Source organism: Cavia porcellus, unplaced genomic scaffold, assembly GCF_034190915.1.
Source record: "Cavia porcellus strain 051 isolate PalLab524CR breed Dunkin Hartley unplaced genomic scaffold, mCavPor4.1 scaffold_3, whole genome shotgun sequence".
NCBI classification, from domain to species: domain Eukaryota; kingdom Metazoa; phylum Chordata; class Mammalia; order Rodentia; family Caviidae; genus Cavia; species Cavia porcellus.
Genome location: NW_026947486.1, coordinates 120,092,070 through 120,223,779, shown reverse-complemented (window position 1 = coordinate 120,223,779; position 131,710 = coordinate 120,092,070). Strand labels below are relative to the sequence as shown.

Below are 131,710 nucleotides of genomic sequence, written 5' to 3'. Positions count from 1 at the left end.
CAAAAAAAAGAGACTTTCTCTCTCTCTCTCTCTCTCTCTCTCTCTCTCTCTCTCTCTCTCTCTTGGTCTTTTTGAGACAAGGTCTCACTATGTAGTTCAGGCTGGCCTTGAGCTCACTTTATAGCCCAGGCTGGTCTCAAACTTTTAAACTGTTCTCCTGCCTCAGCCTCCCGAGTTCTGGGATTGCAGCTGTGTGCCACCATCTTAAAGAGGGGCTCTTTTTACACACATGCCTCTGTGACAGTGTCATACTGGCATACAAAGGCAGCAGCAGCTGGAAGATGCACTCTGCACACCCACTCATGAGCGCACACCCTCCCAGGGAAGACGCACACATGCGCATAGCCACATATGGAGGGGTGTGTGTGTCTGCCCTATGCCCCACATGCAGACCTGTGTCCACACAAATGCCTTCGGACACCCACTTCCAGGTGTATCATGACAGGCAGATGCGGGGAGTTGGTTGGGGCAACAAGTTGGTGCAGGTAAAGTGGCTGGCAGGGAGGGGATGAAAGGCAACCTGGAGGCCAAGCCAAATAGGGGGAGGGGGAAAGAAGGGCTGGGAAGCTGGCCAGCCGGGGCGGGGCCAGGGGCGGGGCCAGAAGCCCGGGCTCGCCCAGATGTTAGTCACTAACGTCCGTCCATCCCTCTCATCTCCTTCCCCACCCTTCCCTTCCCTCCTGCTCCCTCCCAGTGCCCCCACAGGCGGCCCCCCCCAACAGCCCCCTTTCCTCGGGCGGGAGCGTGAGCCTAGCCCGGCCGGGTGCCGCGCTAAGCCGCCGGCACCGCCAGGAAGATGGTCGTGGCGCTGCGGTACGTTTGGCCTCTTCTCCTCTGCAGTCCCTGCCTGCTCATCGAGATCCCGAAGGAATGTGAGTAGCCGCCTCCTCACCCGCTCCCTCTGCGGACCTTCTCCTCTCCTTTTCTGGGCTCAGGGGCCGCCAGGAGATCCCCATCCTGTTGGGTGCTCCTGGAGGGAAGGGCGGGTCAGCACCGCGGACAGGGACCAGCTCGAGGCGCTGGCTTTCAGCACCACGGACAGCGTTCAGGGTCCGGGGCCAGGCATCTGTCCCTTGGCCGCCCCAGTCCACTCGGACCGCTAGACTCCTACACCCCGCGCATCCCATGGGTGTGGCTGCCGGCAGAAGCGGGCAGTCCCCGGTTCTCAGCTAGCTTTGCGCGGAGGCCTGCCTTCAAGTCGTGCCCCGTTTGTGAATTAGGAAATCCACAGCTGGTTCTCTCCCATCTTGGGCCTTGATAACCCTGCTCTGAACTGAGGAAAATGCACCTCGGAAACACCAGGTCCCTCCGCAACAGCTTTCGGCACCCTTTCTGTTTCTTGTGGTGCTGGGGATGGAACCCAGAGTCTCTTGCCCTCTAAGTGAATGCCGATTCACTTTCCGGGTCCGCCGTGATGCATGGTTATGTGGTAGGGATGGGTGTGCCCGTGTTCGTAGCACTTCTTGGGTGGGCCCAGGTAGGTGTATGTATTGTACAGTGAGGCTGCTGATAGTGACCAAGCATGAATATTCACATATGCTTGTAAGTTGGACTGACTCATCCAGTGTATCTGGGTGTGCAGTATGCGCCTGTGACTGAGTGCATTTTCCGTAAGTCTGTGAGTCACCATTCTTGTCACCAGGCCTGGGAAGGTCTGGAGATACTTCGATGTCACATTTGATTGTAGAAGGGAAGTGGAATTGAATGTGAGTGCACGTTTGCATGTGGGGGGCATTTGCATGTCTGCAGTCTCGAGGCTCTGGTCGTTCCTCGCCTCCCTTGCCACCTTTGTCTCTGAGCCTGAACATGGAGAAGCCAGGTGGGGAGCTGGGTGTGGCATGGGGCAGGACTGCTGGGTGGGTTTGAGTGGCCCCTGCAGTGGGGGCAATGAGACTTCCAAGGAGGTAAAGAGGGGATGGTGAGCTAGAGATTGGGGACAGACCTGCGGATGTCCCCTTGGCCATGTACACTGAGGTACAAATGGCTACATCCATGAGGCCACCACTCCCCCGGCCACAGACACACCGGGACATAGCCAGGCCCCAAGGCGGGCAAGGGCAGGCCCTGAGAGGCCACGTCAACAGCCTCCCACACGGACACTGTGTGCTGCGGCCCGAGTCCACACCAGTGTCAGGCAGAGTGCAGCCATGTGCGGCACACTGGGGTGCATGTTCCTGGACAGCCACACCCGTGCGTCTGGACCCTGCTCGAGGCCCGCTCTGCCTCCTCTCTGTTGCGTGGCAGGCTCCGCCTCCTGGTCTGACTTACCCGGGCCCTGGGCATCCACCTGCCCTTCCACCACATGGAGGGCAGGGAGGGTTTAGAGAGCTAGGCCAGGGTCCACAGCTGCCCCAGGCAGCCCTGGACACAGTCCTGGATTTGACTCAGTGGCCAGCTGGGTGCCCCCTGTGGAAACCTTCCTTGTCGCTTTTCTAGCCACTCAGAGCCCTTCGTGTCTCCTGCTTCCTCCTCCAAGATGATCTTCCCCATCCCAGTCCTGGTCCTGTAGTTGCCCTGTTGCTCTTGAGCTGGGGACCTTACCCTGAGGTCTGCTGCAGGGACAAAGCTGTCGCCCACCTGCTGCTTCCCAGCGCACAGCCCTCCTTTCCCTCCCGGCTCCCAGCTCTGTGGCTCTGTCTCTGGCTCTCAGGCTCTCAGTCCTGGCCTGGGCCACTTGCTCAGCCTCTGCCCCAGAGAGCTTCGAGTCACTTGGGAGGAAGCAAGGCCAGGGGTGGACTGGTGCGGGCTGTGGAAACCCAGATGTGGCAGCGCCTTTGGGAAGGCTGGAGGGGGAGGGGCCTCGGGCTCCAGGCTGGGCCGGTAATTGAAAACACTGAGCGAGCTAATTGGATTAGGAGGGAAGAGGGCCGAGTAGGGAGGGCGCCTGGGGATCCCAGGGTGGGGTCAGGCCTGGGGCCCCCGCAGGCCTGGCAGTGGCGCACAGATGTGGCTTGTTCAAGGCAACAGTTTCCGTCTCCCTGGGCCACGGCACCGCCACCATGCCCTCTCCTGTCCCCGCCCCCTCCCTGTCCCTTCCCTGTGTTGGCTGCCCTGCCTCTCAGCACCTCTCTCCTTCTCTCCCCTGCTGTCCAGATTTCTCAGATGAAGGGCACCATGGTAAGTTGGGCGCGGGCGGGACCGTGTCTTGGGAGGCCACGGGCAGTGTGTGCCGTGTGGTCTGGTGGCTCTGCTGCTGTTCCGAGGCCCTCCCCCATCAGGGCTGTCCTTGTTCCTCTGCCTTTGCTCTTGTTCTCTCTTTACTTTCATTCTGTCCTCACCCCAGTTGTTTTTTGGGAATTTTTGTTGCTATCCTCTGTCTCTCTCTGTCCCTCTTTCTACATTTGTTTGTGTCTTTTTATTTATTTGTTTGTTTAATTTTTGAGACACAGTCTCACTGTGTAAACCAGGCTGACCTCAAACTTGTAATGACCCTCTTGCCTCAGCTCCTGAGTGCTAGAGTGATAGGTGTGTGCCACTGTGCCAGCTCCTGTGTCCCTTTCTGTCTCTTTTCACGTCCTATGAATGTCTACTCAGTTCTTTCCCTCCTCCCCACCATGCCATGGGGCCTAAGGGCCCCAGATCCCGATTCCTTCACACGGGATAAATGGGTTGAAATCACGAAGCATCTGGACAGCGTCTTCACCACCACTGCCCCCTCCTGTTCCAGTAATGGAGCCCCCTGTCATCACGGAGCAGTCTCCACCCCGCCTGGTTGTGTTTCCCACCGATGACATCAGCCTTAAGTGTGAGGCCAGAGGCAAACCGGAAGTACAGTGAGTGGCCCTGCTGTCTCTTGGAGCCTCTGTTTTTGATTCCTGGGCTTGGTCTGACTCTGGCACAGACACCCTAGACATCCCTGGTGGCCCTGAGTCCTTGCCTGCTCCAGGATGTGCCCACCCTCGCCTCCTCCCCACCCCAGCCCCTGCCCCTGCCCGGCTCTGTGGCTACTGGCTTCTGAACCTGTCCCCCCCTCAGGTTCCGCTGGATGAAGGATGGCGTCCACTTCAGGCCCAGCGAGGAGCTGGGCGTGACGGTGCACGAGACACCCCACTCCGGCTCCTTCACCATCACGGGCAACAACAGCTTCGCCCAGAGGTTCCAGGGAGTCTACCGCTGCTTTGCCAGCAATCAGCTGGGCACCGCCATGTCCCACGAGATCCAGCTCATGGCTGAGGGTGCGAGGCCTCAAGGGGACCCGGGGGAGGAGCCCGAAGGGAGCTGGCTGTGTGGCCTGTCAAGGCCAGGGACCCTGGCAGCTCTCAGCACACACACCACCACCATCCTTTCCTCTCCCCTGCAGTCTCCTCTGTCCCCACCCTGTCTCGCACCCCCTTGGGTGCCCCTTCTCCTCCCAGTCTTCCTCCTGCCTGCCTCCTGCTGGCTGCCTGCCCCTGGGCTGAAGGGGCGATCGCCCCACCAGCCAGCCCCATGGTCCTGCCCATTTCCCCATCACCGCCTGCAGCTTTCCTGCCTGGTTCTGTGCTGCTTCCCCTCTCCTGCTCTCCACTGCCCCTTTCCACCTCTGTCTCGGCTTCTCTGTCTCCCTCCTTCGTGCTGTCTTTATCTGTGTCGCCCTTTCCCTGGGGTTTTCCCTGACATTCCATCCTCCCTGAGCTTTCTGCCTCCAGAGCGTCCTCCTCTCCCCTCCACGTCCCTCCAGTTACCTTGGGAACCGTTGCCATGGTTTCTGTGTCAGGATGATGGAAGGGTCTGTGACTCCCGCATCCTTCCACAGCTCCCCTCCCCCACCACTGCACCTCGCCCCCCTCCAGCCCTGTCCTTTCTGGGATGGGCAGGGAGAACCAAGAATTGTGCAGGTTAACCCCTGATGCGATCTGACCTCCTGCCCACCCTGACTCACCCCTTGGGAAATGCTGGTCTCCAGGGAATACAAGGAGGCCCAAAGTCTCTTTTTGCTGTTATGATGCCCATCTTCCCAGCCTGGCCCCTCACCCATTGTCTATACCCAGCCCATCCATCCCCTCTAGGTGCCCCCAAGTGGCCCAAGGAGATGGTGAAGCCGGTGGAGGTGGAGGAGAGGGAGTCGGTGGTGCTGCCCTGCAACCCCCCGCCCAGCGCTGAGCCACTGCGCATCTACTGGATGAATAGCAGTGGGTGGCGGGGCTGTGCATGGGGCTGGGGGAGGGGGCTGGCTGGTGTCCTGGGCGGGGCTCTGATCCCCACCCTGGACTCCTCTGTAGAGATCCTGCACATTAAGCAAGACGAGCGCGTGTCTATGGGCCAGAACGGCAACCTGTACTTTGCCAACGTGCTCATCTCAGACAGCCACTCGGACTACATCTGCAATGCCCACTTCCCGGGCACCCGGACCATCATTCAGAAGGAGCCCATTGACCTGCGGGTCAAGGCCAGTGAGTCCCATAGGCCGGGACCCCTTCCCCCTCCCCCAGCCCCGCCTCCATAGGTGGCTCAGCCACCCCACTCTTCCTCGAGGACAGCTTGGCGCCATCTCCACCCTGTGCGACCCCTTCCTGGGCGGTGAGAAAACGCAGGGCACGGAGGAGGACACAGGGGCCCCAGGCCTTGCTGGGGTGTCTGGTGTCCCCAGCCTTGCGACCCCTGGCCATCCCACTCCTTTGTCCCGGCAGCCAACACCATGATTGACAGGAAGCCGCGCCTGCTCTTCCCCACCAACTCCAGCAGTCACCTGGTGGCCTTGCAGGGACAGCCGCTGGTCCTGGAGTGCATCGCAGAGGGCTTGTAAGCCAGAGCCCTGGGTTGTGGCAGGGCGGAGCTGGGCCTGCAGGGGCCCGGCCACCCTCCACTGAGTGATCCTTCCCTGCCTCCTTCCCTGCCTATGCCAATGCCCTGGGCAGCCCCACACCCACCATCAAGTGGCTGCTTCCCAGTGGCCCCATGCCAGCCGACCGCATCACGTACCAAAACCACAACAAGACCCTGCAGCTGCTGAGCGTGGGCGAGCAGGACGACGGCGAGTACCACTGTCTGGCTGAGAATTCACTGGGCACTGCCCGGCACGTTTACTACGTCACTGTGGAGGGTATGGGGCTCCTGCCAGCCATGACCTGTCCCAACCAGCTGCCACATGGGCACCATCCACTATCACAGAGACGGCAGGGTCTACTCGGGGACAGGAATGACTCCAGGCTCAGGGTGGCCCTCTCCTTCTCCCCAGCTGCCCCGGACTGGCTACACAAGCCCAAGAGTGGTCTATACGGGCCAGGAGAGACAGCGCGCTTGGACTGCCAGGCCCAGGGCCGACCCCAGCCTGAGATCACCTGGAGGATCAATGGCAACCGCATGGAGGGTAAATGGGCAGCCCTGGGGACAATGAAGGAGGAGGAGGGAGGGGCGGCGGGCACAACATCACTTGGTGCTCTGGCCCGGACCTGTGGACCACCTGTCGCACACACACAGAGCTGGACAAGGACCAGAAGTACCAGATCCACAGGGGCGCCCTCATCCTGAGCAATGTGCAGCCTGGCGACACCATGGTGACCCAGTGTGAGGCCCGCAACCGGCATGGGCACCTTCTGGCCAATGCTTACATCTATGTTGTCCGTAGGTTCAATTTCCAATACTGTCAATGAAGTGAGTGAGGGAGCCTGGTCAGCTTCCTAGGGTGACCCATGCCATCCTCCAGGAGCCCTGTTGAGGACGAGGCGGGGGTGGATGGCTAGCTAGGCTGTTCATGTGGGAAGCCTGAGGTGGCGAGGGCAGGCTTGTCTGGAGGCAGAGGCCTCTAGGAGTCCTGGAGCTGGGTGTGGTCCTGAGACCTGCCCTGGCATGAGACTCCTCCCCCACCAGAGCTGCCGGCCAAGATCCTGACGGTGGACAACCAGACGTACATGGGAGTGGCAGGCAGAACTGCCTACCTGCTGTGCAAGGCCTTTGGAGCCCCGGTGCCCAGCGTGCAGTGGTGAGGCCTGTGCTGTGCCTGCGCTCAGGGACAGGAGAGTAGGGCCCAGGCCTGGGCATCTGAGCCAGGCCTTCGTTCTCCAGGCTGGACGAGGAGGGGACAACGGTGCTTCGGGATGAACGTTTCTTCCCCTATGCCAACGGGACCCTGGCCATCCGAGACCTCCAGGCCAACGACACTGGGCGCTACTTTTGCCAGGCTGCCAATGACCAGAACAACGCAACCATTGTGGCAAACCTGCAGGTTAAAGGTCAGCTGCTGCCCCATGGGACCAGGTGGGAGAGTGAGCCAGGAGCTCTGGAGACCAGCAGGGATGACCTTCTGTCTCCTTCCTTGCCCTCAGAAGCAACCCAGATCACGCAGGGGCCCCGGGAAGCCATCGAGAAGAAAGGCTCTCGGGCAACATTCACCTGCCAGGCCTCCTTTGACCCCTCCTTGCGTCCCAGCCTCACCTGGCGTGGGGATGGACGAGACCTCCAGGAGCTTGGGGACAGTGACAAGTGAGGGCTCTGCCCCATGCTGGGGGGGGCAGGGACAGTGTAAGAAGGGATGGAGAGCAGCTTCCTGGCCTTGTGTGGGGAATGGGACAGGTGGCAGCTGAAGGACAGGTGTGGCCTCTCCCCAGGTACTTCATAGATGATGGGCGCCTGGTCATTGACAACCTGGAGTATGGTGATCAGGGCAACTATAGCTGTGTGGCCAGCACCGAACTGGATGAGGTGGAGGCCAGGGCCCAGCTCCTGGTGGTAGGTGAGTCCCAGGATGGTGTGGGGTGTACAGCTGACGCATAGGACCCAGGCTCTGAGGGCCCAGTCAGTCCCCCTGGGAGCTGTGGCACACAGGTGGCCCAAGAACCCATCCTCTGTGGCCTGCAGGAAGCCCTGGGCCGGTGCCTCATGTGGAGGTGTCTGAGCGCCACCTGCTGAAGCACAGCCAGGTGCACCTGTCGTGGACACCCGCCGAGGACCACAACGCCGCCATCGAGAGTGAGCGACCTGGGTGCTGGCCCGCCAGCCCCATCCTCCTTTTGCCTGCTGGATGGTGGCTCACAGTCCTTCTGGGCACTCCAGTAGGCCAGGGCACTTGGGAGAGCAGCCCACTCCTCCATGAGCCATGCCCCATTAATCCATCACCCCTTCACTTCTTGGCAGAGTACGACATTGAATTTGAGGACAAGGAAATGGCACCTGAGAAATGGCACAGCCTGGGCAAGGTGCCAGGGAACCAGACTTCCACCACCCTGAAGCTATCGCCCTATGTCCACTACACCTTTAGGGTGACTGCCATCAACAAGTACGGCCCTGGGGAACCCAGCCCACCCTCTGAGACTGTGGTCACGCCCGAGGCAGGTGAGCCAGGACCACCCTGAAGGGATGACTGTCACCGAGGCCCAGGTCCTTCAGGGAGACCTGGAGGGCACCTGTGCCCTTGCCATCCATGATTCCAGGGACAGCCAGCGACCCCTGCTCCCTTGGGGCCACTGTGCCTTAGGCAGGAAGCCCCACCATGACACATACTCATGTCACCTGCAGCCCCAGAAAAGAACCCTGTAGATGTGAAAGGCGAAGGCAACGAGACCAATAACATGGTCATCACATGGAAGGTGGGTCCTGGGCAGCTCGCCCTACACAGGAACCAGAGTGGGGTGTGGGTGACTGCCGTGCTGGAGACAGGGTGCGGGAGGTGAGCACAGTATCCCTTTTTGCTGTCTCCTACAGCCACTGCGGTGGATGGACTGGAACGCCCCCCAGGTCCAGTATCGTGTGCAGTGGCGCCCTCAGGGCACACAGGGGCCCTGGCAGGAGCAGACCGTGAGCGACTCTTTCCTGGTAGTGACAAACACATCCACTTTCGAGCCCTATGAGATCAAGGTGCAGGCTGTCAACAGCCAGGGCAAGGGCCCGGAGCCCCAGGTCACCATCGGCTACTCCGGGGAGGACTGTGAGTATCAGGTGCCAAGTAAAGACCATGGGTCACGTGGCCTGAGTGACACTGTGCCCTTCACATGGATGCAATACACATGTCTAGTTGGCAGCTGGATCCCAAAGGTTACCAGCAATGCCATCTCCTGCATTTCCTCCACTGGCCGGGGAGGCTAGGATAGGCAGAGCACAGCTTCCCTGAAAACCCCACATCCAAAATGCTCCAAGCTCTGACACTTCTCAACAGCCAACCTGGTGCCCTAAGTGGAAAATTCCATGCCCCTGACCTCACCTGGTGGGTCACGTTCAAAACACAAGTTCACTAAAAGTATAAGTATGGTGCTCATGGGACCGAAACAGGAGCTGGCAGTGGTGCTTAGTGATGAGTGCTGACTGACCACTGGTGAGGCTCTGGGTTCTGGCACCAGCAGAACATAAAAAAAGACAAATTTAAAGTCAGGTGTGGTGGCACATGCTTGTCATCCCAGCACTCAGGAGGCTGAGGCAGGAGGATCACTGTCAGTTCAAGGTCAGCCTCGGTGCATAGTGAATTAAAGGCCAGGTTGGACTACACAGAGAGACTCTGCCTCAAAATGTAACAAGAAAAAAAAAAGAATTGAGGTCCATCCTCAAGAAATCTCATTAAGTCTATGCAAATAGCTTTCACTCTAGAAGAATCCAAACTCCAAGTTTCTTTCCGGGCCTGGCAGTGTGGAGATGGCTGCTTACCCACACAGCTGGCTTGTGGATGTGGCGTGTTAGCAGGTGGTCACTCTGATCACCGGCTGAGGCGTCTTCACTGATCACTGGCCTCTCTGCCTAAGTGACTGGCTCCTGCTCACCAAGCTGTGCCCACCTCCACTCCTGGTGGAAGGGCTGCCTGCTGGCCAGGTGGGGAGGGGCTGGGGGAAGGATGGGCATCTCCAAGTCCGGCTGTTCACAGACCCGCAGGCGAGCCCAGAGCTGGAAAAGGTCAAGGCCCTCAACTCCACCGCCTCATTGGTCAGCTGGAAGCCCGTGGCCTTGGCTCAGGTCAAGGGCCACCTCCGGGGATACAATGTAAGGGCTCTGCCACCTGCCAGCAGCTCTCCCGGAAGTCCTCGTCTTGGGAGGGTCCCTGATAAAGCAGTGGTGCGCATGCCACATGAGCACAGGGCCCCTGGAACATCCCCACCTCCTCCAAAGTCCACTGTCCTCCACGCAGGTGACATACTGGTGGCAGGACGGCCAGAGGATGCACGGCAAAGAGCACGGGTACGGAAAGCATGTGGTGGTACCTGCCAATGTCACCAGTGTTGCCCTCAGTGATCTGTGGCCCTACAGCTCCTACCACGTGGAGGTGCGGGCCTTCAATGGGCGGGGCGCAGGGCCAGCCAGCAAGGAGTCCTTTGAGACACCCGAGGGAGGTGAGTCTGGGAGCCGCATGCTGCTCCTCGACCCTTGTTCTGGGCCTGAGAGAGACCCTACCGCTGTTCTCTGCCCGCAGTGCCTGGCCACCCCGAGGCATTACACCTGGAGTGCCAGTCGGCCACTAGCCTGCAGCTGCACTGGAAGCCACCACTCAGCCACAATGGTGTGCTCACCGGCTACATGTTGTCCTACCACCCACGTACGTGCAGCTTGGGGCAGGCTGGGCTCGTGGGGAGCCACAGACACCCGGAGGGCTGAGCCAGCAGCTGAGCTAGCCTTGCTGTCCCCACAGTGGATGCAGGTGGCGAGCAGCAGCTGTCCTTCCCCCTCCCTGACCCGGAGATGCGGACCCACAACCTGACCAACCTCAGCCCTGACCTGCGCTACCGCTTCCAGCTGCAGGCCACCACAAGGAAGGGCCCCGGTGAGGCCATCGTGCGGGAAGGGGGCACCATGAATCTGTCTGGTGAGTTGAGGGGCTGCAGGTGCTGGGTCTCAGCTGGCGAGGAGCTTCGGAGGCCAGGGCCAGCAGTTGAGCCTCCAGTAAACCAGACTTTGACCCCTTAGGGAAACCAGACTTTGGCAACATCTCTGCCATGGCAGGAGAAAACTACAGCGTGGTCTCCTGGGTCCCCAAGGAGGGCCAGTGCAACTTCCGCTTTCGCATCTTGTTCAAGCCCCTGGGAGGTGAGGTGGGGGGTCCTGGGAGGCTGGGGCTGTGGGCCAGGGGCCTGCTGCCTCCTGCCCTCTCCCACAGCCACCTCCTCCATGTCCCCCTTCACCGCCTTACACAGAAGGGAAGGTGAGCAGTGACCTGCAGCCGGAGTACGTCAGCTACAACCAGAGCTCCTACACACAGTGGAACCTGCAGCCTGACACCTACTATGAGATCCGCCTGCTGAGGGAGCACACGCTGCTGGGCCAGACCAATGTGAAGACCAACGGCACCGGTGAGCCGCCGGCCCTGCCCTCCACCAGCCCTCCACCACCCCGGGCCCTGGGAAGGGTGAGCAGGAGGCTCACGCCCAGCTGTCCCTTCCCCTCCCTGCATCTCTTGTGCCCAGGCCGAGTGCGCCTCCCGCCCGCTGGCTTCGCCACTGAAGGCTGGTTCATCGGCTTTGTGTGCGCCATCGTCCTGCTGCTCCTGATCCTGCTCATCCTCTGCTTCATCAAGCGCAGCAAGGGTGGCAAGTACTCAGGTACTGGGGACTTGCCTGGCCCCCGCATATTCCCCATGGCAGGGTGGGTCAGGCCAGAGGCCAGGCTGGGCAGTGGCCGGGTCCACGGGAGGGGATGGCCAGCGACCACCCAAACCTGGGGACCTGGAGCCCAGTGTCACATGGGTGAGAGACGAAGCCAGGCCTTCTGTGTGTCTCCAGTGAAGGACAAGGAAGACACCCAGGTGGACTCCGAGGCCCGGCCGATGAAGGACGAGACCTTTGGCGAGTACAGGTGAGTAGGGTGGCAGAGGTGCTGGGGGCAGCTGGCCCTCAGCCTTGGCCTGAGCCCTGTCTCTCTCCCTCATGCTGCCGGCTTGACCCCAGGTCCCTGGAGAGGTAAGGCAAGCGGGAGTGGCCCCAGGGTCAGTGCAGGCTGGGGTGGGCTGGCCCCCAGCCTAGCGGCGCCACCTCAGCCAAGAGAGCCTTGTACCCTGCTCCTCCCTGCCCCTTCCCTTGGGCAGGAGACTTGGGGACATACCAGGCCTTGCCAATGGCTGCCTTGGCCCCCGGGCTGCCAGGAGTGCCCATGTGACCCCCGGCACCTTGAATGCATCCTCCCGGGGCACTGGGACTAGTTCCCTGGCCAGGTCCCTAGCCACACCCTCTGCACCCCTGCAGTGACAACGAGGAGAAGGCCTTCGGCAGCAGCCAGCCATCCCTCAATGGGGACATCAAGCCCCTCGGCAGTGATGACAGCCTGGCCGACTATGGGGGCAGCGTGGATGTCCAGTTCAATGAGGACGGCTCCTTCATTGGCCAGTACAGCGGCAAGAAGGAGAAGGAGGCGGCAGGGGGCAATGACAGCTCTGGGGCCACCTCCCCCATCAACCCCGCGGTGGCCCTCGAGTAGTGTGATCCAGCCAGGGACGAGGACCCGTCCAGGAAGGAGGACAGGTGCTCATGGCCCCTGCTCCCCCCTTACCACCCGGTCCCCACTGTATTGCCAAAACCCAGCTGCACCCCTTCCTGGGCCCATGCTGCTTTGCCTGGGCTGGGGGGCAGATCACCTACATGCCAGGGACTTGCGGGTGCTGCTTTGCCAGGGGAAAGGATGAGGCGCCATCCTTCTGGCCCCCTGTTTCGGGCAGGCATTGTGGGAGTTTCCTCAGAACCAGGGCTGGCACCTCCCCCTTTCCCCGCCACTCCCTGGCCAGACTGATTGGACAAGACTTGATGTCCCCACCATCTGCTCCATTTTCTTTGCCAACTCTGCTCTGACTGGAACAGGAGCCAGGCAGGCTGGCCCCAGGTACAGGGGCGGCCATCTGGAGAGGCCTGAGTCCCTGTCCCCAACCGCACACTGGGGCCGTGGCCAGCTTCCAGGACCCCCACACACGCTGCCTTTGTACCCACCAGACAACATCCAAGTGGCTCTGTCACTGCCCCTGCCAGCTTCTCGAAGTTGCCACAGTGTCTTGGACCCTTAGCAGCCCTGCCCAGCCCGGTTCCTGTCCTTAGCCCCATGGAATGTAAATACACCGTGACTTTGAGAGTTTGTACCCTCGCCCTTTCCCCAAATGCCACTAGCGTGTAGGCAGATGTCTGAGTCTCTAGGTGGTTTCTAGGTTTTATAGCAATTAGCTTTGATGATCCCATCCCAGGAAAAATAAACACACACAAAAAAAGACAAAAAACCAAAACCAAAAACGGCAAGATTGGTTCCCGCAGCACTGCCGTGCCCGCCCAGCAGCTCAGCCTTCCAGCACACCTCCGCTTGGCCTGCTGCCGAGCCAGCTACTTACGAAAGCAGAAGTATATATATGTACATAAATATCAGAATTATAACAGGCAAATAAAAACCTGGAAATGAGGAGTGCCTCTCGTCATCTGTCCACACTGCAGGGGTCATGGGAGAGCTGTCACTGGGCAGGGCACCCCAGACCTCCTGCCTCCCAACCTTATAAGAGCCCAAAGCCCCTTTAAAAATTGTTTTTAGTTGTGAGACCAGTTCTTGCTAAATTGCGCAGAAGGAAAGCAAACAAATAACTGACATTGAGCTGGGTACCCTTACTGAGCTGTCTGCACTGGTCACAGATTCCACAATGACCGTCCTGTGCCACGAGTACCTCCAGCAGCCTGCTTCACCGATGCTGAGCTAGCAGACAGCCCTAGCATGAGGTTAGCGTTGGAACCCAGCACTGTGAGGCTTCGGGAAGTTAGAGACAGGAGCTTCGAGCTTGAAAGTTTCCACTGTCACCCCCGCTCACAGGGCCACTTAGCCATTGAGCCCCGTGAGGAATGGTGGCTCTGAGCATGCGGCCATGGAGCTCCAGTATTTGTTTAAGGTATCGGTGATTGAACTCAGGGCCATTGCGTCAAGCTGTATCTTCAGCCCCTTTTCATTTTGAGACAGGGTTTTGCTAAATTGTTAGATTGACAGGGATGGGCTTGAATTTGTGATCCTCTGCCTTAGACTCCCAGAATGCTGGCATTTACTGTCTGCATCACCATGCCCAGCTTTTATTTTCTGAAAGTCCCTTTAAGTCACTAAATTGTTGTGTCTCAGTTGACTCTCAGCCTCCTTCAGGGCTGGGATTACAGGTAGAGGCCACCAAAGCCAGCTCACTGGTCTTTTCTTCTCGGCTTGGCAGGGCCTGCAGTGTGTCCTCGTGTTCTTGCTCTGACGCGTTCCTCCTGTCTGATATAGTCTGGTTCCCAGTCACTTTGGTTGTCTTAATGTTCCTCACAACACACTAGTCCATTATATTGATGACTGTCTTAGTTGCTTACTTCATTGCTGGGACCCAGATACCTGACACTGGCAACTTAAAGGAGGGAAGGATTATTTGGCTCACAATTTGTAGAGGTTTCAGTCCATAGTTGGCAGACTGTAATGCAGGGTGGCACAACAGAGGGACATCGAAGAGCAGAGAGGAGGTGGCAGCAGACAAACAGTGAGCAGCAAAACAGTGAGTAACAGAACTGGCTCTCTTTCTGTCCTTTATATTCCATCCAGGATGGGGCTGCCTTAATCTTAGCCTCACACCTTAGATCCAGCCACCCCTGAAAAGCCCAGCCTCTGACCACATGAGGCTTTGGGGGGACATCTAGCACAAGCCATAGCAAAGGTCTTTATCTCAAGCTGATAAAAGCCATCTATGACAAATCAACAGCCAGCATCATATTAAATGGTCAAAAGTGGATTTATGGCTCTGTAGGCTTTTAATCTCAAACTATACATTTAGGCCACACCCAGTCCCCCTTCCAACAAGGCCTTACCTCCTAACCCTGAGAAGGGAGGAGCCAGGAGGCAGAGGCACCCTGCAGGTCATATCTAGGACAGTCCCTGCCTCTTCTACCAGGTCACACCTAACAGTGTGAGCCAAGTGACCCCATCATCTTTGGAAGGCCACCTGTGGGCCAAGGGATTTGCAACACCTAGGTGGAAACAGGAACCATGACATCGTCCTGATTGGGTCTGAAAAGCAGGAAGCCTGAAGAAGCCTTTGGGACGCCTTCCTAAAGCACAGGTGAGCAGAGGTGGGAGCCCTGGCCCTCTAATTCAGCAGCAGGAGTCTCGGGGAGCTTCTGGAAGGCCAGCACTCCCAGGCCTAGTGGAATGGAGTCCCCAAGGTGAAGGCAGGTGCTGGGCTTCCTCCCACCACCCCTGCAGCTCTGCCGCCTGCCTGCAGCACATGTAGGGCGTGGCACTGGCCTTGACCGCCGGTTCTGCAGCAATCCCAGGCTGGTCCTCTGGAGCTTGCATGGGGCCTTTCAGGGCTGTGGGCACAGCTCAGTGGCAGAGCTTGTGCTCAGCCCTGGTTCCATCTGCAGCACCAAACATAAGTGAAAAAATCATGCCACTGGACGAGATCTGGCGGCTGGAATGCTGCAAGGTGTGTGGAAGATGGGAATATCTTACGGAGCCCTGGCAGGCATGGGGCTCAAGGTTTGGGGGAAAAAGTGTGCCCTTTTCTGTTTCCTATTCTCAGCTCTTTGTATTTAATTTGTTTTTCATTTGGAGATGGGCCCACTTCATAGCCCAGGCGGCCCTTGAGCTCCTGATCCTCCCATCTTGGTCTCCCCAAGTGTCATCCTGGCATCAGCTGGGCTTGGTGTGCAGCTGACTTCCTGCTCTGCTCTGGGGGCCTCACTGAGCTGCTGGACTCTTCCTTCTGTATTCTAGGCCGTGGGTTTTTGTTTTTGGGTTTTGTGGGGCTCGCACACGCTGGGCAATGCCAGCCCCGGAAATGGCCTTGTGAGCCTGTGCAGTGGTTCTGCCAGCACTGTCCCGTCTCCGCAGGGAAAATCCCCTCTGTATTCCCAGGCCCTTGCTGAGACAGTGCGATCGCGGCGAGCTCAGTAACCTGTTTTAAGAAACACTCAGGCAGCGGCCGCTGCCCACTGAAAGCAAGGGAAGCGGCTCATTAACAGACACGGGAAGCTGGCATGTGCAGACGGAGACTGGGGGTGACAGGTGTGACGTAGTGCGAGTCTCCCTAGGACACTAGTTCTCTTTAGTCAAGTGTAGGACTCTGTTACTAAGGGAGGCCTTTCTGGCTGCTGTGACGCATCGCTGTTGCCCTAGGCTGATGCGGGAAGGCCTGGCCTGTGTGACTAGACCAAGCTGGCTGTGGCAACACACTCAGGAAGGCTGAGGCAGCAGTGCTGAACTTTCTAGCTTTAGCAAGACACTTTGTACAAATAAAAAGAGACTGGGGGTGTAGCTCAGTGCGAAGGTCCTGGCTCTGATCCTTGCAATTCGAGCAGCATTTTAAAATTCTAAATTCCCGATAAGCCACTCCTTAGGCTTGGTTGGGTGAGATCGATGGGCCGAGTAAGCCTGACTGTGTAACTTGGCTGGCTTGGTCTGCCCGCCTCTGGGTGTCTGGTTTCTAGGCCCTTCCTTTCTGCCACTGTACCCCTGCTTGGCCTCCTGGCCACCACGCAGAGAGCAGCTTTGCTCCTCTAAGTCCTTCCACCATGATGCTCTTGGCCCAAGCCCCGCTTCAACTTCTGGGTGTCTGGGATTGTGTCCTAGCCACAGGCAGGCTAACCTTCTCTTGTTTTTTGAAACTTGATCTCGCTATTCAGTTTAAGCTGGCCATGAACATACTATGGAGCCCTGGCTAGCCTAGAACTCTTGGTGATCCTCCTGCCTCAGCCTCCCGAGTGCTGGGATGACAGGGCTGCACCACCAAGTCCAGCTCATATAACCATTTGAAGGCTCATGCAATAACCATGTCGTACCACTGGCAAGATGTGAGGATGACAGGGGATAGATTTTCACATCGCTTACCAAGAATCTGACCTAACCCTTCCACGTGGCGCAGTTGATTTAAAGGCTGTTTCCCTGATTGTAATTTGAATCTCAGTTTTGCTTTTCATTTTCGCGTGGACTTGCTGGACATTTAGGTGTCTGCAACTTGTCTGGAGAAAGGTAAGAACTACAGTACAAAGTTACTGTTTCCTTGCAACACAAGGCGACCCTTGGAAGGCAAAGAGGAGATGCTTCTCTGGGTCACAGATCAGGCTGCTGCTGGACCCTCCTTGTCTACAGAATCCTCTGTGTCCTTCGCCTGTAAGCAGTGGGCTCCCCAGTACACGCCTCCCTCCTCTGGGCCCAAGTGGCCCTTTGCCATCGAGGAGGCACCTTTGTATCACTGGAGGAGAAGCTCCTGTCCAGCCCTCCACCACCACCGGAGAAGCTTTTATGGGAAGATTTTCTAGGCGGGGGAGATTTGTTTTTTATATTTCCCCAACATATTGTACAGTAATGGGGAAAGGGAGAGGACAGCTTTTCAATAAGTGAAGCTGGGTTGGTTGAATAACTATACAGAGAAAAATAATCACATGCATATGTGTGTGCATGTGTGTGTGTGTGTGTGTGTGTGTGTGAGAGAGAGAGAGAGAGAGAGAGAGAGAGAGAGAGAGAGAGAGAGAGACAGAGACAGACAGAGAGAGAGAGAGAGAGAGAGAGAGAGAGAGAGAGAGAGAGACTGGAGACTGAACCCAGAGCCTTCACACTGAGCCTCACCTGCAGCCCTTTTGTATTCATTTTGAGGGCTTGAAATTGAAATCTCCTGCCTCCCACAGTGCTGGGATTATACATGTGCATGACTGCTCCAGGATTTTAAAAACATCATTTTTTTTTTTTTTTTTTTGGTTCTGGGGTTCTGGGGTTTGAACCCAGGGCCTTTGCACTGAGCTACATTTCCCAGTCTTCTTTAATTTTTTATTTTGGAGGCAAGGTCTTATTAATTTGCTAAGTTCTCCTGCCTGGGCTTGAAAGTGCACCCTCCCTACATCAGCCCCCTGAGCGCTGGGCTGTGGCCCAGTGGCAGAGTGCACCTCTGAATGTGCCAGTGCCCGGGCTTCATTGCTACAGTAGAACGAACAGGCTGCCTGTCTGGGCCCCTCCTGTCCCCCCGTCTTTCAGGAGCTATTGCTATTCCCTGTTGCTATTTTCTGTTCCTTTTCGCCAATACATTGTCCTACTCTTAAAAAAAAGTATAACACACACACATCATACAGGCACAGCTTTGGAGGTTGTTTTTTTTTTTTTTTTTGATTTCTGAGACAGGGTCTCACTATGTAGTCCAGGCTGACATTGAACTCATGGCAATTCTCCTGCCTCAGCCTCCCAGTGCTGGAAGACAGGCGTGCCCCATGATGCCCTGCTAGGAGTCCAAATTTGGTGGGGGTGCTTGAGATTAATGTTTGAATAGAATGGATCTTTAAAAAATACGATTCTGTGCACATTTTCTCTATGGTACATACTCTAGGGCTTAGAGTATTCTGAGGGCATGCCTACCACTCCACCCAGTCCCCAACCCTCCTAAAGAACTCAAACCTCGACACAGGCTGAAACAGGGAGCTGGGAGCGGAGGTACACATCTGTAGTCCCAGCACTCTGGGAGGCTGGGCAGGAGGATGACAAGTTCTAGCCCAGCCAGGGCATCGTAGAGACCAAGAGTAAAGAGAGGGCTGGTGTGGCCTGATGTGATGGCCCTGGGGTCTGTCCCCAAGACTGGCTAAACCCGGCATTCTGACCTGGGTGGGACTTGCCCAACACACGATTCTCCTGTGCATCCAAGTCCCCCCCCCCCAGCAACTTCCTCTGTGTCTTCACTTTGCCCAGGGCTTTCTGGCAGTTCCTGCTTGTGCCAAGCATGCAGGCTTGGCCCTTGGCACACAGAGTTCTAGGAAAGATCCTCGACTGGCTGTGGCCCCTTGAGACCTGCCCTGTGATGGGCCTCAGGCCACTGGGCTTTGACACTGATGGAGGAGTTCGTGTGTGGGGTCCATAGTCCTCATTGCTCCAGTGGGACCTGTGGAAGAGTGACAGGACTGTGTCTGCAAGGCAGCCACAATTCTTCCCCAAATCTACCTCAGGCGCCCTGGGTGTGGCGCCCACTCAGCTGGGGAGCGCTGCAGGGTCCTAGAAGCTCCTCCTTGAGCTGTTGTTATTTACCCTCAGTACTGGAGAGTGAGCCCAGGTACTGCACTCCCTTGAGTTTTCATCTTGAACAGGATCTCACTAAGTCACTCCACACGCAGAGTGAACCCAGGGAGCCACATGAGGGCCACCTCTTACAGCAGAAAGACTGGCTACAGTGCCACACCGACTCTCGAGAAAAACTCAGAATAAGTTGGGAGTGAAGGAACTTCTGGGCTGCAGAAAATGTGCACAGAGTCGTATTTTTAAAAAAATCCATTTTATTCAAACATAAAAAGAAAGAAAAACAAGAAGAAGCGAAAAAACTACAATAAAATTTCAAAGCACGTCAATCAGGAGCAACAATGGTACTATTTATATATATATATATATATATATATATATATATATATATATAATGCAGGCATGCATACATATTTTGTGTCTCACACTAATGAAACTATGATGTCCACATGTGCATGTCTGATTTATTTGACTTGTGAGTATGGTCTCAAGGTACACCATTTCACTAGAAGGATCTCCAGTTCATTCTTAATGGCTGAGAATCCTCCACTGCATAAAACACCACATCATTTTTACTCCTTCCTCAGTTGATGGGTATTTAGGTTGTTTCCAAGATCTGGCTATTACAGACTGTGCTGCTTGGGGCCAGGGATTTGGCTCAGCAGCTCAAGTGCTTGCCTGGTAAGCATGAGGTCATGAGTTCAATTCCCGGTAACAAAAAAATAACTTTAAAATGTGCTACTATAAACATTGACTCACATAGTCATATATATATGTACCAGGGATCAAACTCATGACCTCTCCCTTGCCAGGCAAGCCCTTATACCACTGAACTAAATTCCCAGCCCTCACATAGTCATATTAATGGGGAAATGGTAGGTGCTTTTTTTTTTTTACAGGGAACTGAACCCAGGGCCTTTGCACTGCACTGCGTCCCTTTTCTTTGTTGTTTTTATCTTGAGACATGACCTCAATAAGCCACTAAGTTACCCAGGTTGAGTTTGAATTTGCGATCTTTCTGCCTCAGGCTTCCAGAGTGATGAGATTATAGGTGTGTAACACCATGCCTGTGTTTAACTTTTGAAGAAAATATTTCTAGCCAGGGGTGGCAGCACACGCTTGCCTTCCCAGCACTTGGGAGGCTGAGGCAAGAGGATTGCCAACAGTTTGAGTCTCATTTGAGCTATTTAGCCAGACATTGTGTTCAGAAACCAAAAAGAAAAGAAAAAAAAAACCCAGGATGAAAGTTTAATAAGTTGATTGGACATAATGACAAGCATTTAAAAGGCCACCTTATGCCTCTATGCCACTCAAAAATATTTTGAAAATGTACATTTGTTAAAGTACCTCATTTATAACAGCAACAAAAATTTAAACTACTCAGAGGTGTGTCAAATGAAAGATGTCCAGCATGGCCTTGAATTCTTGATCCTCCTGACTCAGCCTCCTGGGTGGCTGAGATTATCTGTACATACTGCATACTTGACATAAACACTTTTTTTTGGAGACAGAGTCTCATTATGTAGTTCAGGTGGCCTTGAACTCACTGTGTAACCCAGGCTGGCCTCAAATTCATGGTAGTCTCCCTGCCTCAGCCTCCCGAGTACTGGGATGACAGACATGTGTCACCACATCTGGCTCTTATCTTTTTTGAGACAGGGTCTCACTATCTAGTTCAGGCTGGTCCTGAACTCACAATTTGTGCTTGCTAAGGAGCTGGGAATGGTGGTGCACAGAAGCAGCATGTGACAGGGGACAGAGATACACAGAAGACCACAGAGACGATCCACATAATTGCATGAAGCCAGGCATGGTGGTGTGTGCCTGTCATGTCAGTACTCGGGAGGGGAGGCTGAGGCAGCAGGACGCCTGTGAGTCTGAGGCCAGCCCAGACTACATGGTGTGTTCAAGGCCAGCCTGGACTACACAGTGAGACTGTTTAAAAAAAAAAAATCAAAACCAAAAACTTCTTAAAATGAGAAGGTAGAGGAATGTCTTTTTGACTTTGAAGTGGGGAAGGGTTAAAGTGATTTACAAGGCGTTAACTCAGGTTGGGGATGTGGCTGGGTGGCAGAGTGCTTGCCAGAGTGTTGATTCACAGGGACACTTTGGGCCAGCACAGGTAAGGTGACCTTTACCAAAGTCCTGCTCAGCGGCCTCACATTTGAGTTCCCAAACACAGGTGGCAGCATGAAGCCCTCCTGGGTGGAGGACGCTGAGAGCCTAGCTGGGATGCCACATGCCTCTGTGACCATGGGCACCTGTCCAGGCGGAGGTCGTCAGAGGCCAGGCAGGCACCCAGCAACGCCAAGGTTCAGATGTGCAGGCCAGGGCAGCTGGAAGGCCTGGGACTGCCCCCTCCCCTGCAGCAGTGTTCCTCCCCCTGGCAACACCCAGGCCTCTCCAGCAGGGGCTGCTGTGACCACTGAAGGGTGTCTACTTCTCAGAGGGAGAAATGGTGATGGGCTAAATGTGCCCATGGGCCAGGCATAGTAGCGTGTGCCTGTGATCCTAGGGCTCTTTGAGGCAAAGGCAGGAAGATCACAAATTCAAGCCCTGCTTGCACAATTTAGGGTCTTAGCAAGGTCCCATGTCAAAATAAAAGGTCAAAAAGGTCTAATAGCGTGAAGGCCCTGGGTTCATGGCCAAAAAAAAAAAAAAAAGTAAAAAGGCTCCTAGGCTCCTAGGTAATGGCTTGGCTGCTTGTTCAAAGCCCAGGGGATTAGGATTGGAAGGTGGGGCGAGCCAAGGGGTGCATCCAGGGCACCTTGGAGCTCAGCCAGCCATGGAGTACTGAGGCTGTGGCCCTAGCCAAAGGGTTGGAGGCTCCCCAGGACCCAAAAGCAGGGACCTTGTCTACCCTCAGCTGTTCCAGGTGCCAGCCGCCAGCGGAGAGACTCAAGTCCTCAGAAACAGGGCTCCGGAGGCTAGCTAGCCCTTTGGCGACTGGTTGCCCCCTGCACCCCAGCCCTGTGCAAGTCCTGCTTCCTGGGATCTCTCTACAGACCGCAGGCCCCTGTCCCTCACTCTGTCCCCTAACGCAGCGACGCGGTGGTTGGGGGGCAAAGGCAGCCCCGGAGGAGCCTCCCGCGCCGCCGCCGTGGTTAAGCTCGCATCCCCGCCGGTGCTTAATCCCAGCCTCCTCGTAGCCAGGAGCTTTCCACGAAGAGGTCCTGCCCCTCCATGCTGGTCCTGGAGAGGGGACAGGCGCGGGGACTGCTCAAGCTGGTGGGGCGCACGAGGCCCCAAGTTAGCCAGGGCATCGGCACGACTCCCACCCCCCACCCCTCGCACCCCGCGCTTCGCCTTTCCATTTCTCGGAACAAAGGTGTCCTCTGCCAGCGCTGCCGCTGCCGGGAGCGGCCAAGCGGAGGCGGGAAGCGGCCGTCAGAGCGCAGCGGGGAGGAGAGGCGTTGGGGGGTTGCGCGCGGACCCGGGAGAAGGGACGAGATCTAGCCCAAGAATTCTCTAGGGACCAGGGATGGCCCTTCGTCGAACGTCCCCGGTCTCCTGGAGCGGACAGGCGACAGGTCTGCCGCGCCGCCAACTCGGGAACCCGGGAGCCGCCTGCACACCGCGCCTCGCCCGGCCCTGCCCCCGGCTCCCGCCTCCCGCCTCCCGGCTCCCGCCTCCCGCGCTCTCCAGCTCCCGCCGCCCCGGGCCGCCCCCTCCCCCGTGCGCGCGCCCCGGCCCTGCGCGCCTCCCCTCCTGCCGCCGGTGCGGGCGCGCGCGTGCCCGTCGTCCCGGGCGGGAGCCGGAGAGCCCAAGAGCGCGGCCGGGCGAGGCGGAGAGCGGCGCTGCGGGGCCGCCGGGGCCGCCACCCTGCGATAGGCGGGCGGCCGCGGCGCGGGGCTCCAAGGCCGGGCTCCGGGCCGGGGCCATGGGTGGGAGTCGGAGGCGGCAGCGGCAGCGGCAGCGGCAGCGGCGGGCCCCGCGGGCTGGGAGCCCCGCCGCCCCCGGCCCCTGACGCCCTCGGTGCCCCGCGCCCCAGGGGGTCGTAGCCAGGCAACGCCCGGCGCGCACGCCCCTCCCCCGCTGCCCTTTCTCCCCGCCGTGCGCGGGAGCATGCCCGCGCTCGCCCGCCGCCAGCCCGCAGCCAAGCCCAGGGGCGCGCCCCCCTCTCCCGCTGGGCGCCCGCCCGCGCACGCTATGGCCCCCCGCCCCGGCCCGGGGCCCGAGGTCCCGCGCGCGGACCACTGACCGACGCGCCGTTCCCGCCCCCGCCTCCCCGTCGGCCAGCACCATGGGATGCAATATGTGCGTGGTTCAGAAACCGGAGGAGCAATACAAAGTGATGCTGCAGGTGGGGCGCCAGGGCCGCGCGGCGGGAGCGGGAGCGGGTGGCAGGTGGCGTGGGCGGGAAGGCGCGGGAGGGCGGCGGGGCTCGAGGAGGAACAGGTAGGGAGCCCCCACTCGGGCTCGGGGCGCGGTAGGCTCCGTGGGAAGCAGCCCCGAACGGGGGCGGGGCGGGGACCCCGGGCCTGCGACTCCGGAGACTCGAGCCTTTGGGCCACAGGACCCTGATGGGAAGTTGGGCTTGGCCCGGGTGGGGGCGTTTCTGTCCCGGGACTGTGACTTGGGAAGGGTGTGCTGGTTTTCGAAGGGAGTCGTGGGTGCGGCGTGGCCGCGGGCGCGGGATGCAGGTTGCATAGCAACCGACTGGGCCCAGGGAACGCTCTCCCTGCTGGACCCGGAGAGGGGGAGCAGCCAGCTGCCCACGGGCGTGGGGTGCAGAACCCCACGGTACTGTGGATGTCGTCCTGGGAAAGGATAGTCACTCCTGCACCCCATCTCGGGTCTGACTCTGCTCGGACCTGGGCTCGGGGCTTTGGGTGTTTTGGGAGAGCGGCTGAGGTCAGGAGTTCGTGCCTATGCTCTGCCAGGGGTCAGGCACCAGGCAGGGAGCCCTGGGGACCCGAAACACTCCAGGCTTTGTACTTGCTCGGGACCCCAGCCTCGCAGCCTTGCGTGTGCGTGGCGTGCCTACGTGAGTGCGTGCCTGTGCCCTGTCTGTGTGTACGCGGCGGCTTCTTAGCCCCGCATGTGTGTACTTTGTGTGTGCACCCGCGAGGCGTCTAGAGAAATGTGTCTAGCTCTGTGTGGCTAAGTACAGGGAGGTCAAGGTCAGAGAAGCCCGGACCAGGAACTGAGGTGCAGACAGGTATGCGGGCTCGGGTGGGGGAGGGGTGGGGTGGGGAGAAGGCTTCCAGTGAATAGGGGGACCCCCTGTGGGTGTGGGGCAGCCACAAGGAGCCAGCATTGTGCTGGGAATTTAGCCCCCCCCCCCCCCCCCCCGTGAGGGTGTGGGTAGCTTGCAAGTCTGGCTCCATCCTGGTGGCACTTCTAGTCCCTGTCATTGGCCCTTCCTAGAGAACACAGGGACCATGGCTTCTCCTCTCCTGCCCGTGGCCACTGTTCCCTGCAGTGCTCACCTCCCAGCTGCCACTTCTGTTCCTGCTGTTGGAAACCTTGCTGGCCACTGCCGGTTCTCTCTCTGGAGTGGCCCTGGTTGGAATCATGGGATCCTGGCCGCCAGCGTCAGGGGCTGGGCTGCTTGGATGACAGGGACCTTGGACTCATCCTCAACCTTGGGGTTCCTTTCTGGAATCACCCACCAAAGAGCAAGATGTTCTGAGTTCAGCCTTGGCTTTCTTGGAGAGAGCCCCAGGTCATGCTTCCTGGAGGGCAGGCCTCAGGAGACAGTGGAAAGGGGAGGACAACCAAGCTATGCCCCAGGCCTGGGAGGGGACAGTAGCCCTAGAAGACCATAACAGGCTCAGTGGGGAGGGGACAAGAGGGCAGAATGGCCCTGGAGGGGGAGGGTCCCTGTGTGCCTCCATCCTTAAACTTGAGCTCCAGCCCTGTCCCATGGAATGGCCTTGGTGATCCACAAAGAGGAGCGCCACCACATGCCGGCCACCCCTGTACTCACCTTGGCGGTTGCAGCAACACTGTTGGGTTCTCTGGGGAGGTCACTCCCTTTAAAGCCCAAAGAGTCATCCAGGAACCTTGAACCTTTGCTGTCTTCCTTGGCCTCAGGCACAAGTGGAGCTTGGATGGTTTTCGTCAACCTGGCCTTCAAAATACAGGGAAACAAAGATGGAACAGAAACAATGCGGCACAGGAAGCCGCAGCCCCAGGCCCAGGCCTCCGAGAGGGATGCCAGGCTGCACTGGCCTCTGCCACAGCCAAAGGGACCACCTGCTGGCCTCCTAGGGGGCCCTGCACAGTGCTCTCCCTGTCCCGCCCTAGGGCCCTCACCCTTGTACACTCCTGGCTTCTGAACTTGTCCCAGTACAACCTAGGAACTGATTTTTCAGAAAATGCACACACACTCCTGTGACCTGGGGCTTTTATCGTATTTTTTTATTTTCATTTCTTTGCCCCGAGCCAGAACCCAGGGCCTCACACAAGCCAGTTTTGCCAGGTGTGGTGGCACACACCTGTCATCCCGTGCTCAGGGAGGTGAGGCCGGAGGAATACCACAAGTTCAAGGCCGGCCAGGACCCTGCCTGGAAATACAACCGCAATAAAGCACAGTTTATTGATGTGTAAATCACATCCCTTACGGCGGATCCTCCTCGGAAACTGTACTGGCCTGAGCTTTCAAGTACATCATGCAGTCCTGGGACCATCACTGCTAATTCCACCACATCTGCATCACCTTTGACAGAACCCCTGACCCACTGAGCCCCCTTTCTCCCCCGGACCTCCCAGTCTCTGGCAACCACGAATGTACTTTCTGTCTCCATGGCTTTGACTGTACCAGGCGTGTCCGAGCCCAGAGCCTTTCCTGTGGATGTGCTCAAGGCGAGTCCGCGGCGCCATATCTCCCCATGTCTTGGTGGCGCCGAGGGCTGCTGTGGCTGTTGGTAGGCAGGGAACTGAAGAGCTGGGCACGGAGCTAACTAACACTGGAAGTGGGGGAGCACTTCACACCCCAGGGGCAAGGTGCAGTGAGGCACAAGGCTTCTGGTTTCTCCACACACTCAGTGACACGGGCTGGACGCCGGCGTTTCCTGCTCATCTCTTAGGGTCAGCCACCTGGGAGCTGGAGTGGCATCTCACTGGGACTTTTCTTCCTCTCCGCTGGGTTTCTCTTTGTCCTCATTGTGGCAGCGTCTTCTCTGCCCTGGTGGCTTGGTGGCCATTTGTGTAACTGCCGTCTAGGTCACAAATCAGGGAGCCAGAGGAGTCCTGCAGCTTCGGGCTGTTTCGCCTCCCTGGGTCCTTGTGAATTGGGGAGTGGCTTGTGAATTCCTGAAGATGAGCCAGATTCATGATGACAGAGACTGTGCTGAGTTTATGGGGTGAACACAGTGCTGGGAGTCCAGCCTGTCTCGAACTTCTTTTGTTAGACTTCTCTGAGAATCGGGTTCTGCCGGTGCCCACTTTCACGCAGCCGCTCCCTCTCTCCAGCTTTGGCTGTCGGGAAGGCAGATGCTTAGCCATGGTTGGTTCCCGTGGCCCTGGCACGCGTGGTACCTGAGGCTTGCCCACCGGGGCTGCTTCCCGGCCCCCGCAAGACTCCTGTGTTCTGCAGGCATAGGGTGCCGTGGACAGGCTCGCTGCGGGGTGCTGGGCCCTGCTGCTAAGTAGGAGGCAAGCCTTGGCCTCCACCCTCAGCCCTGGGGCTTGTTGAGTATTTTAATCATGCAAGGGGTTTGTTGGATTTTCTGAATGGCTTTTTGTGGCGATTGCGATGGTGGCGTGGTTTTGTCCCTTCATTCTACTGATGTGGTCTGCCACAGACCCTTAGCATGACCTGAGGCCAGGGATGTAGCTGGGTGATACAATGCCTGCCTGGCAAACAACATGGCCCGTTAGAGCTCCAGGCCTGCTTATGTCGCTGCAGCTGAGCCCGAGCACACTTCCTGGGCAGCGGCGTACATGGTGGGTGACAGGAAAATCCAGAGCCACCCTGAAAGAGGACTTGTGAAAAGAAAGTGGGAAGGCAGCAGGCTACCAAACTCCTTCCAGAACCTTTGCTGGGGCTCCTTGCCTGCCACCCCACCCCTCTTGTCCATGTCACTGGCTTTGTCCCTCTCCTGCCAACCCGTTGTCCCTGGGCCCAGGGAGATGCTCAGTGAGGAAATCCCGGGACCAGGGGCCTTAGGAGAGGCGACTCATACGCTTGCTGAATCCCTGTGGGAGCAGCCACCTCCCAGTGCTGTGGATCCAGCAGGGGACATGCAGCCCTTCTACCAGGGCAGGGGTGCAGGTGCAGCAGAGATAGATGGAGGGTGTCACTGAATCCTCACTGCCATCTCCCGCACAGGCCACTGTACTTTGGCCACTGTCCCGAGGTTTTATTTTTTACTTCATTTTCTTGAGACAGGATCACACTAGGTAGCTCAGGGTGGCCTTGAATTCACCGTATAGTCCAGGCTGGCCTGGAATTTACAGTGATCGTCCTGCCTCAGCCTCAGTCGGGGTAACAAGTGTGCACCACCGCACCCAGCTGTCCCAAGATATCTATTGTCCCTTCCTCCCTTACCCCAGGGGTTCTGAGGAAGAACACAGAAAAAGTGGCAGGGGTAGGCAGAAGGGCACGGTGGAGGACGGTGCTGCAGTCTCCAGACTGGACCTTCCGGTGCAGTCACAAGTGGTGGTCACGTCACAGAGCTCAGAGACCTCTGCACCCCAAAGGAAACCAGCCCCAGGGTGCTGCCGGGTGGCCTTTGTCCTGTCTTCTACTTCTGTGGGCCGTGGCCAGAGGACCTGGGACTAAACTGTGGCTCTGTGTGGGGCCAGAGGTATGGTCCCAGATGGCTCTGTGCCTTGGTCTCCTCACTGAGCCAGGGATGAGGAGCGCATTTGCCTCAGGGAGGTGTTCCTGGGAATCATGGCCACCCAGCCCACTCAGTTGCTAGCTAAGGGCACAGGTCATGGCTCCTCCCAGGTGGCAGAAGACTGTCCCAGAGTATCTCGAGAATTTCTCCACCACGGACAGCAAAGGAAAGAAGCCCAGGACAAGGTCTGCGAGTAGGGTGTGAGGCAGTCAACAAGAGTGACAGTGACCACAGCAGAGGCCATGAATCGTTCAGTGGGGCACAGGCTGAGAGTCTGGCTCAGACTGGTTTCAGGCAGGCACATAAGTGTCGCCCCTTTTGGAGCCTGAGTGGCACTTGGAAGTCTGCATTTCTCTCAAGCTGGGGTGGGGAATGTGCACTGCTGGACAGCCTCCCTACATTGGGGTCACTGAGGACTTCTGGGGACACTGACTCAGTTTGGGTTTAAGGGACATGGAGCTAGTGTGACCCTCTTTCCCTGCCACCTATACGCTTACCAACATCTGGGAAGCTATCACGGGCACTTTGTGGCCCCTGCCATCCTGGCCTCTCCTAGCACTAGGCAGAAAGAGGGTACAGAGTGGGGTCGTGGTGCAGCTTGGCTGTGACACTCCTCTGGAGGTGGGGTGGCTGGCTCCCTCCCTGCTGCAATTCTGCTGCTACCAACAAAATATTTTTTTTTCTTTTTCTTTTTTATTGGTACCGGGGATTGAACTCACGACCGCCTGCTTGCAAGGCAGGTGCTTATGCCGCTGAGCTAAATCCCCAGCCCCCAACAAAATAATTTATTCAGGCAAAGATTGAGCTGGGCATGGTGACCCATGCCTGTCATCCCAAAATCTGGGAGTCTGAGGCAGAAGGATGTCTGAGAGTTCAAGGCCAGCCTGAATTGCATAATAAGACCCTGTCACAAAAGAAAACAAAACCCAAGAAACAGAGGCAAGGCTCATCCCTGGGAAGGAAAACCATTAGGTGCTAAAGGTTGTGGGGGACAGGATGGTGACCAGGTCTCAAAGTAAAACCCGTCAACAATCCTTGAACAGTGAATTTGGTGGGTCGGCAGGTAGGAGGTGGCACATGCTCAGTCGGAGCATCGCCAAGGGAAATTTCTGGTAGGGGTGAGGGCTTGCAAGGGCTTCTGCAGGTGTGTGAGCGTAGGCAGCCAGAGAGCAGGTATGCTCAAATGAACTCGGGAGGCTGAGGCAAGAGGAATGCCCGACCTTGAGGCCAGCCTGGGCTATGCAGAGATCTCATGGCTGTTGGAAAAACAAGAAGAAAGAAAAAGAGAAAGAGGGAGGGAGGGAAGGAGGGAGAGAGAAAGAGACGGAGAGAGGAGGGAGGGAGGAAGTGCCCTGCAGGAGATCGAGGCAGAGGACTTGCAGCTGGCCCTACATTCCTGTCACTGGACCGTTTTCAGAGTCCCGAGTTGGCAAGTCATGAATGAGGGAGACCTGTGCCTGGCCCAGGCAGGCTGCCCCTCTCTGGGCTCCTGCGTCCTCTCCCTTCGCTGCTGTTCGGGAGCCGCCGGGGCCTCCTGTCTGGCCGGGAAGTCACAGCTGCTTCTCAGGTGTCCCTGTGCCCCAGGTACCGTCCAGTTTTTCTTCGCAGCGTCAGTTCCCAAGTCTGACTGTGGCCCCAGGGCCCACCCGCGTGCTGTGGAGTCCCCCACCGCCCCTGGTGCTGCCAGGGAGGGCAAAAGAGTCCCTTCTTCGGGGCCACGCGGGAGTCGCGGGACTGTTCCGGTCTGCTCATGGGGTAGCACGCCGGCGAAGGCTGGGGTCCCTGAGCGCGAGGGCACAGCTCACCCCGTGGCTCTCGCCACTGCCGCCGCCGCCGCCGCCGCCGCCGCCGCCGCCACCGCGCGCTCTTTGTCTGCGGCTCGGGCCCAGGGGGCGGGGCAAGCGCGCCCGGCCCCGCCTTCCGCCGCTGTCCCCCTCCGCTGCCGCAAGCGGCACCAGCCCGGGGACACCTCCCCGCGGGCCCCAACCTCGTCGCTGCCCTACGCGCCCACCTTCCCCTGTGTCCCCAGCCTGCCGCGCCCGCCGCGTGTCCTCTCACTCACTGTCCTGTCGCTCACTGTCTCTGGCTCTGTATCTTCTGCGGGGCCCATGGGCTCCCAGCAACGTCACAGTGGCTCCCTGTCGCCCCCGCCCCATTGTCTGAAGAAGTCCCTAAAGGTCCTGCTCGGGCAAGATCGGTCCCCCAGGACCAAATCCGCACGGCCGCCACACCCGGACTTTCTACGGCCACCACCAGCTCTGCCACTACCTGGGGATCAAAAGCAGAACTGTAGATGAACCCAATAGTAAGGGTCACAGGCCACCCAAGGTGGCGCTGCAGGATGCCAGGTCTGGGCAACTTCGGGCTACAGATGGAGATGGGCAGGAGGTGACACACATCCATTCCAGGGTCTGCCTGCCTCAGCTTCCCCTCCCCAGCTCTTCCTTTCGGCAGTGCTGCCGAGGGAGCCCACAAGCCCGCTAGTGCCAGCAAGGGCTCAGCCGCTGAGGTGGGCCTGCAGCCTTTTTCAAGGTTTTTAATTTCTTTTGATTTTGGAGGGTGACAGGTTTGATTTTGGCCCACATTTGACCCTTTAAGCAGGTTTTGCTGTGTAGCCCAGGTTAGTCTCAAATTTACAACCCTCCTGTCTCAGCCTCCTGAATAGCTGAGATAACAGGTGTGTACTAGCACTTCCTACTTCCTTCCTTCTGGACACCCCTGCCCCTGTGGACCTGGGCAGCAGTTTGATTTTATTTTGGTGGTGCTGTCAGTAAAATACATGTAACATAAGATGTGCTGTTTGTGACGTTTTATCCACAAGCACCCTTGCCCCCACTCGCCCCTTCTCCTTCTAGGAGCTGCTGGCACCCACGCCATTGCCTGGGTCCCACAGATCCATCAGTGGAATTACAGTGTGCGGCCTCTTTCCCCTCTGCTCGAGCACCTGAGCCTATGATACTGGCCCGGAGCCCAGGGCCTTACACTGAGCCACATCCCCAGCCCTTTTGGATTTTGACACAGGGTCTCACCAGCTCCCTAAATTGTCCAGGCTGTGCTTCAATTTTCGATCCTCTTGCCTCAGCCTTCTGTGTGCTGAGATGACAGGCCTGTGGCACTACACCCAGTTCTGCTGGTACCGGGGATCGAACTCATAACCTTGCACTTGCCAGGCAGGTGCTTGTGCCGCTGCACTAAACCCCCCATCCACCCATGCTGAGCATCTTTTCATGTGCTCATGGTGTGTCATTTCTGAGCCTTCCCTGTCCTGTGTGCCCCATTTCCAGCTCAAAAGCGTACTACCTTTAAAATACAAATGGACCTGCCCGCATCTTACCACTTCCACTGCCATTCTCATCTTCCCCACCATGTCCCCTGCAACCAGCTCTGGGCCAGGAGTCAGTTGTTGAGCCCTCGGGGATGTGGGTGCCCCCCAACTCCAGCTCTGGGCCTCTGGTGAGACTTCTGGGCCCTTTGTCCTGAAGATTCCACTGCCCGCACTCCCCTCCTGCCTGCCTGACCAGTTCACCCACCTTGGCCCTCAGGCCAGCCACCCTTGCCCAGTTCTGGCAGCAGCCCCCACCCAGGGCCACCTCGGGGCCACCACTAGCAAAGGGACCTTACCCGCAAGTAGGGGCTCTCTCGGGTGCCCGGGCCCCAGGGGGAAGGCTGCAGGCCAGCCAGGCTAGGGTCCTTCTGGCCCTGGCTCTGTCCCTACCCTGCTCCCCTGGGGCCTGGGTGGAGCGGCCCACTGGTCCCGCCCTCTCGTGTTCAGATCCCAGGCTGGGGACAGTCGGGCCCACACCACACCTGGGCCACTTACTGAGCCCCCTGCAAACCCTCCCCCAGTACGGGGTTTGGACCCAGGGCCTTCCTGAGCTGAGCTACCTTCCCAGGCCTTTGTTAGTTTTTCCTGTTTTGAGTCAGGGTTTGGCCACGTTGACCAGGCTGTCCTGGAACTTGGGGCGCTCCTGCCTCAGCCTCCAGAGTGCTAGGATGACAGGGGTGTGCCACCACGCAGGCTCTGCAAATCTCACCGAGACCAGTCGGGATGAGCCTGAGGGGCTGCGCTGATCTGGGGTGGGGAGTGGTGGTGTCACTCAGCTCTGCCCTTCTCTAGCTTTCCAGAAAGTGCCAGCTTCCCTGGTTCCTTGGGGGACGGTGCAGGGTGTGTGGGGCCACCACCCCTGGGGCTTGGGGGTTGGCCTTTGCCCCTCCTTCCCATGGCTACAGGTGTACCCTAAGACTTCCTTCTCCCTCCTGCCATACTTGTTCCCCAAGTTTGGCTCACGTAGATCAGGCAGGGCTCTTTTTTATCACCAGAATCCTGCAATGATATTCTTTTTTTTTTTTTTTGGTACCAGGGATCAAACTTATGACCTTGTGCTTGCCAAGCAGGCGTTTGTGCCGCTGCGCTAAACCCCCGGCCCTCTTTTTTTAAAGTTTATAGACATTTATTGTTTTCAAAAGCAATGGAGCTATCTTTATATAACTTTGGGGGAAAAAAACCCTCCAATCTCTACTTCTCATACACGATGATTTTTTTAATGAGGCAAGGTCTCATTATGTAGTTCAGATCAGCTTTGAACTCACTATGTAGCCCAGCCTGGCCTCAAACTCCGGTTTATCCTCCTGCCTCAGCCTCCTGAGTGCTGGGATTACGGTGTGCACTGCCACAGCTGGCTCACAGTGATGTCACATATTCATTCCCAGTTTCTTTCTGGCCATACACACGCGCACGCGCAAGCACACACACACTCGCAGACTGGGCTAGCGCGCTAGACTGAGCTGTACCCTAGCCCTACAACATCCTTTTTGTTTGGTTTGGTTTTTTGAGACAGTCTCAAAAATGTATGTATTCCAGACTGGCCCCAAACTCTTGCTCTGGGTTGGCCTTAAACGCATGGTGAGCCTCCTGCCTCAGCCTCCCGAGAGCTGAGCTGACAGGTGTGCCATCACATTAAGTTTCACTGTTGTTTATTTGTAACGGGGTCTCTTTGGGGCATATAAACGTGTAGTTAGTGGGGATGGCGGCACCTGGATACTTAGAAGTAGTTCCTGCCATATGAGGTGTGTCCTGCCGCACTGACACCCTTGCCAGAAGCTCAGATCAGCACCTGCTGTCACTGTCATTTTGGGTAAAGTTACGGAAATAAAGGGTCTGGTGAGCCTTTCCAAGGGTCTTTAGAGTTAGTGACAGGTGGCTTTGCAGAAAGGTGGCCATTTCGTGCTTGGGTAAGACTTGGAGCTAGGCTCAGTGCTGCTCGGCTGTAATCCCAGCATTTAGGGAGGCTGAGGCAGGACAATTATGAATTTAAGTCCTGACTGGGCAACTTAGCAAGCACCTATCTCAAAATAAACACTAAAGAGCTGGAGATGTAGTGCGTGGTAGTGTGCCCCTCGGTTTGATTCCCAGTATGGAAACAACAATAAAATGAAATAAGCCAGGGATGGTGGTGTGTGTGTGTGTACCCGTCAACCTAGCACGAGGGAGGCTGGGGCAGGAGGAGCTCTGTGGATTGGAGGCCAACCTGGACAACATAGCAAGACCCTGCCTGACTCAAAACAAAACAAAAACAAGATGAAGTAAGATTGGGAAAGGAGGCTGGGCTGGTTGGGGGCTGATGAGGAGGCTCCTCTTTTGGGGATCTTGGAGCCTGGGTCTGCATTAGGGCGACACAGGGTCCCTGCACAGCGTGAGGACCAATCGGATCACATCCAGGCAGAGGGGCTATGCTAAGGCAAGGACCCGAGGTGACAGCCAAGAACTCCAAATTCAAGTGTGCTGGGGACAGAGTCCCCAGTCAGGACGGGGGCAGCCTAGCTGGTGACAATCCCCCGGGCCTTTTGATTTAATCTCCTCAGTGTGGTGCTTTGAACGCCTGCGTTGTGGGCAAGATGAGGGGTCAGTGGCTGGAGAAGCCCGAGGCTTACCTCAGGTGGCTGTCCTCTCCCCCGTGTCAAGAGAAACGAGCTGTGAGCTATATCCAGGAGGTGGGCCATCCAACAGGTGAGGTGGCCTGTTTTATAGTCCCCACTGTCCCGAAGGAGGTGGCTTTAGGCCTGCAGGAGAACCTTTTAACAAGACTTTCAGATGATGGGCCAGGTGGCAAGTGGCACTCTGTCCCTACCCCAGACACACACCAGGGAAAGCAGCCAGGGGTCCTTCCCTTGGGGACCTCTCTGCTTGGTCCCAGACCATTGCAAGCACTTTAGTCTTGTCTTTGTTACGTTTCTCATTGCTGAGACGAAATACGCAACACCCACAGTTAAAGGAGGAGAGATTTGTTTAGCTCATGGTTTGCAGAGGTTTCAGGCCATGGCCGGCTGGCTCCAAGGCGGGGTGGCACAGCTGAGGGGCATCGCAGAGGAGAAACAGCTTGTGGCAGGTGGAAGGCAGTAGCAGCAAGCAAGCAAGGGATGACCACAGCTCCTTCTGTCCCTTAGATTTTATCCAGGTGATTTAGGGCAGGCAGCACTCACACCCTTAACCCTGGCGCCCTTAATCCTCACAGTGCACAGCAAATCAATCCCAGCATCACATGCCCCAGATCCAGCCGCCTCTGAAAAAGCCCCACCTATGAGCACATGAGGCTTAGGGGGACATCTAGACATGACATATGGATAAAAGGGGCAGAAAGACGTTGTTTTGCTACTTCCTGCCCACCACAGACTGTTTCTCCTTGGTGATGTTCCTGTGCCAGGCCACCCTGCCTCAGAGCCAGCTGATGATGGCCTGAAACCTCTGCAGACTGTGAGCTAAAGAAATCTTTCCTCCTAAAACTGTGGGTGTTGGGTATTTTGTCTCAACTACGAAGAAAGTAAAGTAACTAAGATGGGCTACTTGGCTTTGAGGGTGCACAGCCCTCACAGGGGGCAAGGCCTGCCCATCTTCCTTTGGACAACAGACAGTTACCATGGGTAACAATGTCACATTAGTTTCAGGAAGAAGGGTGGGAAGTGACAGGAAGGTCCCACATGAGACCAAGGGACAGTGAGTTATGGGGAGAAGAAGGGGCAAGGAGAGACGGAGTAGGGTAGCCATGCCGGAGGGACATGGGACACTGGACACAGGTGTCACTGAGTCTACTGGGGAGGCCAAGGGGATAGAAGGCACCCAGAAGATACTCCACTGTCACCCAGATCTGCCTGCCCCATGCCCTTCCCTGTAGGAATGCATCTAGAGTGGAAGGGAGGTCCCGTGTGTCTCCATCAGGCGAGGTCACAGAAGGCCAGTGTGGCATTGTCACAGTGCCCAGCGCTGGACCAGTATGGGCCACCTCAGCCAGCATCCCCTTTGTGTTCCATTTCAGAGCTATGTGGCCAGGGTCGTGCCCAAACCCGCACCTGGTTCCTGTTGGATGGCTGTCCACCTGATGTCCCGTTTGGTGTCTCTTCTCTATGTCCACACGGCGGCGGGAGGGTCTGTCCTGGTCCCCCAGAGACCTGCAGTTCTTGTGGAATGGCAGGGTGGAACTTTCCAGACTGTCACAGAGTCTGTAGGCCCCAGCCCTGGGGTGGGAAGCTTTCATTTGTTTTGCTTTGTTTTTTGAGACAGCGTCTGGTTCTGTAGCCCAGGCTGGCCTTGAACTAGAGGCAGTTCTCCTGTCTCAGCTTCCTGAGTACTGGGGTCACAGGTGTGTGCTATCCGGCCTGGTCCCCGTAGATGTTTGTTCCGAGGTGCTGGGGTGGTGCCAGCAGCTTGTGGTTGCTAGGCAAGTGTTTCGCCTCTGGCCTACACCCCTGGCCTGGCCTGGTTTCAGAGGCAGCAGGAGGAGCAATGTGAAGGGTGGGAACGTTTCTGTGCAGAGCTTCCTGACAGTGCGGGATGGCAGTGGAGCTCCAGTGGGGACGGGGGACAAGGGTCTCACCATCGCTTTGCCCAGTCCCTGGCCCCAACTTTTGGCTCAGTGCTTCACTTTTCGCCAGTGTGTCACAGCCCACCCCTTCCCCACAGGGCCGCCTTCTACCTTGTCACAGCTGGTTTCTGTCTCCTGGGACGTCCTCTTTAGCTACTGGGGCCCACAGAGACCTGTAAGGAAAGAGGGAAGGCTAAAGGGGCTCCAGGTTTCCATACCAGGGCTGCCTGTGCACAGAGCTTGTTTAGCCCAGTGTGCCCACCGGGCCACCATTGCCATCGTCACTGTCACCACCATCTGCCGATGGCCCCTGATTCATGGCGCCCAGCCCCCACCAACTTGAGCTGCACTCTTCCAGGGCCTCCCCGGGTTTCCAATGGCAATGCTACCGCTGGGTAACGATTTCAGGGGAAAATGCATCCTTGCAATTCCGCCTCCTAAGCGCCAGTGTCCCGAGTCCCACCTCTGTGGGTGCCCTGCCTGCCTGCTGGGGAGCGTGGTGCCCCTCTGCACCCAAGCGTGGGAACATCCCTCCTTCTCCATGCTGCCATTCAAGGCAGTGTGGCAGCCTGGCACACCACGTGTTCATTCCCGGCAGGGTGTGGTGGTGACACCTGCCAGCCCACCATGCTGCAGGGCAAGGCAGGGCCTAGCCTGGGTGATTAGGGAGTTTGAGGCTAACCTAGGCTGTGGGGAAACCCTGTCTTTTGTTTTGTCTCACAGTGCAGAGGGTCCAACCCCGGGTGTCACGTGTGCTGGGAAAGGGTTCTACCCCCAGCTACGTTCTTGCCCAGAGACCCGGACTCGCTTCCCGTGCGTGACCGGGGGTGGTCACACGTAGCAAAGTCATTGCGTCTCTACACTTGCATTGTTGGCAATGGTCATCTTTACCAACGGGCTCCAGCCACTGCTCTGGGGGCTGCGCGCCACATCTTGCACCTCCATCGAAGGCCCCGAGGACAGACCGATTCACTATGCAGTTTGTTTTGTTTTTTCCTTTCTTTTTTTTTTTTTTTTTTTTTGGTTTTTCAAGACAGAGTCTTGCTGTGTAGCTCAGGCTGTCCTTGCCCTTAGAAAGATCCTCCTGCCTCAGCCTCCAGAGTTCGGAGGTGTCGGGAGTGTGCCACTGTGCACTGTACTGTGCAGCTTGTCACTCTTGTCCCTGCTGGCCCTCCTTCCTTCCGCATCCTGGTGCACGGTATCTGCTGAGACTGACCCATTGTGAGGGATGTCAAGCTTGTCCCCTGCCACGGCTCGTGGCCTCAGTGCTGCCCAAAAGAGAAGTAGGTCCTTGTGGGAGAGGATAGGATGGCCACAACGGCTCCTGCTGAAGGAAGCTCTGGCTCTCACCAATGCCCAGACACTGGCTCACTTCCTGCAGCAGGGCATGGCGAGGCCCAGGCAGCTCTCAGGATGGCCAGGGCTGCCCAAGGTGGAGCGGACCCCTGGCCACAGATGCCCCGCCAGCAGGCACTCCGAGGGCCCTCACCAGGCATGTCTCTGCCGCAGGTGAATGGGAAGGAGCTCTCCAAGCTGTCTCAGGAGCAGACACTGGAGGCCCTTCGCACGTCCAAGGAGCCCCTGGTCATCCAGGTGCTGAGACGCAGCCCCCGCCTGCGGGGGGACAGCTCTTGCCATGACCTTCAGCTGGTGGACAGTGGCACTCAGACCGACATCACCTTTGAGCACATCATGGCACTGGGCAAGCTGCGGCCGCCCACCCCACCCGCAGGCATCCTGGAGCCGTACGTCCTGTCTGAGCTGTGAGTTGCCCTCAGGAGGGCCCCAGGCCTGCTCCAGAGAGGATGTGCCCGCGGCTCTGGCGTCTGCCAGGACCCAGCTTGGCTTGCTTGGCTTGGGCTCAGGCACCACCAGGCCTCCAGCCTTGGCCTCATGTGGCTGGCTGGGGGACCTCGCTGCTTCTGCATCCTCTTTCTCTGCCGCCCATCCATGGCCTCTGCCCCTAACAGGCCTCGCTCCCAAATCTTGTGTCATCCCCACCCCATTCCTTCACCTGCTCTGGGTCCCTTCCATCTCTGGGCCTCTCTTGAGCCACCTGGGGATAAGAGAAGGACAGCAGTCTGCCCCCTGCAGGTGGAGGGGTGTCCATCTGTTCGGCACCTGGCCTGGGGCCTGGGTAACTCCTGGGGGCTTTGCATGTATGGGCCGGTGCTGGGGGCGGTGGAGGCCCCTGGAGCTCTGGAGAAGTCAGTCCCGGTGCGGGGAGGAGTGGGGAGAGCTGGGATTTGGGCTCACGGATGCACAAGGCTCAGGAACAGGGACTTCTGGAGGAGACATGGCCACCTTCCCCCATCTGCAGAGCACACCTAGGGCAGGGCTCTGTACAGGGACTGGGCTCTGGGGTGCAGGGAGCGGCCGGCCTGTCTGACGCCCACCTTCTCCTGGGCAGCACTCCCATCAGCCATGAGTATTATGACCCGGCGGAGTTTATGGAGGGCAGCCCCCAGGAGGTAGACCGCATGGACGAGCTGGAGTACGAGGTGAGCTCAGCCAGGCTCCTGCTGCCCTTCACCATGTACATCTGGCTGAATCGGGGAGGGTGCGGGCAAGTTGGCAAGTGCCATCTCTGTTGGTGAGTCTGTGTCCCTGCATGTCTGTGTGCCACGCGTCCTATGTGTCTGTGTGTGCTGTGCGTCCTGTGTGCCCTGGGCACTTCCTGGTAGGGGGATATCCCCAAACACACACCACTTGGGCTGGTAAGAGAAGGGAGCCCTCGCGGCCAGGGACTGGACCATCAGCTCAGGTGACCGTAAGGCCTTGGGGGTCAGGGCCAGGCCTTTCTACCTCTGCTTCCTCCGCCCTCGCGCAGGAGGTGGAACTTTGTAAGAGCAGCCACCGGGACAAGCTGGGCCTGATGGTGTGCTATCGCACGGACGACGAAGAGGACCTGGGCATCTATGTTGGAGAGGTATGGGGGCCATGGCATGGCCAGGCTGGGGCAACTGGCAGCTTTGGCGTGTCCAGCGACCTGTCCCCAGGCACTGGTTCTCTCCCCTAGCCTGGTCAACCCCCAAGAGCTGGCAGGGGCTGACATCTGTGTATGGACAGGAGGGCACTCAGCTCCTTAGTGCCCCTTTACTAGTGATACCCTTTGTACTATTGTTGTGAGACAGGGTCTCACCTTGAAGAGGCTGGAGTGACAGATGTGTGCCTCCATGCCTAGATCTGCACTAGTGGCATCCTGGTAGAGCTGACCTTTCCAATGGAAGTGACCCACTGCCCATCCAGCCCCCAGGTTCATGTTTTTGGCTCAGCCCCTGGCAGAAAAGAATAGGCCCACATGCAAAGGAGTACCTGGCACCCCTGCCTGGCTTTCCAGAGTTGTGGCTCGAGTGAGAGGGCACCTCCGGTTTGCTTGGCAGGCCAGGAGATGAGGCCGCCCTTTCTGGTGTCAGGAGCCAGGTCTGTGACACATATGTGTCCTTCAGGTGAATCCCAACAGCATTGCAGCCAAAGATGGCCGGATCCGAGAAGGGGACCGCATCATCCAGGTGAGTCCTGCCTCTTGACCTGACCCTCCAGGGCCATGCCTACTGAGGCCTGGCCCGCCCCTGGTAGCTAGCCTGCTCCCGTGGGATCTGCAGGCACCTCCCCACCCTCCTTTCCCTCCTGTCCTGGGCCCCTTTTGCCTATTCACACCAGCCCGGGGTTCAGGAGCCTGGCCGTGCCAGCCAGTGCCCACCTCCAGGGCTGCCGTAGCCCACGTCCTTTGATTTCCCCTGGCCTGTCCCAGATTAATGGCATGGATGTCCAGAACCGAGAAGAGGCGGTGGCAATCCTGAGCCAGGAGGAGAACACTAACATCTCCCTGCTGGTGGCGCGGCCTGAGAGCCAGGTGTGTGTGCTCGCCTGGCAGGGCAGCCTGGCCTGGGGCTTTTCTGTGACAAACTGGAATAGGTGGGGTCTGTGCCGGGGGTCGCAGCCTCTGACAGCCAAGTGGGCCAGGATCCCCTCTCCTGGGTTGTGTCCTATCCCCAAGAGTGTGGCAGTAGCAGCCATGGGACCACAGGGCTTGCTGAGGGGAGGTCCTGGCAGCCACAGGGATGACTTGAACCTATGTGCACAGCTGGCAAAGCGGTGGAAAGACAGTGACCGGGATGACTTCCTGGATGACTTTGGCTCTGGGAATGAGGAAGACCTGTGTGCTCGGAAGCTGAAGGTGCCCCCTGCCCAGCAGGTGAGGACATGAGGAAAGGGTGGGGCGGGCAGCATCTCTGTGCCCCAGGACCCTCAGTGACCCACCCTCTCGCAACAGCCCCTGAATGTGCCTCTCTTTCTGCTCCAGCCGGGAAATGAAGAGGACAAGGGGGCCCCGGAAGCAGGCCCAGGCCTGAGCAACAGCCAGGAGCTGGACAGCGGGGTGGGCCGGACCGACGAGAGCACACGCAACGAAGAGAGCTCGGAGCACGACCTTCTGGGTGATGAGCCCCTCAGTGCCACCAACACCCCTGGGACCCTGCGCAAGTTCGGCTTGCAAGGGGATTTGCACTTCAGCATGGACTCGCTGTTGGCAGAGGGTGCAGGGCTGGGTGCGGGGGATGTTCCTGGCCTCACCGATGAGGAGTATGAGCGTTACCGGGAGCTGTTAGAGATCAAGTGCCACCTGGAGAACGGCAACCAGCTGGGCCTGCTCTTTGCTCGGGCCTCGGCAGCCAACAGTGCCCTGGACGTCAACCGCAATGAGAGCCTGGGCCACGAGATGGCCATGCTGGAGGAGGAGCTGAGGCATTTGGAGTTCAAGTGCCGCAACATCCTGCGCGCGCAGAAGATGCAGCAGCTGCGGGAGCGGTGCATGAAGGCCTGGCTGCTGGAGGAGGAGAGCCTATACGACCTGGCGGCCGGCGAGCCCAAGAAGCATGAGCTGTCAGACATCTCCGAGCTGCCTGAGAAGTCCGATAAGGACAGCACCAGCGCCTACAACACGGGGGAGAGCTGCCGCAGCACCCCACTGCTTGCGGAGCCCCTGCCTGAGAGCCCTCTGAAGCGGGCTGTCACCACTGCTGCCGGCAACTCCAATTTGAACCGCACCCTTCCCGGTGTCCCCATCACTAGTCCCCCCAAGGCTACCACTGTGCCTGGCAGCCCTGCCAAGTTCCGGTCCCTCTCCCGGGACTCTGAGGCAGGCCGGAGGCAGCACGCGGAGGAACGCATCCGCCGAGGCCCCAAGACCGGTGTGGCCGTGGAGCGGATGGGTCCCGAAGGCAGCCCTTACCTGTCGCGCCGCCACCGTGGCCAGGGCCAGGAGGGTGAGCACTACCATAGCTGTGTGCAGCTGGCCCCGCCACGCACCTTGGAGGAGCTGAGCCACGGTGCCCTAGGCCTGGCCGGCAGCCCCCGGGTGGGCAGCGTGGCGGCTGCGGCAGAGGCGCCCCGCATGGAGTGGAAGGTGAAGGTGCGCAGTGACGGCACTCGCTATGTGGCCAAGAGGCCCGTGCGCGACCGGCTGCTGAAGGCCCGGGCCCTGAAGATCCGGGAGGAACGCAGCGGCATGACCACCGATGACGACGCGGTGAGCGAAATGAAGATGGGCCGCTACTGGAGCAAGGAGGAGCGCAAGCAGCACCTGATTCGAGCACGCGAGCAGCGGAAGCGCCGCGAGTTCATGATGCAGAGCCGGCTGGAGTGCCTGCGCGAGCAGCAGAGCGGCGACAGCAAGCCCGAGCTCAACATCATCGCTCTGAGCCACCGCAAGACCATGAAGAAGCGGAACAAGAAGATCCTGGACAACTGGATTACCATCCAGGAGATGCTGGCCCACGGTGCACGCTCTGCGGACGGCAAGCGGGTCTACAACCCCCTGCTGTCGGTCACCACTGTGTGAGCCACCCCGCTTCCCTTCCAGCCTGGCGTGCGTGCGCCGCGTCCCGCCCTCCTGCCTGTCCTGTGTGCGGGGAAGAGAAGAGACGCTCTTTTCGCATGGCCTACTTCCTTCTCCCCAAGTAACACACCCAGGCGACAGCCAGCCTGGAGGGCTTGTGGGAGAGGCCGAGTCCCTGGGGGGAGGGGAGCCGGGGCGAGGAGGTGCCGAGGAATGAGCACAAGAGAGCATCCAGCTTCGCGTCCCACTTGGAGCCGGAGCTGCAGTGATTCGTAGACAAAGGCACCCTGGTTTTTGTGGTTTTTCTCCCTTTCTGTGCTTGCCAATAGTTGTTTTTCTGTTTCGTGGCCCTGCTGTGGGCGGGCACCTGGCGGAGGGGTAGAGGTGGAGCCCTGCTTGCTGGCAGGGAAGGAGTGGGGGGGAGTGGAGGGAGGGAGGGGGAGGGGGCGGGAGGAATGGGAAGCAGCTGCCTGAGGACAGAGCCTGGACTCCTGGGGGCCGCCTACTTCCCCAGTGCACGAAGGAAAGCGAGACTGTGGGGACAGAGGGCCGGTGTCCATCCGAGAAGTCACTGCCCCTGGGTCTGTGCCCAGGGCCATCTGGGACTGGACCACTTAGATGTGAGGGGGATGAGAAGCCAAGCCCCATGAGTGACAGTGAAAGCCCTCAGGCTGCTCAGCCTGGAGAGGAGTTGGTGGCAGGCAGGTGGGAGAAGCCCCAGCCTCTTCGGGTGTCGCGATCTGCAACCATGCTGCCTGCGCGGTGCCCTGTGCTTGGAGGCAGACAGCTGCCACACCCCCGTCCCACCTGCATCTCAATAAAGCAAGCTGCCTTTCTACTGACTGCATCATAGCCTCAGTGTTCACTCTCAACATGCTGTCATGCTGGAGCAAGAGCTGTTCCCAAATGTGGTGGCGCACACCTGTCATGCTGGCACTCAGGAGGTGGAAGCAGGAGGATTGCTGTGAGTTTGAGGCCAGCCTAAACTGCATAGTAAAGCCCTGTCTCAAAAATAAAACCCTTAACAACCAAACACTCAAAAGAATTGTTAAACACTGAGCTCCAAGGAGCAAGTCAGTGATGGACCAGATAGGCACAGGCGGAAATCCCAAGACCCATTCTTTTCTTTTGTCTTTTTCCTTTTATTGGTACCAGGGAGCAAACTCACAACTGCACACTTGCAAGGCAGGCGCTTATGCCGCTGAGCTAAATCTCCAGCCCCCAAGACCCATTCTTGGAAGTTGAGCCTGCTGCCAGGTCACAAGGGTGCAGTCCCAGTGTTGCCTGTCACCCTGGTTGGCTCCAGGAGGAAAGCAGAGCCTGTTACTGGGCAGTTGTGCCCAGGACACTTGGCCCACATGCTTTCTAGCAGAGACCAGCACTGCCTGTCCTGAGCTGGACCCTTGGCTAGCTCAGGTGAGTGGCACCAGGAGGGCTGGAGCCCGCACTGGAGAGCAGTGGGTGGCAACACCTGCCCATGCTCCTGCCCTGGCAGTAGCCAGGGGGAGCAGCTGTGCCCCCTCCTCCAGCCGGTTGGTAGGCAGATCCTGGTAGGTTCCCAGGTCAGCCAGCTCCCCCAAAGCCCCTTCCTCCAGGATCATGTGCTCAGGTGGCCCTGAGGCCCTCTCCCAACACCCTGGCATGAGCACAGTTGTCATCACCACAGCTGGGACTTGCACACAGCCCCATGGATGTCAGGCTTCTCGCTATACCACTGGTCACCTATGGCATGAAGTGGCTGGTGCCTGGCCTGTGCCGTGTACCCACTGTGCTCGTGGCAGGTGCCCATGGCACAGTAATCCCTAGGCGGAAATGGGGCTCTCAAGTGCAAGACATCTGTTTCCCAAATGTTCTGTGCCCAGCCTGATAAGGGGCCCCAGGGCACAGGCAGCAGCTGGTGCCTCTGCTCAGCAGGCTGAGTATTCATGCGCAGCTCTCAGCCCAATGTTCATAAACACTGCCGGCTGAGGTAAGCGCCACCCCGACAGCATGTGTGGTCACAGGACCCAGCCCCAACAGGACACCGCATAGGCACCCGACCCTGCCCAGGGACCTGCTGAGGGCAGGACATGTGCCGGGACAGAGGGGATGGCAGCCAGGGAGGCGGAGGGGACATGGCTAGATGGGGCCCACACAGCACTCCTCCGCGCAGGCCACGAGGCCACGCTGCCTCCCAGTGCTTCCGCTTCCGAGACAGAAGGGCAGTCGTGCCAGCTGAACGCTATTTATTGAAAGAAGCAAGGGAGGCTGGGCCCCCGTCAGGACTGGATGTTGCTCTTGGCGCTGAAGGCCAGGTAGTAGACGATGAGGCCAATGACTGCAGCCAGCACCTCTGTAGAGACCCAGGGCCCATTCCAGGTGCCCTGAAAGAAAAGGAACCAAAAGCTGCTTCAGAGGCAAGCACCAGTCTGTCGCCCACCCTCTGGGGGCACGGAGGCATGCTGGCTAAGCTGGGTGAGAAGACACATGCCTGAAACCCTAACATCCTGGGAGGCTGAGGCAGGAGGATCATAAACTTGAGGTCAGTCTGGGCCACCTAACAAGACCTTGTCTCCAAATAGAAAAACAAAAAAAAATGGGGACACAGCTCAGTACAAAAGCCCCATGTTTGATCCCCAGGGCTACAAAACAAACGTGGTAGAGCTATGGGCCGCCCCCCCATGCTGCTCACCCGATGGTCCACGCTGACCGTGAAGAGCGATGGGATGGCGGAGATGTCCTCATTGTTTCTCTGTGCCTGCATGGGAAGGGCTGGGTCAGGGGTGCTGGGGGCATGGGCCCCGGGAGGAACAGGGGTGGGGGGACAGCAGAAGTGGGGCTCAGGCCACACTCGCCTTCCTCAGGAGGCTGTAGGACTCCTCGTCGAAGAATCTGACCTCGTAGGTGCCCGCATGGGCGCTCTTGTGGTCCATGCTCCAGGATACCTGGGTGGGCGCAGTGGATACATGCTGCAACCCCTGCCCCAGCCCTGCTTCAGGTCCCCTTCATGCGCAGGCAGCTTCCCCTAGCCTCGGACTTGGCCTCTCACCTGATAGCGGCCCACATCCTGGCCCCGGGTGACAGGGAACTGCTTTCCACTGACATCAGCATAAAGAGCCATGTTCTGCTGAGGGGACAAAGGGCAAGTCACTGTCACTCCCCTGCGGCATGTCCAGACTACAAGCAGTGGGACAATGACTGGCAGGGGCCACAGTGTCTAGCAGGGGCCCCCTCGCCCATGGCAAGCCTGTTGACTGCACAGAGGTGGCTGGTCAGAAATGTCTCCGTCATGCCTGGAGCTTCCAAGCGAGGACCTGGGGTTGCAGGTGCCACACAGGTTGCCCAAGGGGTGTTTAACCCAAGAACTGTGGGACCCAACTTCCTTCTTTGGACTTCAGGGAATAAAGGCCTGAGTCTAAGCCTGGATTCTGAATCTTTTTTTTTTTTTTGACAGCATCTTGCTTATGTAATCCAGGCTGGCCTTGAACTCACTGCGATTCTCTTGCCTCAGCCTCCCAGGGGATTACGGGCGTGCACCACCTTGCCTGGCTACAGAACCCTCAATCTTGATTTTATCTGTGCTATGTAGCCAGGGTTACAGGCTGGCCTCACACTCCTTGACCCTCCTGCCTTGACCTCCCAAGTGCTGGAATGACAGGTGTGTCACAATGCCTGGCCAGGGCTTCTCAATCTGGAATTTAGCACACACCAACAAATATTCCCACAAACAACAACTAAAAAAGAGATGGAACGACTTGGGGGGCTGAGCATGGCTCTTTCAGTTCCAGATGTTCACTGGCAAACAGTGGGGTGTCCACTCAGCATCCTGCACACAGGTACCGCATGTCAAGCTCAAGAAAATACTTGTGAAGCTGAGTGTGGTGGCACACCTCTGTCATTCCAGAACTCTGGAGGCTGAGGCAGGAGGACTGCCATGAGTTTAAGGCCAGCCTGGGCTATATATCGAGACCCTGTTTCAAAAAACCAAAACACAACAAAAAAAGAATGCCAATGAGGTATTTGCTAGGATCCGCTCTCTCCCGAACCTCTGAATTGGAATCCCATTCTCCTCTGGGTATTATCAACTGACAAGGAGCAGCACCACTCCCCGCCCCTCCGAGGCGCACCTGGACCCTGTTCTTGCACATCAGCAAGATTTCCACGATGAAGACTGTTTCCGTAGAAATGACGGCATCCGAGGTGGTGTAGTAGGAGGGGGTGATCTGGGGCTCCATGCAGGCCTCTGCTGTGGGAGTAGGTGGCACTTGGGTGTGCTGAGCCCAGACCTGGCCAGCGGAGGACCCGTGGGTCCTTGTTCCCTGCTGGGGAACTCAGGCCCAATCCCAGGGTACAGAAGATAGGGAAAGAGGAGTGACAGCCATGAAAATGGGACAGTGAAGGTACTGCAAAGGCAGAGCTTGACACAAGGGTGAACAAGGAGGAAGTGGGTGTATGGGAGTCCACATATGTGTGGGTCCCTGGCCTTGTGACCTTCATCTATAGCCAGGCAATGCCCAAGCGGCTGAGGGCATCTTTGGTAGAGACACCAAGGGGGTGCCGGCAGTGCCCAGGCGCTTTCAAGATGGGGAAAAGGCTCTGTCCCCAGCCAGCTGACAGGGGACCAGGCCTGGCCTCAGGGTTTACCAAGGGAAGCAGGTGGTGGCTTTCGAGAGACGCACAACTGTGGACAGGAGGCATTGCAAGCACGAGCACCCAGCCTGAGCCAGCACCACACTTGCAGAGGCATGAAACTGACATGCTCTGGTGAAAAAGTGCTCATTGAGTGCTTGCCCAATGTGATGTCCCAGAGAAGGATGGCTCTGGGTCTGGATGGTGGCACACAGGCGTGGGAAGTGGGGCAGGGCGTGGCTCTAAGAGGTCAGATGCCACAGGCCCCTCTAGGCTCTGCCAAGCTGGCCTTTGTCCTATGGACAAGTTTGCCAGCCAAGCTTGTCCTCTTAGGACACCTCTGTTCCTGCCTGGAGAATTCTCCCCGGGGCAGGTGGGAAGGATCAGGCAGGAAGTGCCCAGGGAAAGTGCGCATGCAGAAGTCATTTTCTGCCCAGCCCAGTCCCCCAGCATTGACACAGCTGGGTGACAACCCCAGCCTCTGGCCCCCAAGTGTTAGGCATCCCTGGTAAATGCAAATGGAGGACCCTTCGGCTCAGCTCTGCCAAGAGCTCTGGACGGATCCGCCAAGGCCTCAGGGAAACCCAAGTCTTTGGCCCGGCACTCGAAGCCCCTGCTCACTAGCCAACTTCCTAAGTCGCCCCCTGCTCCTGCACGCTGGCCCTCTGCCTGGACGAGCTGGGCAATGTGTCACTTAGCTCTCCCCTTCCTGGGGAGCCCCAGCTTGCACTGCACCGCGCAGCCAGCTCCCGACTGCCAAGCCTGTTTGTCATCGCCGCTGCTCGGCGACGATCCCTCTGAGAAGTCACCTTCCCGCTGGAGGGGATGGCAGCGAGCACAGTGCATATCAGGGAAAGGTGCGGGTGTCGCTTCCAGAAGCCGGCCTGCCAGATCGCCGTGTGTGGGGGTGCTTCGGTGGCCGCCCCTCGGAGAAAGGCCCAGACTCCCGCTTGGCCCGCACCCTCTTTTCCCCCGGTGCCACTGCCGTGAGACAGAGGCTCGCCTGCCATACGCCCTCACCAGGCCGCTACCTGAGCAGCAAGTCAGGCCGCACAGCAGGAGCAGCGCCAGGACGCCAAGAGACGCCGTCGCCGCCATTCTCGGTTCTCTGCCAAGCGGAAAAGAGAACGCACTCCCAGGAACGTGCCCGGTAGGCGAGGAATCGCGACGCGTCAGTGCCGCTACAGCCAATCGCACGCCTGCGGGCCCGTTCGGGACCTATAACGTCACCAGCGATACTGACGTGTCCCCTCCTGGAGCTGGCCGCCCAACATGGCGGGCACAGCGGCTGCCTTGCTCAGGCGCCGGAAGGGGGCGTGGGAACCGGCCGGCCGCGCGCATGCGCAGTGCGAGGCCGGGAGCCCCCCCCCCCCCGCACACACTATCTCGTCCAGTTGGCTCTCGCGAGAACAGTGTCTACACCCTTAGCGGCTGTCTCCGCCATGGCGCTGAAGGTGACGACGGCTGCCGCCGGCGCTGCGAAGGCCGTGCTCAGGCCAGTCCTTCTCTTCCGTCCTTGGGAGGTGAGTGGCGGGCCGACTACCGGATAACCGCAGAGCTCGTTGGGGGGCCTCGCACCCCATTGGGGCCGGGAAGGTGCTGCGGTTCTGAGCGGCCTGGTGTTGGATTGGCTGCGGGATGCCGATGGGGCGGGCAGAGGCCCGCGCGCCGGAGCTCATTGGCCGCCTCTGCTGTCATCGCATTGACCGAAGTTGGCCCAGAACTGGTTGTTCCTAGGGTCCCTGTCTGGGGGCGGAGGCTCAGGACTGGCTGGGAAGCTGAGATGCCGCGGCTCGTGTCACTTCCTTCGTGTCCTTGTGGGAGCTCTCCTGAGCCATCGCGTGTCCCGGCCTGCCTTGGGCAGCCCATTGTGGTTTTCCGTTCCTCTTCGAGTTTCTCTGTGGTAGTAGAGCACTTCGCAACCTGTCCTGGAGGTGGGAGAGTCGGACTTTTCCGGTCACCTCGATCGCCCCTCATTCTTAGATTACCGGATTCCTCCTCCCCAAGCACCTGGGTTGGGGAGGAGCTGATGGGGCCTGGAGGTTGCGGGGACTTGCTTCCTCGGCTCTCATTTTAGAACCGGGTTTAGATCATTCAGTTCGATTCTTACTCGAGCTTAGAACGAGGCAGGCGGTCCCGTTAACAACAGTTTACCTGGGGATGAGACAGGCCCTGTGCGATTGCTTCCCCACCACTCCACTAGTGGCTTGGCCTCAGGCCAGTCCCTTCCTCTCTCTGGGTTCCCTTTTCTCTCTGTCCAGACAGAGGGATGGGGACTTCTCAAAGGATCCTGCCAGCATGGCCATCCAGAACCCCGTGATTCTGTTGATGCTTCCTGGGGACCTTTCTACTCTCATGTATAACTCTTCTGTCCTCTGGGAAAGATTGTTAAGGCTTTTTACAGTTTTCTTTAAGATGCTAGTCTCAAACCCGGTGTGGTGGCACACACCTGTAATACCAACACTTGGCAGGCTGAGGCAGGAGAATCACTGCCAGTTCAAGACCAGCCTGGACTGCATAGTGAGTTCAAGGCCAGGAAACAAACAACAAAAGTTAAAAAAAAAAAAAGTAACTTGCTGGCTTTTCCCCCATTGCTTGTGAGAGGGCACATCACATACTGTAGAGAATCTCCAGGAGCACTGGAGGCTCCCAAAACTAGGCTTCTGTAGGCCCTGGACGACATCTGTCAACCCCCCTAACTTCCCACACCCCTGTGTGCTCATATGCCTGTGTGCTCGCTTGCGGGGTAGGGGTGCGGTTAGAGAAAAGTTGGTGGCCATGAAGAGCCTTGCCCTGAGCCTGGCTGTTCTGGGTGTGGAAACCCTTCTAAAGGAGTGCCAGGTCCTGAGTTTGATTCCCGGTACAAAAAAAAAAAAAAAGAGGCCTACTCTAAAGGAATGCCAAATTTTCTATTTCACTTGCTGGGACCGCCTGGGGAAGCACATGATGCAGCAGAAGCCTCAGTTAGAAGTTTTAGTAGGACATGTAGTGTCCAGCCCTCTAGTAGGAGCATGTGCCACCCAGGACCCATGACTTTTTGGGGAAGTGCCAAAGGGTGACAGACGCATAGGCCTGTGCGTATCCCAGCTTGCTGTACTCCGGGCAGCTTGTTCAGTGGCTTCCTGAGGCAACAAAGCCTTCATAACCTGTGCAGCACAGGGGCAGGGAAATCCCTATTTGGAGAGCTCTTGGCACTTTGGTGAGAGCCCTGTGAACATCTGGCACAGAAAACAGGTGTGGGAGTAGCAATAGTGCCAGCTGTGGCCAGGGGTGCCCAACCCTGAGCCCAACCAGGGGTGGGTCCTGGAGGCTGGCTCAGTGCCACAGCTGAAACCTGATGGGAACAAACCTCAGGGACTGGGAGGATGACGGGGCCCTGCTGGGGCTTATGACCAGTTCCCATGCGGCCTCTTGTCACAGGCAGTAGGTGCCTGTCTTGCATTGTTTTCAGATGACATGAAGCATCTTGAGAGTAGCAGATGGTGGAGTTGGACTGAGAGCTCCCTAATCTCTTTCTTCGTTTTCAGATATATTTGTATACTCAGGAAATGCTCCTTGCATCTCAGCTCTGGGCCTGACATTGCTGGGTCTTGGAAGGAGGGGGCTGGGTGGGAGCGAGGCAGCGGAAAGAGGTCCTGAGCTGGAAGAAGGCAGTGCATGCTCCTTGGGAGCCCCTCTCAGCCCCGGGAGGAGGAGCCGTCCAGGCTGCCTTCTGCAAGCTGCTGTCATAAGCCTGTGGGTGCCCAAACCTGGTCACTGGCAGGTGCTGGCTGCAGATCCAGGTGGCACACGGGACAGTGAGGTGCCCTTGGGGACTCTGGCCCTGTGACCACCCCTCCTTCCTCCTAGAGCTTGGGCAGCCACGTCTCTCCTCCCTGCCCAAAACTAGGGCAGCCGTTGTCAACTTGACTTGAGGGCCTGATGACCAAATGGCATTCCGGTTTTCTCTGCCAGGTGCTAGGTGCCCATGAGGCCCCCCGGAGGCTCATCTCCTCGGTGAGTACCTGCCTGGGTGTGCAGGGCCATGGGGTGTGTGCGGAGCACAGGGGTCTGTGTGCATGCACAGCCGTGCTTCTTCACTTGCAGCCCTCGTGTTCTCCAAGTCAGGGTCCAAGGTGACTCCTCCCTTCGCTCAGTCGTGACAGATGGTGGCATGATAGTCTTTGTCCCTGTCCCCGTCCCCCTCCCCGGGGAGCAGGCCCAGCCCTCTGGTCACAGCCTTTTTCCTCAGAACTTGCCTGACCTGTGTGTTCTTCCTTTCTGTCCTCTCTCTAGCAACAAACCATCGTAAGTATTCTCCTCCTCCTCTGTGTGGGCTGTAGGGGCTTTGCAGTTGCTTCAGGGCTGACCCAAGCTCACCTGGGCGCAGGGCTGCTGCGCAGAGTGCCCGAGACAGATGGCTCTGTCTGGGATGGGCACCCCCAAATTGGTACCTCCATACTGGCCAGTTGTGGGATCAGTGAAGGTGGGAAAATTGGCGCTGGCTTGAGGCTTTAGGTGCTGAGCTGGGGAGCTCCAGGGGTACGCAGAGCCTCATCCCCACCCTCTCCCTCCTTGCAGCCTCCATCGGCTAAGTACGGTGGACGGCACACAGTGACCATGATCCCCGGGGATGGCATTGGACCAGAGCTCATGCTGCACGTGAAGTCTGTGTTCAGGTATGGAGCCCTCATTCCCCAGGGGTGAGGTGTCTTGGAGAAGCCAGCAGGCCCTGGGAACCTGGTGTGGCAGCAGCAGGAAGCCCTAGAAACCTGGACTCTGATCCTGCTGGGCTGGTGGAGAAGGCAGTGCCTGTCCTGCTAAGGCCGTGAGCCCCCGGGTTCAAGCATGTCCTCATCTGCTGGCCTGGTGGATACAGTCCCCTTCCAGCCACAGCTGGGTTGAGGGGAGCAGCCGCAGGGTGAGGCCTGTGTCCGTGGCAACCCAGGCAGTTTCCTGGAGGAGGTGCGTGAGGTCCCAGCCGGCCTCCCTGACCTGCTCTCCCCAGGCACGCATGCGTGCCAGTGGACTTCGAAGAGGTACATGTGAGCTCCAATGCTGACGAGGAGGACATCCGCAATGCCATCATGGCCATCCGGCGGAATCGTGTGGCCCTGAAGGGTGAGGCCTACTGGCTCCAGAGGGAATCCTGTGCTTGGGGTATGGGTGGGAGCTGGGGTGCAGCTGTGGGCACTGGAACCCAGGCTCGGTGGTGCTGGCCATGTGCCAGCTGCCTTCCCACCACCTACCCTCTGTGGCACTCGCTCTGCAAAGCAGGGTCCCCAAGATGCAGTTCTGTGGGCCCCTGCTGGGTTGGCCCTTCTTAGCCTCCACTGTTCTTCGAGTTCACCCAAGGCGCTCTGCATGGGGCTATGAGCAGGGGCGGCTCCAAGGTGATGGGCTGCCAGAAAGGCCGTTCTGTTTGGTACCCTCTGGTCTTTCCCTGGCCACTGCAGCCCCCTGGCCTCCCAGGCCCCTCCTTCCCTTCCTTGGGAGCCAAGCTGTGGCCTCTCCCGGGTGCTTCTGCCTGCCGTTGTGTAGGCCCACAGACACCTCAGTTTGGGGCCTTGGCAGTCACCCAGTCTGGGGTCACCTTGCGGGTGCCAGCCTGACCAGCCAGGCTATTGGCAGCAATAGTGAGTGCTTTCTGTTGAGCCGTTCTCAGGGTCCTGCCAGCTGCCAGCATTTTTGTTCTTCATTTGTTCATTTATTTGGTAAACACTTAGTCCTGCCATGGGCCAAGTACTCCCCGGCCTGTCTGCTGCCACGAGCTTGTGCTGGGGGCCATCCTGGCATCCTGTGGGGCATTTGGCTGCAGGAAGGCGTGTCCTCCAGTGGCAGCAGCCTTTGGTGCACATGTCCTACGCCAGGCAAGGAGGCAGGGTGGGTCAACTCGGCTGAGCTTGAGGGCCCTGTCTAGCCTGCCTGTTCTGTTTTGGTTCTGCAGGCAACATTGAAACAAACCATAACCTTCCGCCATCCCATAAATCCCGAAACAACATCCTCCGGTGAGAGCCATGCACGTGAGGAGGCTCCCTCGAGGCCCAGGGTGGCTATGCTACTGGCCGTGGCCTTGACCAGCTTATCTGTTGAGTCTAGCGGCTTTTTCCTCTGTCCTTCCCCAGCACCAGCCTGGACCTCTATGCCAATGTCATCCACTGCAAGAGCCTGCCAGGGGTGGTGACTCGGCACAAGGATGTGGACATCCTCATCGTGCGGGAAAACACAGAGGGCGAGTACAGCAGCCTGGAGCACGAGGTGAATGCAGCAGGGCTGCCCGGCCAGGGCTGGCATTGGAGACGGCCTCAAGGAACCTCTCTGAGAGGGCTGGGGCTGGGGGAGGGGCTGGAAGTCCTGGGTGCATGGGCCACACCTCACAGCTCCCTGTGCCCATCAGAGCGTGGCAGGTGTGGTGGAGAGCCTGAAGATCATCACCAAGGCAAAGTCCCTGCGCATCGCTGAATATGCCTTCAAGCTGGCCCAGGAGAGCGGGCGCAAGAAGGTGACGGCTGTGCACAAGGCCAACATCATGTACGTCCCTTGGACTCAGGGCTGACACTGGCCACCCGACAAGCACATACCCATGGGCTCTGTGGCTACACCACCATCCACGTGTGGGCGAGGAGGGATGGGCCATGCTGGTGTGCGGATTGGGGAGGTTAGGAGTCAGTGCTCAGGCTTCTACTGACTATGGTGGTCAGCCGAGCCAGAGTCCCATGTCTCCCCTGTCTGTCCCTAGGAAGCTGGGCGATGGTCTGTTCCTCCAGTGCTGCAGGGAGGTGGCAGCCCGCTACCCCCAGATCACCTTTGAGAACATGATTGTGGACAATACCACCATGCAGGTAGTCACCGCTGGCCTCCGTGGCCTCCAGTCCCAGCATCCAGACCCCTTGCACTGAGTGCCCCTCGCCCGCAGCTCGTGTCCCGGCCCCAGCAGTTTGACGTTATGGTGATGCCCAACCTTTACGGCAACATTGTCAACAACGTCTGCGCAGGGCTGGTTGGGGGCCCGGGCCTCGTGGCTGGGGCCAACTATGGCCACGTGTATGCTGTGTTTGAGACGGTGAGTGTGCGGGTCCCACCCCACCCCAAGCAGCCCTGAGCCCACACACCACGGGGCTCCCCTTGCAATCCACGGCTCCCTCGAGCTCTGTCAGGGCTGTTCCTCCACTGGACCTGGCCCAGCCTCAATTGTCCTGCTTTTCCCAGGCCACGAGGAACACAGGCAAGAGCATTGCCAACAAGAACATCGCTAACCCCACAGCCACGCTGCTTGCCAGCTGTATGATGCTGGACCATCTCAAGTAAGTGGTGCCAGGGGCCTGGCACCGAGTCCCTGCCAGCCCGCCGGGCCTGGCACCAATGTCACTCCCCTCCTCCAGGCTGCACTCCTATGCCACCTCTATCCGCAAAGCCGTCCTGGCATCCATGGACAATGAAAGCGTAAGGCTCCTTGCCCCCCCCCCATCCCACCCCACTGCCCCCAACCCTTGCCTGCCTGCGTGAGCACCTGAGGGGCTGGGGTGGGGCACCACTGCCCTCCTGGGGTCAGTTCCGGGCCCCACCACCTACAGGCAGGACAGTGGGCAACCCCAGGCCACCCGAGGGTGGGTGGGTGGCAGCAGGCCTGACACGCCCACACTTCTGGTCTCCTGCAGATGCACACCCCAGACATTGGAGGCCAGGGCACCACGTCCCAGGCCATCCAGGACGTCATCCGCCACATCCGCATCGTCAACGGCCGCGCCGTGGAGGCCTAAGCCTCCCAGGGTGGCCCCTGCCAGTCCTGCAGCCCCGAGCCCAACACCACAGAATAAAGTGGCTTCTGCCCGGCCCTGCTCCTGGAGCCCAGTGTTCAGTGCACGTTTTATTGAGAGATGCGCGCTTTCCTGGGCACAGGCCCACCCAGAGGCCCCCGGTGGGCAGAGCATGTGCCCGAGGCCGGCAGCCGGCCTAGGGGTTGAGCCATGGGTGCTGCAGGCAGGCGGCGGCACTGGCGCGCTTCTCGGGCAGGTACTCCATCATGGGGAGCAGGAAGGCGCTGAACTGTGTGGCCTGCTCCAGCGGCCACTCATACTTCTCTATGAGCACCTCGTACAGGCCCCAGTGCTTGAGGTTGTGGATGTGCCGCAGCTCTCCTGCCAGCAGGCGGGCAGTGTCAGGCCATGGCCTGGCCCCCAGTCCCCGGCGCCGGCCTGGCCCACCGTCACCCTCGCATGCAGCCACCTCTGCGGTTGAAGAACTCCCGAGAGTAGCGTCCAGAAAGTGCAAAGGCCGGGGGGATGTCCCCCAGGAGCTCCACGATGTGTGCAATGTGGTCTGTGCCAGCATAGGAAAGTGGGCACATGGGCTTCGGGCAGGCACCCCTGGCCCCGGCCCTGGCCCCGGCCCGCCTCCCTACCCTCGTCCCGGCTGTAGTCTTCTCCAGAGTGGGGCTCAAACAGGTAGTCACCAGTAGCCAGCTCGAAGGCCTGCAAGAGGAGAGGTGAGAAGCCTCCGGTGTGGAGCAGCCCAGCTGGGTGCCTTCTTGGTGCCTACCTACCATGCAGGCCGTGCTCCAGATGTCTGCCGGGGGCCCGTACTCTGCGCCAATCAGCACCTCCACGGCCCGGTACTGCCGTGTCTGGATGTCTTCCGTGAAGTGCTTGTGCTGGAGGCAAGGGGAGACCTGGGGACGGGAGCCGCCCCCGCCCCCGCCTTCCCTGCTTCCCCACTGCCCCTGCCATGGGCCACTTTCGGAGCCGGCCGGAAGGGCCTCAGCTCTTCTGGAGGAGACACCCTGGCTGCACCAGCAGCCCACTCCCTTAGGCCATCCCAGGGTCTCCTACCACCCAGCAGGCGTTGCCCAGGTCTGCGATCTTGACCTTGATCTTGTCTGCGTTCTGGGGCTCCAGGGGGTTCACTAGGAGGTTCGAGGCACCGAAGGGTGCTGTGGGAGGAAGGGCAGAGGTGTGGGCAGCCTGGCTCCTCTGCTCTGCTGCCTGCGCCCGTTTCTGTGCACACTTACCACTGGGTGACAGGAGGCCCCCTGTCTCTCGCTGGTTGGAGGAGCCCGAGAGGATGGAGCAGGAGGCCGCGGAGAACAGGGAGCCTGAGAAGCCCGACGTCTGCGAGCTGGGGCTGAGGCTGCGCTGGCCCCCGGGAAGCGGGGAGGAGGAGCCCGGAGAGGTGCTGGCTCGGGCACCGCCAGGGTGGCAGCCCGAGGAGGAGGTGGAGCCGCTGCCTCCCTCAAGTCTTGAGCCCAGGTCTGGGGTTGGGGCAGAAGCCCGTGTGAGCAGCGGGTGGTGCGTGTGCCCACTGGCAGTGTGGCACCTCACTGGCCCCTCACCCTCTGCGTGTCCTGCTGCCTCCATGGCCTCCAGCCGCTGCAGGTCCCGCAGCCGCTCCTCCAGCAGCCGCTTCTGCTGCTTCCTTTTGCGCCTCATCTTCTTCCGCTTGTTTTTTGACAGTTTCCCGGTCTGCCACCAGAGCCTTGGTCATTCCTGAGGCTGCTGCCACCTGGCCCTGCTGTCTATCAGTGCGAGTTCCCTAACTGGGCCTGGGCCTGGCCCTGGGCACACCTGGGATGCTACCGCCCCGAGGCCCATTTCTCTGGTCCTCCCGCCCCAGCTGAGGCAGCCTAAAGTATTGGGAAAGCCCACGCTTTCTTCCTACAGCTTTTGGAAATTACCACTGTTGGGGTGCTGAGGAGCTATGGAGAAGGAGGGGTGCCCCCACTTACCAGGACCTCCTGGGGGGCAGTGCTGACTAGGTGCAGTGGGGTAGGGAGAGAGGAGTGGAGATCAGGCAGGGCCTGAGGCTCTGGGCGCAGCCTGGCCCCACATGGCCTGCTGGTACCTGTGGAGCGGGATGGTGGCGGGGCCCCTGACTGCTGCCACTCGGTGGCTTCAGCTGCCAGGCGTCTGATGTAGGTGTCGCCCACGCACAGCAGGATGTTCTCAGGCTTGATGTCCGTGTGGATGATCTTGCACTTGGTGTGCAGGTAGTCCAGGCCGTGCAGCACCTGGACACAGCCCACCTGAGCCATAGTGGTCCTGTGCGGGCCGGGCCGGGCGGGCCAGGCTCCTGGGGGCACTCACCTGCCTCACGATGCTCTTCACGCAGGGCACAGGCAAGCCCTGGTAGTTGGACTTGATGATCCACTTGAGAAGCTGGTGGCCCAGGACCTCCAGCACCATGCACACATCTGGGCGTGGAGTGAAGGGCTTGGCCAGTGCAGAGGTGGCCCACACTCTGCAGAGCATCTTGGAGCTTCATCACTATCAGGTGTGTGACTAGTTCGAGAGGCCCTGTGCACTCTAGTGCTCTCCTTGGTCCAGATGATGTGCGTGCACACACACATTATTACAGCCACCCACTCCCCATGCATGCAAACCCAGATTCCCAGAGGGGTACATTGGGTCCTGGACTGCGCAGCCCAAGTAGCGGTACAAAGAGCTAAAGAGGGGAAGCTGTCCTCTCCTGCTGTACCCCTGCCCAGCTTGCCAAGGATACGGACTCCATTGACCCCTGAGATCCGGAAGTCATCTATGAGCTGGACAATGGTCTCCCTTTTGGGGTCACTGGGGTCGCTGTCTCGAACCTGGAACCCAGGCGGCCACAGATGGTCTCCTCTACGCTTCAGTGGCCCCCATGCACCAGTGGCTCTGCTCGCCCGCTCCTCTGGTACCTTCCTGCCAGGCGGCACCAGCTGGAACCTCCCCCAGGAGCCCCACCCTCCTCAGCTGAGAGCCCCAAGCAGGCAGGGAGGTGCCTCACGCATTTCAGGAGCTTGATCTCATCCACAGCTGTTTCCGTGTAGTGCCCTGCGCTCTTCACCACCTTCAGGGCCACAAAGCGCTTGCGCCTGTGACAGCGAGACCCTTGTCATGCGCTGGCTCTGGCTACACTCGGGGCACAGAAGCATAGCTAGTGCTGGTCCTTGGGGACTGGGGGCCACTCACTGGATGTCCCAACAGAGCCACACGGTGGAGAAGTGGCCCCAGCCCAGCTTGCGCACCACATGGTAGCGCCCATTGAACAGGTCACCAATCTTCACTGGGTAGTAGCCACCTGCCAAAGGGAGCCAACAGAGCAGGCGCATCTCTCCCTGCCCCAGCCAGCCAGCCCTGCCAGCCACCTGGCCCCTGGGGGCCTGGACACTTGCCGCTTCCGGGCTGCCCAAGCCCCTGAGACACCAGCCTGGCCCCGGGAGCTCGGCCCGGGCCTCACCCTTGCAGTAGTCCTTGGGGTCTTCCTGCTCCTCGTCGTCAGAGCCCAGCAACCCCGGCAGCATCTGTGGCGCTGGCATGGCTGAGGCCAGCTCGGAGCCTGAGGACTCAGGCCCACAGGAGGCCTGTGAGCTGTGGGCGGGATGGGGCAAGCAGGCAGTGAGCGTGTGATGTGTCGGAGACCCTGGGCGCCAAGCTGAGCCCTACCTGCTGCTGCTGCTGCTGCTGCCACCACTGTCGCCACCGCCACCGCCCCCCGTGCTGGTGCTCATCCTGGCCTCACGGCCCACAGCTCCAGCGCCTGGGCCACTCCTGTGGGGCCCTGGCGTGGCCCACACATTTATAGCCTCGGCTGCTGATCTCACTTGCCTTTATAAATAGCCTCCCAGCTGCTCGGCTGTGGGCAAGGTATGCGCTCGGGGAGGGGGCAGTGTGGGGGGCCCCCAGGCGGAGGCTCTGCCATGCTCTGGGGACAGTCAGAGGCCATCTGGGCCCCAGGCTGAGCCTCTACACTTCAGAACCAAGTAAGGAATGCCTAGATGAGGGCAAAGCAGTCCCTACCCCTGCCCAAGCGCCTTTGTACAGGCCTGACTGCGTGGACCTCCTGTGGCAGTGTGGTTGGCATGGTGACCAGGTCCTCCAGCTGAGTGCCTCCCCCTATGCTGCAAAGCACCAGCTGCGTTTTGGAACTTTTGAGGCATTCCTGGACTTCCCATTTGGCCCTTGCAGGAGTCTTCCTGGAGCGACCCCCCCCCAATCTCATCAGATTGTGCTGGTTGTACTGTAGGTGCCCTTGGCTCGATGGGGCATAGGCAAGAGTCAGGAGCAGCTTGTGCCCACCACCAGAGTGCCAGAGCCTTTCAGGGACCTGCTGTGGCGTCTGGCACTCCCTGATGCTCCAGGTCACTGCTCCTGCTGCGTTCCCCCATCTGCACCATTTGCTGGGTGCCTGCTGCAGCCAACCCAGCCATGTCCTCAGCAGCCACAATGTCCCACAGACACTACCTGTCAGTTGAGTGAGACTGGGAGGCTTCAGCCTCAGGACCGGACGCATCCAGGACAATCAGGGCATGGCTGGGGCCCAGATCTGTGCACAGGCAGTGCTGGGGGACAGACAGAGGGGCCTGCTCTGCATCTGTGGGTGCAGTGAGGGGTTCCAACAAGGCTGACAGCTTGTCACCATTGCTGCTTAGAAAGGTCATCCCGGTTAGGTGTGGTAGTGTACACCTGTGATCCTAGCACTCAGGAGGCTGAGGCAAGAGGATCATTGTGAATTCAAAGCTAATTTGGGTTACATAGTGAATGTAAGTCCGCTTGAACTACGTATCGAGAACCTGTCTCAAAAAATAAGTCCATCCTTTGAGCCAGGTGTGGTGGCTCATGCCTGTAATCCCAGCACTCGGCAGGTTGGGGCTGGAAGATTGTTGCAAGTTCAAGTGAGCTCAAGGCCAGCCTGAACTGCATAGGGAAACGCTGTCTCAAAAAGACAAAAAAAAAAAAAAAAAACAAAAAAAACTCCTAAGTCCATCCTGGCTCTGGGGCAGTGGCAGTGAGCTGTGAGGGGCTGAGGGTTGGGCTTTTTCAAAAAAGACACCTTTCTGTTTTATTTCAGCAAGCAAATAAATACAGTAGGTGAGGGGTAGGGAGTGTCATAAATTAGAGACAAGCCCAGCAAGGCGGCTCCTCTGGGCCCTGGCTTGGTCCTAGGGTGGAAGCCGGGCAAGGCTTCTGCAGGTCCTGCTTTCCACTGGCTCACAGGTCGGTCACCTTGTTCTCCACCAACGCGGCGATCTGCTGCAGGCGGCAGGCCAGCTGCATCTTTTGACCCACAGGGTCCTCCTCCAGGGCACTGATGATCTGTCAGGTGACCAGAGTGACCACTGAGCCTGTTTCTGCCCACTTGTGTCTTGGCAGGGCCCCTGCCCACCGCCAGCAAGGATGGGGATCCAGCCATCCTGGCCTGTCCTGTGCCCCACCCCCGGATACTGGGGCCTCACCTGGTCATAATACCTGTGGATGTGGTTGTACAGTTCCTGCAGAGCCTCCAGGCAGTGGGGAGCAGAGGTATAGTTCTGGGGGCAGCATGTGGGCAAAAGTGACCTCCAGCCCAGGCCGCACACCCCATGGCCCCTGGGCTCTGCTAGGGAATCCCCCTAGAGATGGAGGGCTATGCCTGGCCTCACCCCGGAGAGCTCAGCCAGAGCCGAGTTCATCTCTTGGTAGCTGGCTGGTGAGCTGTGGCGGATGTCTGCGTAGTATCTGCAGGAGCCCAGAGTTAGGGGCGGGCAGCCTGGCCCCCCAGCCCTGCCGCCACCGCCACCTACTTCTCCACCATCTGCTTGTAGCGAGGGATCTCTCGGGCGTAGAGCAGCTTGTTCACTGGAGAGTCCTAGTGCAGGGGGTGGGGCGTCAGCATGATTGGGAGGTAGGGCAACCAGCGGTGTGCCTACCTAGGCCAACCAGGTGCCCCGAAGCCTACGCTCCTCTGCTGGTCTGCAGGTGCCTGGCCCACCCTCACCCGGCCCACTTTGTGCTCCGAGATGGTGCAGGCGTCAATGAAAGTCTGCGCAATGACAGCCAGGATGGCATCCACGTTGTCCGAGACGTGCACGTCGAAGATCAGCTGTGGGTTCTTCAGAGCATTCACCCAGAATCGCAACAGCAGGCTGGATACACAGGCCAGGTGTGGGGTGAAACCCAGGGGCTCAGGCCCTGGCCCTGCACCTCAGGGGTGGCCAGGGTGTGCCGGGAAGGCACCTGTTGGTCTTCCAGATGTGCAGGGTCTCTGGGTCCTCGATGCCAAGCTTCTCCGCCAGCTCATCTAGGAAGTCGAACAGGTACTTGACCGCAAGGGGCACAGGCCGGTTCACACTGAGGATAGCCTGGAAGGTGTCGTCCACAAACTTCTGCAGCGTGCCCTGTGGGGTGACAGCACAAGGTAAGGGGCTGCCCTCGCCCCAGCCCAGTGGGCCCGGGCACACTGACCTTCATGGAGAGCAGGCGGGTGAGGTAGATTTCTGGAATGGCCTTGGCTCGAGCCCGCTCCCGCTCCTGCAGGCTGCTGCGTGGTGCCTTGGCCCCTTCCGGCTCCTCGGTGGCCTTGACCAGGTGCCACAGGCGCACCCCACCCTCCTCGCCATCCTCTAGCATGGGAATGTCTGGGGGCAGGGACCTGGCCTCAGTCTCGCCCCACCCCCAGCCTGTACCACAGGCCAGGCAGGGAGGACAGGGATGGGAGGAGGTGATGGGCAGAGGGTGGGGACCCCATCAGGGCAGAGGGCAAGGGCAGGACAGCCAGCCACGGAGACTCACTCTCCCCTGAGGGGCAGCTCTGTGCTGGGTTCTGGGAGATAGCACCGCCATTGTGCAGCTGAGGAATGAGCCCCACAGTGGCGCCATCCGGGACCTGGTAGGACAGAGATGGAGGAAGTCCTGATCCGGGAGCCCATGTATGCTGCTCCCTGCCCCGTCCTGCCCTGTCCCTGCCGGCCAGCACCTTGTAGTGCTGCAGGGTGTTGAGTCTTTTCCATTGGTTCTGAGTCACAGAGGTCAAATCCTCATCTGACAGTGTCAGGTGACCTGCCAGACCCGAGCGCCACTCTGGAGGGACCAGTGCAAGCCCATCAGCCCAAGTCCCCTGCAGGTGCTAGGTGGAAGCTGGGCCGGGAGGACGGGCTTCTCACCGAGGTCCAGAGTGTGCACCAAGGGCCTCTGTGAGAAGGGGGTGCCCTTGTAGATTTGGTCCAGCACCTTCTCCTTGACCTGGGTGATGGTGTCTGTGTCGAGCACCCGGGCTGGCACTCGCTGCACCTCACCACCTGTGGCCACACCAGCCCCAGGCCCCACCAGCACCATTAGTGTCAGAGGCCTGAACTCCACGTCCTCTCGCAGCAGGTGGCTGTCATTCAGAGTCCGTTTAGCCTTGCCTGTCACGGCATCCACAGGGCCCTTGTCCACCTGGTACTGGATGGCACGGAAGAGCATGTACAGCGGCTCACCAGCCACTTCCTGCAAACACCAAGGTGTGCCAGAATTGGCCGTGGGGCTGCGTACCAGAGTGGCCCAGCCCGGCCATGGTGGGAGTGCAGGGTGCAGGCAAGGACTGACTGGGACAGCCAGCCTTTGCGGCCTCTGGCCTGAGCCCTCCCCACCTCTGCTTGCCATCCAGCCAGGAAAGGGCCTCCCAATAGTCCTACTAGGCAGGTGTGGGCTCTGGGGACCAGTGTAGGCACTTGGGGTAACTCAGGCATGTGCTAGGGAGGCTGAAGCAGGCCACTCTCAAGTGTTGGCAGGGCAGGCTAGTGCCACCCTGGTTTGTGGCAGGCAGCATAGTGCCCCTCACCCTCAGGAAGGCATAGAGACAGATGGACAGCCAGTTGGTGAGCAGCTTCTCCACCATAGTTTCTGTCCTGTGGGGAGGAGGCCCCAGGTACCTGGTCAGAATGCTCCTCCATTCCTCTTACCCCGGGGATTCCTGGCCCCTACCCCAGGGACGGAGCCCATCCAGAGCCAGGCCAACCTGCGCAGCATGAGCTTGGGGTTCTTGCGCACGTAATGGGCAGCCAGGTCGCTGAGCAAAGTCTTCATGATGTCAGTCAAGTATTCCAGCTTGCCGTGCAGTGCCAGGGACAGCAGTGAAGCCACATGGCAGCGATCCCTCTGGGAGAAGCTGGGCTGCTCCTCCAGGGTGTGGATGAGCTGAGCAGGGAGTCAGTGCTCACTCCAGGAAACCCCATGTGACATCTGGACACCCTGCCCCCAGCATGGTGGGACTGCACCTCCCCATGTTCCCTGTCCACCCCTAGCACCCCTCAGGGCTCACGTGGAGGAGGAAGAGCTTGCTGTTGAGCAGGTTGGAGAGCTGGGTGAGACCCTGGTGCACAGTGGCACGATGGCCCTCTTCCCCGGGACCCTCCAGCTTGGGCTGCAGTGGGCAGCCACTGTGGCCTGGGAAGAAGGCTCGCTCGGCATACGTTCCGTAGTCCAGAAAGGGAATCCCGCTGGCCTCCAGGTCACTGCTGAGGTCTGTCATCTCAGTCATCAGGTCTGTGGCCGGGAGCCACTGAAATGTGGGCTCAGGGCCAGTGGGCCCTTTGCCCCTGCACTCACATAGACACACATGCACACACACCTGTGAACTCCTTCCGGCACTGGTCACCCACGCCTATCTCCAGGTTCTCCAGCTGAACCAGCACTTTCTGGTAGTCCCGCAGGGCCTGCTTGCTCTTGTGCCTGTGTGTGGCCCGTCTTCAGCCACAGCCCAGGCCTCCAGGGCCCCTCACCCCGTGTCCCACAAAACCTGCACATGGGGTGCCATTACCTGTACATGAGTGTGAGGAGGAGCACGGCAGCGATCAGCACAGCAGCGCCCATACCCAGGCCCACCTGGGCCTCCATGGGAAAGGTGGGCAGCATGGGCTCTGACTCATACTGGACAGGGCCCAGGGCCAGGCGCACGTTGCCCATCTGCACCTGTGGTGGGTGGGTCCTGAGCACGAGGACCTTGCATCGTGCACCCTGCCTGGCCACCCGATGCCCGGGCCATGCGCTCACCACGAACTGTGGCAGTGCACTCGAGCCGTTGACCGCCTGCGGGGCGCGTGGTGGCGGCTCGCAGTACAGGTGCGTGAGCGTGAGCGTCTTTACCAGGCACTCGCCATCGCCGATGTGCACGTGCACCTCCTCCTTGCTGATGCCCAGGTTGAGGCCCTCGCCCTGGATGCACGGGAAGCCTGAGCTGCATCAAATTCTGTCCCATAGCCCAGTCCCCTAGTTGACAGCGCACTCACCTCCACATCCAGCACGTGGCCTGGCTTGAGGCGGTAGGGGCGTGACAGGCCCTCACGGCTGAGTGGGGCCAGGCGTGGGTTGGGCTGGTACTGGAAGTCTTGACCCCCACTGGCGCTGGCAAAATCCACATGCACGTTGTCCAGAGAAAAGAAGACCCGCTTTAGGCGGGCCCTGTCGGGCACAGCAGGGCTGCGGCACAGGAGGAGGCTGGACGAGTTGACGGAGCAGACAGTGGAGCACTGGGGCGGGGGCAGGCCAGTGAGCCAGGCTCCATGCCCCGGGGCACAGCCTGGGGAGCAGCCCAACCAATGCTGGTGTGGCGAGGGTCTCACCTGAAGCAGGCCCCCTGGGAGCTGAACACAAGCCTGGGGGTCTGCGGCCGGCATCCCGCAGCTCCGCCTGGGGCTTGGGTCCCTCAAAGCCTTCACTTCTGCCTCGGCCTCCAGCCACACAGACAGAAGGGGCTGCCACACGGTGTCCAGGCCCGTGCCCCTCACGCGGATCAGCCGCCCACCCCTGTGCCAGGATGGAGGTGAGAGGGGGGTGGGAGGTGGCAGTGGCCCAGCCCAGTGCCAGTGTCCCTGGGTCAGGCTCCTCACCCCCGGAAGCTGACAGTGGGCTCTGCTGCCAGGAGCCTCGGGTTGGTGGTGTAGTGGAAGGGGCTGGTGAGCAGTTTGCGTTCGGCGTGGCCAAAGACCACAAGGACTGCAGCTTCTCCTGGTGCGGCTTGGGGCATGGTGCGGCACACAATGGCCTCGGGACATGTGGGCTCCAGGCTGCAGGGCAGGAGGGGTTTCTTCTCTGGATGCTGGTGCTGCTGGCCCAGACCCCTAAGATTGGGGGCAGAGCCCTCTGCAATGGGCACAGTGCTGCTTCTCTGGGAATCTGACAGGGGCCCCCACTCTATATGAGGGGACACAAGCCTGCAGGCGGTGTCCAGTGTGTGATAGCAGCCAGGCCTGGACCTCGAGGCAGGCAGCTCCCGCACATGGCAACCACGAGGCTGGGTACTCACATGGGGCAGGCTTGGCCCCCCACGAAGGCACTGATGTTGCCTCCTGTCTGCAGGTGCTGCCCGTGGATGGTGAGCTGGGTGCCACCAGCCTGTGGGCCCCACCGAGGACTCAGGCTCAGCAGGACCGGGTCCTGGGGAACAGGGCAGGCATGGCAGGCATGTGGCCCCAGCGCTATGCTGCAAGGCTGCTCTTCAGGCTCTCAGACACCAGAGGCCATAGCCAACTATGTTCTCTTTCCAGAAACACCATGTCCTGGTTGTGCAGCCCTGAATGCCAGCCTCCTCCCATGTCCCCACCCCGGGACAGCTTGCAGGCCGACCTCCCAAGCTTTAGCTTTGCTCCGTTACCTGTTTACCTCCTTCAAGCACTGTACGCACCGGATAGAACTGTGCCCACTCTGGGCTGCCCAGCCCAGAAAAGCCCTGGCAGGTGTCCAGGGCTCAGGCTGGCACCTGCAGGCATCCTTGCTCTCTCCAGCCCGTGACAAGTCCTGGCAGCCCTCCTCCCTCCTGGACAGTTGCCCGTGGCCCTGTCTGCCACCACCACTGCCTCGTCTCCTGTCCCCTCGGCTTTCTGTTTTCTTGGAGCTAGTATGCTAGCCTCACTTTGGTTCCCTGTCACCTCCTACCATGGAGGGCACTGACCTGGTAGGTGAAATGCTGGGCTGAGATGCCTGGTGACCGGCTCTTGATGGCCACTTGGACTGGCCCCGTGGTGCCATTGGGAGCAGGGGATGTCACGCACACAATCCTGGAGGAGCCGAGGATCCATGGCTGCCAGCCACGGCCCAGAGGCACTCCCCCGCACCCCTTCCCCTTTTCTTCCCCCTGCTTGGTTTCCTTTTGCACTCTGACTCAGGGCCCCACACTCTTGGCCACCAGCCTCTTGGGTGGCCACCTACAGCAGTGTCCCCACCGCCACCACAGTCCAGGCGCCTCACCGAGTGGAGGTGCGGTAGTGGGTGGGGTCGGGGCTGCAGGGCTGGCCAGCCACGCTCACAGCATCTCGCACATCAGCAAAGGTCCGGCCCAGGTTGGAACCAAGGATGGTGAGGGCCAGGCCTCCCTCTGGGGGGCCGGTGAGGGGTTCAATCTGCAGTAGGCAAGGGCGGTACATAGGATTCCACAATATACCCCACTCTGCAGCAGGGTGCCTGGCCAGTCAAGCTGCCCGGGACTGGGGGCCCAGAGGGGTGATGTGGGAGGCTGGGTCCTGAGGGAGGGGGTAGATGCTCACCTCCGTGATGCTGGGCGTAGGACACAGCAACTGCACAGCCCCTGGTGGGCACAGCGGCCCATAGCGACAGCCAGGCTGGCTGTCACCACACCACAAGCAGCCCAGGCTCCCGTTGGCCGCCTGGCAGTGGCTGCAGTCAGGGTGGCCCACAGCGCAGTCGTACAGGGTCACTGGGTGGGGTCAGGCGGTACACTGAAGTCCCACCCCTGTAAGCCAAGGCCCCACCCTTGCCTGCCACTGCCCCCAACTCACCATGAAGAGTGCGGGCATTGTCCAGCCGCTGGGTCTCCCCCCGGGTAACATAGATGGGTACAGGGAGCTCCCACTGGGATGTGGAGGGGTGGAACTGTGGGTGGAGGGCAGGGTCAGGCTTGCCCCCACTTGGGGCACCTTCTATAATGGGTATGATTGTTCCCACTGACCCGGAGCCTGGGGACAGAGGCCAGGGGCACTGTGTTCCTGCCATGTGCTGGAGCCAGGCCCCGGGAGAAGCTAGGGTCCAAGAGGGCGTAGAAGGTGCTCGGCAGCAGCAGGTGAGGCTGCAAGTGACTGCCCACCTGCTGGACCTGGCAATGAATGAGACCTGTGCCTCCATCCCGGTCCCTGTCCCCGGTTGTCTCCTGCAAGGAGGCAGGCAACCTCTGCAGCTCTCCTGGCAGCTCCAGCCAGCAGTTGTAGGAGGCGGGCAGGCCCTGGTGGGAAGGGGCACATGGTTAGCCCCCTGGACATGTCACACCCCCATTGTCCCAGACACCTGCCCACCTGGGAACTCACTTGGAAGTACTGAAGATTTCTCACATGCAGGGCCAGATGGATGTCCCAGCCCACAGGTACCGAGTGAGGCCCTGCCAGAGCCTCCACCTGGGGACAGGTCCCCGGGCCACGTGCTTGGATGTCCTCCTAGGAAATGAGAGCTTGACCCTGCGGCACTCCAGGGCCCTAACCCAGACACTCTGCCTGTCCCATGGCACCAGTAGGGGTGGCCACGGAAGGCCTGGCACACCCACCTCCTGGGAACTGTAGACTGTCCTCTCCCCCTCTGGGCAGTGCTCCCCATGCACACAGCGGCCGCTCTCAGGACACCAGTGGCACCGCCAGGGGCTGCCCACACAGGCATGGCACCTGCAGAGGCAGGGTCTCCTTAGGCTGGGTGCTGTTGGGGTCTCCACTCCCACCCAGCAGGAGCCAGGCCCCGGGGACTCACGGGGCAGCCACCTCCAGGGCCTGGACAGCACTACAGTCATAGAAGGAGAAGTTGGTGGTAGCCACGGCCACATCCTCAAACATCAGGGCGAGGGGTAGGGTGACGTGGTCTGGGAGGCAACAGTTGTGGCAGAGCAGCTCATGTGTCTCCTCCCCACTCCAGCTCCACCCTTGGCCTCTCCCCAGTGACTTGCTCACCTGTGCCTGGAGGGTTACCTGGCACCTGGTCTTCAGGAGGGGTGACACAGGCCACATGGGGACCTTGGACATGAGCCAAGCTGTCATAGTCCCCAAAGGCACAATGGAAGTATTCATCCTCAGCCAGGGTGGGCAGCCAAGGGACAGACAGGATGACCTGGGACACATGCAAGGTACCCCGGGAGATAGGGCCGGAGCCGAGTGCAGAGGGGTGGGTGAGGGGCACACAGGTTAGGGGACCCCACCTGGCCCTGCTCCTGGCGGGGCTGTTGGGCTGGCCGCAAGCTCTGGACCTGGAGGCAGTGGCTGTCCTCCTCGTAGCTCCAGAGCCACTGGTGCAGCTGGGCTGCCCGCTTGCATTGGCCCTTCTGGGTGCACCTGTGGGTCTCAGGGAGAACAAGAGGACCGTGCTAAAAAGAATGACAGGAGCTCCTTGTGGGGCACCACTTGGGTTCATCCCCAGAGGGCTGGGTGGGACTGAGGAGTTCAGCCACAGCCCAGACAGCTGCCTGGGTGAGCTGCCCCGGGTGCAGCCTCCCCCACCCTGGCCAGGGCACAGGCTCACACGCACCTGCCCTGCAGGGTGCACCAGCCGCACAACGGGTCCTGGGCCTGCAGGCAGCTGTGGCAGTCATCGAACTGGGGGCAGGCTGCCACGGGGACCCGGACAACCTGGAAGGAAAGGCAGGAGTTGCAGGGACTTGGAGACCTGGCCCAGGCCCAGCCCCTGGGCCCAGGGCGGCCCTCACCTGTTGGGCAGTCAGGACGTAGAGGTGGCTGCCACTGCTGTCCACCAGCAGGTCGGGGCTGATGGCTGCACCCGGGGGCCCCACTTGCTGGGAGTGGTACACCTGGCCTTGGGAGCTGTTGACAAAAACCTGGACAGGGCACAGGGACAGGGCTGGGCCATCCTGTCTCTCCCCCTGACAGGCTCCCTGGGCCATTTAGGTAGGGACACACCATCATCCCATTGGGCATCGGGGAGCTACAACAGGGCTACCCCAGGACTCCGGGAGCTCGGGGGGGGGGGAGCAGGCAGGTCACCCTCACCCACCTTCATTGCTCAGAGAAGGCAGGGCCACCATAGGAGGTGCCCAGGCAGTCACCCTAAGCTACCCAGGAGGGAGCCAGAGCAGGAAAAGACACTGGTCAGGTGTTGAAGTGTGGGAGAGAGACTGGAGTGGAGGATTCTGGGGGCTCCCTGAGCCATCAGGGGAAGTGGGGGCCACAAATGTGCTCCTTGGCCAGGCCCTCACCTTATGCAGCTGGCCCTGGGTGTCCCCCAGGAAGGCGATGGTGTGTCCATCTGCCTGGAGAGCTGCCACAGCACTCACGGGCTGCCTGAGCTGTAGCAGGGGCCGGGCCTCCAGGGGCTGGCGGCCAGCGATGGGGCTGGGGGTGTGTTCATCCCCACAGGGGTACGACTCAGGTGAGTCCTAGACAACAGGAACAGGTCCTTTGACTCTGGGGAGCGGGACCGGATGGAGCCAGACAAAAGGCCAGCAGGCTGTCACCACAGAGAACAGCCCCGCCCCTGGCCACAGGCGCCTCGAGAATGTGGAAGTTGGACTGTGCCACTCACCAGCGGCAGGGTAATGCAGCGCGATGTGACACCGTACTCCACTGTGGCTTCCTCGGTGCCGCTGGCACCCCGGCCGCCCGCTGTGTAGCAGAGGCGCCGGGCGCGCTCCACGCTGCTGTCCAGCTCGGCCAGGGGAAATGCGCAGAGGGCTGCATGCGCTCTGTTTGGGCCGGCGGCAAATGCCCCCAGTAAGGTGCCCGGGGCGAGGAAGGCAGCCTGGATGAGGCCTTGGCCCTGGCATGCCAGGGGCACCTCCACGTAGGAGTAGAGGTTGGCATCGCCCAGGCACACACGGGCTACGTAGGAGCGGTACTCGGCCTGCACCCGTGCGCCGCGGCGGCGGAAGATGAAGTAGGCAAAGCGGGCGCCAGCGAAGGCCGCCACATAGCTGTTGTTGTAGTCGGAGAAGTCGCCCACCACCAGGCGGCCCAGGCCCTCGCTTGAGAAGGGCTGCGGCCCGGCCAGTTGGCGGACACTCAAGGGCGGCACTCCGGCCGACAGCTTGCCCGCCAGGCCCCTAGCCACCAGCAGCAGGTCCCGGTTGGGCAAGGGCACCACCAGACCCACTGTGGCCACCCCAGGGGTGTTGGCAGCCACGAACTGCCCGTCCCCGGGGTCCTCGGCTTGGTACAGCACTGTGGCCACGTCCCCCAGGCGCCGCTTCTCACACACGCCCTGCCTTACCTGCCCACAGGCCACCAGCTCCTGGGCCCTGCTGCTCACAAGCAGGAGCTGGTTGGCATTGTCAGTGAGCTGGGCCTGCGGGCAGTCAGATGGGTCGCGGAAAGGCACACAGTCAGGGCTGTCAATCACGGGGCCGGTGACAGCCGTGGCCTCGAGCTGCAGCTCTGGACTGAGCTGGAAGAGGCGGTTCACTGCTCCCACATAAAGCGTGCCCCGGCCCGGTGCCAGTGCCAGGTGGTTGAAGGTGGTGTTGGGGACAGTGAAGCGATGGGTTCCCGAGAAAGGCAGTGATGGCTGTGGGAACAGTGGCAGCAGCAGCAGCAACGGTGGCAGCAGGAGGTAGACAGCAAAGAGAGGCCAGGGAGCCATCGCTGGGACCTGGAGGAGGGCCAGAGAGGAGTGGGCATGGCATGGGGGCAGGGCCAGAGGGACACTAGCAGGGGCCGAGGGGTGGCCAGGACAGAGGAACAGCGGGGAGCAGACGAGAGGACAGAAAGAGGGACAAAGGATGTGTCCGGTGTTGGAGAGAGCAGTGTAGGGCTGGGTAGGACCTGAGGAAGGGCCTGCTGTCTTCCGCTTTGCCTGTGTCGACTCTGATGCTAAGCTGGACAGCCCCACCGGAGGGCCTCCTACTGACAGAAGGCCACCCACAGTACAAGGGGCAGGAAGGGAAAACCCACTCTGAGTGCAGAGGACCCCTCATGCACTGGGGTAGGGAGCCAGGGAGAAACAGCCATGCTGGACCATGGCCCAGAGGGGCTGGCAGGGGCAACGCAGTAGTCAGGGCCTAGCTGCAGGGATTCGGAGAGGAGTAGGCAGGGCTGAGCCGGCCGCACTGCCCGGAGGGGACCTGGGAGTCCCCAGCCTCCAAAGCAGCTCTCCTTCGCCCTGCACCTTGGGCACGCCAGCCTCAGCTGGCCGCCTGGGGGATGCTGGGACCAATATGACCTTTGGCATAGCCCCAGGAAGGAAGCACAAGCTGGAGTCCTTGCAGCTGAGCGTGTGGGCATGTGCCAGGCGAGAGCTGCCCCCGGCCAAGTCCCAGGAAGGCCCGGAAACCTTATCTCAGGGACACAGGCAGCGGGAGGGACGTTTCCTCTGGACCCAGACTATCTCTGCAGCAGTGTCTGCTGGGGGTGGGGGACATACCAAGGCTGCCCTGGCCTGGCTGTCTCACCCCACTTGTTCATCTCGGGACATCTTTGGGCCCAGGCACTCACCAGTGCAGAGGGGAGCTGCAATGTGGTCTCCCAGGCAGTGTGGTATGTCGCCTCGGCTCAGCTGCCCCAGGGCAGTGGTGACGGGCACAAGATGGCTGTGGAGGGCATTGTCCTGCGTGGGAGGGAGACAGTCAAGGCTCGGCCCATTCATGTCGCCCTGGGGGAGGGGGCAAGAGCCTGGCGACCAGGCTCCCCCACAGCTGGCAGCTCTGTCCACAGTGGCCAGGCCAAGGCAGCCCTGCCTCCACCCCAACAATGTCCCCTCTGTCCAGAGGCCCAAGCCAGGGACCCACTATCTGGTACTCGCACCCCCACCGCGGGATTTTCTGGCCAGGGGGCTCCCTGCCACTCTCCACCTCCAGGGAGACACCCTGGGGCATGGGGACAAAGGGACAGGGTTTCCTCCCCATCTGGCTGGCAGCTCCTGTGCCAGCCAGGCATGCCCCTCCCCAAGCTGCCCCAGGTCCCTGGGAAGGGCATGGCGCGGACCTCAGCACCCTCACAGCCTCAGAGCTGGGCTGAGGTGCCAGTCTCACCCTGAATACCCGCCTTTGTCCAGGCCGGGGCAGAGGAGGTGCGGACAAAGACGGCCCCCACAGAGGACTTCCTCCCCTGCCCGGGCGGTCCCTGCCCAGCCCTGCTCCCAGGGACTGGCAAAGTCGTGCCAGGTACAGCGTGGTGAGAAAGCGCATGGTCAGTGGCCTCACAGCACAGCACAGCACAGCTGGTGGCTGTTGCCTGCCCCCTTTGGGGCCCAGGTCCCCCCCTCTCTCAAAGCGTGGGGAGGAGGGTGGTCTGCAGCTGGCTCCTGGGCTGCCCTCAGAAGGTATCCTGGGGACACTAGCCTGGGAACCCAGGGCCCAGGGCCAGGCATGCTCCAGTTAGTTGGGGTCTCTGCCTTCTCCTGCTGTGTGGCAGGCGTCCTGGGCTCCCCATCCCAGGGCAAGGTGGCAGCAGCAGCTGGCAGCTGGCTGGGCCGGTTGGGTGGCTGTGGGGGTGGGGAATCAGGGTGCCTCCTTACCCTGCCCCTGAAGGGGCCTCCGGCTGTTTCTCAAATTTGGGGTCCCAAGCCACAGTTCTCCACTTCTTAGTGCCAACACCACCCCCAGGAGATGCCCGGCCCCCACGGTGTCAGGAAGTTCCTGTGATAGGCTGCTGATGCCCAGTGGCTGTCGCCTGACCCCAGCCAGCTGGCCACTTGGACGCTGGCTTCTTCTAGCCTTAGAGGACCCCAGACCCTGCACCCCGCACCCGTGCCAGCCCAGACCTGTGCCTACCTGGATGGGCCACCTGGGCCAAGGAGCAGCCAGCAGCGTCCCGCGCAGGGCTCAGGAACCCAGCCTGGCTCTGTGTGCAGTCACACCCACCCGACTCAGCCTGCAGCCCGGCCCCTCCCACCAGCCAGAGCCCATGCACAGGGCGGGGCACTGCTGCCCCTCTGTAGGTGAGGTGGAGGGCTGGCTGTGGACCCTAACCTTCCATGCTGTGGCCCCTGGGGCCACGAGTGGACTCGTGGGTGGCCTCACTTGGACATAGAGTGTCATGTGGACATGCGTGTCGATGTCCGCTCCCGGCTGGCAGGAAGGACACACGACAAAGTCTGGTAGTGGACAACCTTTTCTTTTTATTTTCCTTCTCCGTACAGCCTGCCCTGGGATCGCTCCCAGCCGAAGCCTCCTCTGGTCCGCTCCCCGCGGCTCCTTCCGGGCTTCGCTCCGAAGCCTCTACCGGTCCGCTCCCCGCGGCTCCTTTTGTGCTTCAGTCTGCCCCAAAGCCTCTACCGGTCCGCTCTCCGCGGCTCCTTTTGGGCTTCTACTTCCGGGCTTCTATCTGGCTTCTACTTCCGCCCAGGGGTGGCACCGGTATATATACGGGTACAGTGTCCAATCATGTTAAAGTAAGCAAGGCAAGCTGATTGGCTAACATCATCAGTTGCCAGGCAGACTATATTGTTGAGCGGGTTGTTTACGCGGTAAGCAGGAAACTAACATATTCGATGGGAGGGGTAATCTACCTCAGGCTTTGCTCTTTACCACAGGCCGCACGTCCGCCGCGCAAGGCGAGCTATCACAGACGCGGCTCCCAACATCTCCCCCTATTTTATTTTTTATGAATGTGCGCATCGTAGCCCTTCCTGGACTGGGTGCAGAGGCTTATGCCCTATGTGTAGGCCCACCGTAGGTCCTTGGCTTAGACCCTGGTTGGCCATGCCATGGTCTGCCAAGGCCCTGAGGCCCTCGTCCTTTTTCTAGGGCCAGGCACAAACTGGACGGAACCTGGATGCACACAAGCTTGCACTCATTTCCTCTCCGTAAAGAAATCCCCTCGGAGAGAAATTTAGACCTGGGCAGCATCTAACAGTCCAGCGGCTTACGTGCAGGATGGGGTAGGGCCTGGCTTAGGTCGAGTCGTGCTGGGGAGGCACGCTCTTACCCGTCATTGACTCACCTACCCTGCTGTGTATTGTCACCTTATGGAGGAGAATGAGGGATGCCCGCCATATCTAGACTCGGTCGTGGGCCAATTGAGCAAGCCATGCATATGCCTGAGGATCTTCTTGTCTATTTCGGGCTACCGCTATTTCTATTCATCTTATTGGTTGGTCTGTGATGGATCTCCAGTAGGGCAGGTCTGATCTTCAGTCGAGGGCTTTGTTGCCCGTGTCAGTCTCTCCGGTATCCACAGTGGTTCTCGTCCCGGTTCCTGTGGGAAAACACAAACCGCGCCTTGGTTCCAGCTGACCACTGGATCCGGGCCCATCCATTGTCATGCCATAGATAACCGCGCCTTTGGAGGCAGGCCTTGGCTTACTCCCCCTTTTTGTTTTTTATTTTTTATTTTTTATTTTTATCTTTTTCGTTTTTTTTTTTTTTTTTTTTTTTTATTGGTACCAGGGATCGAACTGGCGATTGCTTGCTTGCAAGGCAGGTGCTTATGCCGCTGAGCTAAATCCCCAGCCCCATTTCCTCGACCGGCGTTTTTCTCAGCCTGCTCGGCAGAGAACTCTGCGTACCAGGCTCGCCAATCCAGGTAACTGCCCGAGGGCAGACACGCCTTTGCCAGCTGAATCCAGTCCGCGGGGGTGAGGGGCCCAGAAGACAGATTCTCCAGCATGGCAATGGTGTAAGGCGCAGTCGGCCCAAAGGTTGTAACTGCATTTTTAAGTTCTCTAATCTGCTTTATCTCAAAAGGCTCCCATACATTGCGTCCCTGGCCCATAGCTACTTGTACAGGAAATATCCCGTAGGGGCCACTATCTATCCCAGGTGGATGTACCTCATGAGACAAGCGTCCCCCCTGCCAAAGCCGCCTGTAAAAATACCGACCCGCCGGCGGCGGAGCATAAGACAGCGGCCGTGATTGGGCGGAAAATGGGGGCCCATGCATCACTTCCTGTTCTGGCGATAGGGGAGAGAGCTCCCAGGCGGCCGCCTCGTGGCGAGGAATCGCCTCCGGAAACGGCCCCCAAGGTGGGGCGGAAGGCTTCGCCTCCCTCTCGCGCCGGGGAGCGCTCAGGAGCTCTCTACTCCTCCGCAGACCAGGTTGAGCAGAGCGCAATTCGCGGGGCAACGCTGGAAAAGAACCCTGCGACTCCTTATCGAGCGACTTAGGCTCCTGACAGCTGGTCTCTTTGGCCTCCTTGCCATTCAACTTTCCCTCGTCCTCGGAGTCAGACGACTCCGAGGCTAGAGCCCCGTCCTCCTCCTTAGCATCCTTGTTCCCCTTGACGGACCCCTCTCGGGAGCTCCCTGACTGGGCCTGCTCAGATACCCTGCGTACTTTTGTAAGCTCTTGAGAGCTTTCTCCACAACCACCCTCGCTCTTAGTGTTGCTACCTAGCATGTTTCCCATCTTTTAATATGTTACTCACCGCGTGAGGCCCAAGGAATCCGCCACTTACGCGTGAGCCTGAGGGGAGTCTAAAAGCCCTGTAGGTGCGCGCCACCCAGAGCCCAGGCTTATCCCCAACTCACCTGTCTCGCAGCTCTGTACTGGAGCGTTGTCCACTTCCACGTCTCGGGGGTGATCAGTCCCAGTGCGGGCCTCCAAATGTCGATGTCGCTCCCGGCCGGCAGGAAGGACACACGACAAAGTCTGGCAGTGGACAACCTTTTCTTTTATTTTCCTTCTCCGTACAGCCTGCCCTGGGATCGCTCCCAGCCGAAGCCTCCTCTGGTCCGCTCCCCGCGGCTCCTTTTGTGCTTCAGTCTGCCCCAAAGCCTCTACCGGTCCGCTCTCCGCGGCTCCTTTTGGGCTTTTACTTCTGGGCTTCTACCTGGCTTCTTCTTCCGCCCAGGGGTGGCACCGGTATATATACGGGTACAGTGTCCAATCATGTTAAAGTAAGCAAGGCAAGCTGATTGGCTAACATCATCAGTTGCCAGGCAGACTATATTGTTGAGCGGGTTGTTTACGCGGTAAGCAGGAAACTAACATATTCGATGGGAGGGGTAATCTACCTCAGGCTTTGCTCTTTACCACAGGCCGCACGTCCGCCGCGCAAGGCGAGCTATCACAGACGCGGCTCCCAACACATGCGCAATCTGGTTCTTGGTAGGGAAACAGGCATGGGGGTTCAGAAACTTGCACAAATAGTACAGCTAGTGAACAGCTAGGTTAAGAGTTGACCTGTGGCCCCTTTGGACTTCTGCTCCTGGCAGTCCTGAGGAAGGAGGGCACACAGTCGATGTGTCCGAGTGGTATGTGGGAAGGCACCAGGATTTCTTCTGGCTGGAGCCTGGCAGGGGCTGGGGACACTGAAGCAACAATCGTGGAGAGGCTTGGTGACTACCTTTCCTGTGCCTTAGGAACAGCTTTGGTGGTCCTGGTGGGGAGAAAGCAGGAGGCTGTGCCAGGAGTGGCTGCAGCATGGAGACAGGTGTGCCACTCAGTGCAGGACACCTGAACGCTTGCTACTGGGTAGGTAAGGTACAGGTGGCTGAGGCAGGAGAATGTAGGAGCCCCCTAGCCAGAGTCCCCAGTGTGGACAGGAGGGAATGGCTGGCGGTGCGTGCGTGGCTCCCTCATGCTGGGGAAGGTGGTGGACCCAAGCCTCAAGGCCTACCAGCTGTGGGTACAAGGGCTCAGGGTGTCATGCTGCCATCCGAGTACCCAGCCACCTGATGCCTGGCTCTTTGCCACATGCTCAGAGAAGAAATGAGGTATAGAGAGCAAGTTGAGGTGGCACATGCCTGTCATCCCAGCTATTCAAGAGGCTGGAGCAGGAGGATCCCAAGCTCAAACACAGCCTTGGATGGAACTCGGTGCAAATGGGCTGGGTTTGATCTCTGGTACTGCACACAGGAAGAGCAAGGAAAGGGAGAAGGTGAGGCCTAGAAGAAAGTGACTTTCCCAGGTCTGTTGCATGCAGAGCGCCCTGTGAAGGTGGTACCGGGGCTGCACTCTGGGTCTCTGGGTCACGGCCCCTATCTCAGGCGCCCCTCCCCAATGGGAAGGGACAGGGAAACGGTACATGTGCAGGAAGCCTGGCAAAGGGGTAGCCCAGGCAGCTATGCAGGGGCCACACAGGTGTCTAGAGCCCCAGGAGGGTGGGGGCTCACACAGCTGGACCAGAAGTGCTGTCCCTCCAGCAGCACCCCGGCCCCAGCCTCTCCTTGTCTCTGTGCCTCCCATGTCCCCACCACCCCAATGCACACCTCCTTGGTGGTCTCAGGAGGACACACATCTCCAATATGGTATCACCAGTTTCTCTGGTCACCTCTCTGGAAGGAAACAAATCCACCCACAGATGATACCATCATTTGAACCCAGGGTGCCCTTGATCTCAGGTCAGTCTTCCCGTCTTCCGGTCTCAGCCTCCTTAGTGTTGCTGAGCATTTTATGTAAGAAGAGCCCGATGTGTGAACCCTGCAGATGGCCAGTCCCCTCCCACGCACGCCAGGCAAGTGTGGCCATCTTGCGCCTTGGGACAGCTATTGGCCACTCTTGCCCACCGCCTCCTTGCCGTGTGGGGGGCGCTTCTGCCCTCACAGTGGGAAATGGCGCTTCTGCCTCCGAGTTTCTCTTCCTTCTAGAAAGGGCTTGTTTGACTTTCTGAGCTTGCTCCTGGTATAATTGGATGAAGAGAAGCTCTTCATTTGAATACAATAGTATCTATTGAGCTTTGCTCTTATGGTTGCTCATTTTTGTCTTAAGAATTTTTGGAAGAAGCTGGGTGTGGTGTTGGTCACGTGTCATCCTAGCACTGGGGAGGCTGAGGTAGGAGGATCAGTATAAATACGAGGCCAGCCTGGGCTACAATATTGAGTTCAAGGCAAGCCTAAACTGCATAGCAAAAACTGTCTCAAAAAACAAAGCAAAGAAAAGATAATTCCTGGAAGAGGATGTAAGAAGATTCACGATGCGTGTCTTAGTTACTTTTCTCATTGCTGAAATGAAATACCCAAAATTAAAGGGCGAAGATTTCTCTAGCTCAAAGTTTGTAGAGGTTTCAGTTCGTAACCAGCTAGTTGCAAGGCAGGGCGGCACCACAGACATGTACAGCACGGGGGAAACAGTTTGTGGTGGGCAAAATGTGACATCGCAACAAGGGACAACCACAGCTCTTTGTATGCTTTTTATCTCATCTAGGCTGCTCAGGATGGGCAGCACCCACACCCTTAATTCTAGCGTCCCTCATCCTAGCATTGTGCTGTGGATCATTCGCAGTGTCGCACACTCTAGATCCAGGTGCCTCTAAAAAAGCCCCACCTATGACCACCTGAGGCTCTGGGGGGACAGTAGACACAAGCCATAACGCTGTGTAATTTCCATGTGCCATCCCCCATCACCCCACAATGAATGCAATCATCACACACTGCAAACACATACTGATACAAATAAAAAGCAAAAAAAGAATTCCTTTCCTACCCAAGATGCTTAGGATTGTCCTGTGTTCTTTTTGGAATATTTTCCCGGTTTCCACAGCTGGGTCCCTCCTCAGCCACCTAGAAAGTGCGTGGCTGTGTGTGGTGTGAGGTGGGGATGACACCCCATCTTCTGCATGGTTATCAGTTACCTTGTTTTTGCAGCCTCCTGCCCTTCGTGCCATGAGTTTTAAACTGTTCATCCAATTTCTCTAATAACTGTAGGAGTGTTCTGGTTTTCAGCTCTTTTCAGGTCGATTTTTACCAGGGTAAAGGACACAGAGCAAGCCTGGCATGGTGGTGCACATCTGGAAACACAGTGCTCTGGGAGGCAGGGGCAGGGGGATTGCAAGTTCGAGCCCACCTGGGCAACTTGGCTAAACCAAGTCTCCAAAGAAAAAGGGCTGGCATGGAGCACAGTGTGGGGGCCCCGGGTCCAGTCCCCAGAACTGGAAAGCCCTTCTAGCTCCATGCTTCTGTAACAGGCAGTCGTTGCCATGCAACAGGTCTCTAGAAGCTCCCACTGGGCAGACAGGAAACTGCGTGTGCCCCGACAGCTCCCCTGCCCTTGCACTTGGCCCTGGTGAGCCTCACTGTCCTCTGCCTCTTCAAAGTGAAAGCATCTGACACCCCGCGGTGTCTGCCTCACCTGGCTGCCTGTCCTCCAGGCTCAAGCATGTGGCCGGGGGGATTTGTTCCTTTTTCAAAGCTGAATGCTACTCCCTCATGCTTGTACCCCACTTCTGGCTCATTCGTTCACGTGAGAGTGGACATGTGGGTCGCTTTTGCCTCTTGCCCGCTGCGAAAATGGTTGCTATGATACAGGTGTGCCATATCCTGTTCTCAGTTATTGGAAGTAGGTACCAGAAAGGGGTGGCTAGGTAGTATTACTATTTCTATTTGAAATTTTTGTTTGTTTTTTGATCAGAATGTTGCTGTATAGCCCAGGCTGGCCTGGAACTCAGGACGATTGCCCTGCCTCAGCTGCCCGAGTGCTGTGAAGACAGGTTTGCCCCCACACCTGGCCTGTTTTCAAAATTGAAAGGCCAAGAATCCTCACTGAGTGGATGCTTTTGGCCACAGTCCTCGGTGGCCCAAGGTACCCAGGGTGGCAGCCGAGGCAGGTGCATAAAAGGGGAAAGCAGTGGGCCTGGCGGACATGAGGACCCAGTGGAGTGGGGGCCAGTGAGGCAGGAGCCTTCATGTCCCAGATGAATGTTGCAGAGCCGTGGGGATCCGAGAGGCCTGCTGGACATGGGGCGACCAGGTAGATCAAAGGCTGCTTCCCCCACTGCAGGCCACCAAGGACTCTCACAAGAGAAAAGGATGAAAAAGAAATAAGAAGATCTGGGGATGATGCTTTAATGTGCAGGTCTTGGCTTTGATCCCCAGTACTGCGGAGCGGGGGTATGGTGCGTTTACTGTCCCTGCACTAGGCCCCACGTTGCCCTCCTGCCTCAAGGCTGGGATGACAGGCACGCGCCATCCTGCCCAGCTTCCCAAACATTATAGAAACAGAATGTTACACATAATCTCTTTCTTATGTTACCTACATGAGCATAATTATTTGTTTTTAATAAACATTATTTTAATCCATTTTTTGAGACAGAGTCTGACTAGGTAGTGCAGACCGGTCTTGCACTCGCTGTAGAGCCAGGCTGGCCTTGAACTCATGAGAGCCTGCTGCCTCCGCCCGCTGAGTGCTGGGATGACAGCCTGGCACCACCTTGCCTGGATGTCTGTCAGTCCCGCCAGGAAGGGAAGCAAGGGAGCTTCATTTCCTTCCAGCGCTACCGGCCTTCCTGCTTTCCATGTAAGTGCCGAGTTGCTGCTGTCTTGCTCACGTCCCTCTGCTGCCTTCTTTCCCTTCTTCCTTGTGCTGTGAGACAGAGTCTCACTATGTAGCCCAGGCCGGCCTTGAACTCACAGGACCCTTCTGCCTCAGCCTCCCCAGGCTGGCATGACAGCTGCGAGCCACCACAGCTGCCTTGACTTTCTTTCTTCTGCTTTGTTTGGCTCTGCTGTTTCTTTTCCTTGTGGTACTGGGGTTCAAACCCAGAACTGTTACACTAAGCTATATTCTCAGCCTTTTCTATTTTTTAATTTTGAAAAGGGTCTTGCTAAATTATTAAATTGTCCAGGTGGGGCTCCAATTTGGGGTCCTCCTGCCTTACTCTCCCAGAGTGCTGGGAGGACAGGCCTGTGCCCCGTGCTGGGGCCTCCTGCTTTCTTCAGGTTGGGTGTGCTGTGCTGGGAGCTCTTGCTGAGTTGGTGCTCATAAGCAGGCTGTGTTGGTCAGCTTTCTGTGACTGTAGCATCATCCCAGGGACAATCACCTTCCAAACATAGAAGGTTTATTTTGGCTTTGGGTTTGGGACGTTCCTGTTCACAAGGAGCCAGCCCCTTCACGCTGGGCCTGTGGCAAGGGAGCTTCGCAGCAAGAAGGTATGGAAGAACAAAATCGCTCTGCCTCATAGCTGGGAAGCAAAAAACGAAAAAGGAGCAGGTGTGGCAGGAGGGCTGTGTTTGTTCAAGGCCCACCTGGGCTACATAGTGAAACTCTTGTCTCAAAAACAAAATTGTATTTGTCAAGCATAGTAGTGCATACTTATAATTCTAGCACTCAGGAGGCTGAGGCAGGAGGATCATCATGAGTTCCAAGCCACCCTGGGCTACACAGTGAGTTCAAGGCCTGCCTGGGTTAGCTACATAGTGAGACCTTGTCTTAAAAAATCAACAAACAACGACAAAAAAACGATGAGGGTGCCACGACTCACTGAGCACACACCTCCATCAACCTCTGGGGACACTGCAGGCAAGGACTGCATGTCACGCATGCTGCGCCATGGGGGAATCCAGGGAAACTGAGGCAGCCGTGAGTACCCTTGGAAGTCCAGCTTGGACTTTGGCCCTACCTTTTCCTTGCAGGCCATTTAGAGTTATTTCTAATTCTTCCTGGACCAACAGATTATTTGGAATTGTGATTTTTAAATTAAATTTCTAGGGCTGTTGGGTGTTCTGACCATGTGCCTGCAATCCCAGCTATTTAGAAGGCTGAGGCAGAAGGATGGCAAGTTCAAGGACAGCCTGGGAAGTATAGACAAACCCCCACCTTGCTGAGGATGAAGCTCAGTGCCAGAGCGCTTGCCTAGATGGACCTTTACCTCAAAGGGAAAAGAAGAGTGCGGAGCAGGGGGTGCAGTTCAGTGGCAGACCGCTTGCCCCGTGGGCGGGAGGTGTTGCGTTCCATCCCCAGCACCCTAAATAAGTAAATAAAACATGCAAACAAATGCAAGGGCAGCATTGTAGTTTTGTTCCTGATTTATGCTTTGGTTTGTTTTGGGACTTGCAGCAGTTCTCCTGCCTCAGCCTCTTCAGTGCTGGGGTAACAGGTGTGTGCACCATGCCTGGTGTAATTTTTAATTCTACTATAGCTGAAGAGTATGGTCTGTGTGACACCAACTGTTTTTCTATCTGTTGCGACTTCCTTTGTGACCTCAGGCATGATGATTAAAAATGTTTTTTTTTTTTTTTTGTTTTCTGATACAGGGTCTCCACTAGGTAGCCCAGGCTGGCCTCAAACAAGTGATCCTCCTGCCTCGGCTTCCCGTGTACTGAGATGGTAGGCCCACGCCTCCATGCTGGTACTAGTAAGTTATGCGATCTTGGAAAGAGACATAGGGACAACTTTCGGCTTCCCAATCTGCCACCCCCTAGGCCATGGGCCTGCCCCTCTGGGTGCCACCTCTGTCCCTGGATGCCTGCAGGGGCAAATGCTTGCTTCCGGCTCCCTCAGGCACCCAGTATGCTTGTCATCATCCTTGTACCCCTCAACCCCCTCCTTCTCAATGCACCCTGTCTGTCCATCACCCCTCTAGCCACGACCCCTGCATCTGTCTGCTGGCTAACTGTTGGATCCAGCAGCGTCTAGTAAATTCCCGTCACCCCCCCGTAGTTCCAGAACCTTCCCTCCGGAAGGGAACGCTGTACCCCTAAGCACTCTCTCCTCCTGGCAACCACCTACGCCACCAGCTGCCCACCGTCCTTGTGCATCGAAGCCTGTGCGGTGTTGTTCCATGTGCCAGCACTCTCTTCCTCCTTAGGTCCTTCAGCGCATCCTGGGGAGATTGGGATGCTGCTGTTGCTTCTCCCCAGGCTTTCTTCCCAAGTACCCCACACTGAAGCAGGCAGGCAGGAGTGCATTTTCCACAGCAGCTTTACTAGGGGGACTGAGGTCGCCCTGCCTGGGGGCCTGGGGCCTGGGAAAGGCACACGCGGTGGGGGTCTCCCTCTGGTGACACAGCACTCCCTGGGACCCCTCTTTGGCACTGAGCTGGGGCTATGGAGCCCGGGCTCCCAGCAGACAGGTGGCGCGCGCCCCCCAGTGGCAACTGGCAGTGTAGGCTGGTGGGGGTGGGGGTACTGGTGGCTATTGGGAGTGCCCAGCCTGGTCACGTGCCTTGCTGGCCATGGGGAAGCCCGCACATCAGGCAGAGGAGGAGCGAAGGGCGGGGCTGCTTTTCTGTGGCTCCTCCCCCATTCCAGGGGGCTCCTGAGGGCCCCTGGTGGACAGCAAGACACTGGCGCAGGGCTTGGCTCCGGCCCTGTTCTGCTATGTCGGTGGCAGGAAGGGTGCCCCAAGGGCCAGGGGTGGCAACAGAGACTGGGAAGCCGTGATTTGAGTCTCAGGAGGGAGGTGTCCTCTAGCTGGTGGTGGTGAGCTGAGGTCTGGGGGTTCCGCTCCATCTGCTGGCTCAGCCTGCAGCCCTGCGCCACTTCCCCCAGCCAAGTGGAGGGAAGATCTGCTGCCTGGTGCTGGCAGTCACAGTGGCCCGAGGCTGGGTCCCCGCTCTCCTGGGAAGGGAGGCAGGCTGGTGGCGGGGACAGGTGGGGATGTCAGTTCCTTCATGTGATCCGAGAGCCTGGGGCAGTGCAGGGCAGGGCGGCAGTGCCCCCCCCAGCACTCAGCTGGGGATGCCAGGCCCAGTGGCCTCGCCCAGGATGTGGCGCAGCTCCTCGAGGCGCTGCTGCATCTTGGGGACCCCAGCCAGCTGCTGCTCTAGCCGCTGCCGCTCCTCCGTGAGGCTCAGCCGCGCAGCCGAGTCCAGCTTCTCAAACTTCCAGCCGCCTTCGCCGTCGAACTGTAGCAGGTGCGTGTGGTACTTCCTGCGGGGACATGGCAGGACCTGGCTGTGGCTCTGTCCCCACCAGGCTGCCCCCCTCCCCCGGCAGGCTGAAGCCCAAGGGCACCTACCACAGGGAGGGCCGGTGGGTGATGGATAGCAATGCTATGCCCGCATCCTTGGCCGCCTGGAAGATCTTGCCCTCCACGTCAATGCTTACGGCGCTGGTGCACTCGTCCAGCAGGGCGTACTTGGGCCTTGGGGTGCAGGAGGGGACGGGCTGGCCCAGGCTGCTCCCGCCCCTGCTCCCCCCGCCCCCCCGCCCCCTCCCCCCGGCCATCCAGCCTCACCGGTGGTAGAACATCCGGGCCATGCCAATGCGCTGCTTCTCACCCCCCGACAGCACGTCCTTCCAGTCGCACAGGGCCTCCCAACCTGCACAGGGGTGAGCGGTCAGGTAGGGGTGGGGTGTCTACGGGGGCCAACTCGGGCACCTCTGACCCCAGAGCGGCTGGCCCGTGAACTGCTTCTGCCCTGTGTCCTGTCTCCCTGTCTGTCTGTGGTACTTTGATAACTGAAAAGGAGCTGGAGTTGGATGTGGCGGCACACACTTGTCATCCTAGCACTCAGGAGCCAGAGGCAGGAAGACTGTAGTGGGTTTGAGGCCAGCCTGGGCCATGCAGTGAGTTCAAGGTGAGCCTGAACTGCACAGACAGAGAGACAGAGAGACAGAGACAGAGAGAGGAAAAGAAAGGAAGGGAGTTGGGAAGGCCTGCAGAGCCCTACCCATACCTTCATGCAACGGCATTTGGAAGGTGACTGGAAGGGCAAAGAGATCCACTGGCTGGTGGCCAGAATCCAACAGGACGGCTACAGGGGACATTAGATAAGGCTACAGAGACACGCGCACATGGAGGAAAGACGACATGAAGGCACAGGTGCCTCTTTTCCTGCCACCCCTTCTGCTAGGGCACCTGGCAGCTCAGAACGAAAGCCCTGCTTTTTGGCTTGGTAGGTGGCAGCCCGCAGCCATGTGTGTCACATGCATAGCAGCCTGTGGAACTGTCTTTGAAAAACAGAAGGAAACCAGGCCTGGTGGTGCACAACTGTAATCCCAGGGAGGCTGAGGCAGGAGGACTGCTGTGAGTGTGAGGCCAGCCTGGGCTACGGTGAGTTCAAGGCCAGCCTGAATCGCATAGTGAGACCTTGTCTCAAAACCAAACAAACAAACAAAGCAAGAAAACAAGACCAAGAGACAGAAGGCCCTGTTCCCGGCCAAACTCAGTCCTAACAAGTGTAGTGGCAGCTGCCTGGCAGGGCAGGGCAAGGGTGGATGGAAGGCCCGGCGAGTGGCAGACCTCCTCCTGCCCCTGCCCTGCCCTGAGCGGCTGCCTGGGGTCCCTCAGGAAGGGAGGTGGAGGCCCGGCACCTGGTCTTCCCTGCCACACTCCAAGCGGGCTGAGGGAAGGGCTCTGCCCAAGGCCATCTTGTCCCTAGCAGCCCTGCCACCCTCCCCACACAGTGGACTCTGGGGGCAAACACAGCAGCATCACATCCTAGCCCCGGCCTGCTGCAACGCTGGCTGACCTGTCACCTCCCTGCCTAAGCCGTCTCAAGGGCTTCTGGTCCCTTGCTCTGTCCTGGTGTCCCCTGGCTCACAAATGGGGTGACCACTCAGGGACCTGCAGGTCTTGGCTCAGAGCTGTCTTTGCTGAGAGAGGGTTAATGGGGGGAGCCTCCCAATGGGGCGAGTGCCCTACAGGAAGCCCCCTTTTTGCAGTCTCTGGATGTGTGTCACCTGGGGTCACTGCCTGCGGGGAAGGGGCGCAGGGCGGGCGGTCACACACACCTCCCTCCCGCTGTAGAATGTGGTTAAGGTGCACGATGTCTAGGATGGCTTCCAGCTGCTGCTCTGAGCAGCCCTTGCGGCGCATGTCCTCCACCGAGTCCGGGTAGATGACTTGGTCGCGCAGAGAGCCCACAGACATGTAAGGCCTGTGGAGAGCAGGTGGGGTGTCGCCATGAGCTCCCAGGCGATGGCCACACACAGGCACCCCACGTGCGGCCCGCTGGCAGCTGGCTCTGAGGCCTCACCTCTGCGGGATGTAGAACATGCGCTGTGGCGGGGGCTTGTAGAGGACGCCACCGTACGTGGGCCACAGCCCGCCCAGGATCCGAAAGAGTGAGCTCTTGCCACAGCCGTTGGGGCCTGTGATGAGCAGGTGCATGCCTTCTTCCACCTGCAGAAGGGTGGCACCACGGGCAGGTGTTGGTTTTTAAGTTAATTAACTGATTAATTTTTGGTTTTTTGAGACAGGGTCTCGCTATGCAGTCCAGGCTGGCCTTGAACTCATAGCGATCCTCCTGCCTCAGCCTCTTGAGTGTTAGGATTACAGGTGTATACCACAATGCCTGGGTTGGATCTTTTGGTTAGGGGTGGCAGGCCACAGGGACAGGTCCTGTCCCAGGAGGTGGCAGATGAGTGGGACCTGGCCCCAACCCTAAGGCTCAACATGTCCAGAGAGCACAGGGTAGGTGCAAGAGGAAGGGATGGGCATGTCTCAGGACATGCAGCATCTCCCAGGCCTGCTCATCCTGCATTCTGCCACGATTCCTGCACAGCACAGTCCCCACAGGACGCCAGGTCGCATGAGTGGTGGGTGACTGTCTTTTCTGCAGGCCATCAGCACCCGTGACTGGCACGTGGTGCCCAGGCTTCCAGGGCCAGAGGTTGCCCAGTGCCACCAGTGCCAGTGCCCTTTGTCCTTTCCTTCTTTATCTGTGAAAGCAACAGATAGTGACACCAGGCACAGGACTCCTGACTGGGCCTTTGGTTCACCTCACGCAGTGACATGGGTCAAACTGTGTGCCCCAGGTTCATATATTGGAGTCTTGTGGCCCAGTGGCCAGGGAGCGACCCTGTGTGGAGATGCGATCATCACAAATGTAACTAGTTAAAATAGCTTGGTGGGATGCTGGCACAGCCCCTCATGCAACATTATCGGGGTCCCTAGAGAAAGGGAGTTTTAGCTGGACGCAGTGGTACAGAGATGTCACCCCAACACTCTGGGAGGCTGGGGCAGGAGGACCTTAAGTTTGAGCCCAGCCGGGCAACACAGTGACTTGGCGAGGAGAGCTGGAGGTGGGGCTCAAGGCAGAGCCAACGGTGAGGACCACAAACAGGAGGGAGGCTGCACACAGGGAGAGCATGACCTGAGGACAGGTCACCAGAGACGCTGAGGGCAGGGCCCCTGCTTTATCTTTGGGTTCCAGCACCCAGCACAGAGTTCAAAGTATATGGGATGAGGTGGCACATGCCTGTCTGCCATCTCAGTACTTTGGTTTTTTTTTTCTTTTTTATCGGTACCAGGGATCAAACTCACGACCACATACTTGCAAGGCAGGCACTTATGTTGCTGAGCTAAATCCCCAACCCCCATCTCAGTACTTTGGAGGCTGAGGCAGGAGGAGCACTGCAAGTTTGAGACCAGCCTGGGCTACACAGTGAGTTCAAGGCCAGCCTGAACTGCACAGTGAGACCCTGTCTCAAAAAGACAAAAAACAAAACCAATGAATAGTCCCCCACCAAACAAAAACCTGTTTTTTTTTCTTTTTTTTTGTCTTTTTCATTTTTATCAGTACCAGGGATCGAACTCATGACTGCCTGCTTGCAAGGCAGGTGCTTATGCCACTGAGCTAAATCCCCAGCCCCAAAAACCTGTTTTCTATAAAATTGTTTTCTTAAAGGGTAGGCAGCCCTGGGTGCGCCGCTCTGCTCCTGCCCCTGGTCCTGGCACTTCCGGGTCTCCAGCTGCAGCACACCTCCAACCCCGGGCCTGGCAATCCCTCTCCTTCCCCTGAAGGGATGGGAACACTTCTGGGGACAGCTCTGTGTCTACTACACACCCTGGGCTGGGCTGTTCACAGTGGACGGCAGGGCCCTGGGCTGGGCACCCTTGGGGCCAGTTAGGGACAGCAGTAGTGTCATTGCCTGCAGCTGCAGGGGTACCGAAGTCCCAGGTCTGACCCTTTTGGGAGGCTAGGGAGCCAGCAGGGACAGGGCCTGCAAATGTGGGTAACCCTTGGCTAGTTCTGGCAACCACAAGCCTTGTCATTGGCCCCAACTATTGCCCTGGCAGGCACTGTCAGGGACATGCTGTCTCTCCCTTGACCTTGTCCCATCTACCACACAGATGTGGGGACAAGGGCTATTGCCAGCGGGCCAGGCCAAGGACTAGGCTTGGAGGTGCAGGTGTCTCCCCAGGCACCCCACCCCGCCCACCTACCCGGATGTTGAGGCTGGCCACCACCACCTCTCCAGTGGGTGTGATGATGGGGATATTCTCGCAGATGATGCCCTGCTCCACGTCCACCACCTGGCCTGCAGAGGGGAGGTGGGGAGGGTGAGCTCCGGAAGCAGTGCAGCCTCCAGGAGCTGAGCACAGAGCCCGGGCTGGGCTGCTCCATGCGTGCTCTGTAACCCGAGCCCAGCGCCTACTCCTCAGCAGACCTCTGCTGGCCCCACCTTCAAGCTGGGTGAGGTGGCATGAAGCCTGCCATCCCAGCACTTGGGAGGCTGAGGCAGAAGGATCGCCCTGAGTTCCAGGCCAGCCGGAACTACCTTGTGAGACCATGTCTCCAAAATCAAAACCAAACCAAACAAAGGTAGTTCCCATGCCAGGCCTATGTGCCGCACTCCACTGAGTGCCACATAGGGGCAGCTGGCTGGCCTCTCCTCTGGGCTCACCTCAGGTCCCCAGTGACCAGGCTGGGCAGCAGGCAGAGCCACATACCTCGGATGCGCAGTGGTGCCTCCACGCGGATGCCGGAGCGTACCACAGCTCCCGTCCCGGCCTGGGTGTCCTCTGGCTCCCCTGGTCGCTTGAAGCGACAGTGCTGGACATCTTCGAACACCTGAAACATCTCGTACACGCGCGCCGTGTAGCCAGCCAGCTCTGTCACCTCCTTGTAGGACGACATGATCCGCTCGGTGGCATCGGCTGCAGCTGTGAGCAGGTTACGCGCAATGGTAAAGGCCTCCGTGCGCTCGCTCACCAGCTCCTCCTCCTGCATCTCCAAGGCGGCCCGCTGCGCAGCCTCTGAGTCTGTGTGGGAGCAGAAAGGTCATGGGGGGGGTCATGCTATAGAGGACACTGGCCCACCTGCAGCCATCAAGGGGAGGCGACCCTTGTCCTACCCAGTCCCAATGGCTAACCCAAGAACATGAAATCTGCACACCTTTCATGAACAGGAATCAAACTGCACGAGAAATACTTCCCCAAATCAATAACTGGAATCACCTCTTATTAAAAAGTTTCTGCATGTCAAAAGAAATCTCCAGCATAGTGAAAAGAAAACCCACAAACTGGGAAACAATCTTAGTGCTCTGTCCCTCAGACAAAGGACTTCTTTCTAGAACATATAAAGAATTTCGAAAAAAAAATCAGACCCCCGAAATTCAAGGACCCAATCCAAAAATGGGCATCTGAGATGAATATACAGTTCTCAGATGAAGAAATACAAATGGCAAATAAATACATGAAAAAATGTTCATCATTATTGGTTATTAGAGAAATGCAAATTAAAACCACACTGAGATTCCATCTCACTCCAGAAAGAATGGCCAGGATCAAGAAAACTACCAACAACAAATGCTGGAGAAGCTGTGGGGAAAAAGGAATTCTCCTGCACTATTGGTGGGTGTGTGGACTGGTACAACCACTGTGGAGGTCATTCTGGAGATTCCTCAAAAAGCTGGGATTGGAGGTCCCATTTGACCCAGCTATTCCATTTCTAGGCATATTTCAAAAACTAAAAGTAGCCAGGGATTTAGCTTGGTGGCAGCGCCTGAGTTTAATTCCTGGTACAAAAAATAAAAAAAAAAAACAATCAAACAAAAAACCTAAAATTTTGTTAGACTCTGCAATTCCCCTCCTAGGCATCTTCCTGAAAGAGTGACAGACATATCGCAGTAGTCCATGCGCACCCATGTTTATTTCTTTTTTAAAATATGGAACACTTTATGAATTTGTGTCATCCTTGTGCAGGGGCCACGCTAATCTTGTTTGTATCATTCCAATTTTACTATGTGCGCTGCCAAAGCGAGCACTTCACCCATGTTTATAGTGGCACAGAAGAGCTAAATCTTGGAAGCGACCCATATGTCCATCAGCAGATGAATGGAGAAAGACAATGTGGGATTTACACACAATGGAGCCCTACGATGTCCTAAAGAAGGGTAAGCCTGAGCCATTGTAGGAAAATGGATGCGCCTTGGGACAGGCTGCTAAGTGAAATCACCAGATGCCATGGGTTCTTCTGTATGAGAAACCCAACACACAGATGAAGCAAACAAGGAAAGTAAAGGAGAGAGGGTAGGATAGGTGCCAGTGACTTCTGAAATTCCCATAATGTTAAACGATGCCCTAGTCTGAGAGAAACCGAGGCTGTGATAGAGGGATTAAAAGAAGAGTGTCAAAATCTGGCCAGAGCCACCAGGTGATTTCTTGTGGCCTGGCAAGTTCAGAAAACTACAAAAAACTGGGCGTGGTGGCATACACCTGTCATCCCAGCACTCGGGAGGCTGAGGCAGGAGGACTGCTGTGAGTTTGAGACCAGCCTGGGCTACAAAGTCAGTAGTTACATAGTGAGTAGCTATGTCTCCTAGAAGGAAGTGCTCAGGTCACCTGTCTTGAGGCCGCAGGACCACTGGAATCTCCCATGCCAACTATAATGTGCCTTACCCCCAAGCATCTGGCTCAGTGGGTTTGTTTTCTTTTCTTTTTTTGAGACAGGGTGTGGTGTGTATCTCATGCTGGCCTGGAGCTCACTATTAGCCCAAACTGGCCTGCAACTCATGGCAATCTTCCTGCCCCAGCCTCCCAGGTGCTGTGATAACAGGTGTGCACTACACCTGGCAAGTCCTGCAAGTCTTCTGTGAGGGGGCAAGAATCCACCAGGGGACAGGGGAGGCTCCCTTGTCCTCCTCAGTGGACTTCCTCAAAGCCCATCCAGTGACAGCGTCACTCACAAAATTGAACTCCAAAGGGCTTCCAGCTCAGTGTGCTGGAAGTAAAATTCTAGAAGTCTTAGAAGAAAACTGGCCTGAGCTCTAGGATACAGCAACAGCACTGGGCAGTCTTAAAGAAAACCAGGTGAGTCGCACTTCATTGAGCCTCAGCACTTTGGAAGGGGAAAGAAGGAGACTGCGAGCAGTGGTGTACAGGCGGCACGGCTGCGAGGGGGCAGGCAGCAGGAGACGCACAGGCCTCCCAGCTCGAAGAGCAAGAGCTGGACACCCCAATCCAGTGCTGGCAAATAGTCAGGGCAGACCCTTGACAAAAGACACAGCTGGCTGTGGTGCTGCAGGCCCGTCATCCCCGCACTCGGAAGACTGAGGCAGGAGGACTGCTGTGAGTTCTAGGCCAGCCTGGGCTATATGGTGGAGTCCTGTCTCAAAAAAATTAAAAAACTAGAACAACAGCAAAAATACATGGCAAATAAACTCACGGCCAGACGCTGAAAATCACTGGTCACTTGGGAAATGCAAGTCAATCCCTCAACCCACAGGGAGCCGGGGAACCACAGCCATGGCGACAGGGATAGAAGGGCACAGCTGCTTGGAAAACAGCCTGGCCACTCCTCACAAGGCTGACACCAAGCAACGTGAGCCACAGGTCCAGGAGAAACCTTGCTCGCCTGCCACAGCCAGAGGGCAACAGCCACCATGTGCCCCAGATGAACAGACACGTGGATAAAGATTGGAGATGGATGGATGGAGACCGTGGATGGATGGATGGATGGACGGACTGGTAAAGATGAGGACAGATGGCTGGCTGGCTGAACACTAGAAATGGATGGATGGATGGATGGAGGATGGATGGATGGATGGGTAAAGATGGTGGGGACAGCTCAGGAGGCGATGTGTGTGACATATGACTGAGCCCCACACAAAAAGCAAGGGCCTCTTGACTAATCTGCCAGCATGGGGAACTCTGGACATGGTTATGCTCAGTGGAAGAGCCTGGGCACTCACAACACACAGCAGAATTCCATTCCTATGAGACATCCCTACAACATGAACCCAGACATAAAAAATGCACAGTAACTGCAAGTGCCAGGCGAGGGGGAACTGGGAAGTGACCCACAGTGGCTCTGCACTTTCTTTTTGCAGTGTAAAAATATTCTGGATGGATCCCAGCACTTGGGAGGCTGAGGCCAGGAGGATCATTGCAAGTTTGAGACCAGCCTGGGCTATATAGTGAGACCCTGCCTCAAAAAAAAAAAAAAAATACAAAACAAAGACTCACTGTTCCTGCCATCACCCGGCCCTGCAGTGGGCAGGCCAGCAAAGCCACGCTCCCGAAACTGCCCCGGGGGCAGCGCCGTCTCTGTTCCCTGACAGCACAGCACCCTCACTTCCCAGGTCCTGGGGCTCAGCAGTACGAGGGTAGAGAGGCAGTTGAGGAGGTGAAGTGAGGTGTGGCAGGCGAGGCAGCGAAGCCAGGGCTTCGAGGCAAGCACACTGAGGTGGAGCACACTGCGCATGCTCCAGCCGCACTCCCTGTGGCCAGAGCTGCCTGGCATTTCTGGAAACCAGACAGTCAGCCCTTCCTCTTGGGGGTCAGGGGAAAGAAAGGCAGAGGGGAGGATTTTGGAAACAGGTTGAGCTGACACATGCACAGGACTGGAAACCCTCCTGCTGTCAAACCAAACAAGAGTTTAAAGTGAGTTGGGTCAGGCATGGTGGCACAAGCTTGTAACCCCAGGTACTTGGGAGGCTTAGGCAGGAGGATTGCAAGATGGAGGCCAGCCTGGGCAACTCAATGAGACCCCATAATCAAAATAAAAAGAAGAAGGTATTATATACCTAGGTGGAAATGAGTACGCAGGGTAACGACCTGTGGGCAGAAGGACTTCAGATAACAAAAGGTCTGAGTAGAGGGCAGAGGCCATGAGCCCATGGGGCTGAAGCTGAGCCAGTTAAGACTTGGAAACCAGTTCTGAATTTGAAAAAGAAAAGTTCTCTTTTCAAATTTCCAGTTAGAAGAGAATCAAGTACAACTTACAGAAATAGTCACTGCCATGTAAAAGTAAATTCAACAGCCAGGTGTAGGGGCACGCGCCTGTCCTCCCAGCACTTGGGAGACCGAGGCGGGCGGATTACCGTGAGTTTGAGGCCATCCTCAGCTACAAAGTGAGACTCCATCTCAAAAACAAAACAAAATCAAAACCCAAAACTTCACATTTGAGGTGGCTGAACACTGGCAAATGACGGAATTAGTGTAGCAAAACTGCAGGCCACCAAGAAGGCCGATGGGAAAAGGTGCCCCGGCAATGTAGCAAGATGGTAAGACTTTGCACAGCTCAGGCAGGGGCAGGGGCTCCAAGACAATGGGGCACTGCCTGGGCTGACAGAAAGTGCTCATCTGCTGCTGGTCCTCTCCCAGCTTAACTTCTTTGTTTTTTCCCCTGGGAAAGGGTCTTGCTATGTAGTATAAGCTAGCCTTGAACTTGCAGAGAGCCTCTTGCCTCAGTTTCCCAAGTGTGGAGATCACAGCATGCACTATGTGCCAGAGTCTCACTTAGCTCAGGAATTGGGTTGAAATAACGTTTTTTGACAACGAAATAATTAAGTGTCCCAGGACAAAACTCCTGAATCTCTTGCTTGTCTGAAAGAAGAAAATAGGATACAGCGAAGACCGAGGTGGAAGCACAGGGCTCTGAGCAGGGAAACTGTCAGGTCCCCCATCTGAGAGAAGCACAGTCACCATGGCAATGGTTCAAAACAGTGCCCTGATAATGCACATCACCTTCTTCCCAGAAGCCGCTATGGCTTCTCCCTCCCAAAAGTCTGCCAAAGCTCAGGCATGTAAAGGTTTACCCAACTCCCTGCACTCTCATGAAATAAATCAGCTCACATCAGTGCCCAGAGCCCTTCCCCATCAGAGCCTACACCAGGCAGAACCCGCCCTTTGTCTGCAGAGCCGCCACAGCCTTCTCTGTGGTGACTCCCTCCGTGCCCCCCATTAAACTCTTTCTTATCTAGTTGTCTCCTCTCTTTAATATTCTGTGCTGCTCTAGATGGAGTACAAATCACTCAGTCATGCACAGGTGGGTTGACACACTCAGCCATTGGATCAAAGCAACAGCTAAGGATAAAAATCACACAAAACTGGGTATGGCGGTACATGCCTATCATGCCAGGACTCTAGAGGGAGGCTGAGGCAGGAGGATCGGCATGAGTTCAAGGCCAGGCTGGGCTACATAGCAAGACCCCATTTCAGAGGGGAAAAGAATCCCACATAAACCACATGATGTGGTGCATTCCTGGAATCCCAGCACTCTGGGAGGCTGAGATAGGATGATCACACGTTTGAGCTGAGCCTAGGTGACTTAGTGACTTAGCCAAGCAAGACCCTGTCTCAAAAAAGATAAAAAATAATAAATATGTTAATAAACAGGGCTGGGGATGAAGCTAAGCACAACAACCCCAGATTCAATCCCTAGTACTGCAAAAAATAAATAAATAACAAAAACCATGCACTAGGCATGATGGCACGTGCCAGTAACTCCAGTACTCGGGAGGCTGAGGCAGGAGGATCATTGAGTTCAAGGCCAGCCTGGGCTACAAAGTGAGTTCAAGGCCAGCACGAACTGCGTAGTGAGACCATCTCAAAAGACAAAATAAATAAATAAAAGCATGCAAAAGTCACCTTCACAGTCGCCTGAAAGACATGGACAATGAAGCCCAGGAGGAGGGGAAGTATTGGTCTCTACAAATGAACAATGACCTGCATCACAAGGGTGGCCCCAGAAAGACTGAACATGCACTGAAACAACTGCAGACTGGTGGTGGGACAAAGCCAGTCAGGCAGAGGAGAGGGACCTGCTTCTGGTAATGCCAAGGCGTCACTTTCGGTAATGCCAAGCATGTCGGCAGGTGGGCCGCACTCTCACCTGACTCTGAGTAGCCGGTGGCAGTGATGATGGGGACAGCCACCATGAGCAGCCCCGAGGCACTCCACACGTACTTCATGAGGAACTGTTCCAGCATGACGTACCACAGGCGCTTCAGCAGGATGACATTGATCTGCGCCGCCAGGGCCCGGTAGCAGTCCCGCAGCAGCGCCAGCTCCACCTGTCCAAGGGAGGGAGAGCGACACATGCAGCTCAGGCCTGCCATGCCACTTGGATGACCGGGATTGGGCCATGTGTGGAGTGGAGTCACCTCTCTAATGGGGACATCGTCATCCCACCCTTTTTTTTTTTTTTTGGTATTGGGGATTGAACTCTCCACCTTGTGCTTACCAGGCCCCTACTTTTTGTCCGCAGGTAGCTTCTGGATGAGGGCTCAGGGCAGTCACCTTTCTGTCCCTGCCGAGCTCGTGTCTTAGGGCTGCCTCTCGGGCCCCCCTTTTGTCCCTGCTTCCAGGCTTCACCCACCTCATGAATCCTTGACTTGAACTTCTGCCCCTTGCACCATGCAAAGGGCAGCAGGGACAGCAGAAGGCGACGTCCCTAGCTCTGCCTGCCTAGGCCCAATCTCTCACTGCTTTCCTGGGACTGCAGTCTGTGGAAGTTCAAATTGCATTCTCCTGTGGAATCCAGGAGTCCCCTTCAGCACCATATAGGCCTTCCTTGGCCTGGACACCACCTGGCATACTAGAAAGGGACAGGTGTCTCTGTGGGAAGGGGCAGCAGCGCCCAAACAGGCAGGAGAGGCCAGGAGTGTGGAAAGTGTTTGTAGCATGGTAGCTGAGGGCTCTGGGCTTGCCCCACAAATGCCCAGCACCAGATGCCAGCTCAGCACTGTTGGTCACTTTCATGCCCTCAGGAGGACACTGGAGCCCAGAGACACAGTGACCTGTCCAAGCTTGTACCACTGCCCCGAGGCGTTGAGGGAGGCAGGAACATGGGCCATGCTGACGGGGCTGCTAGGGCCGGATGGATCCTTATAAAGGATCTTTCTTTGACTAGGAAAGTTACTTTGTTCTCAGCAAGAGGTTGTGCGCATGTTTGGATTTCGACAAGCAGCCTGCCCAGGCGCCCGTGGTGCATGCCTGTCATCGCAGAGGCCGAGGCAGGAGAGTCCCTGAGAATCGGGACCAGCCTAGACTAGGTAGCAAGTTCAAGCACAGCCTGGATTAATGGCAAACCCTGTATCCACAAAACAAACAAAAAATAGGCAGCTTCACCAAACTCCTACAGAGAAGTCTACTCCGCTGTCTGCCCTCACCTATTGATCTGTGCCGAGGCTGGTGTCCTTGGGGACACCTGCCAGTGGTGCCGCATGCCTGTACAGTAAGGGCCATCAAACCACCTGTGGGAGCTGTCACCCCACAAGGGAGACCACAGTGAGGCCCAGGATGTACCTGGGCCCCTGCCCTGGCGAGCCTGCTATTTCCATAGCTGGCCTTGCCCAGGCCCCGGCTCCCATTCCTGGAGTGAGCCCGGCCCCTTCGAGTGCCTGGGAGCCGGCTCGTGCTGGGAGAGGCAGGAGCACCAGCCAAACCTTCGATGTAGCTGTGGGGACCGTGCCAAGCGTCTCACCCAAAGTCACAGCTGCCTGCCAAGCCCTGCAGCCCGGGTGGAAGAAGACAGCGGCAGAGGGGCACCACCTAGGGCTACACTTTTCCTCCTAATCTGACATCTGGCACTGCCCTAGATATCCTTTCTGGGCTCTGGGACAAGCTGCGCTTTCAAAAATCAGACAGGCAAGCTGCTTCTCAATGATACAAAGTCCCTGGGAGAGGGAGATGGAGGCCCCCCCCCCCCCCCCCCCCCCCGCATTCGGGGAACTGAAAGTGGAGTCAGGAGGGAGAGCTGGCCTAAGGCAGCTGCGCCCCAGGCACGAGGAAGAGGTGGGGCAGGCGCTAGAAGAAGTGGCCTGGGTAACCTTCCCAGGGCCTGCCGCTCGCCCCTAGGCCACCCCGGAGCTGTGTGCGCAGCTAGGCGGAAGGGCAGCTACGCTGGGGGCAGGGCGGCCTCGGGGTGGGCAGGAAGTGTGTTCTGCTGCGGTGGCTGGGGCCAGGCAGCCTTGGCCCAAGACCTCGGGGAGGCAGCCTAGCCGGTTAGGCCCAGGGCCCCAGCAGTCTTGACCCTGAGTGCTGCGGCCGCCACCGTGGCCCCCAAGCTGGGTCCTGCTCGTTAACCTTGGCTTGGGCTGAGTCATGTCTATAATGCCTGCACGGTCCGCCAGCCAGCTGTGCCGGGTGTTGGCCTTCAAAGGCCCGGGGCCGCAGCTCAGGCTGGGCAGTAAGCAGGGGCCCTGGCTGGCTGCCGGAGCAGGGTGAGCCAGAACACAGAAGCAGAAGTGACCTGGAGCAGCGGGCAGTCCATACGGGACAGTTCCTGCCTCACCGGGCCACTTCTGCATTCCCACTGTCCCTGGTCCCTCCCAGGCTGCCTGCCCCTCCAGCCTCAGCCCTGGCCTCCCTGGACCCTGGCCTGCCCCACCTCGTGGCCCCCATAGAAGGCGATCTCCTCCGAGTTGGCCACCACTCGAGAGTGCATGTAGCGCAGCTCCCCCTTTCGCCGTGCCTCCTCAGCCACCAGCTCCCCGAACTTGGGCGAGGAGGCCCGAAGTACGTTGGCTGTGAGGAACACCACGAGGCCCGCGATGGCCGAGGGCCAGGCTGTGCCGGCCCCACGGGAGCGTGCTGCCCGTACAAGTGTGTAGGAGGTCACAGCCACGTCCAGCAGCGGCTTGGTCAGGTTGGAGTAGAGGTGGGCCACGGAAGCGGCGAAGGCCACCAGGTCCTCTGTCAGGGACTGGTCCGGGTTGCGAAGCCGCCCGTCCATGTTGCTCACGCGGTAGTAGGTCTGCTGGGAGAAGTAGAGGCTGTAGGCGTGGGTCACCAGTCGGCTTCGGAAGGACAGGGCCAGCTGGCCCTCCAGGTAGCGGATGGCGCTGTTGACGAAGGTGGCAGGCAGCGCGATGAGCAGCCACTGCAGGAGCTGCCAGCCGAAGGCACGAGGGTCCTTGCGCACAATGCAGCGGGCCAGCCGGCCGTCCAGGCGGGCCACATAGACGGAGAGGAAGGTCCGGCTCACCAGCGCGGCCGAGTGGAGCGCCAGCAGCCCGGTCTCCCGGCATAAGACCCTGGGGAACAGCAGCCGCAGAAGCACCAGGAGCCGCCGCAGGAACACCCGGTTCATGCCAGCCTTGGCCGCAGTGGGCCCCAGGGCCTCCAATGTGGGCTCCCCGGCTGGGCCCTGCGGACCCCTGGCTGGGGCCAGGCACTGGCGCACCAGTGGGTACAGTTTGTGGGCTCCGTAGGCCGTGAGCGCCAGGACCACCGCTGTGCGCCTTAGTGTGGTCACCCGCGAGGGCCGTGGGGTGGAGAGCACCGGCATGTCACCTGGTGCCCAAGGCTGTAGCAGCGGAGGCAGCAGCAGGAGAAGCAGGTGCTAGAAAGGCTGTTGCTCTGAGCCGGAGCCCGTTGTCCAGGCAACTGGAAACCTTGCAGTGGTCCCTGAGACTGCCGTTCTAGGCCCCTGGGGTGGTGACAGGGGACCTGGTGCGGTGGCCTCGTCGGGCAGCCCAGTTGCTGGAGCTTGGCTCCTCTGTCCCCCAGCCCCTGAGGTCACAGCCTCCAGAGGGCTCGGGCAGTGAGGGCGTTTTCCCTCCTCCTCCTACCCCCGCCCGGCGGCGCCCCTCCCCGGGGCACCAGGCGCGTCCATCCGCTCCGCAGGCAGGCTCAAGCGACAGTGACTCCGCCACAGGCCCAGAATCCCCACCCATCTAGCCCTCCCCGAGGGGCGAGCCAGGGAAGGGGAGGAGGCGGAGGAGGGGCGGGAGGCGGAGGAGGGGCGGGAGGCGGAGTCTGGGCCCCGGGCGCCCCACCCCGATCTCGCCCCATGGACGGCCCCGCCCACTCCAACCACAGAGATGAGGACCCAGTCTGCGGGCTAGAGAGGCAGCTCTCGCCCTCCCGCCAAGGTTCGGCCCCACCCCGCCTCTGGGCCTCAGGAGCGCTGGAGACACAGCCCTGGGCCGCGAGGTGCCGCTCCTTCCTAGGCGCTGGGTGCTTGGCCCTCGGCTTGGGGGCGGGGCGGAAGAGGCACTGGGCGGAGCTGCCAGGGCCTCGCGAGGATTGATGGGCGGGGCACGACAGGCGCTTCCGGTTTCCGGCTGCGGCGTAAGGGGCGGGGCCGAGGCTGTGGTGGGAGAGTTTGGTGTCTGCGGCTGGGCGTGCACGGTGCCTGTGAGAAACCCGGTGAGCAGGGTCTTGGTCCAGCCTTGGGCCCTGGGCCACCAGGGTCGCTGGGGTCGCCAGGGTCGCTGGCCATGGAGCTTCTCTTGGCCCCTCGCCCAAGAAGAAGAGGGAGCACTGCGGAGGGAACGAGGCCCTGAGAAGTCTTTGGTTCAGGGCCCGCCTGCGAGTGCGGGTCGGGCAGGGCCGGACCAGGAACACAGGAGTGGCGGTGGCGGCCGCGGGGTCAGCGACGCGACGGGAACCTTGGTGAAGCGGCAGCCCGAGGGGCGGGGGCGTGAGCCCTGGGGGAGGGCGTGCTGAGTTGCGGCCCCTGGGGTCCCCCGGTACCTCGCAGGCGGCCCTCGAGCTGTGTGGCGCCGTGGCCTACCTGGGCTGCCGCGAGGGCTTGCAGTGGTTTGCGAGAAGACCCGCCGTTTCGAGAAGTTTCTCGGGACGAGGCCTTAAGGTGCTCAGTGGGGAGCTGCATTTGCTGTTGCCCGCGGCTCTTGCCCTGTAGGAGTCGCTCATGTGGGGCGGCTGGGAGGCACCCGAGGCCTCTGGCCCCATCGGAGGCAGGAGGAGTAATTCGGAGGTTTTTCGCTCCCGAAAACAGCTGCAGAGGAAGCTGTTGGATTCTGTGTGCCCGTCGTGAGAGCTGCCGAGGGGCAGCTATCGGGGACGGTGGTCTCTGAAACCCTGTGTCCCCAGGGTGGCTGCTTCGGCCTGGAGCATGCTTGCCCAAGCTGAACCCGATGGGTGCAGGATGCCTTCTTCAGCCAGGCTTTGGGAGTCTCCTGGGCTCCCTGGGGAGGATGGAGCTGGATGTGACCACACACATACTGCAGAGGGGCGAGTGACTTACAGCAGATGGAAGTTTGGGGCTTGTCCGACGAGTATGCCAGCTCAGTGCGGCCCTGGTTCAGCCAGGGCTTTGGGGGAGGGGTTTCAGGGTGAAGACTGGCATTGCAGTTTCCTGTGGGGTGCCTGAACTGGCCGCACAGCCTCACAGCCCCTCCTGTATCCTCTGCGCTTTCCCAGGAAACAAGCTTGCAACTCTCCGGTGGAAACCTGCTCACACAGGATGAGTCTGCAGTGGACTGCGGTCGCCACTTTCCTCTATGCTGAGGTCTTTGCCGTGTTGCTCCTCTGCATTCCCTTCATTTCTCCCAAAAGGTGCAGCATGGGGCGAGCAGGGGGGAGTGGTGTGTGGGGGGTGCCTGGCTCCTGCCCCTGTTGTGTGTGTGCAAAACCAGGGGACCCTGGAACTGGGCCAGGTGGAAACAGAATCTTTTCAGAATGGGGAGAGCAGGGGGTGCTTTCGACTGCCTGGTCACATCTTGCTGAATTCCCTTCCTGTGCACCCTGCCCTCTGGTTTCCAAAATGACCTGAGAAGAAGGTGCCGTGCTGCTCTGGAGGCTACGCCCTCTGGCCTAGCTGTGGGCACTTTGGGCAGCATGGGCTGGGCTGGCCCTTGGGATAGCCCTGGGCACCCAACACTTGCACCACCGGCTGTAGTGCTGCTGCTTGGTTGACTTCTGTCCTCCTAACCAGCCTCACTGGTGTTGCGCAGTAGCCTTGTGAGCGTTACTCAGCCTAGAAGGATGAGGCCAGAGGACCCAGTAAAAGTTAATAGAAGGTTAATTTTAATTATACATAGCCACATTATTCCTGTTTCAGCTGGAGTGTTATGGATGAGGCTAAATTGCCACAAATATGTTTAAAAACGTGTTAACTGAAAAACTGAAAACCCTAAGGAGTAGTTCGCAGGACAGTTAGTTTGCCTGTGGTTCAGAGGAATTGCAGAGCTCTGTAGGACAAACAGCCTGGTTTCTGCACAGAGGCAGTTGGGAAAAAAAAACCAAAACAGGAGAAAGGGGAACAGAAGAATAAGACAGACTGGAGACATGAGCTCGATGGCGAGTCAGATAGTGGGGATTACTGCCAGATGTAATAACTGGGCTCTCCAGCCATGCCTCTGGAGCTGAGGCTGCCTTGCTGATGGCCCAGTGTGTGAATGCTTTCGAAAACCCTTCCTGGGACCTGCATTCTAAGGCATCTGCGTGTGGGAATGCTGGAAGGTCTAGGGTCCCTCCCCGTGAACCAGGGTGGTGAGGACCAGACAGCTGAAGGTACAGTGTATAGAAGGACCATTCTGAGAAATAGCCCAGTTGTGTGGCAAACACTTTGAATACTGCAGAGGGATAGTGCCGATGTTTCCCCTTGCTACTGCTTCCTTGAATTTCTACACAGGCTCCTTTTTCTGAGCCGATGTGCTGCAGAGGCTGTGAGGTGGAGAATCAGCAGCAGCCGAGGCCAGCTGAATGGGCTCCTTGGCCCCTGGCAGAGGGTCCCAGTCTGGCTCTGTATTCTGCTCAGAGCCAGTCTCCCGGGTACCTGCCTCTTCAGCCTCTCTTCCTTTCATCTCCTTTCTAGGTGGCAGAAGATTTTCAAGTCCCGCCTGGTAGAGCTGGTGGTGAGCTATGGCAATACCTTCTTTGTGGTTCTCATCATCATCCTAGTGTTGCTGCTCCTCGGTGAGTAGCCCAGACCCACCCAGTGCCATCAGATCAGGTCCCTGCCGCAAAGTCCCGTAAAGAGAACAGCTGCTACTGCCTGGAGATAGGCCACTTGCGCACTTAATTTGCATCTTGCAAGGAAGGGGTGCTCCCCATCCCCTAAGAGGCTGCTGGAGGTTGGCAGGACCTCGCCTGTGAGAGACCCCTCTGCCAGTGAGCATGTGTCCATAACTCATGTTCTGGAGGTAGCTCCTCGGGTCTCAAGCAGATGCCGAGGGAAGCCAACTGGCCTAAGTGGTGTTGCTCTCCAGTTCCCTAGAAGTATGTGTTCCTTTCTTAGGGCCAAAATAGCTTCTCAGAGGAGACAGAGTGACCAGGGAGACTGAGTTACCTGCATAGGGGAGCTGTGCTTCTAGAGGGGAGCCTGTAGTCTAGGGTAGGGGACTAGAGGTGGAGGTATTGGGGGCTCAAGGTACCCCAGCTCTGTCTCCTCTTGGCTGTCTCCCATGGTGGTACTTATGATGCTGGGATTCTTGAAAGTAGATGAGTGTATAAAATCATAGATTTTTTTGTCAGAGAAAATAATTTTTATTGATATATTTTAGGTATACGTAATGATCCCATGCATTACAGGGAATTGGTACCTGTACATGATATAACTTGTGGAAATCAAGAGTTTTTTTAATGTTGTTTTTTCTGACTACAGAAGTAAAGCATGGTTAGCCAGGTATGGTGGCACATGTCTGTAATCCCAGCACTCAGGAGGCTGAGTCAGGAGGATTGCTGTGAGGTCACTAGCATGAACTGCATAGAAAGGCCCCGTATCAGTGTGTGTGCTGCCCAAATGAGCACCTCAGGCCCTGTTTCAGAGCAAATGATAATGCATAGTTGTTTTTAAAAATGTAGAAATCGCACATAGAAAGTTAAAATCCCTCATAATCTCATGTCCCACAGGTAACCATTGAGAGTGCTTTGGATTTTTTTTTTTTTTTTTGAGACAGGGTCCTACTGTGTAGTAGTGCAGGCTGGCTTTGAACTTGCGGCCATCCTCCCACTTCATCCTGAATACTCACTGTCATTGAAAAGTTTACAGCACTGGGATCTCATACACACTGCTGTGGGTCCTAATTTTCCTGTTTTTTGTTTGTTTGTTTGTTTTTTGGTACCTGGGATTGAACTCAAGTCTGTGTGCTTACAAGGCAGGCACTTATGCCACTGAGCTAAATCTCCAGCCCTTAGTTTTCCTGTTCTGTGTCCCTTTTTACAGCAGTCTATTCTCTTGAGATTGTACGGCGGTCTTTCTCACGGCCACAGCATAATCTGGTTCCCTCCTTCGAGGTGTCCTCAGAGCATTGCATATGGCTGCAATGCATCTGTGGGATAAGTTCATGGAGCAGAATTGCTGAACCCCAAAGTTGCCCAATGCCAAGATGTCAGGAAGGCCAGGCACATTGTGTAGTGCGTGATCACCTTGGGAACTAAGACTCCATCCCAAGCTAGAAATTCTGAGTTACACAACACCCACCAATTATTTTGGGTTTTTTTTCCCCTCACTTTGGGAATCTAGCCTAGGGGCTTTGCACTGAGCTGCTCCTCAGCCTTTTTTATTTTTTGTTTTGAGACAGTGTTTTGCCAAACTTAAATCCTCCTGCCTCAGCCTCCTAGAGTGCTAGCAGTATAGGTGCATGCCACTTTATCTTGCATTTCTTTGGGTTCAGCTAGGCCGTGTCCTAAGTCTCAGGTGGCATCTTGTCCTTTTCACACAGGAGTCTATCAAGAGCCTTTTTGTTTTGTTTTTTTCTTTTTTGGTACTGGGAATCAAACTCATGGCCTTGCGCTTGCCAGGTAGGTGCCTGTGCTGCTGAGATAAACCCCCAGCCCTCAGAGCCGATTAGTGAGGTCAAGCAGTAGGTACACTGAGTTTGCCTTTCGGCATTTCCTGGTACATGCGTTGCTAAACCGAGGCACTGTATGTGTTACGTGTTTAAGGTGGATGTGTCTCAGAGCGGCTGATGTGAGATGACATGATTGGTAGTGGTTTCAGGTCTGGTAGCTACAGACTTCTTGAGGGTGGTTGTATTATGACAATCTTCCCCCCTTTTTTCTTTGGTTCCAGGAATTGAACCCATGACCTCATGCTTGCCTGCCAGGCACTTAGGCCACTGAGCTAAACTCCTAACCCCAATCTTTCCCTCTTTACATTTTTGAGATGGTAACTTTGAATAAGCCTGAGGTTTTTTTCTGAAGTGTTTTCCTAATCTGAATAAAAGCTTAAAGTCCACCATAAAATGTAGGAACAGAAATGCTTGCTCCAAAGCCCCTGAAGCACCCGAGTAGGCATTTCCACAACAAGGCCCTCAGCTTGCTGGGGGGGTGGCTGGTGACCTGATTGGGGGCACCCTGGGAAAGGGCACTTTGTGGCTGGCAGTGCTTTGGAGCCTACACAAGCTTGTGGCCCAGGTAGTCTGGGGTGGGCATCGCTGTGCAGAGGCTGTGGGGGAGGGCAGAGGTGGAGGTAAAGGGGTACCGGGGTAGATAGGGAGGGGAGGCCGTCTATTCCCACTGCCCTTGCCCCACTGCCTTGCCCCACTGCCTTGCCCCAGATGCCTTCCGTGAGACCCGCAAGTACGATGACGTGACTGAGAAGGTGAACCTGCAGAACAACCCTGGCGCCATGGAACACTTCCACATGAAGCTTTTCCGTGCACAAAGAAACCTCTACATCGCTGGCTTCTCCTTGCTGCTGTCCTTGTGAGTGTGGGGGTACCCTGGGCTGGCCAACCACTGCTGCTTGGGCTTTGGCGCCACCTCATTTATGTCTTGGAACTCTGCCCCCACCACCGGGGCAGCCAGTGTAGAGCCAGCAGACTGACTCACCTTGACGTGTGGTGTTTGCCCCTGGCCTGGGGTAGGTGAAAGAGGGAAGGATCTTTGGGCCCTGGGCACAGAGGACTGATGGCCCAGGGCTGTAGGTGTTGGGGTGCTGGCCCGGGAAGCCCCAGAAGCAGCAGTGCGGTGTGCAGGGCTGACGCCAACACTGGCCAGGTGAAAACTGTTTTGGGAGTGGCATCTGTACCAGGCGTTGTTGGGACCTGCTGGATGGCCGTGAGGTCCCAGGGTCTTGAGCCGAGGCAGTGAGGGGTGCCAGGGCTGCCTCATGCCTGGAAGTAGGAGGGCAGGCAGAGGTGCAGCCTACAGGTGCCACCTTTTAGTGCCACCGCAGGGGTAACAGACCGAGGGGTGCCAGGTGGGCTCACGGGCATCACTGCTCCCTGGTCTGGTGCCTGAGGCTCAGCACTTTTTGTGCCTCTGTCGCCAGTGCCCGCTGCTTCACTGGGCAGTGAGATGGCCACATGGCCAATCCTGGCTTTTCAGGCTGCCCCAGCACAGGCTGGAGAGTGCGGGCTGCAGGATGGGCTGGTGTCCATGTCAGCCACTTCCATCCCTGAGCCATCGCCCTCTCGGTGGCTGTCTTTGGGGAGGGACCTCACACATGCTGAACTCATGCAGCCACTGAAACTCTGCCCTCTGCCCTGAGCACTTGGAAGGTGACACGTTTTGTCCCAGGCGTCACTGGGGCCTGGCGTCCATGGCGCAGGTGGGACCAGAGCTGAAAAAGTGTGTGTGGGGGGGTGAGACACGCAAGAGTTGGGGTGTTCACCCCAGAGTGCTCAGAAGCTGTCTGCGGCAGACACAGGACTCCGAGCTATGCGGCCCACCAAGCGCTTACCCAGCCTCTGCGCTGGCTCCGTGAAGGAGTTTCTAGGATGTGAAAGCCCACTTGAGCTCTGTGCAGGCTCACGGGGTGCTGTTTGTGGTTATGCCAAGAGGACATGGGGACAAGAGGCTGGGAGTCCCTCTGGGCAGGAGGACCCCAGGGTGCCTGGCCCTAAGCTCTGTCAGCGATGCCCAAGTGGGCCTGTAGACAAGCTGTGCGCTGGCTTGCTGCCCATGCTCAGGAGAAGGTGTCCGGGATAGAGGACACAGGGTGCTTTCCAGGGAGTTGGGTCCCAGCAGTGCCTCCATTCCTAGAGTGGAGTCCGCTGGGCCACCTCCGCAGGGCTGGTGTCTGGGGCCTTGGGCTGCCTTGGGTTGCATCTGCAGCTGGGTGTGGTTCTGAGTTGTGTGCAGATCCAACCTATCACCTCGGTGGTTGCCTTTGGGAGGCCCGTGAGCAGGGGGCACATGCGCAGTTTTGAAGAGGAGGAGTGAGTTGTGTGAGCTGAAATCAAGGCCCCCAGGATGAGCTCCCAGAGTGGCACCCTGAGCGGACTTGCAGTGTTCACAGGGAGACCTATGGGAATGTCGCACAGGTCCCTGAGAGCACCTGAAAGGGTTCACTGCTGGCTTCCTCTCAGTGAGCTGGTGGCCATCGAGGGCTGATGGGCAGGGCTGGGGTGTTGGGCAGGGGCTGCCGAGCTGTAGTGGTTGCTTTACTCTGTGGCTCCTCTGCTTTACCCATAGCTCCCCTCTACCTCCGGGCACCTCCGGGCCACTGCAGGGCTGACTGCTGTCCCACGGACTGTGATTCACAGGGTCAGTTCTGCACTCGACTTTGTTTTGTATGTAGATAGGGACATGTGTGGCTGTTGGCTAGGGACACATTCCGAGAAGCCAATTGTTAGGCAGCGTTGTGTGGTGGCAGCATCGTGAGCGGCTGGCGGGAACCTGAGTGGCCTGGGATGCTTCTGTCTGCCTCTGCGCAGTTATGGCACCGGCGAGGCGTTTGGTGTCTCAAGCAGGAGAGGCTATGGGGCCGGGGTCGGGGCCGGGGCTGGGCTGGGGCTTGGGTAGCACACCTGCCTGTCACACATCGGCCCTGGGTTCCAAAGCCAGTGTGATGTTGGTTAGAAAAGGGTACCGGTACCGGGAGATTAGAGCCGGGAGGCCAGTGTGGACTGGGGAGCCTTACTGGAGCTCCATAGGCAGGTGGTTGCTTTGGGCGAATGAACATGACAGCCCAGAGGTGACACTGCTCAGACTTCCTGGGCCACACTGAACTGATTAAAAGTAAGGAATTAGCCTGAGCTTGTCCTAAGCTTTTACTTTGGAAACTTACCAATTTCCTTTTTTTCTTTAAATGTGCAGCATCAGGGGTTGGACCCAGGGGTTCATGAATGCTAGACAAGTGTTTTTTTCCTGGAGCTATACTTCCAGCCCTTGCTTTTCTAAGTAGCTTTTATTTTGAGACAGGGCCAGTTTGCCTCGGCTGGCCTTCAACTGGCAAATCCTACATCGGCCTCCTGAATAGCTGGGACTACAGATGTGTGCCACTGTGCCCTGCCTTAGTTTTAACTCGGTGGCTCCTTTGTTTTTCTTTTCTTCTCTGTTTTTCTTTCTGTTTTTGATTGTTTCGAGACATCTCTCTGACTTGCTATGTGATTTAGGCTAGTCTTGAACTTAGCCCAGGTGGGCCTCAAATTTGCAATGACCTTTGTGTGTCAGCCTTCTTAGCACTGGGATTATCAATGTGTACCATTGTGTCCAGCTCTTAGCTCATTGGCTCTTTTTTAATAATGCAGCATAAAATGTATAAAAATTCTTTAATACCCTTAAGCTGTAGCTTTTTTCTGTTGCTTGTTTTACTTTTTAAAGAAAAGAGTGGCACACAAATGCACAGCCTAGGCCCGCGCAGGGCCTGTGCCTCCGCAGCAGGGCTGCCCTTTCAGAAACAGGCCCGCTCCTTGAGTTGACTATGCTCCATGCTCTTCTGTATTAACCGAAAGCCTTTGGGGACTGCAGCCCCATTTTCTAGGTTGCGCGCTTATTTTCCTGTTCTTCAGTGCTGGGCATGGAACCCAGGGCCTCGCACAGGTTAGGCCACTGCTCTGTGCTGTGGACATTTCTTTTCCCCGACTGTAAACAGGGAGTGTCTCATGCGAAGACTTGGGAAGCCAGGCTTGCTAGGCAGCAGAGTGCTCGTGAGGCGGGAGAAGGTGTGGGAGCCAGACTGCCCCTCAGCATCTGAGGCTTCCTCCGCAGTCTCCTTTCTCCTTGCCTCCTCCAGCCATGCTCTCCGTGTGCAGCAGGAACAGGATGGGGAACTCTTGCTGGGTGTGAAGTGCACTGTCTTGGTGTGTGGCTGTGTGAGGGCCTTTTCCTTTTCTTCCCTGGGACCTGTGTGTGCTGGGGAAATGCTCTACCCCATCTCCCTGAGGTTTTTTTTTGTCTTTTTCCTTGTTATCGGTACCAGGGATCGAACTCACGACTGCCTGCTTGCAAGACAGGCACTTATGCCGCTGAGCTAAATCCCCAGCCCCCCTCCCTGAGTTTTCTAACAAAGATGTGTCATGAGGGTGCAGGAGCACTGGCAGCTACACAAGCGGCTTGGAATGAAGTCAGCCCTCCTTCACACCCTGCAGTGTTCCCAAAGTGTTGAGCAGAGGAAGGAGGGCTGAGCTGGGTTTTGAAGCTGTTATTTTGGGGGCAGAGTAGGCTTTTTGAGACAGGGTTTTGCTATGTGGCCCAGGCTGGCCTGGAGCTCGCAGAGATCCTCCTGCCTCAGCCTTGAGAATGCTGGGCTTTGGGTGCACTGCTGGCAGGCTGCTCATAGAGTACTGCTGTTTTCCTCTCCCTCTGACAGGGGTGTAAGGCTCTAGCAACTGGCTAAGCTCCAGGGCCACTCGCATCTGGCCTCCCATCTGGTGGTGCCTGCAGCTCCCTCTTGTGGCACCATCCAGCCACAGGCTGAATCCTGTGTGACAGCTACTTAGAAAAGAACACAGTGATTGCAGGAGCCCGTGGGACTTCCCTGGTTGTCCCTAGATGATCTGTTTAGTCCCTGTTGAAGATTTGCCAGAAATACATGTTCTTCCTTAGTTGAAGGCCCAGATCCTATGATGCTGGCTGTGGCCCTTCAAGAGTGTTAGCAACCCAAGTAGCTAGGACTGTAGGTGTGTGTCACCATGCCCAGCTGCAACTTGTGTTCTCATGTGGTCTTAGCCACAGAAGTGTTCTCATCTGCACCTTCTATGGAGGCGGCCCGCATGCAGCTCATAGGAAACACTTAATAAGACTGTTGTCTTCTGGTTACAGAAACCCCTTGGCATCAACAGCTGTAAAATAAAGCCTCCTCCTTACACACTTCAGATAATAGACATGTGGAATGATGTCGCTTGTAGTGCTGGCCCGGGGCTGGCCAGTGACAGTCATATAGATGTTTGCAAACTTTTTTTTTCTTTTTTTGAGATAGGATCTTCTCTGTAGCCCAGGCTGTCCTTGAACTCACTATGCAGTGCAGGCTGACCTTGAGTGAGCCTCCTGCCTCAGCCTCCCCAGTGCTGAGATGCCAGCCTGGGGTGTACCAACACACCTAGCTTGTTTCCAAGCCAAAATCATTTTGGCCATTGTGTAATACAGTCCTACGAATGCTGTTTGGTACTTTTACCTTGCTTTGGTTAATCTTTTACCATAGCATATGTTTTAGTGATTGTTTCCTAAATGGTTCCTAGGCTTCCCTTTTTCTTGCGGCGATGCTAGCAGTGGAGCCTAGGGCCTTGTGCGCCTGGCCGCTGTGCTGAGGGCTGTGAAGCTTCTGCTTGTGAGAGGCTGTCATCGGTTCAGCCAATTCCTTTCTTGGGTGAGTGAGCTGCACAGAACTGTGGCTCTTCTTTTGACACTGGGTTCTGCCGTATCACCTAGGCTGTTCTTAAAGTGGGGTTCCAGTTAGCCTCCCGCCTCCCGCCTCAGTCCCCTGCTGGTGCCTAGCCTTGCCTCCCCACGTATGTAGGTTCCCCATTTCCTTTCTGATGGCTGGAGACAGCTGCCGGCACTGGCGCCCTGGCACCTTTGCTGCTCTGAGGTTGGCACAGGGCCAGGAGCCTCAACCAAACTGGACTTGCCTGAAGTGTAGTCTCTGGGGCTTGCTGATGAGCACCTGTGTCAGGACAGGCTCCCTGGTGACTCTGCGTGCCCGCCAGGCGTGTTTCTGGATTGTGTCGTGGGGCCCTGCTGCCTGGATGTGGTTTGTTGAGGCCCATGCTGGTTAGGAGGCACGGCTTCCACCTCCTTGTGCACTGGATCACCATGCTAGGAGGCTGTGAGGGCGGCCATGGGCACGCCATGAGCACGTAGCACTGCCGGAAGTAGAGGGATAGGTTAACCCACTTAACGGTGGCTGCAGCTTGGCTCTTGTTCTCCATGACCTGCTGCACATGCTCTCCAGGCTGGACCCCTGCAGCCAAGGTTGCTGGCACACACTGTCATCTCAGCTACTTGGAGAAGGGTAAAGCAAGAGGGTCACAGATTTGAGGCTAGCCGGAGCTGTACCATGAGAACTTGACTCCACAAGATCAGTGACTACACCCCAGCTAGCCTGGGCCCTGTGTGGCCCTGCCAGTGGCCAGGGCAGGGTTGTACTCTGGGAAGTGGTGCCCATCTTAGGATTGTCCTGGGGACTTGCAGACCTAGAGCATTAACCCGGCTGAGTTCTCACAGCAAAGGGTGGAGTGAGGAGCAGGGCATAAGTGGCCTTTGGCATGCACGGCTTCACAGGAAAAGCTCTAATTTCCTTGTTAGGTGGGCCTTTGGAAAGGCAGCAGGCAAAGTCAGGGAGGCCGGGCCCAAGGCTGTTTCTCACCTCTAACTCACCTGGCACACGCTTTGCTGTTGTTTTGGTTTTGGAGGTGAAGTCTCCTGAGTCCTAGGCTAGCCTCCTGCCTCAGCTCCATGCTTCACCAGCAGGGTAGCATCAGACAGGTGTTTTCAGCCTGCCCAGCTGCAGATCCCCTGTGGGCTGCTTTCTTCTGAAAAGGCCCCACCAGGCTCCGGGCATGGGAATGGGGTGGCTGCAGAATTTGCATGTCCTGCCTGTTGGTCTCAGTGTTGAGAGGGTGACAGCACTAGTGTCCTAGTTCCGTCTGTGTGTGTGGAGAACAGGGACTCACCGGGTAGTGCCCGTTCACTGGAGGAACTCCAGGCTTTGGGAGACTGTAGCTGAGGTTAAAACTAGGGCCACAGGCGTGCTAGGGAAGTGCACCTATCACCGAGCCACACCCCCAGATCATATGCGCTCCTGCCCTGTCCCTCAAGACGGAACCCAGGGCCTTTGCATTGAGTCCCCTCCCCACTCTTTTTATTTATTTTGAGACAGGGTCTCCCTAAATTGCCAAATCACCCAGACTAGGCTCAAACCTGTGATCCTCCTGCTCAGCTTCCCAAGCTCCAGGGATTGTAGGCGTGTGCCGCCATGCCTGACTTCAATTTTATTTGTTTGACTGATGGATCGACCGACTGATTTTGAGACAGGGTCTCACCATGTGGTGTAGGCTGGCCTTGGACTCTGGGTGACCCTTCAGTCTGTGCCTCCCGAGTGCTGGGATTGTGGTGTGCAAAATGGAAAATGAAATCCTATCGTGTTGCTCTAACCATCTTTGACACAGACCTTCCCAGGCCTTGTGCACATCTTCTAACAGATGCTGCCACATGTTAGGCACGGTGGATTCCAGGTGCGAAGTTCATTTGCAGGTTGGAGGGGCCTGTTGGAGTTCTCAGAGGTGGTTATCAGCTGTGCTGTGGGTTTAGACCTAATGCGCTTTGGCCCCTGTGTGGGAACTTTTCCTCTCAGAGTCTCTGCTGCTTTAGCACCACAGGACGGAGCCCTAGCTACATCTGGTCATTCGTGCTTTGCAGTCAGTTCATCCTGAGGCTTTTCCAGGACAGCAGCCTGTCCTCAGCCTTCTTGTGTGGCTGCCAGCTCCCTGGGCTTCTGGTCTGCTGCCCTGCTGCTTCTGCTGTGAGCAGTGGCAAGCTCTCCGTTGGAGGGATTCTGTGCATGCCGTCCCCGTGGGCATCTCTCCCATCTGTGTCAGGGTGCTGTGCAGGAGGTGGATAGCCAGTTGAATGGCTCAGTAGCACTGTAGCCCGCTCAGTGTTGGGGTGTGGCACATGTGGCACAGGGAGCCAGAGGCAGTGGGGCCATGGTAGAGGCAGTCGAGGGGTGTGGGGGTCCGAGGCCAGGCAATAGGTACTGGCTGGTGGGGACCCTGGTTTCCACGGGGAAAGCTGTGTGTAGAGCTGCCCACAGGAGGTGAGCTAGGCAAGGCAGAGGGAAGAAGAGCCCCTGTCTGCGTGCTGGAGAGGAGCAAGCTTGGGAAGGCCTGGTGGGCGGCCCTGTAGCTGGGGTGGGTGGGCAATGGCAGAGCCTGCACACTCAGATGTGCAGGAGGCTCAGGGCACCTTCTGCAGTCCTCGGGTTCCTCCAAGTGTGGGATCCCCTTCCTTAGTCCCTTCTGCTGCTGTATACCCCCTGGGCCTGTGTGGTCTTTAATGGCAAACCTGTCTGGGAACCTTTCAACACGATCTCTGGGTGGGTACATTTCAGTGTCCTTACGGGTTTCTGCCAGTTGGGGCCCAGGACATGACCTGTGACTATCTCTCCCTCAGCACCCTTGGGACCGACCTCTGCCACCACCTTTGTAGAGCCCTGCAGGAGCCCGTCCCTCTCGGACCTTCATGACGCACTGCCTTCTTTCCAGCAGCTTCCTGGTGTACAGGGCTGTGACAACGATCGTGTTTGTCAAGGCCCTTTGCATGCTGTGCCCATGGGTCATCCAGCTCTCTTCCTTGTGCTGCCCTGGGTTTTCTGTAGGGGCTGCTCTGAACTCCTGTGTTGCTCACTGGCTTGTGTCACTGTCCCCAAAGGCTCTAGGCACCCTATGGCAGCTGGGATGCATGGAGCTTGGTGGACTGGCCCAGGGTGGGGAACTAAGCTCTTTCTTTTTGTGTGGAGTAGTTAGTGCCAAGGGCCTGGCACCTGAGACCAGGTGGTCTCGGCTGATGGTGACTTGCCAGACTGCCGTGCTGGGCTTCCAGGAGGTGGCAGTGTATGCACACATAGGTCTGCTGGTGCCAGCTGCCACAAGGCTGGCCTGCTCTGGTGCCACTGGGAAACAACTGGCAGGGGTCTCTATTTCAGGAAAAGCCTCTATGTGCTCTGTCCTGCGAGGCAGATCCGAGTCAGCGTAGATGGAGCAGCACTGTCCTCTTGCGTGGTGTTCTGAACATCTGCAGTGCAGCTCATGTGGCCGAGACCCCAGCTTCCTGCTTTGCTGAATTTCCATTTAGGTAGTAGGGATAGTGGACAGCACAGGTCTAGCTCTGGTTCTCAAGTACCACCAGCCCTACCATCCCAAGGGACATCTGTCACCACTGGGGGTGGTCTGGCTTGTCACCATCGGGAGGAACTCTGTTAGCACCTTGTGCGCAGAGGCTAGAGGTGCTGCTGAACCCCATACAGCACTTGGTAAAAAATGTTGTGACTTCTGGAGGTTCCTTAAAAAGCTGGAATTAGAAGTCCCAAAAACGTTGCGACAGTATGTTTCTGTGCTGAGACTCACCCTTGGCACCGCCCTATGACGAGGCTGGGACCCAGGGTTGGCCATGGAACAGAGATGTGGACTGAGGGTGATAGCCTGGTGCTCTGGCTACTGCCAGGAACCAGGTGGGCCACAAGCATGTCTTTCAGTTTGCCGCTGTGACTCCCAGAAGCTCTCCGACCTCCCTCACTTGCTCCCTACAACCAGTGCACCCCTAGACTGTCAGCTGCTTTCAGGAAGCACACCAGACCCCCCCCCCCCAGAGGCTGGGCGGCCGCTTTGGGAAGCGCCACAGCCATACAGAGAGGCACTTGGGCAGCCCTAGCAGGCGAGCTACTTTGGGCTTTTATTCCAGACTTACCTCCTCATGCCGCACTGGGCCGCAGCCGCCTGTGTCAGCACTGTACTTTGCCCCAGTGCTTTCCTGGCCATCCCTGGCTTTGGGTCCTTGGTAAGACAGCTACCTCATTCTCTCCTCAGCCCCTGAGGTGTGTCCACTGCGTGTTCTTGGCCAGATGCCTTTGGGGTCTCCTGGGCTGTGGCAGTACGGGATCAGCAGGTGGCGCTGTGGCACCAGGGTCAGCTTGCATATCACTGAGGCCAAGAGCCTGTGTCACACATAGCCCTTGTCAGTAGGGGTGTCAACTCACCTGCAGGCCTGCGGTGTCCGCATTCCAGGGCCGGCCACAGGAGGTCTCAGGGTGCTCAGACCTACTGCTGCTTCCCCCCTTGTGGCTAAGCCTGCACAGTGGCGAGACAGTGTTGGTGACAGGCCCATGGGCCGTCTCTCCCTCTTGCTGTGCTTGGCACTGCTTCTCGAGAATCCAGAAAGAGATTCTGTTTCTCCTGCCTTCTCTTGTTTACTCAACCTTTCGTAAAAGCATGATAGCCCTACTCGGCATCCAAGAACATCTTACCCAGAAAGCCGAGTCGGGTTCAGGTATTTGGGGCTGACGTGTGTCTGCCAAGGACACATCTGCCTTTGATTACTTCTCTACTGGCCTTTCCCTGTGTCATTGGACCCCAGGCCATGCCATCACTGACTGCCAAGTGCTGTTAGAAAATTGGGGTGGCATGAGTTTTTGCCTATGCCCTTTAAACACCTCAGAACTGTTATGTGAGTGGCAGTCCCCAGGAGGCATAGCAGGGAGGCCAGAAAGCTGCGTGGTGAGAGAAGGGCGCCGTGATGGGCACAGCTGTGGGCTGGCCTGGGGGACCCGGCAGACCCCTTGGAGAGCTGTGCACATTTTAGGGGCGGGGCGGTGGGGGGGACTCTGGACATGTCCCATGTGGTGCAGGCCAGGGATCCTGCTGGCAGGGGCGGCCCTGAGGAAGCAGGCTGGAGACAGGCTGGCGTGTGAGTGGGCCCCAGCTCGTGCTGCTGAGTTGCCTTTCCCACGTGCCTCTCAGCTGTTGCTGTAGCACCAGCCTGGCTTGCTCACCACCGTGGGGTGGAAGTGGTGCCTTCCCTGGGCTGTCCCATGTTTCCTCTTGCTAGGTAGGCTGGCAGGGCTTGTCCCTCTCGGAGCCAGGCCCCAGGCGGACAGGGTAGGGCAGAAAAGGCAGGCTTGGGCCCAGCTAGCAGCCTCCAACGTGTCGCCTCATTTCCTAGGAAGTGCTTCCTGTGCCTGGCATGGGAAGAGGGCACCGGGAAGGTCCCGTTTCTGGGTGTTAGGTATGGGGTGGAGCTGTGAAAGGCATGGGCCTGCCTGGTGGCACCATGGCTTGAGAGGACTGACAAAGGGCAGGGCATGGAGCCTGCATGGCACTCTGGTGTGCACTGGGCCCTCCATGAGGGTGCCTGAAGATGTCTTCAAAACAGACCTGGCTGGCACATTGGGAAAGGGTTCCTTGTGGAAGGTAGTAAAGCCGGGGAGTGTATTCTGGGGACAGCTAGGACAGTTACCTGATGATGGCATCCCTGCGTGCCTGGTTGGTTGGGTTTGTCTCCCCCAGGGTGGATAGGAATGCCACAGGTCACCAATAGGCAGGAGGTGTCTGCAGGTGACTTCTCAGAGTTGATGCGTAGTACCCCATCCCATGGCTTGAGCTGAGGAGCAGGCACAGTCCAGTCCAGCTTGTGTGGCTAATACCACAGCCTGGATGCACTGGGAAATTGTGTGGGCAGGAAGGGAAGGCCTGTTCAGGACAGGCTGAGTTTGGAGTGTAGGGACATCTAGTAGCTGGCAGTTACCCACAAGTGCAGGCAGCAGCTGAACCCTATTGGGGTGAGGGGGGGCCAGATGAAAACAGGATGTGGAGCAGAGCTGTGGGTACGGGGGACCTGGCCCACAAAGTGATGGTCCAGAACCTGCTTCAGGCAGGTAGGAGAGACAGGGTGGCGCAGAAGGGAGCTGTCCTGCCCTCAGCTGAGCAGTGGGGGTGTCTTCCCAGAGGCTCGCTGGGGTGCCCAGCAGGTGAGGAGTATCTGCAACAGTAGGCCAGACGAAAGGGAGCTGGAGGCTGGGACTGGCCTGTGCTCTGGGGTGGCACCAAAAAGAGGGCCATGCCTTGCTGTTGCCAGTGCCCTGGCCGTGGCTTCCTGGCCACCAGTGGCCTGCATGGATAGCCAGGTGATAGCCCTGGGAGCTCCCCAGCTGCTGGGTCCCTGTGCTGGCCACACCACCCGATGGCATGCCTCCCCCCCCCCCCAGCTGGAAGGAGGGGCTTCACCCTGGTCCACGGCAGGTCTGGGCCTGGCCCACTGGCCTTGCCTTTGTCCAGGCCCCTGCCAGTCAGCTGGGTGGCCTCTTGCTGCCTCCAGCAGCACCCAGCAGCACTTCCACCTTCAGGGCTTGCCCAATGGGGCCAGGCTGGTGGGCAGCAGGGCTGAGACAGGGAAACCCGAGCCCCGGGCCACGAGGTCTGGGCCGCTAATTTTAGAGAGCACATGTCATTGGAAACTCTCCACTCCTGCCAGGAATCCACAGCCTGGCTCTCCCCGTGCCGCCAGGGGCCCCTGGGAGCTTCTCCCCTGACTGGGAACTCTGGGGGCCTCTCTGCCCTGGGGGCGTAGCCAGGAGGGGCTCTGCCATACCTGAGAGCCTGGCCAGGCCAGAGGCAGTTCCCGCTCTGCTGTCCGCACTGCCTGCTGCCTGGCTTGCAGTTGGGAGCGGTGGGGCCTGGCGAGGCTGGGAGGCAGCTTCATGTGTTCTGAGCAAGCACTTTCCTTGTAGAGCCATGGCGCAAGCAGATTTTCTTCCTTTTTCCTGACCTGAGCCTGTGTGCCAGGGCTGTACCCGGCCCCTTCGTGGTCACCTTAACAGCTTAAGCAGTGCTTGTCCTAGGGCTGCAGGGAAGAGCCTCCCAACTGTCCCTGCCACTGCTCAAGGGTAGCATCTGCCCCAGCTGTTGCCTAAGTGCCCTAGTTCTCCCATGTGTCCCCGCTAGCCCGAGAGGGCCTCTGCTTGAGTGTTAGTGTGTGACAGATGCCCGCGTGGTACCGCGTGACCAAGGCACTGAGTAGGCGGCAGTCCCGGCCATGGGCCATGGAGGCAGACACCCGAGTTACAATTGCAGCCGTGTCTGTTTCCGGCTGTGGACTCGGCCCTGTCACTGTCCCCTGCCAAGCACCAGTTTCCTCCTCATTAAAATGCGGGCAGCAACAGCAGCTGCCTCCTGAGATAGATAAGAGGGTCTGGCTGACATGTTGTAAGTACCCACATCTGTCAGCCACTGTTCCACTGAGGCAAGCCTGGCCTCGCAGGCCGGGAGCGGTGCTGAGGCTTGCCCGGTGCATCCCGGCCCCAAGGGGAGAGTGCTGGTGTTCTGGGACCTCGTGTCCCCGGGCTCTTGCTCCTAAGCCCCGCACACACCACCTCTGCGTGGGCATGTGGGGGCCCCACCTTGCCCAGGTATCGGCAGGCCTGGGCTGCAGGCAGGTGGGCAGGGAGGGGCGCGGCTGAGACCAGCCTGCCAGCCAGGTTGCCTTCACCTCTTCCTTCTCCTTCCTGTAAACAATTGCAGCCTGCTTAGACGCCTGGTGACTCTCATCTCCCAGCAGGCCACACTGCTGGCCTCCAACGAAGCCTTTAAGAAGCAGGCGGAGAGTGCTAGTGAGGCGGCCAAGAAGTACATGGAGGAGAATGACCAGCTCAAGAAGGTGCACCCCGCCTGCCCAGCTTCCTCAGGGCTGTGAGACTGCTGCCATCCTGCAAGCTGGGGCGCAGGGTCTGGTGCAGGCACAAAGGGGAAGTTGTCCATGGGAGTGCAGTGGGGGGAAGTGGGTGTGGCCACTGCCAGTTAGTCCCCAGCCCTGGTCAGAGTGAGTCCCTGGTAAGCTGGGACCCCCGCCTCTTGGGTGAGACCCCTGTTCGTACCCCTATACCACCAATGCTATATCCCTGTCGTGGAAGGCTCTGCCAGGGAGCAGGTAGGGCCTGGGTTGTGGGCCCGTCCTTGAAGACCTGTCACAAGAAGCGAAGTGCGGGCCAAGCTTGGAAGGAGACAGATGGATTGGGAGTTGCAAGTGGGGTGCAGCTGGATGGGCAGGGCAGGTTTGGGGTCACTGGCTGCAGTAAGCAGCCCGAGCCAGGGGTAAAGGCCGCAGTAGTCACTTGGGAGTGAGTGGCAGAAAGCTCTGCCTCCAGATGAGGTGGTGAGCTCCATGGGGCAGCTGAGCCTCACCGGTGAGGAAGGAGGCAGGGCCTGCAGCCAGGGCAGGCAGGGTGTGTGGCTTGTGTGCTGCAGCAGGTGGCCCTGCTGGCCCTGCCCTGGCCCTCGGCGGCTAGCCACATCCTGGCCTTTGCTGGGAGTGAGCAGTGGCCCAGTTCTGTGTTGACATGTCTGAAGCGGTGAGTGCCCAGGGCAGCTTGAGGAACTGCAGCTCGGGAAGGCCTGGGCTGGAGCCTTGCCTCCCTCCCGCCCGCCCAGTGACCTGGCCCGTGGCACTTTTCCTAGGGGGCCACTGGGGACCAAGACAAGCTGGAAAGTGGGGATGCTATATCGAAGGTGGCAGAGGAGAACCAGAGCCTGAAGGCCAACCTGAAGAAGCTGGAGGACGAGCTGGCCGACTCCCAGCAAAGTGAGCCCCCCTGTGACACACCAGGCACAGGCCTGGTGGCCTTGCCCCTTGCCAGGCACAGGCTTGGGAATCCCCGAGCAGCCCTGGAAGCTGCCTGTGAGCATGGCAGGGAGTGGACAAGAATTTGAGGTGGTTTTGTTTTGGAAAATCTAAACTGGCTCTCCACGGCCTCCCCACCCCAGTCGGCATGCAGACCAGCCTTGCTCTGAACTGGGATATTACTCTTAGTCTCTCACCTGCAGCCTCACCAAAGGTCACTCCTGCTGAGAGCCACTTGGGTTTGCTCAGCAAGGGGGGCCACTGGACTCCTGTGTCATTTGGCTTCACAGAGCAGTCTGGTCCTTCCCGGGCATGGGGGCTGCAATGGCAGCTGGCAGCATTGGAAACAACACAGTTGCACTCATGCAGATTTGGGGTGCTTCCTCCCGTTTTAGCCAGTCCCAGTCTTCCCATGTCTTCGTTACTTGCAGAACTTGAGAAGGCGGAGAATGAGGTGCTGGCCATGCGGAAGCAATCTGAGGGCCTCACCAAGGAGTACGACCGGCTGCTGGAGGAGCACGCCAGGCTGCAGGTCAGAGCCCCGCTGTGGTGGGCATCGCGAGTGTGGCCCTGCTGAGGAAGTTCCTCGGTGCTCTGGGCCTTCCCTTTGGCTGGCTGTCTCTGTGTCCCATGTGGCTGAAGGTGATGGTCCGCAACCTGACCTGGTCGGGCTGTCCCGGGGTGACCAGAGGCACATGTGGTCAGGAAATCAGCTCATGTAGCTCATAACTGGTGACCCCAATTTGGGCACTGTGGTGTGGCGGGGGAGTAGGACACCTGGCATCAGTTCTCTCTGACTGCCACGGAAGCCCCGAAGAAAGAGGCCCTTGCTGCTCCTCTGCCCCATGCCATCCTCCCAGGCCAGCACTGTGCAGGGTGGAGGAGGCGGTGACACACCCCTGGGTGGGCTTCCTGTACCTTCACAGGCCGCGGTAGATGGCCCCACAGACAAGAAGGAGGAGTGATGAGTGACACCGCCCGCTCCCCTGCCTGTGGCCGACCTGCGCTTGCCGCTCTGGGAGCCCAGCTTCTTTCTCCCTCTAGTTCTCCCTCCCCTCCACGGCTTCTAGCAGCACCCTGGTCCACCGCAGACTCCCGGCACCCCAGCGGGGCTGAGTGTTACTCCTTGTCTGGTCTGCGGGGCCGCGGGCCGCCTTCCCTCTGGGAGTGGGGGGCCCTGGGCCCCACCTGCCCCCACTCGCACTTCTGTCGGTCCTGCCCGAGCTCCCTCCTTGTGCAGGCCCGCTGGTTTTCCCTGCAGGCAATAAAAGTTGTGATGTGATGTGTCTTCGTCCTGTCCTCTTGCCTGTTCGTGATGACTGAGCCTAGGGAGGGCCCACCGCCTTGCTCTCTGGCCCCCCACCCTAGAGGAGCCCGGCTGCCAACCCCCCCCCCCCAGGGCGGGACAGGCCTGCCTTTGTGGCTCTTGGGAGTGTCAGGCCTGTCAGCCTCCCTGGGGGGGAGCTGAGAGAACCCGCAGAACTTCCTGGTGGCAGACTTGCGGGTGCCTGCCTGCCTCTTCTTTTTTTTGAGGTCGGGACAGGACGGGAGAATGGACTGAGAACGTGGCAGCAGGCCACGAGTCACTCCTTGCCCCGCCCTCTGAAGGTTTGCCGCATGACCTCTGACTAATGCACAGGATGGAGAGGAGACTCGTCCTTGGCAGTGACCTAACTCTGCTCGGGGTGGAGCAGGGCTGTGGGGAGGAGTGCCACAGGCACAGGTGTGTGACATCGAGCACCAGCCCCAGAGCCTGGTACAGGGCCTGGGGAGCAGTCCTAGCCGTCAGTACCTGACCAGGGGGCGGGCACACTTTGGGCCTCTGGGAAGTCTCGGAGCCCAGGTCGAGGAGTAGGTAAGGTGTGTCTCTGGGAATAGGGTAAACCCTGGTGCCAGCGTCACTGGTGGGTGACTGGCGGCCAGCTGTGTGTTCCTGTTCCTGCCTGCCGTGTCTGGGCCCCAGTCCACCACTGCCCCTTGCTTCCAGTCATGTTTCCCCACTCGTCGAGCACTGCCAGCTCCTGGAGAGGCCCTCCCCTGTCACAGCTGTCCGAGAGCTGGTGCCCATGGGGTTGGAGAGCAGCTGGGTGACGCCCTCCACTTGCTGAGGCCTGGGCCTGTCTGCTATTCCAGGAAGTGTTTCAGGATTACCTTGGGCCTCCTGGGCCCGCGTGTCTCCGTGCCAACCGGGCTAAAGTCCAGGCCGCTTCTCCTGCTCTTCCTCCCTGGCAGGGCCAAGTCCCTCTTCAGCCTAGCATTTGGGGGATCCCAAGACACAGACAAATGGGGTGGGGCTGGAGCACTCCCTCATTATACTTGGGGTGGCTTGAGGGGCGAGATTGCTTGGTGTTTTTTGGTTTTTTTTTTTTTTTTTTTTTTGAGTATCAGGGCTCAAACTCATGACCTTGTGCTTGCCAGGCAGGTGCTTGTGCAGCTGAGCTAAATCCCCGGCCAAGACCACTTGTTAACTTTGCTTCTGTGTGGTCTTCTGTGATGTCATGACTTCCTGTGTCTTGAGTAGCATCATGACAGGTGGCTTTGCAGGGCATCAGCCCGGAGGCAGAGGAACATTGGAGTGAGCAGCCAGGCTAGGGTGCCGGCTGAGAGCTGGGGCATCCTAGTGTGTGCATGTGATCAGGGTGGGGTGAATGGGTGGCAGTGGGGGGGAGGGTCAAGTGCATGCTCAGGAGAGGCAGGCTGGGCATTGGGGAGTAGTCAGCAGGCCTGGGGTGAGTGGACTGTCGGTGCCGGGGGCCTCCTGCCTGCCCGGGGTGACCGCTCCCCCTCTGTGCACCAGGCCCCGACAATGGCCACCCTGTGTTGCATGGTGTCCTGTCCTTGGAGGCCTCTTTCCCTTGCTGCGGTAGGAGAGCGTGAGTAGGCACTCACGTGCGTGCTTCTATGTCTACGAAGGCACTGACATCAGGTGCCGGAATTGCTGTCAGTGTCCCCTCCTCCTGGCACCCACCACTCCCCTTTGTTTAGGACAGAATGTAGCCACAGTTTCGCCTTTTGTGCTTAGCTCTAACTGAGCATCATTGACCCCAAGTAGCTTTCCTAGGCTCAGTGACATCCAGTAGTTGGATGCACCCATCTCCTGGGCTGTTCTGCTGTCCATGGACACTGGGACCCTCGAAGCCTTTTCCCTGATCCTGCTGTGGCCACCCCTCTGTCCCACAAGCCTGTGTCTTTCCTGTTCCCACAGTCCTAGCTCCTGGCCAGACTTTCCCGTGTGTTCACCTGCCAGCTAGATGTCTCCACTTGGATGGCACTTCCAAGACGATGCAAAGCCAACTCAGATTATTGTCCCCTCTGGTGGACCTGACGTTGCCATTCTTCTAGTGGCCCAGACCAGATGTCTGGTGTCCTTGACCCTTCAATCCTGCATCCTGGTCCCCCACAATCCCTTCTAGTCCCTTTCTCAAAGTAGAACCTAATGGGAAACTGCCTCACCTCTTGACCCAGCTACCACCCTGTTCCTCTACCTCCCTCAGATCTGGGCAGGTCACCTGCTCAGTGATACACATGGGGGACCCTGGGCTCACCTGGAGCTTGCTGACCCCACTGTAGCCGGCTCAGGACAGTGCCCTGTGTGCTCCTGCGATGGAGGCCTCACTGTACCCCCACACCCTCCCCGGGAGCAGACAGCCGAGCCAGCTTTGGAAAATGACGTGTTTTATTGCTATGTTTGCAGTGGCTTTTTAGCACAGTAAGAACGTCCCTGCAGGCCCGAGCCCTCCCCAGCCCCGCCCCTTGGCTTAGGGCTCCATGTAGGGGAGCCCTTGGGGGCCTCCTGGCCGCCTTGGGCTTGACGGGACACGGACGTGGGTTAAAGCTGCTACACGGAAGACTTGAGATGCAGAAAGGGCATCAGCCTGAAGCTTGGTGCAGGGAGCCCAGCCCGGCAGGCAGGGTGTGGCCAGCCTGAGCGCCAGGTCCGGGTGTGTGGCCTCCTGCCCCAGACCTGGGCCTGGGTCGCGCACGCATCCACACGAGACTTGAGACTCGCACGCTCAACGGCTTGAAGCTTTGTTTTGCCTATGAAAATTAGATCTATAAATTCACACTCCTTGGCTGGGGACGGGCAGGGAGGAGGGCTTCCAGGGAAGGGAGTGGCGAGGGGGAGGGATGGTTTGGGCTCTTCTCTCTTTAGAAATATACAAGCAGGAATCTCACACTCAAGTTTTTATAAAATGTGCAAAATACAAGCCTCCTTTGCCAGAGGCACCGTTTACATCTGATATTGGCCTTCGTTAAGAGACGGAGATATATGCGTCCTGTACCCGAGAGCACGTGGAGGGGAGGTGGCGATGGCCATGGCCGTGGGAGCCACAAGTTCCGGGTTCTGTCCTCGCCAGTTGCTGGCAGCCTCTCGAAGCTTAGAACAGCCATAGGGAGCGGGGACTGGTCCAGCGGAAGCACTGGCTTCTTCCTGCTGTCCCCTCCCCTGCCCCCTCCTCTTCCCCAAGCTGCCACTGCTGCTGCCTAAAGAAGAGGCCACCTGAGGTGTCACAGAACAGAGCCTCTGAGGTGGGCCTGGTGAGGAGGGAGCAGTGGGGGAGGGGACCAGCTTGGCTAGGGTGGGGAGGAGAGGCATCTATTTTTGGTGGGTTGTGATATTTTTGGCGTTTTATTAAAAATGGAAAAAGTTGTTTTAGTTAGCACTCATGGTGCACCCTCCCCTCCCCCACCCCTGGCAGCCCCCGGAGTGGCAGGGAAAGGCAGGCCCCCCCAAGGGGTGGCTGGGGCTCAAGCAGGGGCTGCTATGGCTACCAGAGGGGGAGCTGGTGATGTGAACTGGGGTGGCTGTCACATGACACTCTCCACCACGACAACCTTGCTGCTTTCAGACACTGGGGTCAGGGTGGTCAGGCCCCTGACGTCCGCATCCTGAGCTCGGTACTCCAGGTGGTGGAGGCCCCAGACTGGCTGGGTCAGGTGCTGCCAGCGCTGCAGAAGAGGAGAGGAGAGGAGCAGGTGCCTGCGGGCTCTCCTGGCCCTGCCCCAGTCCCAGCTCCGGCCCCGGCCCCGGCAGGCGCCCAGTGCTCACCTCGGCCATGGTTCCCTTGGCCCGGAGGAGGCAGCCCAGCAGGTGCAGGGGCACACACAGCATGGACGAGAGCGCGAAGGCCCAGCCTATGGCCTCGCCCCACCATGGGTACACGTAGGTATTGTTGTAGACCAGTGGCTTGTAGTATACCACATTGAAGATGAAGATGCCCTGGGGGGGAGGCCGCACATCAGCTGGGCCCGCGGTGCCCCTCACCCGCCTGGCTCCCCCGGCCCTTACCATGCAGACCAGCGGCGTGAAGAAGGACCAGCACCATTTCATCCAGGGGCAAGGCCGGTACCCAATCATGCAGGCGATGTCGTCCATGAAGCGGTCAGCTCCTGTGCGGGCGGCGGCAGGGCCATACAGCTGCAGTCCCTGTACCCCCCACACACACCCTGCGTGTCCCATCCCCCCGGGCCTGGACCTACCGTATACCCAGGCCACCACCACGCACTCCCAAAAGGCCTGCCACAGTAGTGTGGTGCCACTGGCGGAATAGTAGTCGAATAGCTGGAAGACGTACATCCCACCCTGGAGGACAGAGCCAGGTAAGAGGCTGACAGCCAGGGGCCAGACCTCAAGGGCAACTGCATCCCAGGGCCACTCACGTCAGTCACCATGGAGAGGTCAATGACGAAGCAGAGGGCACAACAGAGGGCCACGGAGATCTCCCTTTGGAAACGGAAGTAGTAGGAGGCCGGGAGGAGGTCGAGCAGTCCGGTGATGAAGCCTTCCACACCTACAAACTGTGGCAGGGCAGCTCAGGCCCGGCCCTGCTCTGCCCTGCCCAGCCCGGCCCGGCCCGGCCTGGCACCTACCCCAGCGCCCGCCCCAGCTCCCAGCCTGGAGCTGCTACGAACCTGGCTGTCGAGCCCGAGCAGCAGCAGCATGAAGAAGAACAGGGCAGCCCAGAGCGGGGCCACAGGCATCAGCGTGACGGCCCGGGGATAGGCAATGAAGGCCAAGCCGGGCCCTGGGGGCAGAGGAGCGGGGTGAGACTGGCAGCACGTGCCTGCCTGCCCGGGGACACCCCAAGTCTGCCGGAGACGCTCACTCTTGTTGTGCCTCCAGACCAGGGCCCTCAGCAGGCCCCTGCAGTGCCCCTGCAGTGTCTAAGCCACCACCATCTTTGTCACCAGCGGCCACGGGCAGGGGTAAAGCAGGAGCCCAAGGAGACACTCCCTCTGCAGCACTGGGACAAGCACCTACCACCATGCAACCCCAGGGGCGGGGGAAGGGCCCCAAGCCCAGGGAGAACAGGGCCGTGCCATGCAGGGCTGCTCCATGCCGGCCTGTCTGGCCGGGGGGAAGTCGGCTGTCACTTTTCAGTTGCCATCTGCATGTGGCAGCATGCCACGCACACAGGCCAGTGCTGCTGCCCTGTAAGCAGGCCCAGGCAGAGGCTTACCTGACTCCGCCACCTTGGAGATGTGCACGCCCTGCTCTGTCGCCATGAAGCCCAGGATGGAGAAGACCACGAAGCCAGCAAAGAAGCTGGTCCCGCTGTTGATGAGTGCCAGGATGATGGCGTCCCTAGGGGCAGAGGGGCCTGGTAGCATCTGGCGTTCCCATGGGCAGGGTGTGGGGTAAGTGGGCAGTGGGCAGAGGACCCAGTGCGACGCCTACTTGTAGCAGTTGTTGTTGAAGCGGTTGTAGCTGCCCAGAGCTGTGAGCGCCCCCAGGCCAATGGCATAAGAAAAGAAAATCTGGGTCCCGGCGTCTATCCATACCTGTGGGAGGCACAGGCACAGTATGAGGGCAGGGCCCCATGGCATATCTCGCCCTGCTCCCAGCCTGCCAGGGGGTGGCTGTGCCACTCACCTGAGGGGACCCCAGCTTGGACCAGTCCGGCTTAAGATAGAAGATGATGCCGTCCAAGGCTCCGGGCAGCAGCACCCCGCGCACCAGCAGCACAACGAGGACCACGTAGGGGAATGTAGCAGTGAAGTACACGATCTAGGGGCCCAGGTGACTTGGTGGGGCACTGCACCCCACCTTAGGCTCAGCCCTGGAGCTCCCCATTCTGTCCCCACAGAGCCAGGACTCCCCACCGAGGGAAGCCAACAGCAAGGTCAGCTCAGGAAGGAGGGAAGGACAGGGCTACGACAGTCACCAAGGGTCCCATTTTGGCAGGGGAGTGGCCATGGGCAGAGCAGCATGGCCTAGGGGCACGGTCACAGGTCTCTCTGAGAGGCTGCAGGCCCAAGCTGCTCATCCTCAATAGGGAGGTGGAAGGCCTTAGCAGTCCAGGACTGTAACTGGGCCAGAGGCAAGAGAACGAGGGCTGGCCGGGGCCAGGGGCTCAAGAGAGGGGGAGGGACAGGAAAGGACCCTGGGAATGGGGCGCACAGGAATCCTGCCCTCTAGGGACCTGGTCGTCCCACAGCTCCTGACCCACTGTCCTACTATGTGCGAGTGCCTCTCTGCTCTGTGACAGGAAGCCCCCAAGGAAAGGCAGGACAGATGCCTGTAGGTTTCATCTGGTGCTCAGCTCAGACCGCCATGACTCAGGCAGGTGGGGCACCAGGGGACCCAGGGAGGAACAAAACAGGAGGCTGGGGGCGGGGTACCCACTGCCTGGCCTCTGCCTTTGGCATGGGGGTCTACTGGGCCCTGGTCTGGGTGTTGGAGAGGACTACCTGCCCAGCACTGCTGCGGGGGCATAGTGGCCTGGATCTGGGGACCTCTCCCTTTCCCCCTCACCCTGGTCCTGTCACCTCCTGGTGCCGTGTTGCCCCCTGCAGAAGCACAGGGCCCCCAGGTAGTGGTGCCCCCATCCTCCCTCTGGCAGCAGTACCTTCCCTGTCGACTTGACCCCCTTCCACACGCAGAAGTAGACCAGCACCCAGCAGGCCAGCAGACACAGGGTCACCTCCCAGTTGAGGTCCCCGGGCACCTCCAGCCCAGCTGAGAGCCGCAACACTTTGTTCCTGGGGCAGGACAGAGGGAGTGCACAGTGAGGCTGGGAAGGCCTCCATGGGTGTGGCCCCTCTGTTCCGTCCTGCCTACCCTGTGCCCCTGACCTTCTGGAGGTGGCAGTAGACTGCTGGCCTGCTCCAGGACCATGGGCCAGGACGCCCCCACACGCAGTCCCCAGTTCTTAACAGGATGAGGTGACAAATGCCACTGAGGAACAAGGCCCACCTCAGCCCTAGAGAAGGGCAAATCCCCAGGGCTGGACTGCATGTGGGGTGGGGTGGGGATGGGTGGAACAGGACAGATTGGGCTTGGCCCAGAGGCGCCTGACTTACTCCCAGAACTCGATGACAGGGGACCGGCGGTCAGCAAGCTGGTCACATGTTAGGTTGGCCAGGCTGGCATTGGCACAGTCTTCATGGCGGAATATCTCCACGCAGTCCCGAGTGTTCCAGGTGTGGCCACATGTGGCCCAGGGCAGGGTGGTGGTGAAAGACTTGACCAAGTAGTAGAAGCCCCAGGCCAGCACCATGATGTAGTAGGTGTTGCAGTAGAAGACGATCACCATGGAGGCATAGCCCAGGCCTGAGGACAGTGGGCTCTGGTCCCTGTGGCTTCTGTTTCTGGCCACCCCAGGTCACATCCCCTCCCAGGGCTGCTCCCTGGCCAACTCCTAGCAGCCACATCCTCCTCTCCTACCAGAGCCTTCTCCATTGCATGCCTGAGATGTGCAACTGCCCCAAACCCCGCCTGGTATCCTGAGCAGGCCACCTCCCTCACGTGTCCCCTGTACTTCATCTCCTCCGTGCATTGCTCCTGTCCCCCTCGTCATATCCTTTGCTTGTCCAGCTGCACATGCTGGTACCTGTCCTGGTGCCACTGCCATCACAATGTTCAGCCACTCTGGGGGCCTGCACGGGGACAGGGGACAGCTCCCTGAGCAGTATGTGGGCCTGGCAGCTTACCTTTGAAGACGGGACAGATGTTCCAGACGTTGATGCTGCCGGCCTTCATGAACTGGCCCAGCGAGATCTCCAGGAAGAAAATGGGGATCCCTCCGATCAGGGCGATCAGGACATAGGGAATAAGGAACACGCCTGGGGGAAGCATAGGGGTCAGGGGGACCACAAGAATATGCCAAGGTGGCACCCTGGGCCGGGAGGGAGCATGACCAGACCCCTCAGCTGCTGGCTGAAGCCCCAAGGCTCCCCACGGAAGGGGGATTGGTGGGTCCCTGATCTGCAAGGAGGGGCTAGGGCTGGCCCTGTTCCCTGGCTGTGGTGACCTGCTGGGCACGGAAGACACGTATGCACATGCATGTGGGCCATCCCTTGTGCTGCAGCTCCTGGAGGAAGCCAAGGGCACGTGCATGTTATCATGTGCGTGTGCTCCAGGGCCAGGGCTCTTGTTGAGACAGGGAGGCCCTGACTGCCCTGCACTCTGGACGGTCTGGGGGGAGGCAGTCACCCCCTGATGCCCTGTTGCTGTGCAAGGGCAGCCCCAGGCTTAGAGAAGGGGATGCCCCATGCCGGACAGAAGGACAGAGGGACGCAGGGGCTGCTACAGCCCCTGCTGCTCCTCTGGGCTCCTCTCTGACCCCGCCCTCTGCCTGCTCAGCTCCATGACCAGCCAGGTAGCCAAGCTCCTGTCCCAGCATCCTTCCTGTGCATGACCTTGGGCAAAGGCCTTTCCCCTGGGCCTCAGTTTACCCCCAGTGCCCAGTCCCTTCCCCTCTCAACAGGCAGGCCTGCTGCTTTGCAGTCACAGGACACATGCGTGTCCTCCGATTGTTAAGCCGGGCCGGGTTGGCGGGCAAGGGGTGTGCATGTAGTGTCGGCCGGTGGCGCCAGGCGGGCCAGGCCGCAGGCTTCCCAGTGTTCCAGGCCCGGGCTAGAGGGGAAGGGAGGGGGAGGAGGGCACGGGGGTGGGACAGAGTGGCCCATTGTGTGTGTGTGTTCGCGTGTGCACAAGTGGGGGGCCACACAATGTGCTGCTTGTGTGCCCAACCCTCAGGGGCAACCAGGACCTCACCTCCCCTTGGTTGTCCCCAGGGGACAGGCCCTTCCTACAAGGGGTCACTGGGGGAGCCCTGGTCTGGGCTGGGGGGTCTGAGGAAGCCCTCCTCTGGGCACCATGGGACTGGCCGCTTCCCCCCACCCCCAGGCACATGACCGGGAGGGGGTGGAGACCCAGGCAGTTGAGGCTCAGACTGCTGAGGGAGTTAGGGGTGCCCGGGTCTCCAGGTGTCCTGGGGGCCTCCCCACTCCCTGGACTTCGCCCTGGCTCCTCCCCAAGGCTCCTCCCCGACCTGGTGGTGGGCAGGGGCGGGCTAGGGGAAGGGACCCCGAGGTGGGCTGCACGGTGCTTACCTCCACCATTCTTGTAGCACAGGTAGGGAAAGCGCCACACATTGCCCAGGCCCACAGCGAAGCCCACGCATGACATGATAAAGTCCATCTGGCGGGTCCAGGTCTCCCGTGGCGGCACAGCCAGGCCGCCGCCTGTCGCCCCCAGGCTGGCGGGGCCATCGCCCTTGGCCGGGGCCCCATCTGGCCCGGGCGCGATGAGGGGACCCTTCTTCTCGTCGCCGGACACGCTGTAGATGCCGTTCTCCGTGCTCTTCTTCGCCATGGCCCAGGAGGGCCGGCTGGGCCGGGGGTGCTGGGGCGGCCCGGGTGGCGGCGCCTTGTGGGGGGCGGGCAGGCTACTGGGGGCGCCGGCGGCACCCGGGGGAGAACCCCGAAGGCTCGGGCCACCCGGGGGCCTCGGGGACGGCCGGGCCGGGGAACGGGGCGGCGGGCGGGTGGGGTGTGGGACGGGGGCGCAGTCAGAAGCAGTCCACGAAGCACTTGAAAGTGAGCCTGAAGAATCTCATGTGTGTCGGGGGCCCGGGGGCGCGCGGGCTGTGGCGGGGCCCGGCCGGGCGGTGGCGGCGGCTCCCGAGGCTGCTGCCCGCGACTCGGGTGGCAACCGCAGCGGCGGCGGTGGCAGAGGCGGTTTGCTTTGCCCGAGGCTCAGCCTAGCGGGGCGCCGGTGGCATTGGGCGCCCGCTGTGTGCAAGCGGCGGCGGGAGCAGGGGCCTTCGGCCCTCGCCCCCTGCCCCCCGCCCCGGCCTGGGCCCAGGCGGCTGTGCTGCGCGCCTGCGGCTCTGGTGGCTCCGGTGGCTCCGGTGGCTCCAGCAGTGGGCAGTGGTGGCTCTGGTAGTGGTGGCGGCGGCGGCGGCGGCTTCAGCCGCTCTCAGGGCCGCAGCGGACTCAACGACTTGCCACTGCGCTCAGGCTGTCCCTCTCCTCCCCAGCACGACCGGCTGCTGCTTAAGAACCGGCTCAGGGTGATGTCACCATCGCCCCACCCCCACGACCGGGCCGCTCCCCTCCCCCACAGCCCTCTCGCCCTCCCCGTTACTCCGCCTACTGCCTGCCGCCCGCCTCCCGAGGAGACGCCGCCGCCTTGGGGAGCGGGATGGCTGCTACCTGGGGCTGGGCCAGCCAGAGCGCGTCCCCCGGCGCCCCCCACCCGCTCACCTGCGTCGCTGGCCCGCCCCTCTTAGCTCTAGGAGCCTACGCCCGGGTCTCCTCCTCCTAGGCAGGACTCTCCCCTTCTCTCTTCTAGCCTGGACGCTGCACTCCCAGGGGCGCGCCCTTCCCTGAGATCCCTTGCCGGGTCCCATCTGTAGCCCTGCTTGGACCCTCGAAGGGGATGTGGGATGCGGGCTGCTATGGCCTCTTTCTAGCAACTGGTGGTGGGGCTCCACCTCTAGGTGTGCTCAGAGGCTCAGCAGATGTTCAGCTGGAGAGCTGGGGCTCTGCTCTTGGGGTGATAGAATCTACAAGTCTCCAAAGTAAGTGGAGCCTGCCTGGCTGAAGGGGAAGGCAACACTTCCCCACTGAGCCAGACAAGGGGACTCCTGCACTATTCCTGCCTGCTGCAGGGGAGGGCAGGGCAGGAACGGGGTAAGGCTGCCCCCTGCTGATGGGCAGATTTGCTTGAGGACACAGTGCCCCAGGTTGGCCCACCTCCTCAATGTGAGGACCCCAGGCTTGGGAAAGCCAGACTGCAAATCCTGGGCTCATTGTCTGGGATAGGAGTGGAGCGTGCCTGCTCCCAGCAGGCCCCAGATGGTTCCCCCAGTCCTGCTAAGATAAGCCCTCTGGCAGCTTTAGGCAGGCAAAGCGGTTCCAGCCCCGACCAGATTGTGCCTGTGAGGCGAGGGCGGGGCTCCTAGCCTGCCACCTCAGGAGCCCATGGGAGCATCAAGGGGCCTGCTGTGCCAGGCTTCGGAGCCACAAGGCTTGTCAGAGGTTCCTCACCTGGGTCTTCCCTGGCCCCATCGAGAACCAAGGCAGGCGCCTGCACAGGTCTCAGGGGTGTGACCCAGGCAGCCTGGACTGGCTGGAGCCTCCCAGGGAGTGAGGACAGAGGGCACTTCAGACAGGACAGATGGGAATCCCATGGCATGCACAGCTTAGGGACAGGGTGGGGCTGAGATCCGACAGTGCCCCAGGTGAGGACAGAGGCCAAGCAGGGCCACAACTGGGAAGGGGAGGGGGAGGGAGGACTGAGTGGGAGGGATGGGACCCTAAGGGACTTGAGAAGGATTTGGGTGCGCCCCGTGGTGACACTGCCCAGTGGTGACACTGCTATGGTGACAAGAGCAGGGCTGGGAGCCAAGGGTGGGGGCTGCTGGGTGGGGAAGCCTGTGCCAAGGTCAGTGCATGAGCACGAGGAAGCCATCACCGTGGGAGAGGCTGCCAAGGGACAAGGAGGCTGAGCTGACCTCTAGGGCTCCTGGGGCCCCATACCTGCCTTTGTCTGGCAGTGACACCATTTTGTAGGTCCCCAGCACCCCGTGGGACACCCAGGGCCCCTCTGAGTCTCCCATGCCAACGCCCCTCTGTGCAGGGCCTGGGGGCCCTTAGCAGCCCTGGGGACCCCCAGGAGGCCCCTGTATGTGCTTCCTGTCCCTTTGGCTTCTTTCTCAGGCTCAGACAGAGAAAGCCCAAGAGTCCTCCCAAGGGGAAGGGATGAGGACTCCTTGCTCAGGTCCCCTCTGCCTCCTGCCAGGGCTGGCCAAGCCCTACACTCTGGCCTTCACTGTCTAGAGGAGGAGTGTGGGCGGAGAGGGGCTGCATCTCCAGGGCTTGGCACAGTCTTGCCTTGGCCCTGAGGGTCATCGGCTGCTGGGGGGGGGGCAGCAGGTGACCCCTCCTGGGGTCTAAGCTGATGACCAGAGGCCCTCACCCCTCACCTGTCCATCCAGGCCCAGGTGTGCTCACAGCAGCAGGACCTGTTCAGACCCCAGGTGAAGAGGTGCTGGGGGAGGGGTGGAGAGCCAGGAGGAGGTGGGGAGACCTGGGGAGTCTTGGGTAGCAGCCAGCCTGTGAGCAAGTGAGGAGTGAGCTCGGCAGCCTTTGCATACAGAGGACCTGGGCAGCTGGAGAGAGGGCAGAGCCACCCCTCTGGAGGCAGGGGCATCTGGTGCAGTTCGCTTCAGAATTACAATGAGCTGGGAACAAAGGGGAGGGTAGGTCCACCTGGCAGGGCTTTGTGCTCCCAGCCCCTCTGGGGAGGGGGCAGATGGGGCTGGGGTCAGGGGTTGTGGGGCTGGGGGTACAACACAGAGGCCTAGGGCCCACTGAAGGGCAGTGCCTGCTCACATGGCCCCTCTGAGGGGTGTTTATCTTTGTTGTTGACATTTTGTATACACTTTCTCTGTGACTACTTTTCCATGTGCAGAAAAATGCAGACATTCGACAGCGTCACACAGCCCACCCGCCCCGCTGTGGCCTCGCATACTGGCACAGCGCATCCCTTCCTGCGCTGCATGAAGCAGTAGCAGGCCGTGGCTGTTAGGTAGTGCTTGCAGCTGACTTGGCTGGCCTTAGCCACTCCCCAGGGATCGTCTCCTGCCCAGCATCCCAGTGGCCATCGTGTCTCCACAAGCTCCTCGGTCATTGTTTATGTTGGAGACAGGGTCTTGCTATGTAGTTCAGGCTGCCTTTGAACTCACTATGCAGTTCAGGCTGGCTTCAAACTCATGGAGTTGGTGAGCCAGACAGTTTGGAGGCGGGCTGGTTAGGTGGAGACTGCTCATCTCCTGAGGACCTGACTCTCTCTAACATCAGCGTGTGAGAGGGAGAAAGCGGACGAGAGAGGTCACTGATCCTAGCAGGGTTTGTGCTGTCAGCATAGTGGATACTGTTGATGCTGACCTTGATCACTTAGCTGAGGCGTGAATGTCAAGTGTCCCCACTGTAAAGTGACCTTTTTTCCCCTTTTCCATGCTTACTCTGGAGAGAAGTCACTGTGAAAGCCACAGTTAAGACAATTTAAAGCAGGAAGCGCTCAGTGTGGCTCATAGTGTCCAAGCGTTCAGTCCATGGTCAATGGGCACCATTGCTTTTAGGTCTGTGGTGAAAAAGAAACACCACGGCAAAAAAAAAAAAAAAAAAAAAAAAAAAAAGAAAAAGAAAAAGAAAAGAAAAGAAAAGAAAAAAGAAACACCATGGCAGAGGACACGACGAAGGGGTCAGAGAGGAAGCTCTCATGATTGAGTCACCTCCCAAGGCCCATCTGCTGTGAGCGGTGCTGCACAGGGCCCGGCCCCAAACACAAGAGCCTTGGGGAACACATCCTGTATGACCATCACAGTCCGCTTTCTATTGGCAAACAAGGCCTAGACAGCCAGCTTCTGGCCAGGAGGGGTTTGTGTTAGCTGATGGTGTCTGTCCATACAGTGTATGGTTGGTGACCCTGTGGCCTGCAGACCTGTAGCAGAGCAAAGCAGCTCACCTGCAGCTGGGAGGCAGAGACCAAGAAAGGGGGGTCATAAATTTCTCTCAAGGCCACACCCCAGTGACCAGACTTCCTCCTGGCAGGCCATGCCTCCTAAAGTCTCACCACTTCCCAACAGCACTATGGGCTGGGGACCAAGCGTTCCACACATGGGCCTTTAGGAGACATTTGACATAAAACCTAAGCAAGAGGAGAATAGCTCTATACAGCCATCCATCATTCCTCTGTCTGTCCTTCTGTCCATTCTGTCAGCCAGCCAACCAGCAGTACTGAGGATGGAACCTGAGGCTCTTTTCATTTCTTATTTTGACACAGGTTCTCTCAAAGTTGCCCAGGGTGGGCACATAAAGCTTTCCATCCTCCCCAGTGGATCAGAGTAGAGGAAACAGAAACAACCCCAGGCACATTCAGCTATTTGATATTTGACAGTGGGGCCAGAAACACACACTGGAGGAAAAGTAGCCCCTTCAGCAAATGGTGCTGTGTGCAGAGGTTGAGTGTAGACCCATAAAATCTCATGTGCACCAAACTACAATCAAAATAGGGTGGAAACTCTAAATGTTAACTGGGCTTGCCTATAATCCTAGCACTAGGGAGGATGAGGCAGGAGATCACTGCAAATCTGAGGCTAGCCTGAACTATATATAGTGAGATCCCATCTCAAAAAAACCTCACACATTAAAAAAAATCTAAATGTTAAAACAAATATTTAATCTGCTAGAAAACAAGATAGGTAAAACTTGAAGATATAGACCTAGGCAAGGATTTTGTGAATAGAGCCCTAAGGCACAAGAA

General features: G+C 58.6%; 9 protein-coding genes and 1 non-coding gene across 29 annotated transcripts in view; 4 read left to right on the top strand and 6 right to left on the bottom strand.

Annotated features, from left to right (window-relative positions):
- L1cam (L1 cell adhesion molecule) overlaps positions 1-13,263 on the top strand; it is a 21,081-nt gene extending 7,818 nt beyond the window's left edge. The window contains exons 2-29 of one of the 3 annotated variants that reach the window (XM_005000048.3): positions 695-872; positions 3,094-3,117; positions 3,668-3,773; positions 3,976-4,175; positions 4,989-5,111; positions 5,202-5,372; positions 5,610-5,721; positions 5,838-6,022; positions 6,158-6,289; positions 6,400-6,543; positions 6,790-6,901; positions 6,985-7,151; positions 7,245-7,401; positions 7,527-7,651; positions 7,777-7,887; positions 8,053-8,250; positions 8,434-8,504; positions 8,620-8,842; positions 9,767-9,882; positions 10,028-10,229; positions 10,310-10,432; positions 10,526-10,699; positions 10,801-10,920; positions 11,028-11,183; positions 11,298-11,432; positions 11,613-11,685; positions 11,778-11,789; positions 12,072-13,263. In XM_005000048.3, the coding sequence (XP_005000105.1) occupies positions 797-872; positions 3,094-3,117; positions 3,668-3,773; positions 3,976-4,175; positions 4,989-5,111; positions 5,202-5,372; positions 5,610-5,721; positions 5,838-6,022; positions 6,158-6,289; positions 6,400-6,543; positions 6,790-6,901; positions 6,985-7,151; positions 7,245-7,401; positions 7,527-7,651; positions 7,777-7,887; positions 8,053-8,250; positions 8,434-8,504; positions 8,620-8,842; positions 9,767-9,882; positions 10,028-10,229; positions 10,310-10,432; positions 10,526-10,699; positions 10,801-10,920; positions 11,028-11,183; positions 11,298-11,432; positions 11,613-11,685; positions 11,778-11,789; positions 12,072-12,303 (3,780 nt within the window). In that variant the 5' untranslated portion in view covers positions 695-796 and the 3' untranslated portion in view covers positions 12,304-13,263. The remainder of the gene's footprint in view (positions 1-694; positions 873-3,093; positions 3,118-3,667; positions 3,774-3,975; positions 4,176-4,988; positions 5,112-5,201; positions 5,373-5,609; positions 5,722-5,837; positions 6,023-6,157; positions 6,290-6,399; positions 6,544-6,789; positions 6,902-6,984; positions 7,152-7,244; positions 7,402-7,526; positions 7,652-7,776; positions 7,888-8,052; positions 8,251-8,433; positions 8,505-8,619; positions 8,843-9,766; positions 9,883-10,027; positions 10,230-10,309; positions 10,433-10,525; positions 10,700-10,800; positions 10,921-11,027; positions 11,184-11,297; positions 11,433-11,612; positions 11,686-11,777; positions 11,790-12,071) is intronic. The other 2 variants (XM_063246584.1, XM_063246585.1) reach the window with 2 other exon arrangements.
- A 9,753-nt stretch (positions 13,264-23,016) lies between these two features.
- Pdzd4 (PDZ domain containing 4) lies at positions 23,017-42,189 on the top strand. Of its 4 annotated transcripts, none has more exons than XM_003462150.3 (8): positions 23,017-23,158; positions 37,013-37,248; positions 37,914-38,004; positions 38,334-38,432; positions 38,953-39,015; positions 39,258-39,359; positions 39,591-39,701; positions 39,810-42,189. In XM_003462150.3, exons 1-8 carry the CDS (start codon positions 23,099-23,101, stop codon positions 41,343-41,345), a joined length of 2,298 nt encoding a protein of 765 aa, XP_003462198.1. In that variant the 5' UTR covers positions 23,017-23,098; the 3' UTR covers positions 41,346-42,189. The 4 variants fall into 4 exon arrangements, with proteins under 4 accessions (XP_003462198.1, XP_003462197.1, XP_012996903.1 ...); XM_003462149.3 differs by having other exon boundaries at positions 37,013-37,266; XM_013141449.2 differs by lacking the exon at positions 39,258-39,359 and having other exon boundaries at positions 37,013-37,266.
- A 1,361-nt stretch (positions 42,190-43,550) lies between these two features.
- Ssr4 (signal sequence receptor subunit 4) lies at positions 43,551-47,236 on the bottom strand. 4 transcript variants are annotated; one of them, XM_023560528.2, is made up of 6 exons: positions 46,982-47,236; positions 45,449-45,564; positions 44,371-44,448; positions 44,177-44,266; positions 44,014-44,079; positions 43,551-43,705 (listed from the first exon to the last, which is right to left on the bottom strand). In XM_023560528.2, the coding sequence occupies exons 1-6, from the start codon at positions 47,046-47,048 to the stop codon at positions 43,601-43,603; spliced, it is 522 nt and encodes a 173-aa protein (XP_023416296.1). In that variant the 5' UTR covers positions 47,049-47,236; the 3' UTR covers positions 43,551-43,600. The 4 variants fall into 4 exon arrangements, with proteins under 4 accessions (XP_023416296.1, XP_005000106.1, XP_023416292.1 ...); XM_005000049.3 differs by having other exon boundaries at positions 44,371-44,445; XM_023560524.2 differs by having other exon boundaries at positions 45,449-45,567; positions 46,982-47,231.
- Positions 47,237-47,309: 73 nt separating this feature from the next.
- On the top strand, positions 47,310-53,775 carry Idh3g (isocitrate dehydrogenase (NAD(+)) 3 non-catalytic subunit gamma). 4 transcript variants are annotated; one of them, XM_003462152.5, is made up of 13 exons: positions 47,310-47,473; positions 49,905-49,946; positions 50,226-50,237; positions 50,511-50,608; positions 50,938-51,050; positions 51,877-51,937; positions 52,055-52,187; positions 52,327-52,460; positions 52,669-52,771; positions 52,846-52,992; positions 53,139-53,233; positions 53,312-53,372; positions 53,588-53,775. In XM_003462152.5, the coding sequence occupies exons 1-13, from the start codon at positions 47,393-47,395 to the stop codon at positions 53,687-53,689; spliced, it is 1,182 nt and encodes a 393-aa protein (XP_003462200.1). In that variant the 5' UTR covers positions 47,310-47,392; the 3' UTR covers positions 53,690-53,775. The 4 variants fall into 4 exon arrangements, with proteins under 4 accessions (XP_003462200.1, XP_063102650.1, XP_063102651.1 ...); XM_063246580.1 differs by lacking the exon at positions 50,226-50,237; XM_063246581.1 differs by lacking the exon at positions 52,846-52,992.
- Srpk3 (SRSF protein kinase 3) lies at positions 53,769-57,689 on the bottom strand. Of its 4 annotated transcripts, XM_003462153.5 has the most exons (15): positions 57,347-57,672; positions 57,141-57,271; positions 56,873-56,981; positions 56,688-56,775; positions 56,424-56,511; positions 56,009-56,115; positions 55,767-55,932; positions 55,651-55,676; positions 55,258-55,387; positions 54,937-55,176; positions 54,758-54,858; positions 54,472-54,579; positions 54,331-54,400; positions 54,156-54,248; positions 53,769-54,067 (listed from the first exon to the last, which is right to left on the bottom strand). In XM_003462153.5, exons 1-15 carry the CDS (start codon positions 57,409-57,411, stop codon positions 53,883-53,885), a joined length of 1,707 nt encoding a protein of 568 aa, XP_003462201.1. In that variant the 5' UTR covers positions 57,412-57,672; the 3' UTR covers positions 53,769-53,882. The 4 variants fall into 4 exon arrangements, with proteins under 4 accessions (XP_003462201.1, XP_063102648.1, XP_012996915.1 ...); XM_063246578.1 differs by having other exon boundaries at positions 54,794-54,858; positions 54,937-55,387; positions 57,347-57,689; XM_013141461.3 differs by having other exon boundaries at positions 54,937-55,387; positions 57,347-57,684.
- Positions 57,690-58,716: 1,027 nt separating this feature from the next.
- On the bottom strand, positions 58,717-71,460 carry Plxnb3 (plexin B3). 4 transcript variants are annotated; one of them, XM_063246575.1, is made up of 36 exons: positions 71,346-71,460; positions 70,069-70,180; positions 68,165-69,226; positions 67,839-68,018; positions 67,332-67,460; positions 67,154-67,254; positions 66,828-66,960; positions 66,583-66,739; positions 66,386-66,494; positions 66,189-66,303; positions 65,956-66,081; positions 65,739-65,873; positions 65,434-65,527; positions 65,182-65,351; positions 64,886-65,037; positions 64,590-64,695; positions 63,945-64,075; positions 63,529-63,705; positions 63,262-63,445; positions 62,929-63,168; positions 62,693-62,854; positions 62,460-62,611; positions 62,271-62,371; positions 61,962-62,185; positions 61,659-61,837; positions 61,482-61,548; positions 60,823-61,147; positions 60,636-60,739; positions 60,452-60,545; positions 60,125-60,297; positions 59,897-60,057; positions 59,658-59,805; positions 59,464-59,528; positions 59,323-59,398; positions 59,150-59,211; positions 58,717-58,996 (listed from the first exon to the last, which is right to left on the bottom strand). In XM_063246575.1, the coding sequence occupies exons 3-36, from the start codon at positions 69,215-69,217 to the stop codon at positions 58,903-58,905; spliced, it is 5,679 nt and encodes a 1,892-aa protein (XP_063102645.1). In that variant the 5' UTR covers positions 69,218-69,226; positions 70,069-70,180; positions 71,346-71,460; the 3' UTR covers positions 58,717-58,902. The 4 variants fall into 4 exon arrangements, with proteins under 4 accessions (XP_063102645.1, XP_003462229.2, XP_063102644.1 ...); XM_003462181.4 differs by having other exon boundaries at positions 59,137-59,211; positions 71,346-71,453; XM_063246574.1 differs by lacking the exon at positions 71,346-71,460 and adding an exon at positions 71,090-71,209 and having other exon boundaries at positions 59,137-59,211.
- A 9,672-nt stretch (positions 71,461-81,132) lies between these two features.
- Abcd1 (ATP binding cassette subfamily D member 1) lies at positions 81,133-96,748 on the bottom strand. Its single transcript, XM_003462182.5, has 9 exons — positions 95,516-96,748; positions 93,017-93,197; positions 86,851-87,162; positions 86,344-86,438; positions 84,152-84,297; positions 83,907-84,052; positions 82,408-82,492; positions 82,189-82,314; positions 81,133-82,100 (listed from the first exon to the last, which is right to left on the bottom strand). Exons 1-9 carry the CDS (start codon positions 96,413-96,415, stop codon positions 81,899-81,901), a joined length of 2,193 nt encoding a protein of 730 aa, XP_003462230.2. The 5' UTR covers positions 96,416-96,748; the 3' UTR covers positions 81,133-81,898.
- LOC111753823 (U6 spliceosomal RNA) lies at positions 88,062-88,166 on the bottom strand. Its single transcript, XR_002788599.1, has one exon. It is a non-coding gene; the product is annotated as a U6 spliceosomal RNA (small nuclear RNA).
- A 391-nt stretch (positions 96,749-97,139) lies between the features above and the next one.
- On the top strand, positions 97,140-117,433 carry Bcap31 (B cell receptor associated protein 31). Its single transcript, XM_003462154.5, has 8 exons — positions 97,140-97,278; positions 98,296-98,430; positions 99,692-99,792; positions 102,378-102,525; positions 115,056-115,191; positions 115,989-116,112; positions 116,583-116,683; positions 117,078-117,433. Exons 2-8 carry the CDS (start codon positions 98,339-98,341, stop codon positions 117,114-117,116), a joined length of 741 nt encoding a protein of 246 aa, XP_003462202.1. The 5' UTR covers positions 97,140-97,278; positions 98,296-98,338; the 3' UTR covers positions 117,117-117,433.
- Positions 117,434-119,809: 2,376 nt separating this feature from the next.
- On the bottom strand, positions 119,810-127,429 carry Slc6a8 (solute carrier family 6 member 8). Of its 3 annotated transcripts, none has more exons than XM_005000053.4 (14): positions 126,490-127,429; positions 125,086-125,217; positions 124,456-124,705; positions 124,002-124,134; positions 123,026-123,160; positions 122,831-122,934; positions 122,613-122,737; positions 122,065-122,177; positions 121,813-121,950; positions 121,633-121,735; positions 121,442-121,542; positions 121,202-121,372; positions 120,988-121,101; positions 119,810-120,189 (listed from the first exon to the last, which is right to left on the bottom strand). In XM_005000053.4, the coding sequence occupies exons 1-14, from the start codon at positions 126,749-126,751 to the stop codon at positions 120,022-120,024; spliced, it is 2,049 nt and encodes a 682-aa protein (XP_005000110.1). In that variant the 5' UTR covers positions 126,752-127,429; the 3' UTR covers positions 119,810-120,021. The 3 variants fall into 3 exon arrangements, with proteins under 3 accessions (XP_005000110.1, XP_012996967.1, XP_003462203.1); XM_013141513.3 differs by having other exon boundaries at positions 120,003-120,189; positions 120,925-121,101; XM_003462155.5 differs by lacking the exon at positions 119,810-120,189 and having other exon boundaries at positions 120,322-121,101.
- Positions 127,430-131,710: the final 4,281 nt, after the last annotated feature.

What these genes read in the sequence shown, in the direction of transcription:
- Pdzd4 (XM_003462149.3), top strand. Translation starts at nt 23,099, where the DNA reads ATGGGATGCAATATGTGCGTGGTTCAGAAACCGGAGGAGCAATACAAA. An exon ending in TGGACGAGCTGGAGTACGAG is followed by an intron (nt 38,005 to 38,333) that starts GTGAGCTCAGCC and finishes GCCCTCGCGCAG; the next exon opens with GAGGTGGAACTTTGTAAGAG. An exon ending in TGGCGCGGCCTGAGAGCCAG is followed by an intron (nt 39,360 to 39,590) that starts GTGTGTGTGCTC and finishes CTATGTGCACAG; the next exon opens with CTGGCAAAGCGGTGGAAAGA.
- Ssr4 (XM_023560524.2), bottom strand. Translation starts at nt 47,048, where the DNA reads ATGGCGGCGACGGCGTCTCTTGGCGTCCTGGCGCTGCTCCTGCTGTGC. An exon ending in TGTGCAAGAACAGGGTCCAG is followed by an intron (nt 44,449 to 45,448) that starts GTGCGCCTCGGA and finishes TTGTCCCCTCAG; the next exon opens with CAGAACATGGCTCTTTATGC. An exon ending in CCTACAGCCTCCTGAGGAAG is followed by an intron (nt 44,080 to 44,176) that starts GCGAGTGTGGCC and finishes CTTCCCATGCAG; the next exon opens with GCACAGAGAAACAATGAGGA.
- Idh3g (XM_003462152.5), top strand. Translation starts at nt 47,393, where the DNA reads ATGGCGCTGAAGGTGACGACGGCTGCCGCCGGCGCTGCGAAGGCCGTG. An exon ending in GTGCACAAGGCCAACATCAT is followed by an intron (nt 52,461 to 52,668) that starts GTACGTCCCTTG and finishes GTCTGTCCCTAG; the next exon opens with GAAGCTGGGCGATGGTCTGT. An exon ending in TGGACAATACCACCATGCAG is followed by an intron (nt 52,772 to 52,845) that starts GTAGTCACCGCT and finishes CCTCGCCCGCAG; the next exon opens with CTCGTGTCCCGGCCCCAGCA.
- Srpk3 (XM_013141461.3), bottom strand. Translation starts at nt 57,411, where the DNA reads ATGAGCACCAGCACGGGGGGCGGTGGCGGTGGCGACAGTGGTGGCAGC. An exon ending in CCCCAAGGACTACTGCAAGG is followed by an intron (nt 56,982 to 57,140) that starts GTGAGGCCCGGG and finishes TCCCTTTGGCAG; the next exon opens with GTGGCTACTACCCAGTGAAG. An exon ending in CTCAGGGGTCAATGGAGTCC is followed by an intron (nt 56,116 to 56,423) that starts GTATCCTTGGCA and finishes CTCCACGCCCAG; the next exon opens with ATGTGTGCATGGTGCTGGAG.
- Plxnb3 (XM_003462181.4), bottom strand. Translation starts at nt 69,217, where the DNA reads ATGGCTCCCTGGCCTCTCTTTGCTGTCTACCTCCTGCTGCCACCGTTG. An exon ending in AGGTAACCCTCCAGGCACAG is followed by an intron (nt 66,495 to 66,582) that starts GTGAGCAAGTCA and finishes GTTGCCTCCCAG; the next exon opens with ACCACGTCACCCTACCCCTC. An exon ending in CTCCTCACACTCATGTACAG is followed by an intron (nt 62,372 to 62,459) that starts GTAATGGCACCC and finishes GGCCACACACAG; the next exon opens with GCACAAGAGCAAGCAGGCCC.
- Abcd1 (XM_003462182.5), bottom strand. Translation starts at nt 96,415, where the DNA reads ATGCCGGTGCTCTCCACCCCACGGCCCTCGCGGGTGACCACACTAAGG. An exon ending in TGGCCAGCCTCAACATCCGG is followed by an intron (nt 84,298 to 86,343) that starts GTAGGTGGGCGG and finishes ACCCTTCTGCAG; the next exon opens with GTGGAAGAAGGCATGCACCT. An exon ending in GCCCGGATGTTCTACCACCG is followed by an intron (nt 82,315 to 82,407) that starts GTGAGGCTGGAT and finishes CTGCACCCCAAG; the next exon opens with GCCCAAGTACGCCCTGCTGG.
- Bcap31 (XM_003462154.5), top strand. Translation starts at nt 98,339, where the DNA reads ATGAGTCTGCAGTGGACTGCGGTCGCCACTTTCCTCTATGCTGAGGTC. An exon ending in CCCTTCATTTCTCCCAAAAG is followed by an intron (nt 98,431 to 99,691) that starts GTGCAGCATGGG and finishes TCTCCTTTCTAG; the next exon opens with GTGGCAGAAGATTTTCAAGT. An exon ending in TTCTCCTTGCTGCTGTCCTT is followed by an intron (nt 102,526 to 115,055) that starts GTGAGTGTGGGG and finishes AAACAATTGCAG; the next exon opens with CCTGCTTAGACGCCTGGTGA.
- Slc6a8 (XM_005000053.4), bottom strand. Translation starts at nt 126,751, where the DNA reads ATGGCGAAGAAGAGCACGGAGAACGGCATCTACAGCGTGTCCGGCGAC. An exon ending in CCTGTCATCGAGTTCTGGGA is followed by an intron (nt 124,135 to 124,455) that starts GTAAGTCAGGCG and finishes GTCCTGCCCCAG; the next exon opens with GAACAAAGTGTTGCGGCTCT. An exon ending in CTCCAAGGTGGCGGAGTCAG is followed by an intron (nt 122,178 to 122,612) that starts GTAAGCCTCTGC and finishes CTCTGCCCCCAG; the next exon opens with GGCCCGGCTTGGCCTTCATT.